Source organism: Salvelinus alpinus, chromosome 5, assembly GCF_045679555.1.
Source record: "Salvelinus alpinus chromosome 5, SLU_Salpinus.1, whole genome shotgun sequence".
Lineage (NCBI taxonomy): Eukaryota > Metazoa > Chordata > Actinopteri > Salmoniformes > Salmonidae > Salvelinus > Salvelinus alpinus.
The window spans coordinates 2,660,759-2,804,937 of NC_092090.1; the positions used below are offsets into that span (position 1 = coordinate 2,660,759).

The 144,179-nt window shown below is 45.1% G+C and overlaps 2 protein-coding genes across 2 annotated transcripts; both read right to left on the bottom strand.

Annotated features, from left to right (window-relative positions):
• Nucleotides 1-5,710: 5,710 nt before the first annotated feature.
• Nucleotides 5,711-87,309, bottom strand: LOC139575413 (Golgi apparatus protein 1-like). The gene is made up of 23 exons (XM_071400352.1): nt 86,739-87,309; nt 77,374-77,403; nt 74,504-74,590; nt 73,922-74,137; nt 62,496-62,699; nt 57,928-57,999; nt 56,501-56,687; nt 53,785-54,002; nt 48,480-48,601; nt 45,945-46,046; nt 44,544-44,697; nt 42,421-42,558; nt 39,257-39,343; nt 36,456-36,518; nt 35,953-36,066; nt 34,032-34,120; nt 33,522-33,639; nt 29,467-29,697; nt 26,913-27,036; nt 26,426-26,670; nt 17,170-17,398; nt 10,235-10,341; nt 5,711-6,289 (listed from the first exon to the last, which is right to left on the bottom strand). Exons 1-23 carry the CDS (start codon nt 87,147-87,149, stop codon nt 6,122-6,124), a joined length of 3,516 nt encoding a protein of 1,171 aa, XP_071256453.1. The 5' UTR covers nt 87,150-87,309; the 3' UTR covers nt 5,711-6,121.
• Nucleotides 87,310-113,188: 25,879 nt separating this feature from the next.
• On the bottom strand, nt 113,189-115,898 carry LOC139575174 (uncharacterized). The gene is made up of 2 exons (XM_071400175.1): nt 115,035-115,898; nt 113,189-114,443 (listed from the first exon to the last, which is right to left on the bottom strand). Exons 1-2 carry the CDS (start codon nt 115,309-115,311, stop codon nt 113,533-113,535), a joined length of 1,188 nt encoding a protein of 395 aa, XP_071256276.1. The 5' UTR covers nt 115,312-115,898; the 3' UTR covers nt 113,189-113,532.
• Nucleotides 115,899-144,179: the final 28,281 nt, after the last annotated feature.

Here is a 144,179-nt window from a genome sequence, read left to right on the forward strand (position 1 = left end):
GTACACTACTGTTGACCAGGGCCCATAGGGTAAAGGGTACACTACTGTTGACCAGGGCCCATAGGGTAAAGGGTACACTACTGTTGACCAGGGCCCATAGGGTAAAGGGTACACTACTATTGACCAGGGCCCATAGGGTAAAGGGTACACTACTATTGACCAGGGCCCATAGGGTAAAGGGTACACTACTATTGACCAGGGCCCATAGGGTAAAGGGTACACTACTGTTGACCAGGGCCCATAGGGTAAAGGGTACACTACTGTTGACCAGGGCCCATAGGGTAAAGGGTACACTACTGTTGACCAGGGCCCATAGGGTAAAGGGTACACTACTATTGACCAGGGCCCATAGGGTAAAGGGTACACTACTGTTGACCAGGGCCCATAGGGTAAAGGGTACACTACTGTTGACCAGGGCCCATAGGGTAAAGGGTACACTACTGTTGACCAGGGCCCATAGGGTAAAGGGTACACTACTATTGACCAGGGCCCATAGGGTAAAGGGTACACTACTGTTGACCAGGGCCCATAGGGTAAAGGGTACACTACTGTTGACCAGGGCCCATAGGGTAAAGGGTACACTACTGTTGACCAGGGCCCATAGGGTAAAGGGTACACTACTATTGACCAGGGTCCATAGGGTAAAGGGTACACTACTGTTGACCAGGGCCTATAGGGTAAAGGGTGCACTACTATTGACCAGGGCCCATAGGGTAAAGGGTACCCTACTGTTGACCAGGGCCCATAGGGTAAAGGGTACACTACTATTGACCAGGGCCCATAGGGTAAAGGGTACACTACTATTGACCAGGGCCCATAGGGTAAAGGGTACACTACTATTGACCAGGGCCCATAGGGTAAAGGGTACACTACTGTTGACCAGGGCCCATAGGGTAAAGGGTACACTACTATTGACCAGGGCCTATAGGGTAAAGGGTACACTACTATTGACCAGGGCCTATAGGGTAAAGGGTACACTACTGTTGACCAGGGCCCATAGGGTAAAGGGTACACTACTATTGACCAGGGCCTATAGGGTAAAGGGTACACTACTGTTGACCAGGGTCCATAGGGTAAAGGGTACACTACTATTGACCAGGGCCCATAGGGTAAAGGGTACACTACTATTGACCAGGGCCCATAGGGTAAAGGGTACACTACTGTTGACCAGGGCCCATAGGGTAAAGGGTACACTACTATTGACCAGGGCCCATAGGGTAAAGGGTACACTACTGTTGACCAGGGCCCATAGGGTAAAGGGTACACTACTGTTGACCAGGGCCCATAGGGTAAAGGGTACACTACTGTTGACCAGGGCCCATAGGGTAAAGGGTACACTACTATTGACCAGGGCCCATAGGGTAAAGGGTACACTACTATTGACCAGGGCCCATAGGGTAAAGGGTACACTACTGGTGACCAGGGCCCATAGGGTAAAGGGTACACTACTGTTGACCAGGGCCCATAGGGTAAAGGGTACACTACTATTGACCAGGGCCTATAGGGTAAAGGGTACACTACTATTGACCAGGGCCTATAGGGTAAAGGGTACACTACTGTTGACCAGGGCCCATAGGGTAAAGGGTACACTACTATTGACCAGGGCCTATAGGGTAAAGGGTACACTACTGTTGACCAGGGTCCATAGGGTAAAGGGTACACTACTATTGACCAGGGCCCATAGGGTAAAGGGTACACTACTATTGACCAGGGCCCATAGGGTAAAGGGTACACTACTATTGACCAGGGCCCATAGGGTAAAGGGTACACTACTATTGACCAGGGCCCATAGGGTAAAGGGTACACTACTATTGACCAGGGCCCATAGGGTAAAGGGTACACTACTATTGACCAGGGCCCATAGGGTAAAGGGTACACTACTATTGACCAGGGCCCATAGGGTAAAGGGTACACTACTATTGACCAGGGCCCATAGGGTAAAGGGTGCACTACTGTTGACCAGGGCCCATAGGGTAAAGGGTACACTACTGTTGACCAGGGCCCATAGGGTAAAGGGTACACTACTATTGACCAGGGCCCATAGGGTAAAGGGTACACTACTATTGACCAGGGCCCATAGGGTAAAGGGTACACTACTATTGACCAGGGCCCATAGGGTAAAGGGTACACTACTATTGACCAGGGCCCATAGGGTAAAGGGTACACTACTATTGACCAGGGCCCATAGGGTAAAGGGTGCACTACTATTGACCAGGGCCCATAGCGTAAAGGGTACCCTACTGTATACCCTTCAGGGCCAGTTTTAGGGCCAGTAGGACCAACAGTATCCTGCTTCAGGAGGTGGTTCAGGGCCAGTAGGACCAACAGTATCCTGCTTCAGGAGGAGGTTCAGGGCCAGTAGGACCAACAGTATCCTGCTTCAGGAGGTGGTTCAGGGCCAGTTTTAGGGTCAGTAGGACCAACAGTACCCTGCTTCAGGAGGTGGTTCAGGGCCAGTAGGACCAACAGTATCCTGCTTTAGGAGGTGGTTCAGGGCCAGTAGGACCAACAGTATCCTGCTTCAGGAGGTGGTTCAGGGCCAGTTTTAGGGCCAGTAGGACCAACAGTATCCTGCTTCAGGAGGTGGTTCAGGGCCAGTTTTAGGGCCAGTAGGACCAACAGTATCCTGCTTCAGGAGGAGGTTCAGGGCCAGTTTTAGGGCCAGTAGGACCAACAGTATCCTGCTTCAGGAGGTGGTTCAGGGCCAGTTTTAGGGCCAGTAGGACCAACAGTATCCTGCTTCAGGAGGAGGTTCAGGGCCAGTTTTAGGGCCAGTTTGAGGACCAACAGTATCCTGCTTCAGGAGGTGGTTCAGGGCCAGTAGGACCAACAGTATCCTGCTTCAGGAGGAGGTTCAGGGCCAGTTTTAGGATCAGTAGGACCAACAGCATCCTGCTTCAGGAGGTGGTTCAGGGCCAGTAGGACCAACAGTATCCTGCTTCAGGAGGTGGTTCAGGGCCAGTAGGACCAACAGTATCCTGCTTCAGGAGGAGGATCAGGGCCAGTTTTAGGATCAGTAGGACCAACAGTATCCTGCTTCAGGAGGTGGTTCAGGGCCAGTTTTAGGATCAGTAGGACCAACAGTATCCTGCTTCAGGAGGAGGTTCAGGGCCAGTTTTAGGGCCAGTAGGACCAACAGTATCCTGCTTCAGGAGGTGGTTCAGGGCCAGTAGGACCAACAGTATCCTGCTTCAGGAGGTGGTTCAGGGACAGTTTAAGGACCAGTAGTTCAGGGCCAGTTTTAGGGCCAGTAGGACCAACAGTATCCTGCTTCAGGAGGTGGTTCAGGGCCAGTAGGACCAACAGTATCCTGCTTCAGGAGGTGGTTCAGGGCCAGTTTTAGGACCAGTAGGACCAACAGTATCCTGCTTCAGGAGGTGGTTCAGGGCCAGTAGGACCAACAGTATCCTGCTTCAGGAGGTGGTTCAGGGCCAGTTTTAGGGCCAGTAGGACCAACAGTATCCTGCTTCAGGAGGTGGTTCGGGGCCAGTAGGACCAACAGTATCCTGCTTCAGGAGGTGGTTCAGGGCCAGTTTTAGGGCCAGTAGGACCAACAGTATCCTGCTTCAGGAGGTGGTTCAGGGCCAGTTTTAGGATCAGTAGGACCAACATTATCCTGCTTCAGGAGGTGGTTCAGGGCCAGTTTTAGGATCAGTAGGACCAACAGTATCCTGCTTCAGGAGGTGGTTCAGGGCCAGTTTTAGGGCCAGTAGGACCAACAGTATCCTGCTTCAGGAGGTGGTTCAGGGACAGTTTTAGGACCAGTAGGACCAACAGTATCCTGCTTTAGGAGGTGGTTCAGGGCCAGTTTTAGGACCAGTCGGACCAACAGTATCCTGCTTCAGGAGGTGGTTCAGGGCTAGTTTTAGGGCCAGTAGGACCAACAGTATCCTGCTTTAGGAGGTGGTTCAGGGCCAGTAGGACCAACAGTATCCTGCTTCAGGAGGTGGTTCAGGGCCAGTTTTAGGGCCAGTAGAACCAACAGTATCCTGCTTCAGGAGGTGGTTCAGGGCCAGTTTTAGGGCCAGTAGGACCAACAGTATCCTGCTTTAGGAGGTGGTTCAGGGCCAGTTTTAGGGCCAGTAGGACCAACAGTATCCTGCTTCAGGAGGTGGTTCAGGGCCAGTAGGACCAACAGTATCCTGCTTCAGGAGGTGGTTCAGGGCACCTTCTCAGTAGTAGTGGAGTGGATCAGGTTCTGGTGGGGGGGTCCTAACATGGCTCCTCTGGCACTGTGGAGCTTGGCTGGTGTCAGGTGGACCCCCAGACTGGGGCTCTGGGTGGTGGTAGGAGGGCAGGAGAGGGGCGGAGGTGGTGGTAGGGGGGCAGGAGAGGGGCGGAGGTGGTGGTAGGGGGGCAGAAGAGGGGCGGAGGTGGTGGTAGGGGGGCAGGAGAGGGGCGGAGGTGGTGGTAGGAGGGCTGGAGAGGGGCTCTGGGTGGTGGTAGGGGGGCAGAAGAGGGGCGGAGGTGGTGGTAGGGGGGCTGGAGAGGGGCGGAGGTGGTGGTAGGGGGGCTGGAGAGGGGCGGAGGTGGTGGTAGGGGGGCAGGAGAGGGGCGGAGGTGGTGGTAGGGGGGCAGGAGAGGGGCGGAGGTGGTGGTAGGGGGGCAGGAGAGGGGCGGAGGTGGTGGTAGGGGGGCAGGAGTGGGGCGGAGGTGGTGGTAGGGGGGCAGGAGAGGGGCGGAGGTGGTGGTAGGGGGGCTGGAGAGGGGCGGAGGTGGTGGTAGGGGGGCAGGAGAGGGGCGGAGGTGGCTGGGCCAAGCCAGTGCTGGAGGTTTAGTTGGGCCTTAGGAAGAGACCGTCTGTTTCTGCCTACCAAATGGAACCCTGTTCCCTACATAGTGCACTACTTCTGACCAGAGACATATAGAGTTAGTTCTCACCCTGTTCCCTACATAGTGCACTACTTCTGACCAGAGACCTATAGAGTTAGTTCTCACCCTGTTCCCTACATAGTGCACTACTTCTGACCAGAGACCTATAGAGTTAGTTCTCACCCTGTTCCCTACATAGTGCACTACTTCTGACCAGAGACCTATACAGTTAGTTCTCACCCTGTTCCCTACACAGTACACTACTTCTGACCAGAGACATATAGAGTTAGTTCTCACCTTGTTCCCTACATAGTGCACTACATCTGACCAGAGACCTATAGAGCTAGTTCTCACCCTGTTCCCTACATAGTGCACTACTTCTGACCAGAGACCTATAGAGTTAGTTCTCACCCTGTTCCCTACATAGTGCACTACTTCTGACCAGAGACCTATAGAGTTAGTTCTCACCCTGTTCCCTACATAGTGCACTACTTCTGACCAGAGACCTATAGAGTTAGTTCTCACCCTGTTCCCTACATAGTGCACTACGTCTGACCAGAGACCTATAGAGCTAGTTCTCACCCTGTTCCCTACACAGTACACTACTTCTGACCAGAGACATGTAGAGTTAGTTCTCACCCTGTTCCCTACATAGTGCACTACTTCTGACCAGAGACCTATAGAGCTAGTTCTCACCCTGTTCCCTACATTGGTCAGACGTAGTGCACTGAGACATATAGAGTTAGTTCTCACCCTGTTCCCTACATAGTGCACTACGTCTGACCAGAGACATATAGAGTTAGTTCTCACACAAAGCCAGTTGATGAAGTGGACCAAGGGGATGACAACATTGACATTGTTCTGTGATGTCAGGTCCAGGTATGAAGGACCCCCACAGAGCTCTGGTCACAAGTAGTGCACTGTATAGGCAATAGTACCATTTGGGAGTCAGTCTGTTCCACGGAGATCCGTCTGTCCCAGGGAGGTCCCTTCATCCCCCGGAGGTCCGTCTGTCCCAGGGAGGTCCCTTCGTCCCCCGGAGGTCCGTCTGTCCCAGGGAGGTTTGTCTGTCCTAGGGAGGTCCGTCTGTCCCAGGGAGGTCCGTCTGTCCCAGGGAGGTCCCTTCGTCCCCCGGAGGTCCGTCTGTCCCAGGGAGGTCCCTTCGTCCCCCGGAGGTCCGTCTGTCCCAGGGAGGTCCCTTCGTCCCCCGGAGGTCCCTTCGTCCCCCGGAGGTCCCTTCGTCCCCCGGAGGTCCCTTCGTCCCCCGGAGGTCCCTTCGTCCCCCGGAGGTCCCTTCGTCCCCCTCTCTCTACCTGTCCTTTAGTTCCCTGGTGACTCTCTTGGTGATTCGTCCACACAGCAGGCCGACCAGGAAGAGGACAATCACCCCCAGGGAGATTATTAACAGGATGTAGTTCTTAGAGGGGGAGGTCATCACCTGCATGGCAAGGTCTGAGAAACCCTCTGCTGGCGCCACCTGGGGGCGGAGAGAGGGAATTATTAGAGGGGGAGGTCACCACCTGGGGGAGGGGAGAGGGAATTATTAGAGGGGGAGGTCACCACCTGGGGGGGAGAGAGGGAATTATTAGAGGGGGAGGTCATCACCTGGGGGAGGAGAGAGGGAATTATTATAGGGGGAGGCCACCACCTGGGGGAGGAGAGAGGGAATTATTAGAGGGGGAGGTCACCACCTGGGGGAGAGAGGGAATTATTAGAGGGGGAGGTCACCACCTGGGGGGGAGAGGGAATTATTAGAGGGGGAGGTCACCACCTGGGGGGGAGAGGGAATTATTAGAGGGGGAGGTCACCACCTGGGGGAGGAGAGAGGGAATTATTAGAGGGGGAGGTCATCACCTGGGGGAGAGAGAGGGAATTATTAGAGGGGGAGGTCACCACCTGGGGGGGAGAGAGGGAATTATTAGAGGGGGAGGTCATCACCTGGGGGAGGAGAGAGGGAATTATTAGAGGGGGAGGTCACCACCTGGGGGGGAGAGGGAATTATTAGAGGGGGAGGTCATCACCTGGGGGGGGGAGGGAATTATTAGAGGGGGAGGTCACCACCTGGGGGAGGAGAGAGGGAATTATTAGAGGGGGAGGTCATCACCTGGGGGGGAGAGAGGGAATTATTAGAGGGGGAGGTCACCACCTGGGGGAGGAGAGAGGGAATTATTAGAGGGGGAGGTCATCACCTGGGGAGGAGAGAGGGAATTATTAGAGGGGGAGGTCACCACCTGGGGGAGGAGAGAGGGAATTATTAGAGGGGGAGGTCATCACCTGGGGGAGGAGAGAGGGAATTATTAGAGGGGGAGGTCATCACCTGGGGAGGAGAGAGGGAATTATTAGAGGGGGAGGTCACCACCTGGGGGAGGAGAGAGGGAATTATTAGAGGGGGAGGTCATCACCTAGGGGGGGGGGGAGAGGGAATTATTGCTCAGTGTTTCCTCATAGACAAAATCGTGACGCAATGCCCAAAAATATGTTGTAAAAAATTGATTTTTGGGATGGTAAAACATTTTTGGTGTAAACTTTTAACAACTTAAACCAAATATAAAGAATGTAGAAAAGACAAATGGACATATTTTTAAATAAGATAATCTTTGACTAATGTTAATCAAAATAAAAACCAGGAAGTAGAGTCGCTGAGTCACTCAGAGTAAGGAAATAAGACATGTGTGGAATTACAGGAAATTAGCTTTAAAACAACTAAACTTGCCACCACTGCAGAAAAAAATCTTATGGGAAACACTGCAGGTGTCAGGTTATTAAAGGGAAACACTGTAGGTGTCAGGTTATTAAAGGGAATCACTGCAGGTGTCAGGTTATTAAGAGAAACACTGCAGGTGTCAGGTTATTAAAGGGGAAACACTGTAGGTGTCAGGTTATTAAAGGGAATCACTGCAGGTGTCAGGTTATTAAGAGAAACACTGCAGGTGTCAGGTTATTAAAGGGAAACACTGCAGGTGTCATGTTATTAAAGGGAAACACTGCAGGTGTCAGGTTATTAAAGGGGAAACACTGCAGCTGCCAGGTTATTAAAGAGAAACACTGCAGGTGTCAGGTTATTAAAGGGGAAACACTGCAGGTGTCAGGTTATTAAGGGGAAACACTGCAGGTGTCAGGTTATTAAAGGGGAAACACTGCAGGTGTCAGGTTATTAAGGGGAAACACTGCAGGTGTCAGTTTATTAAGGGGAAACACTGCAGGTGTCAGGTTATTAAAGAGAAACACTGCAGGTGTCAGGTTATTAAAGGGAAACACTGCAGGTGTCAGGTTATTAAAGGGAAACACTGCAGGTGTCAGGTTATTAAAGGGAAACACTGCAGGTGTCAGGTTATTAAAGGGAAACACTGCAGGTGTCAGGTTATTAAAGGGGGAACACTGCAGGTGTCAGGTTATTAAGGGTAACACTGCAGGTGTCAGGTTATTAAAGGGAAACACTGCAGGTGTCAGGTTATTAAAGGGAAACACTGCAGCTGCCAGGTTATTAAAGGGAAACACTGCAGGTGTCAGGTTATTAAAGGGAAACACTGTAGGTGTCAGGTTATTAAAGGGAAACACTGCAGGTGTCAGGTTATTAAAGGGAAACACTGCAGCTGCCAGGTTATTAAAGGGAAACACTGCAGGTGTCAGGTTATTAAAGAGAAACACTGCAGGTGTCAGGTTATTAAAGGGGAAACACTGCAGGTGTCAGGTTATTAAAGGGAAACACCGCAGGTGTCAGGTTATTAAAGGGAAACACTGCAGGTGTCAGGTTATTAAAGGGAAACACTGTAGGTGTCAGGTTATTAAAGGGAAACACTGCAGGTGTCAGGTTATTAAAGGGAAACACTGCAGCTGCCAGGTTATTAAAGGGGAAACACTGCAGGTGCCAGGTTATTAAGGGGAAACACTGCAGGTGTCAGGTTATTAAAGGGAAACACTGCAGGTGTCAGGTTATTAAAGGGAAACACTGCAGCTGCCAGGTTATTAAAGGGAAACACTGCAGGTGTCAGGTTATTAAAGGGAAACACTGTAGGTGTCAGGTTATTAAAGGGAAACACTGCAGGTGTCAGGTTATTAAAGGGAAACACTGCAGCTGCCAGGTTATTAAAGGGAAACACTGAAGGTGTCAGGTTATTAAAGAGAAACACTGCATGTGTCAGGTTATTAAAGGGAAACACTGCAGGTGTCAGGTTATTAAAGGGAAACACTCCAGCTGCCAGGTTAAAGGGGAAACACTGCAGGTGTCAGGTTATTAAAGGGAAACACTCCAGCTGCAAGGTTAAAGGGGAAACACTGCAGGTGTCAGGTTAAAAGGGGAAACCACATGCAGCTGCCAGGTTAAAGGGGAAACACTGGAGCTGCCAGGTTAAAGGGGAAACACTGGAGCTGCCAGGTTAAAGGGGAAACACTGAAGCTGCCAGGTTAAAGGGGAAACACCGAAGCTGCCAGGTTAAAGGGGAAACACTGCAGCTGCCAGGTTAAAGGGGAAACACTGAAGCTGCCAGGTTAAAGGGGAAACACCGCAGCTGCCAGGTTAAAGGGGAAACACCGCAGCTGCCAGGTTAAAGGGGAAACACCGCAGCTGCCAGGTTAAAGGGGAAACACTGCAGCTGCCAGGTTAAAGGGGAAACACTGCAGCTGCCAGGTTAAAGGGGAAACACTGCAGCTGCCAGGTTAAAGGGGAAACACTGAAGCTGCCAGGTTAAAGGGGAAACACTGAAGCTGCCAGGTTAAAGGGGAAACACTGAAGCTGCCAGGTTAAAGGGGAAACACTGAAGCTGCCAGGTTAAAGGGGAAACACTGGAGCTGCCAGGTTAAAGGGGAAACACTGGAGCTGCCAGGTTAAAGGGGAAACACTGAAGCTGCCAGGTTAAAGGGGAAACACTGAAGCTGCCAGGTTAAAGGGGAAACACTGAAGCTGCCAGGTTAAAGGGGAAACACTGAAGCTGCCAGGTTAAAGGGGAAACACTGCAGCTGCCAGGTTATTAAAGGGTTAACACTGCAGCTGCCAGGTTATTAAAGGGGAAACACTGCAGGTTTCAGGTTATTAAAGGGGAAACACTGAAGCTGCCAGGTTATTAAAGGGGAAACACTGCAGGTTTCAGGTTATTAAAGGGGAAACACTGCAGGTTTCAGGTTATTAAAGGGGAAACACTGAAGCTGCCAGGTTAAAGGGGAAACACTGAAGCTGCCAGGTTAAAGGGGAAACACTGCAGCTGCCAGGTTAAAGGGGAAATACTGCAGCTGCCAGGTTAAAGGAGTAACACTGCAGCAGGTTAAATGAGTAACACTGCAGCAGGTTAAAGGAGTAACACTGCAGCAGGTTAAAGGAGTAACACTGCAGCAGGTTAAAGGAGTAACACTGCAGCAGGTTAAAGGAGTAACACTGCAGCAGGTTAAAGGAGTAACACTGCAGCAGGTTAAAGGAGTGTACATTCACCTTGGCAGCATAGCTCCACATGTCCATGCGGTCCTGGAGTCTCTTCTTACACTCTGGCTGCAGACGGACTCTCTTATCCTGCAAAGACGCCAGTAGACATGACATCTCTGGTAGGAAGGGAGAGAGAGAAAGAGGGGGGAGGGAGAGAGGAGAGAGAGAGGGAGGGGGGAGAGAGAGAGAGAGAGAGAGAGAGAGAGAGAGAGAGAGAGAGAGAGAGAGAGAGAGAGAGGTTAGGGCACAGCAGTGTACACATTTTGAATCACATACTGTAAATGTTGAACAGAACCCTTCAGTAGTCGTACACCGGCTGTGGGTCCATTCCAATATGTTGTCTTTCTGGAATGGAACACAGCCGGTGTCTGAACTGTTGTGTTAATAATCACAAGGTGAAGGCTGAGGCCTGGAAATGTCCTAAACCAGAGGGTAGGAGACAAACCAAACCAAGCTAAGCACCAAGCCAAGCACCAAGCCAAGCACCAAGCCAAGCACCAAGCCAAGCACCAAGCCAAACACCAAGCCAAGCACCAAGCACCAAGCCAAGCACCAAGCCAAACACCAAGCCAAGCACCAAGCCAAGCACCAAGCACCAAGCCAGGCACCAAGCCAAGCACCAAGCCAAGCACCAAGCCAGGCACCAAGCCAGGCACCAAGCACCAAGCCAAGCACCAAGCCAAGCACCAAGCACCAAGCCAAGCACCAAGCCAAGCACCAAGCCAAGCACCAAGCACCAAGCCAAGCACCAAGCCAAGCACCAAGCCAAGCACCAAGCACCAAGCCAAGCACCAAGCCAGGCACCAAGCCAGGCACCAAGCCAGGTACCAAGCCAAGCACCAAGCCAGGCACCAAGCCAGGCACCAAGCCAAGCACCAAGCACCAAGCCAGGCACCAAGCCAGGCACCAAGCACCAAGCCAGGCACCAAGCACCAAGCCAAGCACCAAGCCAGGCACCAAGCACCAAGCCAGGCACCAAGCACCAAGCCAGGCACCAAGCCAGGCACCAAGCCAGGCACCAAGCACCAAGCCAAGCACCAAACCAAGCACCAAACCAAGCACCAAGCACCAAGCACCAAGCCAGGCACCAAGCAAAGCACCAAGCAAAGCACCAAGCAAAGCACCAAGCACCAAGCACCAAGCCAGGCACCAAGCCAGGCACCAAGCACCAAGCACCAGGCACCAAGCACCTAGCACCAGGCACCAAGCCAAGCACCAAGTACCAAGCCAAGCACCAACTTAAATACTATCATGGTGGTGTAGGAAGGTGAATATACCTCTATGTCATTACTAAACACTATCATGGTGGTGTAGGAAGGTAAATATACCTCTATGTCATTACTAAATATACCTCTATGTCATTACTAAATACTATCATGGTGGTGTAGGAAGGTAAATATACCTCTATGTCATTACTAAATATACCTCTATGTCATTACTAAATATTATCATGGTGGTGTAGGAAGGTAAATATACCTCTATGTCATTACTAAATACTATCATGGTGGTGTAGGAAGGTAAATATACCTCTATGTCATTACTAAATACTATCATGGTGGTGTAGGAAGGTAAATATACCTCTATGTCATTACTAAATACTATCATGGTGGTGTAGGAAGGTAAATATACCTCTATGTCATTACTAAATACTATCATGGTGGTGTAGGAAGGTAAATATACCTCTATGTCATTACTAAATATGCCTCTATGTCATTACTAAATACCATCATGGTGGTGTAGGACGGTAAATATACCTCTATATACCATACTTCCAAGGTGGCTTAGCAGTTCAGACGTCTTTTTCTGTTCCGTATTGTTCGTGTCCTGTATATATATATATTTACACCTTTCTTCGCATATCTTTTATCTATTTTATTATCCAAGAACTCAACTACAAAAGCTTTCCTGCAAAAGCTTTCCTGCAACCCGCTTCACCAATTACAAAAAGTATTACTTACCTCAATCTGAAAATCCATCGTGGAAGCTAGCCAGGGGCTAATTCAGAAGCTAGCCTGAAAGCTTAACCAGAAGCTACTCCGATAGCTAGCCAGAAGCTAATCTGTAGCTGCCCCGAAATTAGCCGGTTTGCTGGCTAGCGTTGGTGTTTCAGCTGCCCACGTTTAGTGGTCATCAGCTATTCCTTTAGCTCGATAATCTACCGGCACTTTTGTGCAACGCGTCGGACCGGAGCATTCCGGGACTCTTTTCTTTATTTTATTTTTATTTTTATTTTATTTTTTTTCTCTCAGTTTCCCCGGATTCCAGCCGCAGGCTCTGGACACTTGTACCTTGATTTCGCAGCTAGCTAGCTGCAAACCGTGTGACTATTGGCTTACGTCGACCCCGGAGCAAACTCTAATCATTCTGGAGCTAGCCAGCTGAGGAGTTCCATCACCATCCGGACCCGTTTCTTTTGTTGCTGCTGCAGATACGGAACCCCACCGGGCCTTCACGACTGACTGCCGCGACTGACTGCCGACGTTATCTGCCCGAGGGATTTATCCAACTGGCACCTCCGTCCCGACGTTACCTGAACGCTCATCTGAGGCCCGCTAATCGTTAGCTGTCTTATCGGCTGCTATTTGAACAAGTATATTGGACAACTATTATTATTATTATTATTTATTTATTTTATTTTTTCCTTGGGTCACTATATCTATTTTGCCAATTTGGATTGATCCCCTCTACCACACGGAACCCCACTAACCTACCGACGGAAACGCACGAGGTATCTACAAACAGACCTCCATCCTATGCTGCTACCGATAGCCATATACCCGGCCAGCTGTCTGGATCGCCACGACCCCAACCAACCTCTACTCACTGGACCCTTATTGATCACTCGATTAGCATGCCTCTCCTTAATGTAAATATGCCTTGTCCATTGCTGTTCTGGTTAGTGTTTATTGGCTTATTTCACTGTAGAGATTCTAGCCCTGCTCTCTATACCATATCCAACCTCTCAGTTCCACCACCCACATATGCGATGACATCACCTGGTTTCAATGATGTTTCTAGAGACAATATCTCTCTCATCATCACTCAATACCTAGGTTTACCTCCACTGTATTCACATCCTACCATACCTTTGTCTGTACATTATTCCTTTAAACTATTTTATCGCCCCCAGAAACCTCCTTTTACTCTCTGCTCTAGTAGCCCTAGGCGACCAATTCTCATAGCTTTTAGCCGCACCCTTATCCTACTCCTCCTCTGTTCCTCTGGTGATGTAGAGGTGAATCCAGGCCCTGCAGTACCTGGCTCCACTCCTATTCCCCAGGCGCTCTCTTTTGATGACTTCTGTAACCGTAATAGCCTTGGCTTCATGCATGTTAACATTAGAAGCCTCCTCCCTAAGTTTGTTTTGTTCACTGCTTTAGCACACTCTGCCAACCCGGATGTTTTAGCCGTGTCTGAATCCTGGCTTAGAAAGACCACCAAAAATTCAGACATTTTCATCCCCAATTACAAGATTTTCAGACAAGATAGAACGGCCAAAGGGGGCGGTGTTGCAATCTACTGCAAAGACTGCCTGCAGAGTTCTGTTATACTATCCAGGTCTGTTCCCAAACAATTTGAACTTCTACTTTTAAAAATCCACCTCTCTAAAAACAAGTCTCTCACCGTTGCCGCCTGCTATAGACCACCCTCTGCCCCCAGCTGTGCTCTGGACACTATATGTGAACTGATTGCCCCCCATATATCTTCAGAGCTCGTGCTGCTAGGCGACCTAAATTTGAACATGCTCAACACCCCAGCCACCCTACAATCTAAGCTTGATGCCCTCAATCTCACACAAATTATAAATGAACCTACCAGGTACCACCCCAATTCCGTAAACACGGGTACCCTCATAGATATCATCCTAACAAACTTGCCCTCCAAATACACCTCTGCTGTTTTCAACCAAGATCTCAGCGATCACTGCCTCATTGCCTGCATCCGTAATGGGTCAGCGGTCAAACGACCTCCACTCATCACTGTCAAACGCTCCCTGAAACACTTCAGCGAGCAGGCCTTTCTAATCGACCTGGCCGGGGTATCCTGGAAGGATATTGATCTCATCCCGTCAGTAGAGGATGCCTGGTCATTTTTTAAAAATGCCTTCCTCACCATCTTGAATAAGCATGCCCCATTCAAGAAATTTAGAACCAGGAACAGATATAGCCCTTGGTTCTCTCCTGACCTGACTGCCCTTAACCAACAGAAAAACATCCTATGGCGTTCTGCATTAGCATCGAACAGCCCCCGTGATATGCAACTTTTCAGGGAAGCCAGAAACCAATATACACAGGCAGTTAGAACAGCCAAGGCTAGCTATTTCAAGCAGAAATTTGCTTCCTGCAACACAAATTCAAAAAAGTTCTGGGACACCGTAAAGTCCATGGAGAATAAGAACACCTCCTCCCAGCTTCCAACCGCTCTGAAGATAGGAAACACTGTCACCACCGACAAATCCACTATAATCGAGAATTTCAATAAGCATTTTTCTACGGCTGGCCATGCTTTCCACCTGGCTACCCCCACCCCGGACAACAGCACTGCCCTCCCCTCTGCTACTCGCCCAAGCCTTCCCCATTTCTCTTTCTCCCAAATACAGTCAGCTGATGTTCTAAATGAGCTGCAAAATCTGGACCCTTACAAATCAGCCGGGCTAGATAATCTGGACCCTTTCTTTCTAAAACTATCTGCTGAAATTGTTGCCACCCCTATTACTAGCCTCTTCAACCTCTCTTTCGTGTCGTCTGAGATCCCCAAAGATTGGAAAGCAGCTGCGGTTATCCCCCTCTTCAAAGGGGGGGACACCCTTGACCCTAACTGCTACAGACCTATATCTATCCTACCCTGCCTTTCTAAGGTCTTCGAAAGCCAAGTCAACAAACAGATTACCGACCATTTCGAATCCCACCACACCTTCTCCGCAATGCAATCTGGTTTCAGAGCTGGTCATGGGTGCACCTCAGCCACGCTCAAGGTCATAAACGATATCGTAACCGCCATCGATAGGAAACAATACTGTGCAGCCGTATTCATTGACCTGGCCAAGGCCTTTGACTCTGTCAATCACCACATCCTCATTGGCAGACTCGACAGCCTTGGTTTCTCTAATGATTGCCTCGCCTGGTTCACCAACTACTTCTCTGATCGAGTTCAGTGTGTCAAATCGGAGGGTCTGTTGTCCGGGCCTCTGGCAGTCTCTATGGGGGTGCCACAGGGTTCAATTCTTGGACCGACTCTCTTCTCTGTTTACATCAATGATGTCGCTCTTGCTGCTGGTGATTCTCTGATCCACCTCTACGCAGACGACACTATTCTGTATACTTCTGGCCCTTCTTTTGACACTGTGTTAACAACCCTCCAGGCGAGCTTCAATGCCATACAACTCTCCTTCCGTGGCCTCCAACTGCTCTTAAATACAAGTAAAACCAAATGCATGCTCTTCAACCGATCACTGCCTGCTCCTGCCCGCCTGTCCAACATCACTACTTTGGACGGCTCTGACTTAGAATATGTGAACACCTACAAATACCTAGGTGTCTGGTTAGACTGTAAACTCTCCTTCCAGACTCACATCAATCATCTCCAATCCAAAGTCAAATCTAGAATTGGCTTCCTATTCCGCAACAAAGCATCCTTTACTCATGCTGCCAAACATACCCTTGTAAAACTGACCATCCTACCAATCCTCGACTTCGGTGATGTCATTTACAAAATAGCCTCCAAAACCCTACTCAATAAATTGGATGCAGTCTATCACAGTGCCATCCGTTTTGTCACCAAAGCCCCATATACTACCCACCACTGCGACCTGTACACTCTCGTTGGCTGGCCCTCGCTTCATACTCGTCGCCAAACCCACTGGTTCCAGGTCATCTACAAGACCCTGCTAGGTAAAGTCCCCCCTTATCTCAGCTCGCTGGTCACCATAGCAGCACCTACCTGTAGCACGCGCTCCAGCAGGTATATCTCTCTAGTCACCCCCAAAACCAATTCTTCCTTTGGACGCCTCTCCTTCCAGTTCTCTGCTGCCAATGACTGGAACGAACTACAAAAATCTCTGAAACTGGAAACACCTATCTCCCTCACTAGCTTTAAGCACCAGCTGTCAGAGCAGCTCATAGATTACTGCACCTGTACATAACCCATCTACAATTTAGCCCAAACAACTACCTCTTTACCTACTGTATTTATTTATTAATTTATTTTGCTCCTTTGCACCCATTATTTCTGTCTCTACTTTGCACTTTCTTCCACTGCAAACCAACCATTCCATTGTTTTATTTTTATTTTAATTATTTTTTAGTATTTATTTATTTATTTATTTATTTTTTTTTTTTATTTTTTTTTTACTTGCTGTGTTGTACTCACTTCGCCTCCATGGCCTTTTATATTTTTATTTATTTATACATATATTTGTTTGCCTTCACCTCCCTTATCTCACCTCACTTGCTCACATTGTATATAGACTTATTTTTTATTTTTTTTCACTGTATTATTGACTATATGTTTGTTTTACTCCATGTGTAACTATGTGTTGTTGTATGTGTCGAACTGCTTTGCTTTATCTTGGCCAGGTCGCAATTGTAAATGAGAACGTGTTCTCAATTTGCCTACCTGGTTAAATAAAGGTTAAATAAAAAATAAAAATAAAAATTACTAAATACCATCATGGTGGTGTAGGAAGGTAAATATACCTCTATGTCATTACTAAATACGATCACGTGGCTGTGAACAGACAGGTGGTGTAGGAAGATAAATATACCTCTATGTCATTACTAAATACTATCATGGTGGTGTAGGAAGGTAAATATACCTCTATGTCATTACTAAATACGATCACGTGGCTGTGAACAGACAGGTGGTGTAGGAAGGTAAATACACCTCTATGTCATTACTAAATACGATCACGTGGCTGTGAACAGACAGGTGGGTGTAGGACTCACGTCGTCCTCTGCCTGGCGTGACGGCAGCACACTGGTGTTTGAGGTCGAGGGCGCAGGCCGTGTGAAGGACAGGATCAACGAAGACGTCTGCCTTGCTCTCCTTCAACATGTTCAGCACCTCCTTCTTACACGACTCGTGTTTGATCTTCAACAGGTTGGCCTTCAGACACTCCTCCACCTGACCCGTCTGCTCCTGGGCCACTGCCTCCTCAGCACACAGCCCAGGGATCTAGAGGAGTGACAGGGGGAGGGAGGAATGTGTAGGAAGACGGGGAGGGAGGGAGAGAGAGAGAGGGAGGAAGAGGGGGAGATAGAGGTAGGGAGAGAGAGAGGAAGACAGGGAGGGAGGGAGAGGGGGAGCGAGAGGGAGGAAGATGGAGGGAGGGAGGGAGAGAAGGAGAGAGAGGGAGGAAGACGGAGGGAGGGAGGGAGAGAAGGAGAGAGAGGGAGGAAGACGGAGGGAGGGAGGGAGGAAGAGAAGGAGAGAGAGGGAGGAAGACAGGGAGGGATGGAGAGGGGGAGAGAGAGAAGGAGAGAGAGGGAGGGAGGAAAACGGAGGGAGGGAGGGAGAGAAGGAGAGAGAGGGAGGGAGGGAGGGAGGGAGGGAGAGAAGGAGAGAGAGGGAGGATGACAGGGAGGGATGGAGAGGGGGAGAGAGAGGCAGGAAGAGAGAGGAAGAAGGGAGAGCATGTCACTTCTCTAGTTGTGTATCTCAGATGGTATTTCTAAAGCCTTCTTCTATAAACTTTACAGCAGTCTGGCCTAGTTTAGATGTTAAGTAGCAGTAACCATCTCTCAGGGACAGCAGTCTGGCCTAGTTTAGATGTTAAGTAGCAGTAACCATCTCTCAGGGACAGCAGTCTGGCCTGGTTTAGATGTTAAGTAGCAGTAACCATCTCCCAGGGACAGCAGTCTGGCCTGGTTTAGATGTTAAGTAGCAGTAACCATCTCTCAGGGACAGCAGTCTGGCCTGGTTTAGATGTTAAGTAGCAGTAACCATCTCTCAGGGACAGCAGTCTGGCCTGGTTTAGATGTTAAGTAGCAGTAACCATCTCTCAGGGACAGCAGTCTGGCCTGGTTTAGATGTTAAGTAGCAGTAACCATCTCTCAGGGACAGCAGTCTGGCCTGGTTTAGATGTTAAGTAGCAGTAACCATCTCTCAGGGACAGCAGTCTGGCCTGGTTTAGATGTTAAGTAGCAGTAACCATCTCTCAGGGACAGCAGTCTGGCCTGGTTTAGATGTTAAGTAGCAGTAACCATCTCTCAGGGACAGCAGTCTGGCCTGGTTTAGATGTTTAGTAGCAGTAACCATCTCAGGGACAGCAGTCTGGCCTGGTTTAGATGTTAAGTAGCAGTAACCATCTCAGGGACAGCAGTCTGGCCTGGTTTAGATGTTAAGTAGCAGTAACCATCTCAGGGACAGCAGTCTGGCCTGGTTTAGATGTTAAGTAGCAGTAACCATCTCTCAGGGACAGCAGTCTGGCCTAGTTTAGATGTGTAGTAGCAGTAACCATCTCTCAGGGACAGCAGTCTGGCCTGGTTTAGATGTTAAGTAGCAGTAACCATCTCTCAGGGACAGCAGTCTGGCCTAGTTTAGATGTGTAGTAGCAGTAACCATCTCTCAGGGACAGCAGTCTGGCCTGGTTTAGATGTTAAGTAGCAGTAACCATCTCTCAGGGACAGCAGTCTGGCCTGGTTTAGATGTTAAGTAGCAGTAACCATCTCTCAGGGACAGCAGTCTGGCCTGGTTTAGATGTTAAGTAGCAGTAACCATCTCTCAGGGACAGCAGTCTGGCCTGGTTTAGATGTTAAGTAGCAGTAACCATCTCTCAGGGACAGCAGTCTGGCCTGGTTTAGATGTTAAGTAGCAGTAACCATCTCTCAGGGACAGCAGTCTGGCCTGGTTTAGATGTTAAGTAGCAGTAACCATCTCAGGGACAGCAGTCTGGCCTGGTTTAGATGTTAAGTAGCAGTAACCATCTCAGGGACAGCAGTCTGGCCTGGTTTAGATGTTAAGTAGCAGTAACCATCTCTCAGGGACAGCAGTCTGGCCTAGTTTAGATGTGTAGTAGCAGTAACCATCTCTCAGGGACAGCAGTCTGGCCTGGTTTAGATGTTAAGTAGCAGTAACCATCTCTCAGGGACAGCAGTCTGGCCTAGTTTAGATGTGTAGTAGCAGTAACCATCTCTCAGGGACAGCAGTCTGGCCTAGTTTAGATGTGTAGTAGCAGTAACCATCTCTCAGGGACAGCAGTCTGGCCTGGTTTAGATGTTAAGTAGCAGTAACCATCTCTCAGGGACAGCAGTCTGGCCTGGTTTAGATGTTAAGTAGCAGTAACCATCTCTCAGGGACAGCAGTCTGGCCTGGTTTAGATGTTAACTAGCAGTAACCATCTCTCAGGGACAGCAGTCTGGCCTGGTTTAGATGTTAAGTAGCAGTAACCATCTCTCAGGGACAGCAGTCTGGCCTGGTTTAGATGTGTAGTAGCAGTAACCATCTCAGGGACAGCAGTCTGGCCTGGTTTAGATGTTAAGTAGCAGTAACCATCTCTCAGGGACAGCAGTCTGGCCTGGTTTAGATGTTAAGTAGCAGTAACCATCTCTCAGGGACAGCAGTCTGGCCTGGTTTAGATGTTAACTAGCAGTAACCATCTCTCAGGGACAGCAGTCTGGCCTGGTTTAGATGTTAAGTAGCAGTAACCATCTCTCAGGGACAGCAGTCTGGCCTGGTTTAGATGTTAAGTAGCAGTAACCATCTCAGGGACAGCAGTCTGGCCTGGTTTAGATGTTAAGTAGCAGTAACCATCTCTCAGGGACAGCAGTCTGGCCTGGTTTAGATGTTAAGTAGCAGTAACCATCTCTCAGGGACAGCAGTCTGGCCTGGTTTAGATGTTAAGTAGCAGTAACCATCTCTCAGGGACAGCAGTCTGGCCTGGTTTAGATGTTAAGTAGCAGTAACCATCTCTCAGGGACAGCAGTCTGGCCTGGTTTAGATGTTTAGTAGCAGTAACCATCTCTCAGGGACAGCAGTCTGGCCTAGTTTAGATGTGTAGTAGCAGTAACCATCTCTCAGGGACAGCAGTCTGGCCTGGTTTAGATGTGTAGTAGCAGTAACCATCTCTCAGGAACAGCAGTCTGGCCTAGTTTAGATGTTAAGTAGCAGTAACCATCTCTCAGGGACAGCAGTCTGGCCTGGTTTAGATATTAAGTAGCAGTAACCATCTCTCAGGGACAGCAGTCTGGCCTGGTTTAGATGTTTAGTAGCAGTAACCATCTCTCAGGGACAGCAGTCTGGCCTAGTTTAGATGTGTAGTAGCAGTAACCATCTCTCAGGGACAGCAGTCTGGCCTGGTTTAGATGTGTAGTAGCAGTAACCATCTCTCAGGAACAGCAGTCTGGCCTAGTTTAGATGTTAAGTAGCAGTAACCATCTCTCAGGGACAGCAGTCTGGCCTGGTTTAGATATTAAGTAGCAGTAACCATCTCTCAGGGACAGCAGTCTGGCCTGGTTTAGATGTTAAGTAGCAGTAACCATCTCTCAGGGACAGCAGTCTGGCCTGGTTTAGATGTTAAGTAGCAGTAACCATCTCTCAGGGACAGCAGTCTGGCCTGGTTTAGATGTTAAGTAGCAGTAACCATCTCTCAGGGACAGCAGTCTGGCCTGGTTTAGATGTTAAGTAGCAGTAACCATCTCTCAGGGACAGCAGTCTGGCCTGGTTTAGATGTTAAGTAGCAGTAACCATCTCTCAGGGACAGCAGTCTGGCCTGGTTTAGATGTGTAGTAGCAGTAACCATCTCTCAGGGACAGCAGTCTGGCCTGGTTTAGATGTTAAGTAGCAGTAACCATCTCTCAGGGACAGCAGTCTGGCCTGGTTTAGATGTTACGTAGCAGTAACCATCTCTCAGGGACAGCAGTCTGGCCTGGTTTAGATGTTAAGTAGCAGTAACCATCTCTCAGGGACAGCAGTCTGGCCTGGTTTAGATGTGTAGTAGCAGTAACCATCTCTCAGGGACAGCAGTCGGGCCTGGTTTAGATGTTAAGTAGCAGTAACCATCTCTCAGGGACAGCAGTCTGGCCTGGTTTAGATGTTAAGTAGCAGTAACCATCTCTCAGGGACAGCAGTCTGGCCTGGTTTAGATGTTAAGTAGCAGTAACTATCTCTCAGGGACAGCAGTCTGGCCTGGTTTAGATGTTAAGTAGCAGTAACCATCTCTCAGGGACAGCAGTCTGGCCTGGTTTAGATGTTAAGTAGCAGTAACCATCTCTCAGGGACAGCAGTCTGGCCTGGTTTAGATATTAAGTAGCAGTAACCATCTCTCAGGGACAGCAGTCTGGCCTGGTTTAGATGTTTAGTAGCAGTAACCATCTCTCAGGGACAGCAGTCTGGCCTAGTTTAGATGTGTAGTAGCAGTAACCATCTCTCAGGGACAGCAGTCTGGCCTGGTTTAGATGTGTAGTAGCAGTAACCATCTCTCAGGAACAGCAGTCTGGCCTAGTTTAGATGTTAAGTAGCAGTAACCATCTCTCAGGGACAGCAGTCTGGCCTGGTTTAGATATTAAGTAGCAGTAACCATCTCTCAGGGACAGCAGTCTGGCCTGGTTTAGATGTTAAGTAGCAGTAACCATCTCTCAGGGACAGCAGTCTGGCCTGGTTTAGATGTGTAGTAGCAGTAACCATCTCTCAGGGACAGCAGTCTGGCCTGGTTTAGATGTTAAGTAGCAGTAACCATCTCTCAGGGACAGCAGTCTGGCCTGGTTTAGATGTTTAGTAGCAGTAACCATCTCAGGGACAGCAGTCTGGCCTGGTTTAGATGTTAAGTAGCAGTAACCATCTCAGGGACAGCAGTCTGGCCTGGTTTAGATGTTAAGTAGCAGTAACAATCTCTCAGGGACAGCAGTCTGGCCTGGTTTAGATGTTAAGTAGCAGTAACAATCTCTCAGGGACAGCAGTCTGGCCTGGTTTAGATGTTAAGTAGCAGTAACCATCTCAGGGACAGCAGTCTGGCCTGGTTTAGATGTTAAGTAGCAGTAACCATCTCTCAGGGACAGCAGTCTGGCCTGGTTTAGATGTTAAGTAGCAGTAACCATCTCTCAGGGACAGCAGTCTGGCCTGGTTTAGATGTTAAGTAGCAGTAACCATCTCTCAGGGACAGCAGTCTGGCCTGGTTTAGATGTTAAGTAGCAGTAACCATCTCTCAGGGACAGCAGTCTGGCCTGGTTTAGATGTTTAGTAGCAGTAACCATCTCTCAGGGACAGCAGTCTGGCCTGGTTTAGATGTTAAGTAGCAGTAACCATCTCTCAGGGACAGCAGTCTGGCCTGGTTTAGATGTTAAGTAGCAGTAACCATCTCTCAGGGACAGCAGTCTGGCCTGGTTTAGATGTTAAGTAGCAGTAACCATCTCTCAGGGACAGCAGTCTGGCCTGGTTTAGATGTTTAGTAGCAGTAACCATCTCTCAGGGACAGCAGTCTGGCCTGGTTTAGATGTTAAGTAGCAGTAACCATCTCTCAGGGACAGCAGTCTGGCCTGGTTCAGATGTTAAGTAGCAGTAACCATCTCTCAGGGACAGCAGTCTGGCCTGGTTTAGATGTTAAGTAGCAGTAACCATCTCTCAGGGACAGCAGTCTGGCCTGGTTTAGATGTTAAGTAGCAGTAACTATCTCTCAGGGACAGCAGTCTGGCCTGGTTTAGATGTTAAGTAGCAGTAACCATCTCTCAGGGACAGCAGTCTGGCCTGGTTTAGATGTTTAGTAGCAGTAACCATCTCTCAGGGACAGCAGTCTGGCCTGGTTTAGATGTTAAGTAGCAGTAACCATCTCTCAGGGACAGCAGTCTGGCCTGGTTTAGATGTTAAGTAGCAGTAACCATCTCTCAGGGACAGCAGTCTGGCCTGGTTCAGATGTTAAGTAGCAGTAACCATCTCAGGGACAGCAGTCTGGCCTGGTTTAGATGTTAAGTAGCAGTAACCATCTCTCAGGGACAGCAGTCTGGCCTGGTTTAGATGTTAAGTAGCAGTAACCATCTCTCAGGGACAGCAGTCTGGCCTGGTTTAGATGTTTAGATGTTAAGTAGCAGTAACCATCTCAGGGACAGCAGTCTGGCCTGGTTTAGATGTTAAGTAGCAGTAACCATCTCTCAGGGACAGCAGTCTGGCCTGGTTTAGATGTTTAGATGTTAAGTAGCAGTAACCATCTCAGGGACAGCAGTCTGGCCTGGTTCAGATGTTAAGTAGCAGTAACCATCTCAGGGACAGCAGTCTGGCCTGGTTTAGATGTTAAGCAGCAGTAACCATCTCTCAGGGACAGCAGTCTGGCCTGGTTTAGATGTTAAGTAGCAGTAACCATCTCTCAGGGACAGCAGTCTGGCCTGGTTTAGATGTTAAGTAGCAGTAACCATCTCTCAGGGACAGCAGTCTGGCCTGGTTTAGATGTTAAGTAGCAGTAACCATCTCTCAGGGACAGCAGTCTGGCCTGGTTTAGATGTTAAGTAGCAGTAACCATCTCTCAGGGACAGCAGTCTGGCCTGGTTTAGATGTTAAGTAGCAGTAACCATCTCTCAGGGACAGCAGTCTGGCCTGGTTTAGATATTAAGTAGCAGTAACCATCTCTCAGGGACAGCAGTCTGGCCTGGTTTAGATGTTAAGTAGCAGTAACCATCTCTCAGGGACAGCAGTCTGGCCTAGTTTAGATGTTAAGTAGCAGTAACCATCTCTCAGGGACAGCAGTCTGGCCTGGTTTAGATGTTAAGTAGCAGGTACCATCTCTCAGGGACAGCAGTCTGGCCTGGTTTGGGGCCGGTCTATTCAGGACAGTGTAAATGGTGTTATTTATTAGTAACCATCTCAGGGACAGTAAAGCTGGTCCCCTGGGACCGGTCTCTTCAGGACAGTAAAGCTGGTCCCCTGGGACCGGTCTCTTCAGGACAGTAAAGCTGGTCCCCTGGGACCGGTCTCTTCAGGACAGTAAAGCTGGTCCCCTGGGACCGGTCTCTTCAGGACAGTAAAGCTGGTCCTCTGGGACCGGTACTCTTCAGGACAGTGTAAATGGTATTATGTATTAACATGTTAACTCCTCACCTCCTCAACACAGTGGATCTGTAGCTGGGGGTCCAGTCTGTAGTCCAGGACAGTGTAAATGGTATTATATATTAACATGTTAACTCCTCACCTCCTCAACACAGTGGATCTGTAGCTGGGGGTCCAGTCTGTAGTCCAGGACAGTGTAAATGGTATTATATATTAACATGTTAACTCCTCACCTCCTCAACACAGTGGATCTGTAGCTGGGGGTCCAGTCTGTAGTCCAGGACAGTGTAAATGGTATTATATATTAACATGTTAACTCCTCACCTCCTCAACACAGTGGATCTGTAGCTGGGGGTCCAGTCTGTAGTCCAGGACAGTGTAAATGGTATTATATATTAACATGTTAACTCCTCACCTCCTCAACACAGTGGATCTGTAGCTGGGGGTCCAGTCTGTAGTCCAGGACAGTGTAAATGGTATTATATATTAACATGTTAACTCCTCACCTCCTCAACACAGTGGATCTGTAGCTGGGGGTCCAGTCTGTAGTCCAGGACAGTGTAAATGGTATTATATATTAACATGTTAACTCCTCACCTCCTCAACACAGTGGATCTGTAGCTGGGGGTCTAGTCTGTAGTCCAGGACAGTGTAAATGGTATTATATATTAACATGTTAACTCCTCACCTCCTCAACACAGTGGATCTGTAGCTGGGGGTCTAGTCTGTAGTCCAGGACAGTGTAAATGGTATTATATATTAACATGTTAACTCCTCACCTCCTCAACACAGTGGATCTGTAGCCGGGGGTCCAGTCTGTAGTCCAGGACAGTGTAAATGGTATTATATATTAACATGTTAACTCCTCACCTCCTCAACACAGTGGATCTGTAGCTGGGGGTCCAGTCTGTAGTCCAGGACAGTGTAAATGGTATTATATATTAACATGTTAACTCCTCACCTCCTCAACACAGTGGATCTGTAGCTGGGGGTCTAGTCTGTAGTCCAGGACAGTGTAAATGGTATTATATATTAACATGTTAACTCCTCACCTCCTCAACACAGTGGATCTGTAGCCGGGGGTCCAGTCTGTAGTCCAGGACAGTGTAAATGGTATTATATATTAACATGTTAACTCCTCACCTCCTCAACACAGTGGATCTGTAGCTGGTCCAGTCTGTAGTCCAGGACAGTGTAAATGGTATTATATATTAACATGTTAACTCCTCACCTCCTCAACACAGTGGATCTGTAGCTGGGGGTCCAGTCTGTAGTCCAGGACAGTGTAAATGGTATTATATATTAACATGTTAACTCCTCACCTCCTCAACACAGTGGATCTGTAGCCGGGGGTCCAGTCTGTAGTCCAGGACAGTGTAAATGGTATTATATATTAACATGTTAACTCCTCACCTCCTCAACACAGTGGATCTGTAGCTGGGGGTCCAGTCTGTAGTCCAGGACAGTGTAAATGGTATTATATATTAACATGTTAACTCCTCACCTCCTCAACACAGTGGATCTGTAGCTGGGGGTCTAGTCTGTAGTCCAGGACAGTGTAAATGGTATTATATATTAACATGTTAACTCCTCACCTCCTCAACACAGTGGATCTGTAGCTGGGGGTCCAGTCTGTAGTCCAGGACAGTGTAAATGGTATTATATATTAACATGTTAACTCCTCACCTCCTCAGCACAGTGGATCTGTAGCTGGGGGTCCAGTCTGTAGTCCAGGACAGTGTAAATGGTATTATATATTAACATGTTAACTCCTCACCTCCTCAACACAGTGGATCTGTAGCTGGGGGTCCAGTCTGTAGTCCAGGACAGTGTAAATGGTATTATGTATTAACATGTTAACTCCTCACCTCCTCAACACAGTGGATCTGTAGCTGGGGGTCCAGTCTGTAGTCCAGGACAGTGTAAATGGTATTATATATTAACATGTTAACTCCTCACCTCCTCAACACAGTGGATCTGTAGCTGGGGGTCCAGTCTGTAGTCCAGGACAGTGTAAATGGTATTATATATTAACATGTTAACTCCTCACCTCCTCAACACAGTGGATCTGTAGCTGGGGGTCCAGTCTGTAGTCCAGGACAGTGTAAATGGTATTATGTATTAACATGTTAACTCCTCACCTCCTCTGCACAGTGGATCTGTAGCTGGGGGTCCAGTCTGTAGTCCAGGACAGTGTAAATGGTATTATATATTAACATGTTAACTCCTCACCTCCTCAACACAGTGGATCTGTAGCTGGGGGTCCAGTCTGTAGTCCAGCGCCGACTCCTGAAGGATCACTCTGATCTGGTCCTCACAGTCTGGAGAGAGACGCTGGTCGGCGTATTTCAGCTTCAGACAACCAATCACCTGGCCCTCCAGTTCACTGTCATCACTGGCCTTGTTCAGGATTGGCTGACAGAATTTAGGGATGTCTGCCTTACAGGCCTTTCTCAATATTGGGTTCAACCTGTAGTCTGAGAGAGAGGAAGACAACCAGAAATATCAGAGACACTAGGTCTACATGACCAGAGGTCTACCTGTGTTCTCTGTGAGAGTGTGTTACCTGTGTGAGAGTGTGAGAGTGTGTGGTACCTGTGTTCTGTGTGAGAGTGTGTGTGTTACCTGTGTTCTCTGTGTGAGTGTGTTACCTGTGTTCTCTGTGTGAGTGTGTGTGTTACCTGTGTTCTCTGTGTGAGTGTGTGTGAGTGTGTGTTACCTGTGTTCTGTGTGATCTGTCTCTTGGTGATCATCTGTTTACACTTGGGATCCATCAGTTCAGAGTTCTTGTTCTGTTTCAGACACTGCAGCATGTTCTTAGTATCCGCATCCGTACAGAACCGCTGGAGAGAGGACAGGAGGGACAGAGAGGACAGGAGGGACAGAGACAGAGGACAGGAGGGACAGAGACAGAGGACAGGAGAGAGAGAGAGAGAGAGAGAGAGAGAGAGAGAGAGAGAGAGAGAGAGAGAGAGAGAGGGAGAGAGAGAGAGAGAGAGAGAGAGAGAGAGAGAGAGAGAGAGAGAGAGAGAGAGAGAGAACGAGGACAGGAGGGACAGAGAGAGGGACAGAGAGAGGACAGGAGGGACAGAGACAGAGACAGAGACAGAGAGAGAGAGAGGACAGGAGGGACAGAGAGAGAGAGGGGACAGGAGGGACAGAGACAGAGAGAGAGAGAGAGAGGACAGAAAGAGAGAGAGAGAGGACAGGAGGGACAGAGAGAGAGAGAGAGGACAGGAGGGACAGAGAGGACAGGAGGGACAGAGACAGAGAGAGGACGGAGAGAGGACATAGACATACAAGTTAACCACAGTCACACGGCGGTGTCCCCCTCACCACAGTCACACGGCGGTGTCCCCCTCACCACAGTCACACGGCGGTGTCCCCCTCACCACAGTCACACGGCGGTGTCCCCCTCACCACAGTCACGCGGCGGTGTTCCCCCTCACCACAGTCACGCGGCGGCGTCCCCCTCACCACAGTCACACGGTCCCCTCACCACAGTCACACGGCGGTGTCCCCCCTCACCACAGTCACACGGCGGTGTCCCCCTCACCACAGTCACACGGCGGTGTCCCCATCACCACGGTCACGCGGCGGTGTCCCCCTCACCACAGTCACGCGGCGGTGCCCCCCTCACCACAGTCCCGCGGCGGTGTCCCCCTCACCACAGTCACACGGCGGTGTCCCCCCTCACCACAGTCACGCGGCGGTGTTCCCCCTCACCACAGTCACGCGGCGGCGTCCCCCTCACCACAGTCACACGGTCCCCTCACCACAGTCACACGGCGGTGTCCCCCCTCACCACAGTCACACGGCGGTGTCCCCCCTCACCACGGTCACACGGCGGTGTCCCCCTCACCACAGTCACGCGGCGGTGTCCCCCTCACCACGGTCACACGGCGGTGTCCCCCTCACCACAGTCACGCGGCGGCGTCCCCCTCACCACAGTCCCACGGCGGTGTCCCCCTCACCACAGTCACACGGCGGAGTCCCCCTCACCACAGTCACACGGCGGTGTCCCCCTCACCACAGTCACACGGCGGTGTCCCCCTCACCACAGTCACACGGCGGTGTCCCCCCTCACCACAGTCACACGGTCCCCTCACCACAGTCACACAGCGGTGTCCCCCCTCACCACAGTCACACGGTCCCCTCACCACAGTCACACGGCGGTGTCCCCCTCACCACAGTCACACGGCGGTGTCCCCCTCACCACAGTCACACGGTCCCCTCACCACAGTCACACGGCGGTGTCCCCCTCACCACAGTCACACGGCGGTGTCCCCCTCACCACAGTCACACGGCGGTGTGCCCCCTCACCACAGTCACACGGCGGCGTCCCCCTCACCACAGTCACACGGCGGTGTCCCCCTCACCACAGTCACACGGCGGTGTCCCCTCTCACCACAGTCACACGGCGGTGTCCCCCTCACCACAGTCACACGGCGGTGTCCCCCTCACCACAGTCACACGGCGGTGTCCCCCCTCACCACAGTCACACGGCGGTGTCCCCCTCACCACAGTCACACGGCGGAGTCCCCCTCACCACAGTCACACGGCGGTGTCCCCCTCACCACAGTCACACGGCGGTGTCCCCCTCACCACAGTCACACGGCAGTGTCCCCCTCACCACAGTCACACGGCGGTGTCCCCCCTCACCACAGTCACACGGCGGTGTCCCCCCTCACCACAGTCACACGGCGGTGTCCCCCTCACCACAGTCACACGGCGGTGTCCCCCTCACCACAGTCACACGGCGGTGTCCCCCTCACCACAGTCACACGGCGGTGTCCCCCTCTCCACAGTCACACGGCGGTGTCCCCCTCACCACAGTCACATGGTCCCCTCACCACAGTCACGCGGCGGTGTCCCCCTCACCACAGTCACACGGCGGTGTCCCCCCTCACCACAGTCACACGGCGGTGTCCCCTTCTCCACAGTCACACGGCGGTGTCCCCCTCACCACAGTCACATGGTCCCCTCACCACAGTCACGCGGCGGTGTCCCCCTCACCACAGTCACACGGCGGTGTCCCCCTCACCACAGTCACACGGCGGTGTCCCCCTCACCACAGTCACACGACGGTGTCCCCCTCACCACGGTCACCCGGCGGTGTCCCCCCTCACCACAGTCACACGGCGGTGTCCCCCCTCACCACAGTCACACGGCGGTGTCCCCCCTCACCACAGTCACACGGCGGTGTCCCCCCTCACCACAGTCACACGGCGGCGTCGTCCCCCTCCACAGTCACGCGGCGGTGTCCCCCTCACCTTTATCATCTGCTTGCAGACCCTCATGAGTTGGTAGTCCAGTTCTGGATCCAGCATCTCTCCTTCCTGTCGTTGAAACACCCTCTGGTGGCACTGCTGAGACAGCTGCTTCTTCCTCTCCTTTAAACACTCCATCATCTGAGCGTTACCGAACACCACGTTGGAGCAGAGCCTCCCGATGTCCGTCTTACACAGCTCATACAACTGAGGTTCCAGACGAATGTCCTCTGACTGCAGAGAGAGAAGAGAGGAGAGGCGAGAGGAGAGAGGAGAGAGGAGAGAGAGAGAAGGGAGGAGAGGAGGGAGGAGAGGAGGGAGGAGAGGAGGAGAGAGAGAAGGGAGGAGAGGAGGGAGAAGAGAGAAGGAGGAGAGGAGGGAGGAGAGGAGGGAGGAGAGGAGAGGGAGAAGAGAGAAGGAGGAGAGAGAAGGAGGAGAGAAGGGAGGAGAGGAGGAGAGGAGAGGAGGGAGGAGAGGAGGAGAGGAGAGGAGGGAGGAGAGGAGAGGAGGGAGGAGAGAGAAAGGAGGAGAAATGAGAGGAGAAAAATGATGTATGTTTGATATGAATAGTTGACAATGAATATTTACCAAATAGGACGACATGTCTGTCCTGCTAATGCTGTGTTTTAATGGTCTCCACTCTAGTTCCCTGCAGCTAACCTGGCAGGACGGCCACCAGAGATGGCTGGAGCTGACAAATGAGTTAAAGACTGTCCAACAGCTTAGTCAGGCCTAATAAGGACTCCACAGGTCCAAGTGGACAGGGCCAAGTAGCTGACCAGGGGAGTATTGCACAACCAAAAGCAGGTAAACAAATACCAGACAGAGGAGTAACTCTCCCCATCTCCAGTGCCTCCACTCTGAGTTGTAACAGAGGAGTAACTCTCCCCATCTCCAGGTCATCTACTCTGAGTTGTAACAGAGGAGTAACTCTCACCATCTCCAGGTCCTCTACTCTGAGTTGTAACAGAGGAGTAACTCTCCCCATCTCCAGCTCCTCTACTCTGAGTTGTAACAGAGGTGTATCTCTCCCCATCTCCAGCTCCTCTACTCTGAGTTGTAACTCTCCCCATCTCCAGGTCCTCTACTCTGAGTTGTAACAGAGGAGTAACTCTCCCCATCTCCAGCTCCTCTACTCTGAGTTGTAACTCTCCCCATCTCCAGGTCCTCTACTCTGAGTTGTAACAGAGGAGTAACTCTCCCCATCTCCAGGTCCTCTACTCTGAGTTGTAACTGAGGAGTAACTCTCCCCATCTCCAGGTCCTCTACTCTGAGTTGTAACAGAGGAGTAACTCTCCCCATCTCCAGCTCCTCTACTCTGAGTTGTAACTCTCCCCATCTCCAGGTCCTCTACTCTGAGTTGTAACAGAGGAGTAACTCTCCCCATCTCCAGGTCCTCTACTCTGAGTTGTAACAGAGGAGTAACTCTCCCCATCTCCAGGTCCTCTACTCTGAGTTGTAACAGAGGAGTAACTCTCCCCATCTCCAGCTCCTCTACTCTGAGTTGTAACAGAGGAGTAACTCTCCCCATCTCCAGCTCCTCTACTCTGAGTTGTAACAGAGGAGTAACCCTCCCCATCTCCAGCTCCTCTACTCTGAGTTGTAACTCTCCCCATCTCCAGGTCCTCTACTCTGAGTTGTAACAGAGGAGTAACTCTCCCCATCTCCAGGTCCTCTACTCTGAGTTGTAACAGAGGAGTAACTCTCCCCATCTCCAGCTCCTCTACTCTGAGTTGTAACAGAGGAGTAACTCTCCCCATCTCCAGCTCCTCTACTCTGAGTTGTAACAGAGGAGTAACCCTCCCCATCTCCAGCTCCTCTACTCTGAGTTGTAACTCTCCCCATCTCCAGGTCCTCTACTCTGAGTTGTAACAGAGGAGTAACCCTCCCCATCTCCAGCTCCTCTACTCTGAGTTGTAACTCTCCCCATCTCCAGGTCCTCTACTCTGAGTTGTAACAGAGGAGTAACTCTCCCCATCTCCAGGTCCTCTACTCTGAGTTGTAACTGAGGAGTAACTCTCACCATCTCCAGCTCCTCTACTCTGAGTTGTAACAGAGGAGTAACTCTCCCCATCTCCAGGTCCTCTACTCTGAGTTGTAACAGAGGAGTAACTCTCCCCATCTCCAGGTCCTCTACTCTGAGTTGTAACTGAGGAGTAACTCTCACCATCTCCAGGTCCTCTACTCTGAGTTATAACAGAGGAGTAACTCTCCCCATCTCCAGGTCCTCTACTCTGAGTTGTAACAGAGGAGTAACTCTCCCCATCTCCAGCTCCTCTACTCTGAGTTGTAACTCTCCCCATCTCCAGGTCCTCTACTCTGAGTTGTAACAGAGGAGTAACTCTCCCCATCTCCAGGTCCTCTACTCTGAGTTGTAACTCTCCCCATCTCCAGGTCCTCTACTCTGAGTTGTAACAGAGGAGTAACTCTCCCCATCTCCAGCTCCTCTACTCTGAGTTGTAACTCTCCCCATCTCCAGGTCCTCTACTCTGAGTTGTAACAGAGGAGTAACTCTCCCCATCTCCAGGTCCTCTACTCTGAGTTGTAACTCTCCCCATCTCCAGGTCCTCTACTCTGACTTGTAACAGAGGAGTAACTCTCACCATCTCCAGCTCCTCTACTCTGAGTTGTAACAGAGGAGTAACTCTCCCCATCTCCAGGTCCTCTACTCTGAGTTGTAACAGAGGAGTAACTCTCCCCATCTCCAGGTCCTCTACTCTGAGTTGTAACAGAGGAGTAACTCTCCCCATCTCCAGGTCCTCTACTCTGAGTTGTAACAGAGGAGTAACTCTCCCCATCTCCAGCTCCTCTACTCTGAGTTGTAACAGAGGAGTAACTCTCCCCATCTCCAGGTCCTCTACTCTGAGTTGTAACAGAGGAGTATCTCTCCCCATCTCCAGGTCCTCTACTCTGAGTTATAACAGAGGAGTAACTCTCCCCATCTCCAGCTCCTCTACTCTGAGTTGTAACAGAGGAGTAACCCTCCCCATCTCCAGCTCCTCTACTCTGAGTTGTAACTCTCCCCATCTCCAGGTCCTCTACTCTGAGTTGTAACTGAGGAGTAACTCTCACCATCTCCAGCTCCTCTACTCTGAGTTGTAACAGAGGAGTAACTCTCCCCATCTCCAGGTCCTCTACTCTGAGTTGTAACAGAGGAGTAACCCTCCCCATCTCCAGGTCCTCTACTCTGAGTTGTAACAGAGGAGTAACTCTCCCCATCTCCAGGTCCTCTACTCTGAGTTGTAACAGAGGAGTAACTCTCACCATCTCCAGGTCCTCTACTCTGAGTTGTAACAGAGGAGTAACTCTCCCCATCTCCAGCTCCTCTACTCTGAGTTGTAACAGAGGAGTAACTCTCACCATCTCCAGGTCCTCTACTCTGAGTTGTAACTCTCCCCATCTCCAGGTCCTCTACTCTGAGTTGTAACAGAGGAGTAACTCTCCCCATCTCCAGCTCCTCTACTCTGAGTTGTAACAGAGGAGTAACTCTCCCCATCTCCAGCTCCTCTACTCTGAGTTGTAACAGAGGAGTAACTCTCCCCATCTCCAGGTCCTCTACTCTGAGTTGTAACAGAGGAGTAACTCTCCCCATCTCCAGGTCCTCTACTCTGAGTTGTAACAGAGGAGTAACTCTCCCCATCTCCAGGTCCTCTACTCTGAGTTGTAACAGAGGAGTAACTCTCCCCATCTCCAGGTCCTCTACTCTGAGTTGTAACAGAGGAGTAACTCTCCCCATCTCCAGGTCCTCTACTCTGAGTTGTAACAGAGGAGTAACTCTCCCCATCTCCAGGTCCTCTACTCTGAGTTGTAACTCTCCCCATCTCCAGGTCCTCTACTCTGAGTTGTAACAGAGGAGTAACTCTCCCCATCTCCAGGTCCTCTACTCTGAGTTGTAAAAGAGGAGTAACTCTCACCATCTCCAGGTCCTCTACTCTGAGTTGTAACTGAGGAGTAACTCTCCCCATCTCCAGGTCCTCTACTCTGAGTTGTAACAGAGGAGTAACTCTCCCCATCTCCAGGTCCTCTACTCTGAGTTGTAACAGAGGAGTAACTCTCACCATCTCCAGCTCCTCTACTCTGAGTTGTTTCCGACACTTGAGAGAGACGCGCTGCTCCTTGACGTCCTGCAGAGTGTCATTCTTCACTGTAGTACTGAGACAGATCACTACATCCACCCTGGAGGACAGACAGAGACAGAGAGACAGAGGGAGGGTGAATTAGTAAAACACTGTGGTACTGAGAGAGAGAGACAGAGGGAGGGTGAATTAGTAAGTGGAAGATCCAAACAATGAAAAGTAATAGTGATGGAAATGACTCTGTAGCCGTCTGGCACACACCTCTATATAGGGAATAGGGAGCCATTGGGACTGGTCTTAAGTAGTGCACTATATAGGGAATAGGGAGCCATTGGGACTGGTCTAAAGTAGTGCACTATATAGGGAATAGGGAGCCATAGGGCTCTGGTCTAAAGTAGTGCACTATATAGGGAATAGGGAGCCATAGGGCTCTGGTCTTAAGTAGTGCACTATATAGGGAATAGGGAGCCATTGGGACCGGTTCTGACTCACTTCTTCTTGATGTTGGGGCAGAGTTTGAGCACGTCCTCTTTACACGCCATCTTGAACTTGTAGGAGAAACGAAAGTCCTTCATCTGGATCTGAGAAAGAGGAGATGGAGTCAGTCAGGGTTGATTATCTACAACGGCCCGTCGTCAAATACAGCTACACATAAGCCTGTGCCTCCCCTCCTACCGGTTTACGTTGCCTCAACCTCCCCACCTACCGGTTTACGTCGCCTCCCCTCCCCACCTACCGGTTTACGTCCTCTACCCAACCTACCGGTTTACGTCGCCTCACATCCTACCGGTTTACGTCGCCTCCCCACCTGCCGGTTTACGTCGCCTCCCCACCTGCCGGTTTACGTCGCCTCCCCACCTGCCGGTTTACGTCGCCTCCCCACCTGCCGGTTTACGTCGCCTCCCCACCTACCGGTTTACGTCGCCTCCCCACCTACCGGTTTACGTCGCCTCCCCACCTACCGGTTTACGTCCCCTCCCCACCTACCGGTTTACGTCCCCTCCCCACCTACCGGTTTACGTCGCCTCCCCACCTACCGGTTTACGTCGCCTCCCCACCTACCGGTTTACGTCGCCTCCCCTCCCCACCTACCGGTTTACGTCGCCTCCCCTCCCCACCTACCGGTTTACGTCGCCTCCCCTCCCCACCTACCGGTTTACGTCGCCTCCCCTCCCCACCTACCGGTTTACGTCGCCTCCCCGCCTACCGGTTTACGTCGCCTCCCCGCCTACCGGTTTACGTCGCCTCCCCGCCTACCGGTTTACGTCGCCTCCCCGCCTACCGGTTTACGTCGCCTCCCCGCCTACCGGTTTACGTCGCCTCCCCGCCTACCGGTTTACGTCGCCTCCCCCCCTACCGGTTTACGTCGCCTCCCCCCCTACCGGTTTACGTCGCCTCCCCCCCTACCGGTTTACGTCGCCTCCCCACCTACCGGTTTACGTCGCCTCCCCACCTACCGGTTTACGTCGCCTCCCCTACTACCGGTTTACGTCGCCTCCCCTACTACCGGTTTACGTCGCCTCCCCCCCTACCGGTTTACGTCGCCTCCCCCCCTACCGGTTTACGTCGCCTCCCCCCCTACCGGTTTACGTCGCCTCCCCCCCTACCGGGTTACGTCGCCTCACATCCTACCGGTTTACGTCGCCTCACATCCTACCGGTTTACGTCGCCTCACATCCTACCGGGTTACGTCGCCTCACATCCTACCGGGTTACGTCGCCTCACATCCTACCGGGTTACGTCGCCTCACATCCTACCGGGTTACGTCGCCTCACATCCTACCGGTTTACGTCGCCTCACATCCTACCGGTTTACGTCGCCTCACATCCTACCGGTTTACATCGCCCCACATCCTAACGGTTTACATCACCCCACATCCTACCGGTTTACATCGCCCCACATCCTAACGGTTTACATCGCCTCACATCCTACCGGTTTACATCGCCTCACATCCTACCGGTTTACATCGCCTCACATCCTACCGGTTTACATCGCCTCACATCCTACCGGTTTACTTCGCCTCACATCCTACCGGTTTACATCGCCTCACTTCCTACCGGTTTACATCGCCTCACATCCTACCGGTTTACATCGTCTCACATCCTACCGGTTTACATCGTTTCACATCCTACCGGTTTACATCGCCTCACATCCTACCGGTTTACATCGCCTCACATCCAACCAGTTTACATCACCTCAGGTCAGACAGCTATGGGAGGTGAGTGTGTGGTGGTTGCGAGATTCTGTGGATTATTCAGAGAGATAGTGAGTGTGTGAGTCAGGGCATTCAGTTCAGTTGGGGGGGTCATAGTGAGGTCAACATCTCCTCGGTCCGTGTTGTCATAGCGACAGCGACCCGCCAGCTGTGTGTACCTGAGTCAGTGTGCGTGTTGTCATAGTGACAGTGACCCACCAGTTGGAAGTGTGTAACTCCCACGGTACACTTGCTGTTCATCTCCTTCTGGTGTTTGTTCTGGACCAGACACTCCATCAGATCCCCTGTATCCACCTGGTTATCAGATACATCCTGGAGGAGAGAGAGGAGAGAGATGTGTTTGTTCTGGACCAGACACTCCATCACATCCCCTGTATCCACCTGGTTATCAGATACATCCTGGAGAGAGAGGAGAGAGATGTGTTTGTTCTGGACCAGACACTCCATCACATCCCCTGTATCCACCTGGTTATCAGATACATCCTGGAGGAGAGAGAGGAGAGAGATGTGTTTGTTCTGGACCAGACACTCCATCACATCCCCTGTATCCACCTGGTTATCAGATACATCCTGGAGAGAGGAGAGAGAGATGTGTTTGTTGGGATATCTTGTTTTTATATTTTGGACTTGCCAAAAGAGGAGAATCTGTTCTGAGGTCAGGCAGAGTGAGAGAGCTGAGTTCTGGATCTGTTGGAACTTACATGGCAGTGAGTCTGGATGACAGGTTGACAAGCCCGGATCAGCAGGGCCTCAATATGAATGTCCTATCACAGCAGAGAGACCATGTCAGCCAGAGATATTCATATACAGAGATACATCATACATACTGAATGGTTGGCACCCTTGATAAAGATGTCCTATCACAGCAGAGAGACCATGTCAGCCAGAGACATTCATATACAGAGATACATCACACAGAATGGTTGATAAAGATGAGCAAAAAAGACTGGATAAAATAACACAACTACGGAACATTAGGAAACGATTCAGATCACTGGACTTTCTCCACAGTTTGTTACTTTACAGCCTTATTCTAAAATGGATTTAAACAGAAATAATCCCTCAGTCTACACACAATATCCCATAATGACATCACAATATCCCATAATGACATCACAATATCCCATAATGACATCACAATATCCCATAATGACATCACAATACCCCATAATGACATCACAATACCCCATAATGACAAAGCAAACACAGGTTAAGAAATGTTTGCAAATTTATTACAAATAAAAAACTGAAAAATGACAATTACATAAGTATTCAGACCCTTTACTCAGTACTTTGTTGAAGCACCTTTGGCAGCGATTACAGCCTTGAGTCTTCTTGGGTATGACGCTAAAAGCTTGGCACACCTGTATTTGGGGAGTTTCTCCCATTCTTCTCTGCAGATCCTCTCAAGCTCTGTCAGGTTGGATGGGGAGCATCGCTGCACAGCTATTTTCAGGGTCTCTCAAGAGATGTTGTATCGGGTTCAAGTCCGGGCCACTCAAGGACATTCAGAGACACGTCCCGGAACCACTCCTGCGTTATCTTGGCTGTGTTTTTAGGGTCGTTGTTCTGTTGGATGTTGAACATTCGCCCCAGTCTGAGGTCCTGAACGCTCTGGAGCAGGTTTTCGTCAAGGATCTCTCTGTACTTGGCTCAGTTCATCTTTCCCTCGATCCTGACTAGTCTCCGAGTACCTGCCGCTGAAAAACATCCCCACAGCATGATGCTGCCACCACCATGCTTCACCGTAGGGATGGTGCCAGGTTTCCTCCAGACGTGATGCTTGGCATTCAGGCCAAAGAGTTCAATCTTGGTTTCATCAGAACAAGGAATCTTGTTTCTCATGGTCTGAGAGTCTTTAGGTGCCTTTTGGCAAACTCCAAGTGGGCTGTCATATCTTTTACTGAGGAGTGAGTTCCATCTGGCCACTCTACCATAAAGGCCTGATTGTTGGAGTGCTGCAGAGATGGTTGTCCTTCTGGAAGGTTCTCCTATCTCTACAGAGGAACCCTAGAGCTCTATCAGAGTGACCATTGGGTTCTTAGTCACCTCCCTGACCAAGGCCCTTCTCCCGATTGCTCAGTTTGGCCGGGCGTCCAGCTCTAGGAAGAGTCTCGGTGGTTCCAAACTTCTTCCATTTAAGAATGATGGAGGCCACTGTGTTCTTGGGGACCTTCAATGCTGCAGAAATGTTTTGGAAGCCTTCCCCAGATCTGTGCCTCGACACAATCCTGTCTCGGAGCTCTACGGACAATTCCTTCGACCTCATGGTTTGGTTTTTTCTCTGACATGCACTGTCAACTGTGGGACCTTATATAAACAGGTGTATGCCTTTCCAAATCATGTCCAATCAGTTGAATTTACCACAGGTGACCTCCAATCAAGTTGTAGAAACATCTCAAGGATGATCAAATATGCACCTGAGCTCAATATCGAGTCTCAGCGCAAAGGGTCTGAATACTTATGTAAATAAGGTATGTTTTTACATTTTTTAATACATTTGCAAAAATGTCCAAAAAACTGTTTTCGCTAATATAGCTCATACTATATAATATAGTACTACTATAACTCATACTATATAATATAGTACTACTATAACTCATATTATATAATATAGTACTACTATAACTCATACTATATAATATAGTACTAATGTAACTCATATTATATAATATAGTACTACTATAACTCATACTATATAATATAGTACTACTATAACTCATACTATATAATATAGTACTACTATAACTCATATTATATAATATAGTACTACTATAACTCATACTATATAATATAGTACTAATGTAACTCATATTATATAATATAGTACTACTATAACTCATACTATATAATATAGTACTACTATAACTCATACTATATAATATAGTACTACTATAACTCATATTATATAATATAGTACTACTATAACTCATACTATATAAATATAGTAATTCTTGTCTTTATCAAGGGTGCCAATAATTCTGGAGCCCCCTGTACGTCCAACATGCAGACAGTGATAGTGGTGCCAACCATTCTGGATACCCCTGTACGTCCAACATGCAGACAGTGATAGTGGTGCCAATAATTCTGGAGCCCCCTGTACGTCCAACATGCAGACAGTGATAGTGGTGCCAACCATTCTGGAGCCCCCTGTACGTCCAACATGCAGACAGTGATAGTGGTGCCAACCATTCTGGAGCCCCCTGTACGTCCAACATGCAGACAGTGGTAGTGGTGCCAATAACTCTGGAGCCCCCTGTACGTCCAACATGCAGACAGTGATAGTGGTGCCAACCATTCTGGAGCCCCCTGTACGTCCAACATGCAGACAGTGATAGTGGTGCCAACCATTCTGGAGCCCCCTGTACATCCAACATGCAGACAGTGATAGTGGTGCCAACCATTCTGGAGCCTCCTGTACGTCCAACATGCAGACAGTGATAGTGGTGCCAACCATTCTGGAGCCTCCTGTACGTCCAACATGCAGACAGTGATAGTGTACCTCAGACTGCAGCTCTGTCAGGTTGCCCACCACCTCTCCACACCCTGACAGCAGGTCTTCCAGGTGGTCCTGCAGACACTCCAACTCCTAGAACACACACGCCATCACAACGCCATCACACACGCCATCACAACGCCACCACACGCCATCACAACGCCGTCACACACCATCACACTCGCCATCACACGCCATCACACACGCCATCACAAAGCCATCACACACGCCATCACAAAGCCATCACAACGCAGTCTTAATATATATCAAGCAAACACAGTCAGTATTTGAGAAGCCAAGGGCAGTAATACATGATTGTCTATGGAGAGATACATCAACAAGACACAGTCAGTATTTGAGAAGCCAAGGGCAGTAATACATGATTGTCTATGGAGAGATACATCAACCAAACACAGTCAGTATTTGAGAAGCTAAGCCAAGGGCAGTAATACATGATTGTCTATGGAGAGATACATCAACCAGACACAGTCAGTATTTGAGAAGCTAAGCCAAGGGCAGTAATACAAGATTGTCTATGGAGAGATACCAAACCTTGAAGGAGATGTGGAAGAAGCCTTGGCTGGTATTTACCGTATACCAGGGGACTTACAATATCCTCAAAACTATTGATTTGAAGTTTTCAATAAAAAGGTGATTAATTGTAGCTACTACGCTGCTCTTCCTTCAGAAAAGCCTGCATCACAACTTTGTTCATTTGCACAATTTATCTCGTTCACTTTCTCTTGTAAATGTCCACACTCACTGACAATGACATCCGGTAGCTACTAGCTATGCTAACATTTACTAGCTATGCTAACATTTACTAGCTATGCTAACATTTACTAGCTATGCTAACATTTACTAGCTATGCTAACATTTACTAGCTATGCTAACATTTACTAGCTATGCTAACATTTACTAGCTATGCTTGTATAGCTTTATGAGCTGGATTTACCTGTTTTCGCTCATTAGCATTTAGCTAACAGCTTCTATGTGATTTCCCTATCAGTTTGTGCTTATTTTGTTAGCATTCTGGTAAGAGGCCCAATGGCTCTGCCGGTATGAGAGAAGAACGGTATGGACATCTGGATGCCGCCCCAGCCTACTACAAGCCTATGTGGGCCCCAGCCTACTACAAGCCTATGTGGGCCCCAGCCTACTACAAGCCTATGTGGGCCCCAGCCTACTACAAGCCTATGTGGGCCCCAGCCTACTACAAGCCTATGTGGGCCCCAGCCTACTACAAGCCTATGTGGGCCCCAGCCTACTACAAGCCTATGTGGACCCCAGCCTACTACAAGCCTATGTGGGCCCCAGCCTACTACAAGCCTATGTGGGCCCCAGCCTACTACAAGCCTATGTGGGCCCCAGCCTACTACAAGCCTATGTGGGCCCCAGCCTACTACAAGCCTATGTGGGCCCCAGCCTACTACAAGCCTATGTGGGCCCCAGCCTACTACAAGCCTATGTGTGCCCCAGCCTACTACAAGCCTATGTGTGCCCCAGCCTACTACAAGCCTATGTGTGCCCCAGCCTACTACAAGCCTATGTGGGCCCCAGTCTACTACAAGCCTATGTGGGCCCCAGCCTACTACAAGCCTATGTGGGCCCCAGCCTACTACAAGCCTATGTGGGCCCCAGCCTACTACAAGCCTATGTGGGCCCCAGTCTACTACAAGCCTATGTGGGCCCCAGCCTACTACAAGCCTATGTGGGCCCCAGCCTACTACAAGCCTATGTGGGCCCCAGTCTACTACAAGCCTATGTGGGCCCCAGCCTACTACAAGCCTATGTGGGCCCCAGCCTACTACAAGCCTATGTGGACCCCAGCCTACTACAAGCCTATGTGGGCCCCAGCCTACTACAAGCCTATGTGGGCCCCAGCCTACTACAAGCCTATGTGGGCCCCAGCCTACTACAAGCCTATGTGGGCCCCAGCCTACTACAAGCCTATGTGGGCCCCAGCCTACTACAAGCCTATGTGGGCCCCAGCCTACTACAAGCCTATGTGGGCCCCAGCCTACTACAAGCCTATGTGGGCCCCAGCCTACTACAAGCCTATGTGGGCCCCAGCCTACTACAAGCCTATGTGGGCCCCAGCCTACAACAAGCCTATGTGGGCCCCAGCCTACTACAAGCCTATGTGGGCCCCAGCCTACTACAAGCCTATGTGGGCCCCAGCCTACTACAAGCCTATGTGGGCCCCAGCCTACTACAAGCCTATGTGGGCCCCAGCCTACTACAAGCCTATGTGGGCCCCAGCCTACTACAAGCCTATGTGGGCCCCAGCCTACTACAAGCCTATGTGGGCCCCAGCCTACTACAAGCCTATGTGGGCCCCAGCCTACTACAAGCCTATGTGGGCCCCAGCCTACTACAAGCCTATGTGGGCCCCAGCCTACTACAAGCCTATGTGGGCCCCAGCCTACTACAAGCCTATGTGGGCCCCAGCCTACTACAAGCCTATGTGGGCCCCAGCCTACTACAAGCCTATGTGGGCCCCAGCCTACTACAAGCCTATGTGGGCCCCAGCCTACTACAAGCCTATGTGGGCCCCAGCCTACTACAAGCCTATGTGGGCCCCAGTCTACTACAAGCCTATGTGGAAGGATCTGATGGTTGTGACACATTGGGAGAACCTCTATTGCAGCTCTCCCAGAATGCCCAGGAGTTGGTTTAGGATATCGGCAGCTCTCCCAGAATGCCAAGGGGTTGGTTTAGGACATTGGTCGATCTCCCAGAATGCCCAGGGGTTGGTTTAGGACATTGGCCGATCTCCCAGAATGACCAGGGGTTTGTTTAGGACATTGGCAGATCTCCCAGAATGCCAAGGGGTTGGTTTAGGACATTGGCCGATCTCCCAGAATGCCCAGGGGTTGGTTTAGGACATTGGGCAGCTCTCCCAGAATGCCCTGGAGCTGGTTTAGGACATTTAGTGCTGATTCTCCACCCTTTTTTAGTAGTGTGCAAGTGCACACTATCTCATGGATTTAGAAGGATCTGACTGGAGTACCCATTGGCTGGAGAGTGTTTTCCACCATTCTTAACTCCATGTGAGAAAGTGTGCAGATTTATACTTTGGGGGAATTGGGATGAAGCCAGAGTCTCTGTCAGGTAAAGCTGTCCTCCTACCTGGTCGGTCATACAGCGTGTGTGTGTGTGTGTGTTACCTGTCCCGTGCCAGTCTTGTCACTGCACCACTTCCCCAGGTCAGACAAACATCTCTTCTGGAGATTAGGGTCCAGTTTCACATCTAGCGCCCTCTGGTGGAGGATCCTCTGTACCTCCACCTTACAGTCACGAGATAGCTACACATACACACACACACAGGGTACACACACACACACACACAGGGTACACACACACACACACAGGGTACACACACACACACACAGGGTACACACACACACACACACACACACACACACACACACACACACACACACACACACATTAGTGATATACATACATACCAGTGGAAGGTAATTTTTATAACAGAACAGATAGATGGGATGGTCACTGGGTACCAGGATGTCATCTGGTCAGACAAGATTGTAGCCATTTATGTCCATCAGATTCAGCACGGGGCTTTAAGAACAATCACTGTCTTAACCAATCACCACCTACCACTGTCTTTACCAACCACCACCTACCACTGTCATTACCAACCACCACCACCACCTACCACTGTCTTTACCAACCACCACCACCACCTACCACTGTCTTTACCAACCACCACCACCTACCACTGTCATTACCAATCACCACCACCACCTACCACTGTCTTTACCAACCACCACCACCTACCACTGTCATTACCAATCACCACCACCACCTACCACTGGCATTACCAACCACCACCACCTACCACTGTCATTACCAACCACCACCACCACCTACCACTGTCTTTACCAACCACCACCACCACCTACCACTGTCATTACCAACCACCACCACCTACCACTGTCATTACCAATCACCACCACCACCTACCACTGTCTTTACCAACCACCACCACCACCTACCACTGTCTTTACCAACCACCACCTACCACTGTCTTTACCAATCACCACCACCACCTACCACTGTCATTACCAACCACCACCACCTACCACTGTCATTACCAACCACCACCACCACCACCACCTACCACTGTCATTACCAACCACCACCACCTACCACTGTCATTACCAACCACCACCACCACCTACCACTGTCTTTACCAACCACCACCACCACCTACCACTGTCATTACCAATCACCACCTACCACTGTCTTTACCAACCACCACCACCACCACTGTCATTACCAACCACCACCACCTACCACTGTCTTTACCAACCACCACCACCTACCACTGTCTTTACCAACCACCACCTACCACTGTCATTACCAATCACCACCACCACCTACCACTGTCTTTACCAACCACCACCACCACCTACCACTGTCTTTACCAACCACCACCACCTACCACTGTCTTTACCAACCACCACCACCACCTACCACTGTCTTTACCAACCACCACCACCACCTACCACTGTCTTTACCAACCACCACCACCACCTACCACTGTCTTTACCAACCACCACCACCACCTACCACTGTCTTTACCAACCACCACCACCTACCACTGTCTTTACCAACCACCACCACCTACCACTGTCTTTACCAACCACCACCACCACCTACCACTGTCTTTACCAACCACCACCACCTACCACTGTCATTACCAACCACCACCACCTACCACTGTCTTTACCAACCACCACCACCACCTACCACTGTCTTTACCAACCACCACCACCTACCACTGTCTTTACCAACCACCACCACCACCTACCACTGTCTTTACCAACCACCACCACCTACCACTGTCTTTACCAACCACCACCACCACCTACCACTGTCTTTACCAACCACCACCACCTACCACTGTCTTTACCAACCACCACCACCTACCACTGTCTTTACCAACCACCACCACCACCTACCACTGTCTTTACCAACCACCACCACCAGCTACCACTGTCATTACCAACCACCACCACCTACCACTGTCTTTACCAACCACCACCTACCACTGTCTTTACCAACCACCACCACCTACCACTGTCATTACCAACCACCACCACCTACCACTGTCATTACCAACCACCACCACCACCTACCACTGTCATTACCAACCACCACCACCTAGTAATGGGGAACCATGGGAACTCCTCCAACATGTATTCTACCATAGTAGTAATGTGGAACCATGGGAACTATCTTTGGTACTCCTGAATCTTACCCGTCGTCCCTGCTCCTCGGTGCGGTAGGCATGGCGATAGAGACACGAGAACACGGCCCCAGGTGGCATCAGCTCGCTGGTCTCGTTCCAGCCGTGGGTGTGGCACAGCCGGGCAGCGTCACCCTGGCACTTCTTATACAGGATGGGGTCCAGTCTGGTAGAGAGGAGAGAGTTAGACAGTCTGACCACCAGGGGGCAGTAGAGAGTTAGACAGTCTGACCACCAGGGGGCAGTAGAGAGTTAGACAGTCTGACCACCAGGGGGCAGTAGAGAGTTAGACAGTCTGACCACCAAGGGGCAGTAGAGAGTTAGACAGTCTGACCACCAGGGGGCAGTAGAGAGTTAGATAGTCTGACCACCAGGGGGCAGTAGAGAGTTAGACAGTCTGACCACCAGGGGGCAGTAGAGAGTTAGACAGTCTGACCACCAGGGGGCAGTATAGAGTTAGACAGTCTGACCACCAGGGGGCAGTAGAGAGTTAGACAGTCTGACCACCAGGGGGCAGTAGAGAGTTAGACAGTGTGGCACTTCTTATACGGAGGTTGATGCTTATTGTCATGAACCACAACTGCACGATTTCCACTAGATGAGCCAGCTGCAAAGACTCAATTGGTTCAATCATAAACATTCATGAAAACAAACATGTTGTTAAAGCTGTACTATGCAGAAATCGCTCCGCCATTTCCTGGTTACTAATATTATAGGGGTCAGAGGTCATGGTTGACCTCTGACCCAATCACCACCACCTACCAAGTAGTAGACTGCGTCTCCAGTAGTCTGCGTTCACAGTCAGGGGTTAGGGGGTCATGGTTGACTTACTTCCAGTCTCTTGAGATGAAGTACTGCAGCTCCAATAGTCTGCGTTCACAGTCAGGGGTCAGAGGTCATGGTTGACTTACTTCCAGTCTCTAGAGACGAAGTACTGCAGCTCCAGTAGTCTGCGTTCACAGTCAGGGGTTAGGGGTCAGAGGTCATGGTTGACTTACTTCCAGTCTCTAGAGATGAAGTACTGCAGCTCCAGTAGTCTGCGTTCACAGTCAGGGGTTAGGGGTCAGAGGTCATGGTTGACTTACTTCCAGTCTCTAGAGATGAAGTACTGCAGCTCCAGTAGTCTGCGTTCACAGTCAGGGGTTAGGGGTCAGAGGTCATGGTTGACTTACTTCCAGTCTCTAGAGATGAAGTACTGCAGCTCCAATAGTCTGCGTTCACAGTCAGGGGTCAGAGGTCATGGTTGACTTACTTCCAGTCTCTAGAAATGAAGTAGTCTGCGTTCACAGTCAGGGGTTAGGGGGTCAGAGGTCATGGTTGACTTACTTCCAGTCTCTAGAGATGAAGTACTGCAGCTCCAGTAGTCTGCGTTCACAGTCAGGGGTTAGGGGTCAGAGGTCATGGTTGACTTACTTCCAGTCTCTAGAGATGAAGTACTGCAGCTCCAGTAGTCTGTGTTCACAGTCCTCCACCATCTTCTCTGTATACAGGTGCTCCATCAGGCAAGACAGGATCCTACACACACACAATATGGCAATGGCTTTATCAACCAATCAAAAAGGTCACAATAAATCCCAAGAGACACCATGACGTCGCCACAGAACTAGAGGTTCTGTTTCTATGGACGTCAAATACATCTTTGTAGAAAGATAATTTTATACATTCATTTTTTTCCTTTACCCCTTTTCTCCCCAATTTCGTGGTATCCAATTGGTAGTTACAGTCTTGTCCCATCACTGCAACTCCCCTAGAGACTTGGGAGAGGTGAAGGTCGAGAGCCGTGGGTCCCCCGAAACACAATCCAACCAAGCCAAATTTCTTCATGACACAATGCCCACTTTAACCCGGAAGCCAGCCGCACCAATGTGTCACAGGAAACACCGTACACCTGGCGACCGTGTCAGGGTGCATTGCACCCGGCCCGCCACAGGAGTCGCTAGTGCGCGATGGGACAAGGACATTCCTGCCGGCCAAACCCTCCACTAACCCGGACGCCCAGGTCAATTGAATGACAACACATTCTCATTTCCAGCAGCGACCTGGGAAACAGTTAGAGTGGAGAGGAAGGGGGATGAATGAGCCAATTGGAAGCTTCTCCATCCCTTTACAACCACAACTCTGTCTAGCGAAGAGCTGAGATGATTAAAAACAGCCTCAGAACAAACAGAGATGTGAAAGTTCACTGCTGCCCAGCCTGAACATATTACTGACACCGTGTCCGGCCTGAACCCCTCCCCGACGCCGTGCTGAACCCCTCCCCGACGCCGGGCTGAACCCCTCCCCGACGCCGTGCTGAACCCCTCCCCGACGCCGGGCTGAACCCCTCCCCGACGCCGGGCTGAACCTCTCCCCGACGCCGCGCTGAACCCCTCCCCGAAGCCGTGCTGAACCCCTCCCCGACGCCGGGCTGAACCCCTCCCCGACGCCGGGCTGAACCTCTCCCCGACGCCGCACTGAACCCCTCCCCGAAGCCGTGCTGAACCCCTCCCCGACGCCGGGCTGAACCCCTCCCCGACGCCGGGCTGAACCCCTCCCCGACGCCGGGCTGAACCCCTCCCCGAAGCCGAGCTGAACCCCTCCCCGACGCCGGGCTGAACCCCTCCCCGAAGCCGGGCTGAACCCCTCCCCGACGCCGTGCTGAACCCCTCCCCGACGCCGGGCTGAACCCCTCCCCGACGCCGCGCTGAACCCCTCCCCGACGCCGGGCTGAACCCCTCCCCGACGCCGGGCTGAACCCCTCCCCGACGCCGGGCTGAACCCCTCCCCGACGCCGCGCTGAACCCCTCCCCGACGCCGGGCTGAACCCCTCCCCGACGCCGGGCTGAACCCCTCCCCGACGCCGGGCTGAACCCCTCCCCGACGCCGGGCTGAACCCCTCCCCGACGCCGCGCTGAACCCCTCCCCGACGCCGAGCTGAACCCCTCCCCGACGCCGCGCTGAACCCCTCCCCGACGCCGAGCTGAACCCCTCCCCGTAGCCGGGCTGAACCCCTCCCCGACGCTGAACCCCTCCCCGACGCTGCACAGAACCCCTGCTGCGTCGGGGAGGGGTTCAGCGTGGCGTCGGGGATGGGTTCAGTCAGTTAAGAACAAATTCTTATTGACAATGACGGCCTACCCAGGCCAAACCCTAATGACGCTGGGCCAATTGTGCGCCACCCTACGGGACTCCCAATCACGGCCGGTTGTGATACAGCCTGGAATCAAACCAGGGTCTGTAGTGACACCTCTAGCACTGAGATGCAGCGCCTTAGGCCACTCGGGAGCCTTTTCCTGCCATGTTGTTCAAGACAAAGACAACAGTGATATTCCTGACAGGTAACAAACCCCTTTATTCTGAACTGACACAGCAGGAAAGACGGTTGGAGGTGCCGCCAAACATCACAGGTACATTAGAAAAGACAAGTGTGTATTTATTCAGCGTCTGTGTTTGCGTGTGTCTGAGATTACAGTACTCACACTCTGTGTGTGAGATGGTACTCACATGGGGTCCCCGTTGCGGATGTGTTTGCGTGTGTCTGAGATTACAGTACTCACACTGTGTGTGAGATGGTACTCACATGGGGTCCCCGCTGCGGATGTGTTTGCGTGTGTCTGAGATTACAGTACTCACACTGTGTGTGTGAGATGGTACTCACATGGGGTCCCCGTTGCGGATGTGTTTGCGTGTGTCTGAGATTACAGTACTCACACTGTGTGTGAGATGGTACTCACATGGGGTCCCCGCTGCGGATGTGTTTGCAGGCAGTCTGAGATTACAGTACTCACACTCTGTGTGTGAGATGGTACTCACATGGGGTCCCCGCTGCGGATGTGTTTGCGTGCGTCTGAGATTACAGTACTCACATTCTGTGTGTGAGATGGTACTCACATGGGGTCCCCGCTGCGGATGTGTCTGCGTGTGTCTGAGATTACAGTACTCACATTCTGTGTGTGAGATGGTACTCACATGGGGTCCCCGCTGCGGATGTGTTTGCAGGCAGTCTGGATAACAGACTCACAGGCTTCGTTCAGGGCCCGGTCTATCCTGTAGTCTGATCCAGGATCAGCTGACTGGATCAAGCTCTGGAGCTGAGGGACAATAACAACACTACTTTATTTACAATAACAACAATACTTTATTTACAATAACAATACTACTAGATTTACAATAACAATACACTAGATTTACGATAACAATACTACTAGATTTACGATAACAATACTGCTTTATTTACAATAACACCACTACTAGATTTACGATAACAATACTGCTTTATTTACAATAACACTACTACTAGATTTACAATTACAATACTACTAGAATTACAATAACAATACTACTAGATTTACAAAAACAATACTACTAGATTTACAAAAACAATACTACTAGATTTAAACACATGTATTAGTACCCTAAGGGCTGCAGCAGTGTATGAAAACACATACAAATACATCCCCATCTCTACATCCTAGTCAGTAGGAACAGTAAATACAGCCCCATCTCTACATCCTAGTCAGTAGGAACAGTAAATACAGCCCCATCTCTACATCCTAGTCAGTAGGAACAGTAAATACAGCCCCATCTCTCCATCCTAGTCAGTAGGAACAGTAAATACAGCCCCATCTCTACATCCTAGTCAGTAGGAACAGTAAATACAGCCCCATCTCTACATCCTAGTCAGTAGGAACAGTAAATACAGCCCCATCTCCACATCCTAGTCAGTAGGAACAGTAAATACAGCCCCATCTCTACATCCTAGTCAGTAGGAACAGTAAATACAGCCCCATCTCTACATCCTAGTCAGTAGGAACAGTAAATACAGCCCCATCTCTACATCCTAGTCAGTAGGAACAGTAAATACAGCCCCATCTCCACATCCTAGTCAGTAGGAACAGTAAATACAGCCCCATCTCCACATCCTAGTCAGTAGGAACAGTAAATACAGCCCCATCTCCACATCCTAGTCAGTAGGAACAGTAAATACAGCCCCATCTCTACATCCTAGTCAGTAGGAACAGTAAATACAGCCCCATCAGCCCCATCTCTACATCCTAGTCAGTAGGAACAGTAAATACAGCCCCATCTCTACATCCTAGTCAGTAGGAACAGTAAATACAGCCCCATCTCTACATCCTAGTCAGTAGGAACAGTAAATACAGCCCCATCTCCACATCCTAGTCAGTAGGAACAGTAAATACAGCCCCATCTCTACATCCTAGTCAGTAGGAACAGTAAATACAGCCCCATCTCTACATCCTAGTCAGTAGGAACAGTAAATACAGCCCCATCTCTACATCCTAGTCAGTAGGAACAGTAAATACAGCCCCATCTCTACATCCTAGTCAGTAGGAACAGTAAATACAGCCCCATCTCTACATCCTAGTCAGTAGGAACAGTAAATACAGCCCCATCTCTACATCCTAGTCAGTAGGAACAGTAAATACAGCCCCATCTCTACATCCTAGTCAGTAGGAACAGTAGACACAGCCCCATCTCTACATCCTAGTCAGTAGGAACAGTAAATACAGCCCCATCTCTACATCCTAGTCAGTAGGAACAGTAAATACAGCCCCATCAGACCCATCTCTACATCCTAGTCAGTAGGAACAGTAAATACAGCCCCATCTCCACATCCTAGTCAGTAGGAACAGTAAATACAGCCCCATCTCTACATCCTAGTCAGTAGGAACAGTAAATACAGCCCCATCTCTACATCCTAGTCAGTAGGAACAGTAAATACAGCCCCATCTCCACATCCTAGTCAGTAGGAACAGTAAATACAGCCCCATCTCTACATCCTAGTCAGTAGGAACAGTAAATACAGCCCCATCAGACCCATCTCTACATCCTAGTCAGTAGGAACAGTAAATACAGCCCCATCTCTACATCCTAGTCAGTAGGAACAGTAAACACAGCCCCATCTCTACATCCTAGTCAGTAGGAACAGTAAATACAGCCCCATCTCTACATCCTAGTCAGTAGGAACAGTAAATACAGCCCCATCTCTACATCCTAGTCAGTAGGAACAGTAAATACAGCCCCATCTCTACTTCCTAGTCAGTAGGAACAGTAAATACAGCCCCATCTCTACATCCTAGTCAGTAGGAACAGTAAATACAGCCCCATCTCTACATCCTAGTCAGTAGGAACAGTAAATACAGCCCCATCTCTACATCCTAGTCAGTAGGAACAGTAAATACAGCCCCATCTCTACATCCTAGTCAGTAGGAACAGTAAACACAGCCCCATCTCTACATCCTAGTCAGTAGGAACAGTAAATACAGCCCCATCTCTACATCCTAGTCAGTAGGAACAGTAAATACAGCCCCATCTCCACATCCTAGTCAGTAGGAACAGTAAATACAGCCCCATCTCTACTTCCTAGTCAGTAGGAACAGTAAATACAGCCCCATCTCTACATCCTAGTCAGTAGGAACAGTAAATACAGCCCCATCTCCACATCCTAGTCAGTAGGAACAGTAAATACAGCCCCATCAGCCCCATCTCCACATCCTAGTCAGTAGGAACAGTAAATACAGCCCCATCTCTACATCCTAGTCAGTAGGAACAGTAAATACAGCCCCATCTCTACATCCTAGTCAGTAGGAACAGTAAATACAGCTCCATCTCTACATCCTAGTCAGTAGGAACAGTAAATACAGCCCCATCTCTACATCCTAGTCAGTAGGAACAGTAAATACAGCCCCATCTCTACATCCTAGTCAGTAGGAACAGTAAATACAGCCCCATCTCTACATCCTAGTCAGTAGGAACAGTAAATACAGCCCCATCTCTACATCCTAGTCAGTAGGAACAGTAAATACAGCCCCATCTCTACATCCTAGTCAGTAGGAACAGTAAATACAGCCCCATCTCTACATCCTAGTCAGTAGGAACAGTAAATACAGCCCCATCTCTACATCCTAGTCAGTAGGAACAGTAAATACAGCCCCATCTCTACATCCTAGTCAGTAGGAACAGTAAATACAGCCCCATCTCTACATCCTAGTCAGTAGGAACAGTAAATACAGCCCCATCTCTACATCCTAGTCAGTAGGAACAGTAAATACAGCCCCATCTCTACATCCTAGTCAGTAGGAACAGTAAATACAGCCCCATCTCCACATCCTAGTCAGTAGGAACAGTAAATACAGCCCCATCTCTACATCCTAGTCAGTAGGAACAGTAAATACAGCCCCATCTCTACTTCCTAGTCAGTAGGAACAGTAAATACAGCCCCATCTCTACATCCTAGTCAGTAGGAACAGTAAATACAGCCCCATCTCTACATCCTAGTCAGTAGGAACAGTAAATACAGCCCCATCTCTACATCCTAGTCAGTAGGAACAGTAAATACAGCCCCATCTCTACTTCCTAGTCAGTAGGAACAGTAAATACAGCCCCATCTCTACATCCTAGTCAGTAGGAACAGTAAATACAGCCCCATCTCTACTTCCTAGTCAGTAGGAACAGTAAATACAGCCCCATCTCTACATCCTAGTCAGTAGGAACAGTAAATACAGCCCCATCTCTACATCCTAGTCAGTAGGAACAGTAAATACAGCCCCATCTCTACATCCTAGTCAGTAGGAACAGTAAATACAGCCCCATCTCCACATCCTAGTCAGTAGGAACAGTAAATACAGATCTTTAGAAACCAGACAAAAGTTGAGCCTGTTCATGCCATTTGCTGTGTTTCTGTACGTGTGTCTATTCATGCCTGTCTCCTGTGTGTGTGTGTGTGTGTGTGTGTGTGTGTGTGTGTTGTGTGTGTGTGTGTGTGTGTGTGTGTGTGTGTGTGTGTGTGTGTGTGTGTGTGTGTGTGTGTGTGTGTGTGTGTGTGTGTGTGTGTGTGTGTCCAGTGTCTTCAGAAAGTACTCATACCCCTTGACTTATTCTACATTTTGTTGTTACAGCCTGAATTCAAAATGGGTTAAATAGATTTTTGGGTTCTCACCCATCTACACACAATACCCCATAAAAACATGTTTTTAGTTAGCAAATATATAGAACATTTTAAAGATTAATCTCTCATTTACATCATTATTATTCACACCCATGAGTCAAGCACCTTTAGCAGCGATTACAGCTGGGAGTCGTTCTGGGCCTCTAAGAGCTTTCCACACCTGTAGTCAAAACTGTAACTCGGCCACTCAGGAACATTCACTGTCTTTCTAATTAAGCAACTCCAGTGTATATTTGTCTTTGTGTTTTAGGTTATTGTTCTGCTGAAAGGTGAATTTGTCTCCCAGTGTCTGGTGGAAAGCAGACTACCAGGTTTTCCTCTAGGAATTTGCCTGCGCTTAGCTCAATTCCATTTCTGAAAAACTCCCCGGTCCTTAACGATGACAAGCATACCCATAACAACATGCAGCCACCACTATGCTTGAGAATATGTAGAGTGGTACTCAGTAATGTGTTTTATTGGATTTGTGTTCATCTCTTTACCACATGTTTTGCAGTATTACTTTAGAGCCTTGTAGCAAACAGGATGCATGTTATGTAATATTTTTATTCTGTACAGGCTTCCTTCTTTTCACTCTGTCATTTAGGTTAGTATTGTGGAGTAACTACAATGTTGTTGATCCATCCTCAGTTTTCTATCACAGCCATTAAACTCTGTAACTGTTTTAAGGTCACCATTGGCCTCATGGTGAAATCCCTGAGCGGTTTCCTTCCTCTCCGGCAACTGAGTTAGGAAGGACGCCTGTATCTTTGTAGTGACTGGGTGTATTGATACACCATCCAAAGTGTAATTAATAACTGCACCATGCTCAAAGCGATATTCAATGTCTGCTTTTTAATTTTTTTACCCATCTACCAATCGGTGCCCTTCTTTTAGAGGCCTTGGAAAACCTCCCTGGTCTTTGTGGTTGAATCTATGTTTGAAATGCACTGCTCGACTGAGGGACCTTATAGACAATTTGATGTGTGGAGTATAGAGATGATGTAGTCATTCAAAAATCATGTTAAATACTATTATTGAAGACAGACTGAATCCATGCAACATATTATGTGACTTGTTAAGTTCAGGAGTAAATATGTGCTTATTTAAAAGGGCTTGAATACTTTTCATTTTCATTTTTTATTAATTTGAAGAAATTAAACACCATTGCACTATGGGGTATTGTGTGTAGGCCAGCGACATCTCAATTTAATCCATTTTAAATTCAAATTGTAACAACAACATGTGGAAAAGGTCAAGGGGTGTGACTACTTCCTGAAGGCGCTGTGACTACTTCCTGAAGGCGCTGTCTCTCCAGTGTCTCACCGCGCTCTGACAGAGTCCGTCCACCGTGCTTCCCTTGTCCCCTCGGCCCACCCTCATCAGACAGTGGAGGGTACGTCCTTTCCTGTGGAGTCCGGAGCAGCGGGTCTCCATCTCCCCTCGACAGTGGAGGACTATTTCTGGACTCAGAGAGAAATCCTCCATCAGCATTCTACGGTACTCCGACATCTCCCCCTGGCAGTCCTCAGACACTGTACGACCTGGAGAGAGAGAAGAAGAAGTCAAGGTGTCTGAATACATGTAGCATGTCTCATGGAATGGAGGTCTACATTGAACACCACACATTGGCTGAATGATAGAACAGCTATGTCCATGTTAAAGTGTTATGGGATGCATTTTATCCATTGTTTTTGATGGTAAGCCACTCTGGTAGGCTACATTATGATCATAAAGCCACAGTAGCCTACTTGTCCCCTGTTAAAACTGTAACTTAAAGCGGGTACAGCCTCAGTGTTCACAGTAAAACTGTAACTTAAAGCGGGTACAGCCTCAGTGTTCACAGTAAAACTGTAACTTAAAGCAGGTACAGCCTCAGCGTTCACAGTAAAACTGTAACTTAAAGCGGGTACAGCCTCAGTGTTCACAGTAAAACAGTAACTTAAAGCGGGTACAGCCTCAGTGTTCACAGTAAAACTGTAATTTAAAGCGGGTACAGCCTCAGTGTTCACAGTAAAACTGTAACTTAAAGCGGGTACAGCCTCAGTGTTCACAGTAAAACTGTAACTTAAAGCGGGTACAGCCTCAGTGTTCACAGTAAAACTGTAACTTAAAGCAGGTACAGCCTCAGCGTTCACAGTAAAACTAACTTAAAGCTGGTACAGCCTCAGCGTTCACAGTAAAACTAACTTAAAGCTGGTACAGCCTCAGCGTTCACAGTAAAACTAACTTAAAGCAGGTACAGCCTCAGTGTTCACAGTAAAACTGTAACTTAAAGCTGGTACAGCCTCAGTGTTCACAGTAAAACTGTAACTTAAAGCTGCTACAGCCTCAGCGTTCACAGTAAAACTAACTTAAAGCTGGTACAGCCTCAGCGTTCACAGTAAAACTAACTTAAAGCTGGTACAGCCTCAGCGTTCACAGTAAAACTAACTTAAAGCTGGTACAGCCTCAGCGTTCACAGTAAAACTAACTTAAAGCTGGTACAGCCTCAGCGTTCACAGTAAAACTAACTTAAAGCAGGTACAGCCTCAGTGTTCACAGTAAAACTGTAACTTAAAGCGGGTACAGCCTCAGTGTTCACAGTAAAACTGTAACTTAAAGCGGGTACAGCCTCAGTGTTCACAGTAAAACTGTAACTTAAAGCGGGTACAGCCTCAGTGTTCACAGTAAAACTGTAACTTAAAGCTGGTACAGCCTCAGTGTTCACAGTAAAACTGTAACTTAAAGCTGCTACAGCCTCAGCGTTCACAGTAAGCACTCGCTGGAAGTTGCACAGAATTTTCACAACGTTCACATTTGAGCTCAGCAGACCTGAAATTTGCTCGTTGACGAAAACATTGAGGGAACATTATAACAATACGAAGCGTGAACGTCTGATTAAATTCGGTTCCTAACCGCTGCGTTAGTGGAATTCACTCCACAATATAATAACCATCGTACTAAAACGACCCTCGCAATGTTTACCATCTGTCAAAGTGGGGGGTTATAATGCCTGTATAGAAACACATAACGTATTGTTCAGTGGGTCTACATTCATTAGGTTAAAGGTTAAAGGTTACTAACAGGACCCCTGGGGGTTATAATGCCTGTATAGAAACACATGAACCACATAACTTATGGTTCATTGAGTCTACATTCATTAGGTTAAAGGTCACTGACCTGTCATTTCCTTCATGTTAGGCTATAACTTAAGCTATAAAGCAGGAACGTACAGCAACGTTCAATCAGATTGGTGAATTAAAACACATTTTAATATCGTTCTCATTCTTGGAGTCTTAACATCGCTAGATATATTTACAATGAATGTAGACCCACTGAACAATAAGTGGTTCATGTGTTTCTATACAGGCATTATTACCCCCAGGGGTCCTGTTAGTAAACTTTAACCTTTAACCTAATGAATGTAGACCCACTGAACAATAAGTGGTTCATGTGTTTCTATACAGGCATTATTACCCCCAGGGGTCCTGTTAGTAAACTTTAACCTTTAACCTAATGAATGTAGACCCACTGAACAATACGTTATGTGGTTCATGTGTTTCTATACAGGCATTATAACCCCCAGGGGTCCTGTTAGTAACCTTTAACCTTTATAAGGGGTCCTGGGGTCCTGTTAGTACAGTGGCTATTATATTGTGGAGTGAATTCCATTAAAGAAACTGTTAGGAACCGAATTAAATCAGACGTTCACGCTTCGTATTGTTACACATAAACAATAAAAATATATATTTTTAAATGCACACGTTCAAGTCACACCTTCAAGTATCACCCCTCAAACATTAACCATTGAATGTGTGTACATGTGTATGAGGGGTGATAAATGCCATATATTAACCATTGAATGTGTGTACATGTGTATGAGGAGTGGTAAATGCCATACATTAACCATTGAATGTGTGTATGGCATTTATCACCCCTCATACATATGTACACACACCCACACTCTCTCCTCCACCCACCCCTGTGTACAGCAGACTCCTCTCTCTCTCTCCTCCACCCACCCCTGTGGACAGCAGACTCCTCTCTCTCTCTCTCTCACCCCTGTGTACAGCAGACTCCAGGCACAGTAGCAGATATGATAGTCGTGCCTCTCTAGCGCGGGGCATGTTGGTGTCCAGGTTACAGCGGTGCTTCCTGAGGTCAGCCTTACAGGCCTTGGTCAGAGAGTAGCTAACCTTGTAGTCCTGGGTTATCAACTTCTGACGCGTGGTCAGGGCCTCTCGACACTGAGGGAGGGAGGGGAGAGGGAGGGGAGGAGGAGAGCGGGCGAGATAGAGGGAAGGAGGAGAGAGGGAAGGAGAGGGGGATGGAGGAGGAGAGAGGGAGGGGAGGAGAGAGGGAATCAGAGGGGGATGGAGGGAGGGGAGGAGAGAGGAGAGGAGGAGAGAGGGAGGGAGGAGGAAAGAGGGAGGGGAGGAGGAGAGCGGGCGAGATAGAGGGGAGGAGGAGAGAGGGAAGGAGAGGGGGATTGAGGGAGGGGAGGAGGAGAGAGAGAGAGGGAGGGAGGGAGGAGAGAGGGAGGGAGGGGAGGAGAGAGGGAGGGGAAGAGAGAAGGAGAGAGGGAGAGGGGAGGAGAGAGGGAGAGATGGAGGAGAGAGGGAAGGAGAGAGGGGAGGAGGAGAGAGAGAGAGAGAGAGAGGGGAGGAGGAGAGAGGGCGAGATAGAGGGGAGGAGGAGAGAGGGAGGGGAGGAGAGAGAGGAGGAGAGAGGGAGAGGGAGGAGGAGAGAGGGCGAGTGTGGGAGGAGGAGAGACCGAGGAGGAGAGAGAGAGGGAGGAGGAGAGAGAAGTTTTAGTCATTGTCGCATGAAAAGAGAGCTTTCACACACATCCAAAAGGAGCTGGAAAAATAATAGCTTGAGAAAGAAAATGTCTGCTCACTGTTTAATAAAGCCTTTAGTTCAACACCCAACCACTGTTGGCCCGCCCCTTTAATGACCTTTAATATAGCCTTTAGTTCAACACCCAACCACTGTTGGCCGCCCCTTTAATGACCTTTAATAAAGCCTTTAGTTCAACACCCAACCACTGTTGGCCCGCCCCTTTAATGACCTTTAATAAAGCCTTTAGTTCAACACCCAACCACTGTTGGCCCGCCCCTTTAATGACCTTTAATAAAGCCTTTAGTTCAACACCCAACCACTGTTGGCCCGCCCCTTTAATGACCTTTAATAAAGCCTTTAGTTCAACACCCAACCACTGTTAGCCCGCCCCTTTAATGACCTTTAATAAAGCCTTTAGTTTAACACCCAACCACTGTTGACAGCATGTCGCTTCCTTCTAATTCTCAGTCCTGACCACAAATCTCCCTCCCAGCCTAACACAGTACTGTGGGTTTGTCTAAGCGGTGACTATGCTGGAATATCTTGGACTAGAAATACCATATGTTTGTATATAGTGTATATAATAAATAATATCCATGTTGATATACATCATCTGCACGTCTTCATCAGTGGTTTTCTCCATACCTTCTCAGACATGGCCTCCTCAAACTTGTGGCTGAAGAGACACTTGTAGACCTTGCCCTCTCCTGCTTGGGTCTGGAAGAGCAGAGAAACACAAAGACCAGTCAACATTCTCAGTAACCTGAAGAACAGAGACCAGCCAACGTCCTCAGTAACCCGAAGAACAGAGACCAGCCAACGTCCTCAGTAACCTGAAGACCAGAGACCAGTCAACGTCCTCAGTAACCCGAAGAACAGAGACCAGTCAACGTCCTCAGTAACCTGAAGAACAGAGACCAGTCAACGTCCTCAGTAACCTGAAGAACAGAGACCAGTCAACGTCCTCAGTAACCTGAAGAACAGAGACCAGTCAACGTCCTCAGTAACCTGAAGAACAGAGACCAGTCAACGTCCTCAGTAACCCGAAGAACAGAGACCAGCCAACGTCCTCAGTAACCTGAAGAACAGAGACCAGTCAACGTCCTCAGTAACCTGAAGAACAGAGACCAGTCAACGTCCTCAGTAACCTGAAGAACAGAGACCAGTCAACGTCCTCAGTAACCTGAAGAACAGAGACCAGTCAACGTCCTCAGTAACCTGAAGAACAGAGACCAGTCAACGTCCTCAGTAACCTGAAGAACAGAGACCAGTCAACGTCCTCAGTAACCCGAAGAACAGAGACCAGCCAACGTCCTCAGTAACCTGAAGAACAGAGACCAGTCAACGTCCTCAGTAACCTGAAGAACAGAGACCAGCCAACGTCCTCAGTAACCTGAAGAACAGAGACCAGTCAACGTCCTCAGTAACCTGAAGAACAGAGACCAGCCAACGTCCTCAGTAACCTGAAGAACAGAGACCAGCCAACGTCCTCAGTAACCTGAAGAACAGAGACCAGCCAACGTCCTCAGTAACCTGAAGAACAGAGACCAGTCAACGTCCTCAGTAACCTGAAGAACAGAGACCAGTCAACGTCCTCAGTAACCTGAAGAACAGAGACCAGCCAACGTCCTCAGTAACCTGAAGAACAGAGACCAGCCAACGTCCTCAGTAACCTGAAGAACAGAGACCAGTCAACGTCCTCAGTAACCTGAAGAACAGAGACCAGTCAACGTCCTCAGTAACCTGAAGAACAGAGACCAGTCAACGTCCTCAGTAACCTGAAGACCAGAGACCAGTCAACGTCCTCAGTAACCTGAAGAACAGAGACCAGTCAACGTCCTCAGTAACCTGAAGAACAGAGACCAGTCAACGTCCTCAGTAACCTGAAGAACAGAGACCAGCCAACGTCCTCAGTAACCTGAAGAACAGAGACCAGTCAACGTCCTCAGTAACCTGAAGACCAGTCAACGTCCTCAGTAACCTGAAGAACAGAGACCAGTCAACGTCCTCAGTAACCCGAAGAACAGAGACCAGTCAACGTCCTCAGTAACCTGAAGAACAGAGACCAGTCAACGTCCTCAGTAACCCGAAGAACAGAGACCAGTCAACGTCCTCAGTAACCCGAAGAACAGAGACCAGTCAACGTCCTCAGTAACCTGAAGACCAGTCAACGTCCTCAGTAACCTGAAGAACAGAGACCAGTCAACGTCCTCAGTAACCTGAAGAACAGAGACCAGTCAACGTCCTCAGTAACCCGAAGAACAGAGACCAGCCAACGTCCTCAGTAACCCGAAGAACAGAGACCAGTCAACGTCCTCAGTAACCTGAAGAACAGAGACCAGTCAACGTCCTCAGTAACCTGAAGAACAGAGACCAGTCAACGTCCTCAGTAACCTGAAGAACAGAGACCAGTCAACGTCCTCAGTAACCTGAAGAACAGAGACCAGTCAACGTCCTCAGTAACCTGAAGAACAGAGACCAGTCAACGTCCTCAGTAACCTGAAGAACAGAGACCAGTCAACGTCCTCAGTAACCCGAAGAACAGAGACCAGCCAACGTCCTCAGTAACCTGAAGAACAGAGACCAGTCAACGTCCTCAGTAACCTGAAGAACAGAGACCAGTCAACGTCCTCAGTAACCTGAAGAACAGAGACCAGTCAACGTCCTCAGTAACCTGAAGAACAGAGACCAGTCAACGTCCTCAGTAACCTGAAGAACAGAGACCAGTCAACGTCCTCAGTAACCCGAAGAACAGAGACCAGTCAACGTCCTCAGTAACCTGAAGAACAGAGACCAGTCAACGTCCTCAGTAACCCGAAGAACAGAGACCAGTCAACGTCCTCAGTAACCCGAAGAACAGAGACCAGTCAACGTCCTCAGTAACCTGAAGAACAGAGACCAGTCAACGTCCTCAGTAACCTGAAGAACAGAGACCAGTCAACGTCCTCAGTAACCTGAAGAACAGAGACCAGTCAACGTCCTCAGTAACCTGAAGAACAGAGACCAGTCAACGTCCTCAGTAACCTGAAGAACAGAGACCAGTCAACGTCCTCAGTAACCCGAAGAACAGAGACCAGTCAACGTCCTCAGTAACCTGAAGAACAGAGACCAGTCAACGTCCTCAGTAACCTGAAGAACAGAGACCAGTCAACGTCCTCAGTAACCTGAAGACCAGTCAACGTCCTCAGTAACCTGAAGAACAGAGACCAGTCAACGTCCTCAGTAACCTGAAGAACAGAGACCAGTCAACGTCCTCAGTAACCTGAAGAACAGAGACCAGTCAACGTCCTCAGTAACCTGAAGAACAGAGACCAGTCAACGTCCTCAGTAACCTGAAGAACAGAGACCAGCCAACGTCCTCAGTAACCTGAAGAACAGAGACCAGTCAACGTCCTCAGTAACCTGAAGAACAGAGACCAGCCAACGTCCTCAGTAACCTGAAGAACAGAGACCAGTCAACGTCCTCAGTAACACGTAGAACAGAGACCAGTCAACGTCCTCAGTAACCTGAAGAACAGAGACCAGCCAACGTCCTCAGTAACCTGAAGAACAGAGACCAGTCAACGTCCTCAGTAACCCGAAGACCAGAGACCAGCCAACGTCCTCAGTAACCTGAAGAACAGAGACCAGTCAACGTCCTCAGTAACCCGATGAACAGAGACCAGTCAACGTCCTCAGTAACCTGAAGAACAGAGACCAGTCAACGTCCTCAGTAACCTGAAGAACAGAGACCAGTCAACGTCCTCAGTAACCTGAAGAACAGAGACCAGTCAACGTCCTCAGTAACCTGAAGACCAGTCAACGTCCTCAGTAACCCGAAGAACAGAGACCAGTCAACGTCCTCAGTAACCCGAAGAACAGAGACCAGTCAACGTCCTCAGTAACCTGAAGAACAGAGACCAGTCAACGTCCTCAGTAACCCGAAGAACAGAGACCAGTCAACGTCCTCAGTAACCCGAAGAACAGAGACCAGCCAACGTCCTCAGTAACCCGAAGAACAGAGACCAGTCAACGTCCTCAGTAACCCGAAGAACAGAGACCAGTCAACGTCCTCAGTAACCTGAAGAACAGAGACCAGTCAACGTCCTCAGTAACCTGAAGAACAGAGACCAGTCAACGTCCTCAGTAACCTGAAGAACAGAGACCAGTCAACGTCCTCAGTAACCTGAAGAACAGAGACCAGTCAACGTCCTCAGTAACCTGAAGAACAGAGACCAGTCAACGTCCTCAGTAACCCGAAGAACAGAGACCAGTCAACGTCCTCAGTAACCTGAAGACCAGTCAACGTCCTCAGTAACCTGAAGAACAGAGACCAGTCAACGTCCTCAGTAACCTGAAGAACAGAGACCAGTCAACGTCCTCAGTAACCCGAAGAACAGAGACCAGTCAACGTCCTCAGTAACCTGAAGACCAGTCAACGTCCTCAGTAACCCGAAGAACAGAGACCAGTCAACGTCCTCAGTAACCCGAAGAACAGAGACCAGTCAACGTCCTCAGTAACCCGAAGAACAGAGACCAGTCAACGTCCTCAGTAACCTGAAGAACAGAGACCAGTCAACGTCCTCAGTAACCTGAAGAACAGAGACCAGTCAACGTCCTCAGTAACCCGAAGAACAGAGACCAGTCAACGTCCTCAGTAACCTGAAGACCAGTCAACGTCCTCAGTAACCTGAAGAACAGAGACCAGTCAACGTCCTCAGTAACCCGAAGAACAGAGACCAGCCAACGTCCTCAGTAACCCGAAGAACAGAGACCAGTCAACGTCCTCAGTAACCCGAAGAAGAGAGACCAGTCAACGTCCTCAGTAACCCGAAGAACAGAGACCAGTCAACGTCCTCAGTAACCTGAAGAACAGAGACCAGTCAACGTCCTCAGTAACCTGAAGAACAGAGACCAGCCAACGTCCTCAGTAACCTGAAGAACAGAGACCAGTCAACGTCCTCAGTAACCCGAAGAACAGAGACCAGTCAACGTCCTCAGTAACCTGAAGAACAGAGACCAGTCAACGTCCTCAGTAACCTGAAGAACAGAGACCAGTCAACGTCCTCAGTAACCCGAAGAACAGAGACCAGCCAACGTCCTCAGTAACCCGAAGAACAGAGACCAGCCAACGTCCTCAGTAACCTGAAGACCAGTCAACGTCCTCAGTAACCTGAAGCATCAGATAATTGTAATTTGGGAGACCGTTTTGTAAGGTAAGATGAGCAGCGTACGTTTTCACAGAAGCGTTCTCGGTCCTCTCGGCAGGAGAAGTACAGGAATCTGTCCAGGTGGAAGTCGTCTGACGACAGCTCCGCTACGCGCATGATGCTCTTCTTACACTCCTCTCTGATTGGATGAGCCTGGTCCTGTTGCTCCGCCTCTCGGACTAAGGCTTTCTCCAGACACGCTATGACCTCACCCTGTGAATGGATGTCCTGGGGGGGACGGGATGGAGAGAGGGTGGGAGTGAGGTAAGGGGGATGGAGCAGAAGGAGGGGGGAGGGAGGGGTCAGAATGAGAGTGGAAGCAGAGAGTGTTCCGATTGGCTAAACTTAAACTCTTTAACATCAACCTCAGCTCTGGCATCTTCCCCAATATTTGGAACCAAGGACTGATAACCCCAATTCACAAAAGTGGAGAAAAATTTGACCCCAATAACTGCTGTGGGATATGCGTCAACAGCAACCTTGGGAAAATCCTCTGCATTATCATTAACAGCAGACTCGTACATTTCCTCAGTGAAAACAATGTAATGAGCAAATGTCAAATTGGCTTTTTACCAAATTACCGCACGACAGACCACGTATTCACCCTGCACACCCTAATTGACAAACAAACCAAAAGCAAAGTGTTCTCATACTCCGTTGATTTCAAAAAACCTTTTGAATCAATTTGGCATGAGGGTCTGCTTTATAAATTGATGAAAAACGGTGTTGGGGGAAACGGTGTTGGGGGAAACGGTGTTGGGGGAAACGGTGTTGGGGGAAAAACATACGACATTATAAAATCCATGTTCACAAACAAGTGTGCGGTTAAAATTGGCAAAAATCAGATGTCTTTCCTCAGTGCTATGGGGTGAGACAGGGATTCAACTTAAGCCCCACCCTCTTCAACATATATAATCAATTAGTGCACTAGAACAGTCTGCAGCACCCGGCCTCACCCTACTAGAACAGTCTGCAGCACCCGGCCTCACCCTACTAGAATCTCAAATGTCTACTGTTTGCTGATGATCTGGTGCTTCTGTCCCCAACCAAGGAGGGCCTACAGCAGCACCTAGATCTTCTGCACAGATTCTGTCAGACCTGGGGCCCTGACAGACCTGGGGCCCTGACAGACCTGGGGCCCTGACAGTAAATCTCAGTAAGACAAAAATAATGCTGTTCCAAAAAAGGTCCAGTTTCCACAAATACAAATTCCATCGAGACACCGTTGCCCTACAGCAGGTGTTTCCAACTAGAAATGTGATTCACATTTGACCATTTTCAAACAGTACATTTATATTTTCCAAGGGGCTATTTGGGGAGGTTTTTTCTCTCGCCTGAGTAGAGCCTCATTTCACTGACAAAAATAATATGTAACCATCTAGTGTTCAGCGAAATAACTCAATGTCAAATACAGGAAGCCTAGTCAAATAATTAACATCCAGCTCACATTACCCGTTACTCTGTCGCAGGGAAACCTTCTCGTGCCGACATTTAGAAACATGACAATTTAAAAAAGACGACTTTCGAGTAGTAAGACATGTATAAAAGCAACAGATACCATTAATAAGAAGAGGCTAGAAGCATCTTATATGGTGAGCTACCGAGTGACTAGGACAGGCAAACACCATACTATTGTGGAGGACTTAATTCTTCCTGCTACCGCGGATATGACTGGGACAATGCTGGTGGAAAAAGCCCCATAAAACTATACAGACAATGCCTTCATCAAACAACACTGTTTCACGAAGCATCAGTGACACGGCAGGAGATGTTTTGAAACAATTACTGCTTGGCATCTAAGCCGGTGATGTATATGTGTTACAGCTGGAAGAGTCAGACGTGGCACAGCTTCCTGGTTGTGGTTCCTCCAGCTTCCTGGTTGTGGTTCCTCCAGCTTCCTGGTTGTGGTTCCTCCTTTAAAAGGTGCTGCTGCAGCATCATGTGGCACGTTATTTTTATTTTTATTTTTTTTAGGCCTATCCAGAATGTCGTTAGTTCGGCATGATCGGAGTCACCGTTTTTAGGTCAAAAATATAAAAATGAAAAATCTGCACTTTTTCGTGAAAATGGTTTTAAAATAATTTTTTAGGCCTATCCAGAATGTTGCTAGTTTGGCATGATGGGAGTCACCGTTTCTAGGTCACGAACGTGAAGAAAAAATATATCTGCCATTTTTCGTGAAAATGGTTTTAAAATATTTTGGGGGGATGAAAACGGGAATTGTTGTCCATCAACTGGTAATACATAAATAATGAAGCAGGTTAACAGGTTCAACATTTCACTTTTCATTCCAATGCTTTTTTTCAAGATAGGGACAAACATGGATCCTGTCTCGTTGTACATGGAACCTGTCTCGTTGTACATGGATCCTGTCTCACCTCTGCCTGTCTTGTTGTACATGGAACCTGTCTCACCTCTGCCTGTCTCGTTGTACATGGATCCTGTCTCACCTCTGCCTGTCTCGGTGTACATGGATCCTGTCTCACCTCTGCCTGTCTCGTTGTACATGGATCCTGTCTCACCTCTGCCTGTCTCGTTGTACATGGAACCTGTCTCACCTCTGCCTGTCTCGGTGTACATGGATCCTGTCTCACCTCTGCCTGTCTTGTTGTACATGGATCCTGTCTCACCTCTGCCTGTCTCGGTGTACATGGATCCTGTCTCACCTCTGCCTGTCTTGTTGTACATGGAACCTGTCTCACCTCTGCCTGTCTCGTTGTACATGGAACCTGTCTCACCTCTGCCTGTCTCGGTGTACATGGATCCTGTCTCACCTCTGCCTGTCTCGTTGTACATGGAACCTGTCTCACATGCAGTAATTAAAAAACCTCCAGATGTCAGCTGCTCATTGTCAGATTTACACCACATAAACACTCAGCCAGTCAGATTTACACCACATCAACACTCAGCCAGTCAGATTTACACCACATCAACACTCAGCCAGTCAGATTTACACCACATCAACACTCAGCCAGTCAGATTTACACCACATAAACACTCAGCCAGTCAGATTTACACCACATCAACACTCAGCCAGTCAGATTTACACCACATAAACACTCAGCCAGTCAGATTTACACCACATCAACACTCAGCCAGTCAGATTTACACCACATAAACACTCAGCCAGTCAGATTTACACCACATCAACACTCAGCCAGTCAGATTTACACCACATCAACACTCAGCCAGTCAGATTTACACCACATCAACACTCAGCCAGTCAGATTTACACCACATCAACACTCAGCCAGTTAGATTTACACCACATAAACACTCAGCCAGTCAGATTTACACCACATCAACACTCAGCCAGTCAGATTTACACCACATAAACACTCAGCCAGTCAGATTTACACCACATAAACACTCAGCCAGTCAGATTTACACCACATCAACACTCAGCCAGTTAGATTTACACCACATAAACACTCAGCCAGTCAGATTTACACCACATCAACACTCAGCCAGTCAGATTTACACCACATCAACACTCAGCCAGTCAGATTTACACCACATCAACACTCAGCCAGTTAGATTTACACCACATAAACACTCAGCCAGTCAGATTTACACCACATCAACACTCAGCCAGTCAGATTTACACCACATAAACACTCAGCCAGTCAGATTTACACCACATCAACACTCAGCCAGTCAGATTTACACCACATAAACACTCAGCCAGTCAGATTTACACCACATCAACACTCAGCCAGTCAGATTTACACCACATAAACACTCAGCCAGTCAGATTTACACCACATCAACACTCAGCCAGTCAGATTTACACCACATAAACACTCAGCCAGTCAGATTTACACCACATCAACACTCAGCCATTCAGATTTACACCACATCAACACTCAGCCAGTCAGATTTACACCACATCAACACTCAGCCAGTCAGATTTACACCACATAAACACTCAGCCAGTCAGATTTACACCACATCAACACTCAGCCAGTCAGATTTACACCACATAAACACTCAGCCAGTCAGATTTACACCACATCAACACTCAGCCATTCAGATTTACACCACATCAACACTCAGCCAGTCAGATTTACACCACATCAACACTCAGCCAGTCAGATTTACACCACATAAACACTCAGCCAGTCAGATTTACACCACATAAACACTCAGCCAGTCAGATTTACACCACATAAACACTCAGCCAGTCAGATTTACACCACATCAACACTCAGCCAGTCAGATTTACACCACATCAACACTCAGCCAGTCAGATTTACACCACATAAACACTCAGCCAGTCAGATTTACACCACATCAACACTCAGCCAGTCAGATTTACACCACATAAACACTCAGCCAGTCAGATTTACACCACATCAACACTCAGCCAGTCAGATTTACACCACATCAACACTCAGCCAGTCAGATTTACACCACATAAACACTCAGCCAGTCAGATTTACACCACATCAACACTCAGCCAGTCAGATTTACACCACATCAACACTCAGCCATTCAGATTTACACCACATCAACACTCAGCCATTGTCAGATTTACACCCCATAAACACTCAGCCAGTCAGATTTACACCACATCAACACTCAGCCAGTCAGATTTACACCACATAAACACTCAGCCAGTCAGATTTACACCACATCAACACTCAGCCAGTCAGATTTACACCACATCAACACTCAGCCAGTCAGATTTACACCACATAAACACTCAGCCATTGTCACTGGACTATAAAACCCCTGTTGCTGCCAAATGTATCGTCACTAATACAGATTTGTTTATTTTGAGCGTTCCAGATTCAGCAGGTGGAAGACCTGCTTTATCAGGAGGATCCTTCTGGAAACACTGACAAATGGGGTCATAGTTCCCATGTGAGAGTGGATTCTCGGCCCTCACTAGCATGAAAACTAAATACAGACACAGACTGTGTGTGGAAAATGATTTAAGACAGACCCTCTCCAATAAAACCCAACATTGCAGAGTCATGTGCATCATTTCAAGCACACCCTTCTCATTAACCTGTGGTGAATTATTCACCATTTTCGATGAACAAATAAGGTTTTATAAAGTCCCTTAAGTAAAGAGAAAAATCATTGAATATTATTATTTGTGCTCTGGTCCTATAAGAGCTCTTAGTCACTTCCCACGAGCCGGGTTGTGACAGAAACTCACACTCATTCTTCTGTTTAGTAAATGTATTGTATAGTGTGTGTGTGGCAGGCTTACAATGATGGCCCTGGTGCTAGAGGGGATACAGATGGCCCTGGTGCTAGAGGGGATACAGATGGCCCTGGTGCTAGAGGGGATACAGCTGACCCTGGTGCTAGAGGGGGTACAGCTGACCCTGGTGCTAGAGGGGGTACAGATGGCCCTGGTGCTAGAGGGGATACAGCTGACCCTGGTGCTAGAAGGGATACAGCTGACCCTGGTGCTAGAGGGGATACAGATGGCCCTGGTGCTAGAGGGGATACAGCTGGCCCTGGTGCTAGAGGGGATACAGCTGACCCTGGTGCTAGAGGGGGTACACAGCTGACCCTGGTGCTAGAGGGGGTACAGCTGACTCTGGTGCTAGAGGGGATACAGCTGACCCTGTTGCTAGAGGGGGTACAGCTGACCCTGGTGTTAGAGGGGATACAGCTGACCCTGGTGCTAGAGGGGATACAGCTGACCCTGGTGCTAGAGGGGGTACAGCTGACCCTGGTGCTAGAGGGGGTACAGCTGACCCTGGTGCTAGAGGGGGTACAGCTGACCCTGGTGCTAGAGGGGGTACAGCTGACCCTGGTGCTAGAGGGGGTACAGATGGCCCTGGTGCTAGAGGGGATACAGCTGACCCTGGTGCTAGAGGGGATACAGCTGACCCTGGTGCTAGAGGGGATACAGCTGGCCCTGGTGCTATAGGGGATACAGCTGACCCTGGTGCTAGAGGGGGTACACAGCTGACCCTGGTGCTAGAGGGGGTACAGCTGACCCTGGTGCTAGAGGGGGTACAGCTGACTCTGGTGCTAGAGGGGATACAGCTGACCCTGTTGCTAGAGGGGGTACAGCTGACCCTGGTGTTAGAGGGGATACAGCTGACCCTGGTGCTAGAGGGGATACAGCTGACCCTGGTGCTAGAGGGGATACAGCTGACCCTGGTGCTAGAGGGGGTACAGCTGACCCTGGTGCTAGAGGGGGTACAGCTGACCCTGGTGCTAGAGGGGGTACAGCTGACCCTGGTGCTAGAGGGGGTACACAGCTGACCCTGGTGCTAGAGGGGGTACACAGCTGACCCTGGTGCTAGAGGGGGTACAGCTGACTCTGGTGCTAGAGGGGATACAGCTGACCCTGTTGCTAGAGGGGGTACAGCTGACCCTGGTGTTAGAGGGGATACAGCTGACCCTGGTGCTAGAGGGGATACAGCTGACCCTGGTGCTAGAGGGGATACAGCTGACCCTGGTGCTAGAGGGGGTACAGCTGACCCTGGTGCTAGAGGGGGTACAGCTGACCCTGGTGCTAGAGGGGGTACAGCTGACCCTGGTGCTAGAGGGGGTACACAGCTGACCCTGGTGCTAGAGGGGGTACACAGCTGACCCTGGTGCTAGAGGGGGTACAGCTGACCCTGGTGCTAGAGGGGGTACAGCTGACCCTGTTGCAAGAGGGGGTACAGCTGACCCTGTTGCTTAGAGGGGGTACAGCTGGAGGTTGAATGTTTGACGGGGTACGGGACTATAAACAGTTTGGGAACCACTGCCCTAGAGCACACAAACAACTATACACACCTCAGCCTAAACATCAACGCCACAGATAACTTCCACAAAGCTGTGAACGATCTGAGAGGCCAGAAGGGCCTTCTACGCCATCAAAAGGAACATCAAATGTCACATCCCAATTAGGATCTGGCTAAAAAATACATGAATCAGTTATAGAACCCATTGCCCTTTATGGTTGTGAGGTCTGGGGTCCGCTCACCTACCAAGAATTCACAAAATGGAACAAACACTAAATTGAGACTCTGCAAGCAGAATTCTGCAAAAATATCCTCCGTGTACAACGTAGAACACCAAATATCCTCCGTGTACAACGTAGAACACCAAATATCCTCCGTGTACAACGTAGAACACCAAATAGTAAATAAATAATTAAAATGCAGAGCAGAATTAGGACGATTCCCACTAATAATCAAAATACAGAAAAGCGTAATTAAATTCAACAACCACCTAAAAATAAGTGATTCTCAAGCCTTCCATAACAGAACCATCACCTTCAGAGAGATGAACCTGGAGAAGAGTCCCCCCTGACAGCTGGTACGGGGACTCACAAACACCTCAGAGCCATCACCTTCAGAGAGATGAACCTGGAGAAGAGTCCCCCCTGACAGCTGGTACGGGGACTCACAAACACAAACCCCTCAGAGCCATCACCTACAGAGAGATGAACCTGGAGAAGAGTCCCCCCTGACAGCTGGTACGGGGACTCACAAACACAGACCCCTCAGAGCCATCACCTACAGAGAGATGAACCTGGAGAAGAGTCCCCCCTGACAGCTGGTACGGGGACTCACAAACACAAACCCCTCAGAGCCATCACCTACAGAGAGATGAACCTGGAGAAGAGTCCCCCCTGACAGCTGGTACGGGGACTCACAAACACAGACCCCTCAGAGCCATCACCTACAGAGAGATGAACCTGGAGAAGAGTCCCCCCTGACAGCTGGTACGGGGACTCACAAACACAGACCCCTCAGAGCCATCACCTACAGAGAGATGAACCTGGAGAAGAGTCCCCCCTGACAGCTGGTACGGGGACTCACAAACACAAACCCCTCAGAGCCATCACCTACAGAGAGATGAACCTGGAGAAGAGTCCCCCCTGACAGCTGGTACGGGGACTCACAAACACAGACCCTCAGAGCCATCACCTACAGAGAGATGAACCTGGAGAAGAGTCCCCCCTGACAGCTGGTACGGGGACTCACAAACACAGACCCTCAGAGCCATCACCTTCAGAGAGATGAACCTGGAAAAGAGTCCCCCCTGACAGCTGGTACGGGGACTCACAAACACAGACCCCTCAGAGCCATCACCTACAGAGAGATGAACCTGGAGAAGAGTCCCCTCTGCCAGCTGGTACGGGGACTCACAAACACCTCAGAGCCATCACCTACAGAGAGATGAACCTGGAGAAGAGTCCCCCCTGACAGCTGGTACGGGGACTCACAAACACAGACCCCTCAGAGCCATCACCTACAGAGAGATGAACCTGGAGAAGAGTCCCCTCTGCCAGCTGGTACGGGGACTCACAAACACCTCAGAGCCATCACCTTCAGAGAGATGAACCTGGAGAAGAGTCCCCCCTGACAGCTGGTACGGGGACTCACAAACACAGACCCCTCAGAGCCATCACCTACAGAGAGATGAACCTGGAGAAGAGTCCCCCCTGACAGCTGGTACGGGGACTCACAAACACAGACCCCTCAGAGCCATCACCTACAGAGAGATGAACCTGGAGAAGAGTCCCCCCTGACAGCTGGTACGGGGACTCACAAACACAGACCCCTCAGAGCCCCAGGACAGCAACACAATTAGACGCAGCCAAATCATGACAAAACAAAAAGATAATTCTTTCCAATGTGTCAAGAAATTAACAGAATGCTATTTGGCCCTAAAGAGAGAGGACACAGTGACAGAATACCTGACCACTGTGACTGACCCAAACTTAAGGAAAGCTTTGACTATGAACAGACTCAGTGAGCATAGCCTTGCTATTGAGAAAGGCCGCCGTAGGCAGACCTGGCTTTCAAGAGAAGACAGGCTATGTGCACACTGCCCACAAAATGAGGTGGAAATTGAGCTACACTTCCTAACCTCCTGCCCAATGTACGACCATATTAGAGACACATATTTCTCTCAGATTAAACCGATCCACAAAGAACTAGAAAACAAATCCCATCTTGATAAAGTCCCATATCTATTAAAGGGCCAACCAGTGAAGAACAAACCCCATCTTGATAAAGTCCCATATCTATTAAAGGGCCAACCAGTGAAGAACAAACCCCATCTTGATAAAGCCCCATATCTATTAAAAAGGGCCAACCAGTGAAGAACAAACCCCATCTTGATAAAGTCCCATATATAGTAAAGGGCCAACCAGTGAAGAACAAACCCCATCTTGATAAAGTCCCATATCTATTAAAGGGCCAACCAGTGAAGAACAAATCCCATCTTGATAAAGTCCCATATCTATTAAAGGGGCAACCAGTGAAGAACAAACCCCATCTTGATAAAGTCCCATATCTATTAAAGGGCCAACCAGTGAAGAACAAATCCCATCTTGATAAAGTCCCATATCTATTAAAGGGCCAACCAGTGAAGAACAAATCCCATCTTGATAAAGTCCCATATCTATTAAAGGGCCAACCAGTGAAGAACAAACCCCATCTTGATAAAGTCCCATATCTATTAAAAAGGGCCAACCAGTGAAGAACAAATCCCATCTTAAAAAAAGTCCCATATCTATTAAAGGGCCAACCAGTGAAGAACAAACCCGATCTTGATAAAGTCCCATATCTATTAAAGGGCCAACCAGTGAAGAACAAACCCCATCATGATAAAGTCCCATATCTATTAAAGGGCCAACCAGTGAAGAACAAACCCCATCTTGATAAAGTCCCATATCTATTAAAGGGCCAACCATTGAAGAACAAACCCCATCTTGATAAAGCCCCATATCTATTAAAAAGGGCCAACCAGTGAAGAACAAACCCCATCTTGATAAAGTCCCATATATAGTAAAGGGCCAACCAGTGAAGAACAAACCCCATCTTGATAAAGTCCCATATCTATTAAAGGGCCAACCAGTGAAGAACAAACCCCATCTTGATAAAGTCCCATATCTATTAAAGGGCCAACCAGTGAAGAACAAACCCCATCTTGATAAAGTCCCATATCTATTAAAGGGCCAACCAGTGAAGAACAAATCCCATCTTGATAAAGTCCCATATCTATTAAAGGGCCAACCAGTGAAGAACAAATCCCATCTTGATAAAGTCCCATATCTATTAAAGGGCCAACCAGTGAAGAACAAACCCCATCTTGATAAAGTCCCATATTTATTAAAAAGGGCCAACCAGTGAAGAACAAACCCCATCTTGATAAAGTCCCATATCTATTAAAGGGCCAACCAGTGAAGAACAAACACCATCTTGATAAAGTCCCATATCTATTAAAGGGCCAACCAGTGAAGAACAAACCCCATCTTGATAAAGTCCCATATCTATTAAAGGGCCAACCAGTGAAGAACAAACCCCATCTTGATAAAGTCCCATATCTATTAAAGGGCCAACCAGTGAAGAACAAATGCCATCTTGATAAAGTCCCATATCTATTAAAGGGCCAACCAGTGAAGAACAAATCCCATCTTGATAAAGTCCCATATATAGTAAAGGGCCAACCAGTGAAGAACAAATCCCATCTTGATAAAGTCCCATATCTATTAAAGGGCCAACCAGTGAAGAACAAACCCCATCTTTATAAAGTCCCATATCTATTAAAAGGGCCAACCAGTGAAGAACAAACACCATTGGTAATCCAACCTGTATTGATCTGGTTTGTCCTCCCACACGATAAATCCTTCAGTACAAACTACACTATGAAGAGGCCCTAACCAAACCACTAGACAACCCAGAGAGATAACGGTCCCTCAGTCTTCCTCCCTATGGAGTATCACTACACCACCCCCTCCCATCTCACCTTCTCTCCAACGTTGACGGTCCCTCAGTCTTCCTCCCTATGAGTATCACTACACCACCCCCTCCCATCTCACCTTCTCTCCAACGTTGATGGTCCCTCAGTCTTCCTCCCTATGAGTATCACTACACCACCCCCTCCCATCTCACCTTCTCTCCAACGTTGATGGTCCCTCAGTCTTCCTCCCTATGAGTATCACTACACCACCCCCTCCCATCTCACCTTCTCTCCAACGTTAATGGTCCCTCAGTCTTCCTCCCTATGGAGTATCACTACACCACCCCCTCCCATCTCACCTTCTCTCCAACGTTGACGGTCCCTCAGTCTTCCTCCCTATGAGTATCACTACACCACCCCCTCCCATCTCACCTTCTCTCCAACGTTGACGGTCCCTCAGTCTTCCTCCCTATGAGTATCACTACACCACCCCCTCCCATCTCACCTTCTCTCCAACGTTGACGGTCCCTCAGTCTTCCTCCCTATGAGTATCACTACACCACCCCCTCCCATCTCACCTTCTCTCCAACGTTGATGGTCCCTCAGTCTTCCTCCCTATGAGTATCACTACACCACCCCCTCCCATCTCACCTTCTCTCCAACGTTGATGGTCCCTCAGTCTTCCTCCCTATGAGTATCACTACACCACCCCCTCCCATCTCACCTTCTCTCCAACGTTGATGGTCCCTCAGTCTTCCTCCCTATGAGTATCACTACACCACCTCCCATCTCACCTTCTCTCCAACGTTGATGCTTCCACAGCGTAGCGTGTTGATGTCCTCTCTACACTTGTCCATGAAGCCACAGATGAGTCTGTAGTCTGAGAAGATGATGGAGGTCATCTTGGTAATGTATTGGTGACAGTGGTACTCTGTGATGTTACCACGGTGATCCACCAGGCAGGACACCAGGTAACCCTTACCACGCTCCTCCTCCGAACACTCCTTAATCTGAGGGGGGGAGAGACGCAGAGGTGAAATACACACTCCTTGGAATACAACACAGGTGAAGGTGAAGTTAAAACAGACTTAAATAGTCCCTACGGCCCTGAGGACAGGTGATGCCCTATAGGGGACAAGGTGCCATTTAGGACCCAGTCAATGTCACAGCAACAACAGACTGACATTATCTGGCTCACGGTACAGCTCTGCAGCCATAAAGACATGTTGCTGTGTGTGTGTGTTGCTGTGTGTGTTGCTGTGTGTGTGTGTGTGTGTGTGTGTGTGTGTGTGTGTGTGTGTGTGTGTGTGTGTGTGTGTGTGTGTGTGTGTGTGTGTGTGTGTGTGTGTGTGTGTGTGTGTGTGTGTCAGACTAACCTCAGTGATAGTACTCTTGCAGATGTCCATGGCCACAGACTCAAACTTGGGATCCATTGTCAGGTTCAGCTTGTAGTTCCATAGCAACTGGAGGAAAGAAGGAGAGAAACCATGAAACAGACACACAGAGAGAGACACACAGAGAGAGACACACACAGAGAGACACAGAGAGACACAGAGAGAGACAGACAGCGAGAGACACAGAGAGAGACAGCGAGAGACACACACACATATGATACCAGAACAGAGCATGTAGACAGATATGATACCAGAACAGAGCCTGTAGACAGATATGATACCAGAACAGAGCCTGTAGACAGATATGATACCAGAACAGAGCCTGTAGACAGATATGATACCAGAACAGACCCTGTAGACAGATATGATACCAGAACAGACCCTGTAGACAGATATGATACCAGAACAGAGCCTGTAGACAGATATGATACCAGAACAGAGCCTGAAGACAGATATGATACCAGAACAGACCCTGTAGACAGATATGATACCAGAACAGAGCCTGAAGACAGATATGATACCAGAACAGAGCCTGTAGACAGATATGATACCAGAACAGAGCCTGTAGACAGATATGATACCAGAACAGAGCCTGTAGACAGATATGATACCAGAACAGAGCCTGTAGACAGATATGATACCAGAACAGAGCCTGTAGACAGATATGATACCAGAACAGACCCTGTAGACAGATATGATACCAGAACAGACCCTGTAGACAGATATGATACCAGAACAGAGCCTGAAGACAGATATGATACCAGAACAGAGCCTGAAGACAGATATGATACCAGAACAGAGCCTGTAGACAGATATGATACCAGGACAGAGCCTGTAGACAGATATGATACCAGGACAGAGCCTGAAGACAGATATGATACCAGAACAGAGCCTGTAGACAGATATGATACCAGAACAGAGCCTGTAGACAGATATGATACCAGAACAGAGCCTGTAGACAGATATGATACCAGAACAGAGCCTGTAGACAGATATGATACCAGAACAGAGCCTGTAGACAGATATGATACCAGAACAGAGCCTGTAGACAGATATGTGGTCCCGTGTGGCTCAGTTGGTAGAGCATGGCGCTTTCTGCCAGTCTAACCTGGGTTGGAGGAGAGGAGAGGTTCCATAACAGACCTCAGTTCTGCCAGTCTAACCTGGGTTGGAGGAGAGGGTCCATAACAGACCTCAGTTCTGCCAGTCTAACCTGGGTTGGAGGAGAGGTACCATAACAGACCTCAGTTCTGCCAGTCTAACCTGGGTTGGAGGAGAGGAGAGGGTCCATAACAGACCTCAGTTCTGCCAGTCTAACCTGGGTTGGAGGAGAGGTTCCATAACAGACCTCAGTTCTGCCAGTCTAACCTGGGTTGGAGGAGAGGTACCATAACAGACCTCAGTTCTGCCAGTCTAACCTGGGTTGGAGGAGAGGAGAGGTTCCATAACAGACCTCAGTTCTGCCAGTCTAACCTGGGTTGGAGGAGAGGAGAGGTTCCGTAACAGACCTCAGCTCTGCCAGTCTAACCTGGGTTGGAGGAGAGGGTCCATAACAGACCTCAGTTCTGCCAGTCTAACCTGGGTTGGAGGAGAGGTTCCATAACAGACCTCAGTTCTGCCAGTCTAACCTGGGTTGGAGGAGAGGTACCATAACAGACCTCAGTTCTGCCAGTCTAACCTGGGTTGGAGGAGAGGTTCTATAACAGACCTCAGTTCTGCCAGTCTAACCTGGGTTGGAGGAGAGGAGAGATTCCATAACAGACCTCAGCTCTACCAGTCTAACCTGGGTTGGAGGAGAGGTTCCATAACAGACCTCAGTTCTGCCAGTCTAACCTGGGTTGGAGGAGAGGTACCATAACAGACCTCAGTTCTGCCAGTCTAACCTGGGTTGGAGGAGAGGTTCCATAACAGAACTCAGCTCTGCCAGTCTAACCTGGGTTGGAGGAGAGGTACCGTAACAGACCTCAGCTCTGCCAGTCTAACCTGGGTTGAAGGAGAGGAGAGGTACCATAACAGACCTCAGTTCTGCCAGTCTAACCTGGGTTGGAGGAGAGGTTCCGTAACAGACCTCAGTTCTGCCAGTCTAACCTGGGTTGGAGGAGCGGAGAGGTACCATAACAGACCTCAGTTCTGCCAGTCTAACCTGGGTTGGAGGAGAGGTTCCATAACAGACCTCAGTTCTGCCAGTCTAACCTGGGTTGGAGGAGAGGTACCATAACAGACCTCAGTTCTGCCAGTCTAACCTGGGTTGGAGGAGAGGTTCCATAACAGACCTCAGTTCTGCCAGTCTAACCTGGGTTGGAGGAGAGGTTCTATAACAGAACTCAGCTCTGCCAGTCTAACCTGGGTTGGAGGAGAGGTACCATAACAGACCTCAGCTCTGCCAGTCTAACCTGGGTTGGAGGAGAGATAGCAGATTGAGGGGTTGAATCATTAGCCGTGTGCTATCCCTACCAGGCAGGCAGAGAGCTGATCTGTGTTACCAAGCCCTCTGGGAGAACATGAACCCCTTATCTCAATGACAGACCCAAACACCCCTTCTACACATTCTGTTATGTTACAGCCTCGTTCTAAAATGGATTCAATAACACCTCTTTACAAATCATACTATCTCTGCACGTTAGTTAGGCTCCACACTGACTGAACTACACCTCCGGAGGTGAGGTCTTCTCCTGCCATGTGAAGATACTGTCACAGCTCATCCTGTACGTGTGACTTGGCAAAGCTGTGACAGACTTCAAAGCGTCGATGGGGAACACTGTGTCAAGATGAGGGGAGAGGGGGCGAGGAAGGAGAGGGGGCGAGGAAGGAGAGGGGCGAGGAAGGAGAGAGCGAGAGAGAGAAGCACTTACATGGTTGCAGTCGACAGCAATCTCCGTTTCCTGGAAAGAGAGAAACACAGGTAATAGACTCCATGATCAAGACGCTTTTTACTCAGTCTTTACTGAAGATGAGAGAGCAGACACACACACACACACACACACACACACACACACACACACCACCTCCACACTTTACCCCCGACTGGTTTTTATTGAAGGCGTCTTCGTGTTATTGAGCTGGCAGTTATAAATACATGAGAACCTCCATTAGTTAGGGCTTCAACATATCAAAATAGATTTTACATTCTTCAAAGTAGCCACCCTTTGCCTTGACGACAGATTTGCACACTGATAAAAATATATATTTTGATTTGTTTAACACTTTTGGTTACTACATGATTCCATATGTGTTATTTCATAGTTTTGATGTCTTCACTATTATTCTACAATGTAGAAAATAGTAAAAATAAAGAAAAACCCTTGAATGAGTAGGTGTGTCCAATCGGTACCGTGTTCAACTGGTACTGTATATATATCCAGCAGCTGGAGAGAAATGGATGATTCAATAGGAATGGATGACTCAATAGGAATGATGCTTGGACAGGAATGGATGATTCAATAGGAATGATGCTTGGACAGGAAGGGATGATTCAATAGGAATGGATGACTGGATAGGAATGATGCTTGGACAGGAAGGGATGATTCAATAGGAATGGATGACTCAATAGGAATGATGCTTGGACAGGAAGGGATGATTCAATAGGAATGGATGACTGGATAGGAATGATGACCTGGCCAACTCAATCAGGCACCAACCAGGTTAGGATGAAACAGAGGTCAGAGGTCACCAAGAGCAACAGAAATGCTAGAAAGATGTGTCGGCATCGAGTCTCTGGCCCCTCCCAGTTAGGGGGAGTCTCTGGCCCCTCCCAGTTAGGGGGAGTCTCTGGCCCCTCCCAGTTAGGGGGAGTGATGAGCTCTACAGCAGAGTCTCTGGCCCCTCCCAGTTAGGGGGAGTGATGAGCTCTACAGCAGAGTCTCTGGCCCCTCCCAGTTAGGGGGAGTGATGAGCTCTACAGCAGAGTCTCTGGCCCCTCCCAGTTAGGGGGAGTGATGAGCTCTACAGCAGAGGCTCTGGCCCCTCCCAGTTAGGGGGAGTGATGAGCTCTACAGCAGAGTCTCTGGCCCCTCCCAGTTAGGGGGAGTGATGAGCTCTACAGCAGAGTCTCTGGCCCCTCCCAGTTAGGGGGAGTGGTGAGCTCTACAGCAGAGTCTCTGGCCCCTCCCAGTTAGGGGGAGTGATGAGCTCTACAGCAGAGTCTCTGGCCCCTCCCAGTTAGGGGGAGTGATGAGCTCTACAGCAGAGTCTCTGGCCCCTCCCAGTTAGTGGGAGTGGTGAGCTCTACAGCAGAGTCTCTGGCCCCTCCCAGTTAGTGGGAGTGGTGAGCTCTACAGCAGAGTCTCTGGCCCCTCCCAGTTAGGGGGAGTGATGAGCTCTACAGCAGAGTCTCTGGCCCCTCCCAGTTAGGGGGAGTGATGAGCTCTACAGCAGAGTCTCTGGCCCCTCCCAGTTAGGGGGAGTGATGAGCTCTACAGCAGAGTCTCTGGCCCCTCCCAGTTAGGGGGAGTGATGAGCTCTACAGCAGAGTCTCTGGCCCCTCCCAGTTAGGGGGAGTGATGAGCTCTACAGCAGAGTCTCTGGCCCCTCCCAGTTAGGGGGAGTGATGAGCTCTACAGCAGAGTCTCTGGCCCCTCCCAGTTAGGGGGAGTGATGAGCTCTACAGCAGAGTCTCTGGCCCCTCCCAGTTAGGGGGAGTGATGAGCTCTACAGCAGAGTCTCTGGCCCCTCCCAGTTAGGGGGAGTGATGAGCTCTACAGCAGAGTCTCTGGCCCCTCCCAGTTAGGGGGAGTGATGAGCTCTACAGCAGAGTCTCTGGCCCCTCCCAGTTAGGGGGAGTGATGAGCTCTACAGCAGAGTCTCTGGCCCCTCCCAGTTAGGGGGAGTGATGAGCTCTACAGCAGAGTCTCACAACAAACTGTTTTCTGCCCCTCCCAAAATATAGAATTTGTAGATAATTGGCTCTCTTTCTGGGACTCACCCACAAACAGGACCAAGCCTGACCTGTTGAGGAGTGACGGACTCCATCCTAGCTGGAGGGGTGCTCTCATCTTATCAACATAGACAGGGCTCTAACTCCTCTAGCTCTACAATGAGAAAGCCAGCCTGCCATCTGGCTAACAGTCCGTGCCTGGCTGGAGGGGTGCTCTCATCTTATCAACATAGACAGGGCTCTAACTCCTCTAGCTCTACAATGAGAAAGCCAGCCTGCCATCTGGCTAACAGTCCGTGCCTGGCTGGAGGGGTGCTCTCATCTTATCAACATAGACAGGGCTCTAACTCCTCTAGCTCTACAATGAGATAGCCAGCCTGCCATCTGGCTAACAGTCCATGTCAGTTAGTTCCTCAGTTAGGTGGTTAAACTTAACCCTAAAACAGTTGTCACCACAACAGCAGTATGGGGCTGAAGAGAGGCCCTTTGAGCTGTGATAACAGCAGTATGTTACTACAACACCTTGCCTGCCAATGGAGAGGGGCCGTGCCCCAGCCCCCTGCCTCAGCCCCCAGGTTAGCAGGCAATATTAACCAGGTGAAATTGTGTCACTTCCCTTGCGTTCATTGCACACAGAGTCAGGGTATATGCAACAGTTTGGGCCGCCTGGCTCGTTGCGACCTATTTTGCCAGAATTGTACATAATTATGACATAACATTGAAGGTTGTGCAATGTAACAGGAATATTTAGACTGATGGATGCCACCCGTTAGATAAAATACGGAACGGTTCCGTATTTCACTGAAAGAATAAACGTTTTGTTTTCGAGATGATAGTTTCCGGATTCGACCATATTAATGACCTAAGGCTCGTATTTCTGTGTGTTATTATGTTATAATTAAGTCTATGATTTGATAGAGCAGTCCGACTGAGCGGTGGTAGGCAGCAGCAGGCTCGTAAGCATTCATTCAAACAGCACTTTCGTGCGTTCTGCCAGCAGCTCTTCGTTGTGCTTCAAGCATTGCGCTGTTTATGACTTCTAGCCTATCAACTCCCGAGATTAGGCTGGTGTAACCGATGTGAAATGGCTAGCTAGTTAGCGGGGTGCGCACTAATAGCGTTTCAAACGTGACTCGCTCTGAGACTTGGAGTAGTAGTTCCCCTTGCTCTGCATGGGTAACGCTGCTTCGAGGGTGGCTGTTGTCGATGTGTTCCTGGTTCGAGCCCAGGGAGGAGCGAGGAGAGGGACGGTAGCTATACTGTTACACTGGCAATACTAAAGTGCCTATAAGAACATCCAATAGTCAAAGGTATATGAAATACAAATGGTATAGAGAGAAATAGTCCTATAATTCCTATAATAACTACAACCTAAAACTTCTTAAGGAATATTGAAGACTCCTGTTAAAAGGAACCACCAGCTTTCATATGTTCTCATGTTCTGAGCAAGGAACTGAAACGTTAGCTTTCTTACATGGCACATATTGCACTTTTACTTTCTTCTCCAACACTTTGTTTTTGCATTATTTAAACCAAATTGAACATGTTTCATTATTTATTTGAGGCTACATTGATTTTATTGATGATTATATTAAGTTAAAATAAGCGTTCATCCAGTATTGTTGTAATTGTCATTATTACCAATAAATTTAAATACATATTTTTTTTTTATGGCCGATTAATCGGTATCGGCTTTTTTGGCCCTCCAATAATTGCTATCGGTATCGGCGTTGAAAAATCATAATCGGTCGACCTCTAGTAGAGATGATATTCTGAGGTGAGAAGAGGGTGATATTCTGAGTGACCGAGCACCACTATGTATCCTCAGATGACCTCTTTCCTCTTCTCTCTCCTAGATGCTCCAGATGTCCCCACGCTGCTCAGTCACTTCTTTAGAAAACTCAGCCATATAACAATCTTCAGATTCCTTCTCTGTCCTCCCCCTCTCCCTCTGTCCTCCCCCTCTCCTCTCTCTGTCCTCCCCCTCCCTCTGTCCTCCCCCTCTCCTCTCTCTGTCCTCCCCCTCTCTCTGTCCTCCCCCTCTCCTCTCTCTGTCCTCCCCCTCTCTCTGTCCTCCCCCTCTCCTCTCTCTGTCCTCCCCCTCTCCTCCCCCTCTCCTAATTGAAAGGCTGTAATGTGTGTCATCACTACCTTACTACAGCCCAGGGGAGCCAGTTCATGACATGAGTCACCAGCAGTCCTGTCTCTCTCTCACTCAGAAACAGACAGGAAATCAAGATGACTTAAATGTAAATGTAAATGTAAGATGGCCGATCTGAGCTAGTCAATGCCATGGAACCTGCTCAGAACCAATCCTAAGACTAACATGGTACAAACCCAGGACGAAAAAAGGAGGAAAGAAGGCTGGATAAGTGAATCCCAAATGGCACCCTATTCCCTACATAGTGCACTACTTTAGACCAAGGCTGTAATGTGTGTCATCACTACCTTACTACAGCCCAGGGGAGCCAGTTCATGACATGAGTCACCAGCAGTCCTGTCTCTCTCTCACTCAGAAACAGACAGGAAATCAAGATGACTTAAATGTAAATGTAAATGTAAGATGGCCGATCTGAGCTAGTCAATGCCATGGAACCTGCTCAGAACCAATCCTAAGACTAACATAGTACAAACCCAGGACGAAAAAAGGAGGAAAGAAGGCTGGATAAGTGAATCCCAAATGGCACCCTATTCCCTACATAGTGCACTACTTTAGACCAGAGCCCTATGGCACCCTATTCCCTATATAGTGCACTACTTTAGACCAGAGCCCTATGGCACCCTATTCCCTATATAGTGCACTACTTTAGACCAGAGCCCTATGGCACCCTATTCCCTATATAGTGCACTACTTTAGACCAGAGCCCTATTCCCTATATAGTGCACTGCTTTAGACCAGAGCCCTATTCCCTATATAGTGCACTACTTTAGACCAGAGCCCTATAGAACCCTATTCCCTATATAGTGCACTACTTTAGACCAGAGCCCTATGGCACCCTATATAGTGCACTACTTTAGACCAGAGCCCTATAGAACCCTATTCCCTATATATAGTGCACTACTTTAGACCAGAGCCCTATAGAACCCTATTCCCTATATAGTGCACTACTTTAGACCAGAGCCCTATAGAACCCTATTCCCTATATATAGTGCACTACTTTAGACCAGATCCCTATAGAACCCTATTCCCTATATAGTGCACTACTATAGACCAGAACCCTATTCCCTATATAGTGCACTACTTTAGACCAGAGCCCTATAGAACCCTATATAGTGCACTACTTTAGACCAGAGCCCTATAGAACCCTATTCCCTATATAGTGCACTACTATAGACCAGAGCCATATTCCCTATATATAGTGCACTACTTTAGACCAGAGCCCTATGGAATCCTATTCCCTATATAGTGCACTACGTAGGTAATACTATGGTGATTTGGAGCTAAATTGTACAGCCTACTATAGGAAACACCACTATACAGTTGAAGTCGGAAGTTTACATACACTTAGGTGGGAGTCATTAAAACACATTTTTCAACCGCTCCACACATTTCTTGTTAAAACAAACTATAGTTTTGGCAAGTCGGTTACGACTTCTACTTTGTGCATGACACAAGTAATTTTTCCACCAATCGTTTACAGATTATTTCACTGTATCACAATTCCATTGGGTCAGAAGTTTATACTCTAAGTTGACTGCGCCTATAAACAGCTTGGAAAATTCCAGAAAATTATGTCATGGCTTTAGAAGCTTCTGATAGGCTAATTGACATAATTTGAGTCAATTGGAGGTGTACCTGTGGATGTATTTCAAGGCCTACCTTCAAACTCAGTGCCTCTTTGCTTGACATCATGGGAAAATCAAAAGAAATCAGCCAAGACCTCAGAAAAAAAATTGTAGACCTCCACAAGTCTGGTTCATCCTTGGGAGCAATTTCCAAACACCTGAAGGCACCACGTTCATCTGTACAAACAATAGTACGCAAGTATAAACACCATGGGACCACGCAGCCGTCATACCACTCAGGAAGGAGACACGTTCTGTCTCTTAGAGATGAATGTACTTTGGTGCGAAAAGTGCAAATCAATCCCAGAACAACAGCAAAGGACCTTGTGATGACGCTGGAGGAAAAAGGTACAAAAGTATCTATATCCACAGTAAAACGAGTCCTATATCGACATAACCTGAAAGGCCGCTCAGCAAGGAAGAAGCCACTGCTCCAAAACCGCCATAAAAAAAGCCAGACTACGGTTTGCAACTGCACATGGGGACAAAGATGGTACTTTTTGGAGAAATGTCCTCTGATCTGATGAAACAAAAATGGTATTGTTTGGCCATAATGACCATCAGTATGTTTGGAAGAAAAAGGGGGAGGCTTGCAAGCCGAAGAACACCATCCCAACCGCGAAGCACGGGGGTGGCAGCATCATGTTGTGGGGGTGCTTTGCTGCAGGAGGGACTGGTGCACTTCACAAAATAGATGGCATCATGAGGTAGGAAAATTATATGGATATATTGAAGCAACATCTCAAGACATCAGTCAGGAAGTTAAAGCTTGGTCGCAAATGGGTCTTCCAAATGGACAATGACCCCAAGCATACTGCCAAAGTTGTGGCAAAATGGCATAAGGACAACAAAGTCAAGGAATTGGAGTGGCCATCACAAAGCCCTGACCTGAATCCTATAGAAAATGTGTGAGCAGAACTGAAAAAGCTTGTGCGAGCAAGGAGGCCTACAAACCTGACTCAGTTACACCAGCTCTGTCAGGAGGAATGGGCCAAAATTCACCCAACTTATAGTGGGACGCTTGTGGAAGGCTACCCGAAACATTTGACCCAAGTTAAACAATTTAAAGGCAATGCTACCAAATACTAATTGAGTGTATGTAAACTTCTGACCCACTGGGAATGTGATGAAAGAAATAAAAGCTGATATAAATCATTCTCTCTACTATTATTCTGACATTTCACATTCTTAAAATAAAGTGGTGATCCTAACTGACCTAAGACAGGGAATTTTAACTAGGATTAAATATCCGGAACTGTGAAAAACTGAGGTTAAATGTATTTGGCTAAGGTGTATAAATTAATTTGCATTCTTCTCATTACTCTGTAGGCTACTATATTTATATTTATATATATATATATATATATATATATATATATATAGTCAGTATCAGAAGAGTGCCATCCTCCTGCATCTCATATCTGCCTGTAGTTACTGAACTCTGCCTGCTGGACCCATGAGGTAAACTGTCATTTCCAGGAATGCAGTGTCAGGCACTCCACCCCTCCAGTCACCTGTCTGCCACCTGACTGTCACCTGTCTCTCACCTGACTGCCACCTGACTGTCACCTGTCTGCCACCTGACTGTCACCTGTCCATAACCTGACTGTCACCTGTCTGCCACCTGACTGTCACCTGTCTGCCACCTGACTGTCACCTGTCCATAACCTGACTGTCACCTGTCTGCCACCTGTCTGCCACCTGACTGTCACCTGTCTGCCACCTGACTGTCACCTGTCCATAACCTGACTGTCACCTGTCTGCCACCTGACTGTCACCTGTCTGCCACCTGACTGTCACCTGTCTGCCACCTGACTGTCACCTGTCTGCCACCTGACTGTCACCTGTCAGCTCTCAGAGAGATGTACATGTCAGTGTGTTAAACACAGAACCTCACCCAGAGAGCTGAACATGTCAGTGTGTTAAACACAGAACCTCACCCAGAGAGCTGTACATGTCAGTGTGTTAAACACAGAACCTCACCCAGAGAGCTGTACATGTCAGTGTGTTAAACACAGAACCTCACCCAGAGAGCTGTACATGTCAGTGTGTTAAACACAGAACCTCACCCAGAGAGCTGTACATGTCAGTGTGTTAAACACAGAACCTCACCCAGAGAGCTGTACATGTCAGTGTGTTATACCGTCTTTATAAAGCACATCAGTATGATATTTACAGCACAACGTGTTTTGTTACAGCCGAGCTGACTGGAAACCCGTCGGCATCCGTAGTGATGGTTTCCACGGTAACATGTTTTTACAACTAAGTTGCAAGCTACCGTCCTAAGGCATTGTGAAACGAGTGTCTTGTGAAACACATTCCAGACACTGGCTCTTACTATGTTCACATAAGGTATTTGAAAAGAGAACTATCAGCTAGCTCGCTGGGTGATAGGATAGCGGCTATGTTATCTGTCTGCCGTCAGCTCGGCTCAACAAGGTCAGCGCAGGATTCAGACTACAACTGAATTATCTGACCATCTAGACGGGAGAAGTCCTCAACTTCAAAACGTTGTTCTCTCCATAGCCAAGCTATCTTAGTTTACCTCTCTGTACCCACTACTGGCCTTGTGTTATTGAATGACAACGACACACCCGAGAAACAACCAGATCAAAGCGCCCCCCCCCAACGCAGATCTAATTAGTCTTCAGTCACGGCCCTGCGTGGATTAATGACCGAGACAAAATACCAGGCCAAAATCAGGAAGTGCACTTCTCTTTTAGCAATTTACACAGAAAATTGGACAAAAACACATTTACTTGAATAACGGTGTAGATGCTGAATTTGTTGACAGAATGATGGCAACAACAACAAACCGTCATTCTGTTACCGAACTGCATCTACACTGTTCTTCAAGCAGGATAAATATGTTGTGTGGAAATTATAGTCCTTGTGCATATAGTTACGATGTTAAACTTTGAAATCAATGGATTTTGTTATAAAAAATCTTGAGTCTGAGCGTCATTCCATAACAGTGGAATCAGCCGTATGCTTTCTAAAACGGTCGTACGTCATTCATTACCGTATTAGTCTGCTTACTGCAATGTATGCGTTTTTTTTGTCGTCATTAGACACTAGTTTCAGTAATGAAATGACATTCATTGACTATGTACTATAAATAAAGCTCCACTCCGTTGACTGTTTCCTTCTGGAACGTTCTTTGATGATATACAGTGGAGATCAGAGGACTCATCAGGCTTCTATAGCGGGGATGCATAGAAATTGTTCAATTATTTGCCGCTGAAAAACGGAGCTCTTCGCTTTGCATTGGGGAAAAAACAGTGCATTTGTGCTTCATGTAGACTAATTAGCTTTTTGCTGTCACTGGAGAATCTGGAGCCATGTTTACTAGGAGAACAAGAAGACCCATCACCAATGATGTGGAATGAACACACACATCCTCTCCAGATGTGCCTACCTGACTGCTGTCGCATTAACATCCGACAGGCAATAGAAACACGCACGCACGCACACGCGCGCGCACACACACACACACACACACACATGCAGGCACACTCGCGAACAAAACACGTCGCCACCACCCAAATCCCGTTTTACCTCCTTTCTGTCCTGTAAACACTCCAGGACAGCTAAATTGTTGCTCCATGTGTGTTTGGGACAAAGCCGGGTCAAGTCGTCCCTGCAGGACTGCTCTTCGGCCAGCTTCCACCCGGTAGCCCTCCGAGGCTGCGTCATGGCCGCAACAGCAGGAGCAACTGGGACGTTATTGACTGGACCGGGCGCTCCAATAATATTAACGGGAGCCGGAGGGTTTACTGGCTGATTACCCAGTCCGTTTCCATTGCCGCTAGGTGCTTTCAATCCTTGAAGGGTACACAGACAGAATGACACTGACATCAACAGTAAGAGTAGGTGAACACGTCCGCTCGCCGCCATCTTCGGGGAAATTGTAGCAGAGTATAGCGGCAGCGGAACGTCTGCGTGTGCGCTCAACGTTGGCTGGCCCATAGATATACGCTAACGGTATCTAGATCCGTAATATTCCCTAACAAAAATATTCTGACGACAAAATAAGACAACATAACATGCAGGAATGTCTATTTACTATATGGAAGTGTATGGTTTAGGATACAGCAATATTTCTTTGTGACATTAGCACAAGCCCTATCATATCTGTGTCTGCGCCGATCTACTATAGTGGATTGTGCTCTCTGTCTGTAATCTACCCCCTCCCATCTCTAGAATGTACCTAGATATACACTGAGCGGACAGAATATTAGGAACACCTCTTTTCATGATATAGTAGACTGGCCAGGTGAAAGCTATGATCCCTTATTGATGTCACCTGTTAAATCCACTTCAATCAATTTAGATGAAGTGAAGGAGACCGGTTAAATAACGATTTTTAAGCCTTGAGACAATTTAAACATGTATTGTGTATGTGTGTCATTCAGAGGGTGAATGGGCCAGACAAAAGATTGAAGTGCCTTTGAACGGGGTATTGTAGTAGGTGCCAGGCACACCGGTTTGAGTGTGTCAAGAACTGCAAAGCTGCTGGGTTTTTCACACTCAACAGTTTCCCCTGTGTGAATCAAGAATGGTCCACCACCCAAAGGACATCCAGCCAACTTGACACAACTGTGGGAAGCATTGGAGTCAACATGGGCCAGCATCCCTGTGGAACGCGTTCAACACCTTGCAGAGTCCATGCCCCAGTTAATGGAGGCTGTTCTGACGGCTAAGGGGGTGCAACTCAATAGTAGGAAGGTGTTCCTAATGTTTTGGACGCTGTGTAACCATTGTCTTGCTCTATCAACTTGGACAGATGAACATCTTATGAATAGACACATGGATCTGAAGGCTATGCTGGATTTAATAATGAAGGGTATTTTGTCACCATATTCAGTGTCTCGACCATATTCTTCTGAAGTTATTTGCAAATAAATTCTCCTTATGAATATATCAAATAGTGTGCTATTGAAACTAACACTATCAATTTGCATACAAATGAACAAAAATCTCTCTCTTTGAAGTCCAACCATGAAATAATATTGACATATGATAAAGTGAATTAATTCAGGTAGTCTAGGCTAGTAGCCTTGTGTACCTCTGTGTGAACACTGTGCTCCAGGGGTGAACTGAGGAGACAGGAGAGAACACTGTGCTCCAGGGGGAACTGAGGAGACAGGAGAGAACACTGTGCTCCAGGGTGAACTGAGGAGACAGGAGAGAACACTGTGCTCCAGGGTGAACTGCGGAGACAGGAGAGAACACTGTGCTCCAGGGTGAACTGAGGAGACAGGAGAGAACACTGTGCTCCAGGGTGAACTGCGGAGACAGGAGAGAACACTGTGCTCCAGGGTGAACTGAGGAGACAGGAGAGAACACTGTGCTCCAGGGGTGAACTGAGGAGACAGGAGAGAACACTGTGCTCCAGGGTGAACTGAGGAGACAGGAGAGAACACTGTGCTCCAGGGTGAACTGAGGAGACAGGAGAGAACACTGTGCTCCAGGGGTGAACTGAGGAGACAGGAGAGAACACTGTGCTCCAGGGTGAACTGAGGAGACAGGAGAGAACACTGTGCTCCAGGGGGAACTGAGGAGAGGAGAGAACACTGTGCTCCAGGGTGAACTGAGGAGACAGGAGAGAACACTGTGCTCCAGGGGTGAACTGAGGAGGCAGGAGAGAACACTGTGCTCCAGGGTGAACTGGGGAGACAGGAGAGAACACTGTGCTCCAGGGGGAACTGAGGAGACAGGAGAGAACACTGTGCTCCAGGGTGAACTGAGGAGACAGGAGAGAACACTGTGCTCCAGGGTGAACTGAGGAGACAGGAGAGAACACTGTGCTCCAGGGGTGAACTGAGGAGACAGGAGAGAACACTGTGCTCCAGGGGGAACTGAGGAGACGGGAGAGAACACTGTGCTCCAGGGGTGAACTGAGGAGACAGGGGAGAACACTGTGCTCCAGGGTGAACTGAGGAGACGGGAGAGAACACTGTGCTCCAGGGTGAACTGAGGAGACGGGAGAGAACACTGTGCTCCAGGGGGAACTGAGGAGACAGGAGAGAACACTGTGCTCCAGGGGGAACTGAGGAGACGGGAGAGAACACTGTGCTCCAGGGGTGAACTGAGGAGACAGGGGAGAACACTGTGCTCCAGGGTGAACTGAGGAGACGGGAGAGAACACTGTGCTCCAGGGTGAACTGAGGAGGCAGGAGAGAACACTGTGCTCCAGGGGGAACTGAGGAGATAGGAGAGAACACTGTGCTCCAGGGTGAACTGAGGAGACAGGAGAGAACACTGTGCTCCAGGGGGAACTGAGGAGACAGGAGAGAACACTGTGCTCCAGGGTGAACTGAGGAGACAGGAGAGAACACTGTGCTCCAGGGGGAACTGAGGAGACAGGAGAGAACACTGTGCTCCAGGGTGAACTGAGGAGACAGGAGAGAACACTGTGCTCCAGGGTGAACTGAGGAGACAGGAGAGAACACTGTGCTCCAGGTGAACTGAGGAGACGGGAGAGAACACTGTGCTCCAGGGTGAACTGAGGAGACAGGAGAGAACACTGTGCTCCAGGGGGAAATGAGGAGACGGGAGAGAACACTGTGCTCCAGGGTGAACTGGGGAGACAGGAGAGAACACTGTGCTCCAGGGGGAACTGAGGAGACAGGAGAGAACACTGTGCTCCAGGGTGAACTGAGGAGACAGGAGAGAACACTGTGCTCCAGGGGTGAACTGAGGAGACAGGAGAGAACACTGTGCTCCAGGGGGAACTGAGGAGACAAGAGAGAACACTGTGCTCCAGGGTGAACTGAGGAGACAGGAGAGAACACTGTGCTCCAGGGGGAACTGAGGAGACAGGAGAGAACACTGTGCTCCAGGGTGAACTGAGGAGACAGGAGAGAACACTGTGCTCCAGGGGGAACTGAGGAGACAGGAGAGAACACTGTGCTCCAGGTGAACTGAGGAGACAGGAGAGAACACTGTGCTCCAGGGGGAACTGAGGAGACAGGAGAGAACACTGTGCTCCAGGGTGAACTGAGGAGACAGGAGAGAACACTGTGCTCCAGGGTGAACTGAGGAGACAGGAGAGAACACTGTGCTCCAGGGTGAACTGAGGAGACAGGAGAGAACACTGTGCTCCAGGGGGAACTGAGGAGACAGGAGAGAACACTGTGCTCCAGGGGGAACTGAGGAGACAGGAGAGAGCACTGTGCTCCAGGGTGAACTGAGGAGACAGGAGAGAACACTGTGCTCCAGGGTGAACTGAGGAGACAGGAGAGAACACTGTGCTCCAGGGTGAACTGAGGAGACAGGAGAGAACACTGTCTGACCTTTGAGAGAGGCTGCAGACAGGATGTCTCTGGTTCAACCACTTTAATGTTTCTGTCTGTCTGGACCCAGGAACTACTGTATGACTGAGTCTGGGGGGTGCATCCAAAATGACACCCTATTCTCTAAATAGTGCACTACTTTTGAACAGAGTAGTGCACTATAAAGGGAATAGGGTGCCATTTGGGACTCCATCTGGAAATAGAAGAAGGGCTTCACCGCCTGTCAATCACATTCTACTTTATTTTTCTCTAAAGTGTATTGAGGCTTAAATTCACTTTTTTTTGTTGTTAAAATGCACTTTAAATAAATTGTGATTTGATTTGTTTCATTGCGGTTCTTTGAGCCCTGACGGAGGGAGAGGGTGGGTGACAGCCTGGGGCTGGCTGAGGTGGAGTCAGACACATGGCAGAGAGAGGGGGTACTTCTGAAATTGCACCCTATTCCCTATATAGTGCACTACTTTTTGACCAGAGTCCTATGAACAGGTAGTCAGACACAGAGCAGAGATAGGAACTCCCAGCTCTAAACTCTAGCTCAGCTCTAAACCTCAGCTCTAAACCTCAGCTCTAAACCTCAGCTCTAAACCCCAGCTCTAAATCCCAGCTCTAAGCTCTAGCTCTAAACCTCAGCTCTAAACCTCAGCTCTAAACCTCAGCTCTAAACTCTAGCTCTAAAGTTGAGCTCTAAACTCTAGCTCTAAACCTCAGCTCTAAATCCCAGCTCTAAACTCTAGCTCTAAAACCCCAGCTCTAAACTCTAGCTCTAAACTCTAGCTCTAAACCTCAGCTCTAAACTCTAGCTCTAAACCTCAGCTCTAAACCCCAGCTCTAAACTCTAGCTCTAAACCCCAGCTCTAAACCTCAGCTCTAAACTCTAGCTCTAAACCTCAGCTCTAAACTTGAGCTCTAAACTCTAGCTCTATACCTCAGCTCTAAACCCCAGCTCTAAACCTCAGCTCTAAACCTCAGCTCTAAACTTGAGCTCTAAACCCCAGCTCTAAACTCTAGCTCTAAACCTCAGCTCTAAACCTCATCACCTCATCTGAGGCAGGAGAGTTTCCAATAACAGGTAGCTCTTTATGAGATTAGCAGCATTCACAGGAGGAGACACACCTGCAGGTAGACTGGTCTGGGGACAAGATACCTTACACACAGGCATGCAGAGGCTTAGACTAGGACTTTACATGTGGCGTTGAATGTACACTGTGAATATTATTAAGTAACTGGTTCCACAGCCTTTTTGATGTGTTTTAGCAACTGGTCTCATACGTTCATTCAACTAGAAATTATTATTTGGGCATTTTAACACAATAAAAAGGTTTTGGAACTTTACTGAACAAAAATATAAACGCAACAATTTAAAAGATTTTGCTCAATTGAAATAAATACATTTGGCTCTAATCTACGGATTTCACATGACTGGGCAGGGGTGCAGCCATGTATGGGCCTGGCTTCCTAGTGAGTGGGCCTATGGCCTCCCAGGCCCATACATGGCTGCACCCCTGCCCAGTCATGTGAAATCCGTAGATTAGAGCCAAATGTATTTATTTCAATTGAGCAAAATCTTTTAAATTGTTGCGTTTAAGCCTCAATACACTCACTAGGAAGCCAGGCCCTCTCACTAGGAAGCCAGGCCCACTCACTAGGAAGCCAGGCTCACTCACTAGGAAGCCAGGCTCACTCACTAGGAAGCCAGGCCCACTCACTAGGAAGCCAGGCCCACTCACTAGGAAGCCAGGCTCACTCACTAGGAAGCCAGATCCACTCACTAGGAAGCCAGGCTCACTCACTAGGAAGCCAGGCCCACTCACTAGGAAGCCAGGCTCACTCACTAGGAAGCCAGGCCCACTCACTAGGAAGCCAGTCTCACTCACTAGGAAGCCAGACCCACTCACTAGGAAGCCAGGCCCACTCACTAGGAAGCCAGGCTCACTCACTAGGAAGCCAGGCCCACTCACTAGGAAGCCAGGCTCACTCACTAGGAAGCCAGACCCACTCACTAGGAAGCCAGACCCACTCACTAGGAAGCCAGGCCCACTCACTAGGAAGCCAGGCTCACTCACTAGGAAGCCAGGCCCACTCACTAGGAAGCCAGGCTCACTCACTAGGAAGCCAGGCTCACTCACTAGGAAGCCAGGCCCACTCATTAGGAAGCCAGGCCCACTCACTAGGAAGCCAGGCTCACTCACTAGGAAGCCAGATCCACTCACTAGGAAGCCAGGCTCACTCACTAGGAAGCCAGGCCCACTCACTAGGAAGCCAGGCTCACTCACTAGGAAGCCAGGCCCACTCACTAGGAAGCCAGTCTCACTCACTAGGAAGCCAGACCCACTCACTAGGTAAGCCAGGTCCACTCACTAGGAAGCCAGGCTCACTCACTAGGAAGCCAGGCCCACTCACTAGGAAGCCAGGCTCACTCACTAGGAAGCCATACCCACTCACTAGGAAGCCAGACCCACTCACTAGGAAGCCAGGCCCACTCACTAGGAAGCCAGGCCCACTCACTAGGAAGCCAGGCTCACTCACTAGGAAGCCAGGCCCACTCACTAGGAAGCCAGGACCTCTCACTAGGAAGCCAGGCCCTCTCACTAGGAAGCCAGGCCCACTCACTAGGAAGCCAGGCCCACTCACTAGGAAGCCAGGACCTCTCACTAGGAAGCCAGGCCCTCTCACTAGGAAGCCAGGCCCACTCACTAGGAAGCCAGGCCCACTCACTAGGAAGCCAGGCCCACTCACTAGGAAGCCAGGCTCACTCACTAGGAAGCCAGGACCACTCACTAGGAAGCCAGGCCCACTCACTAGGAAGCCAGGCCCACTCACTAGGAAGCCAGGCCCACTCACTAGGAAGCCAGGCCCACTCACTAGGAAGCCAGGCCCACTCACTAGGAAGCCAGGCCCTCTCACTAGGAAGCCAGGCCCACTCACTAGGAATCCAGGCCCACTCACTAGGAAGCCAGGCCCACTCACTAGGAAGCCAGGCCCTCTCACTAGGAAGCCAGGCCCTCTCACTAGGAAGCCAGGCCCACTCACTAGGAAGCCAGGCCCACTCACTAGGAAGCCAGGCCCACTCACTAGGAAGCCAGGCCCACTCACTAGGAAGCCAGGCCCACTCACTAGGAAGCCAGGCCCACTCACTAGGAAGCCAGGCCCACTCACTAGGAAGCCAGGCTCACTCACTAGGAAGCCAGGCCCACTCACTAGGAAGCCAGGCCCACTCACTAGGAAGCCAGGCCCACTCACTAGGAAGCCAGGCCCACTCACTAGGTAAGCCAGATCCACTCACTAGGAAGCCAGGCCCACTCACTAGGAAGCCAGGCCCACTCACTAGGAAGCCAGGCCCAGCCAATCAGAATGATTTTTCCCCCCACAGATAGGAATCCTCCTCAGCTCCTGATCACGCTGTTTAATCAGCATCTTGATATGCCACACCTGTCAAGTGGATGTAATATCTTGACAAAGAATAAAATGCTCACTAAACAGGGATATAAACACATTTGTGTACAACATTTGAAAGAAATAAGCTTTTTGTAAGTATGAAAGATTTCTGGGATCTTTTTATTTCAGGTCATGAAACATTGTTCAGTGTAGTTACTCACACCACGCTCCTGGGATTTGAACTCACAGCCTTTTGGTTCACGGTATTCTTACTCTTCCAGCTGAGTCAGAGACAGAAATTAAAACGCTGAAAAACAGCACACCTGAGTTGCAAAATGCTGTGTTTAAATTGTTCAACATGGTACTAACTTCTGGCTGCTTTCCTGATGTCTGGAACCATCTGAGACCATGAGACCACATCAAACAGCGTCATGAAGTGTGACACTGACATCCGTAAAGACGGACGCCAACTATGTCCTGTCTGGTGGTACCACCATGTTCCCTGGTATCGGTGACCACACACTGAGGACCTGTACGCCAACTATGTCCTGTCTGGTGGTACCACCATGTTCCCTGGTATCGGTGACCACACACTGAGGACCTGTACGCCAACAATGTCCTGTCTGGTGGTACCACCATGTTCCCTGGTATAGGTGACCACACACTGAGGACCTGTACGCCAACAATGTCCTGTCTGGTGGTACCACCATGTTCCCTGGTATAGGTGACCACACACTGAGGACCTGTACGCCAACAATGTCCTGTCTGGTGGTACCACCATGTACCCTGGTATCGGTGACCACACACTGAGGACCTGTACGCCAACAATGTCCTGTCTGGTGGTACCACCATGTTCCCTGGTATAGGTGACCACACACTGAGGACCTGTACGCCAACAATGTCCTGTCTGGTGGTACCACCATGTACCCTGGTATCGGTGACCACACACTGAGGACCTGTACGCCAACAATGTCCTGTCTGGTGGTACCACCATGTTCCCTGGTATAGGTGACCACACACTGAGGACCTGTACGCCAACAATGTCCTGTCTGGTGGTACCACCATGTTCCCTGGTATCGGTGACCACACACTGAGGACCTGTACGCCAACAATGTCCTATCTGGTGGTACCACCATGTTCCCTGGTATCGGTGACCACATACGGAGGACCTGTACGCCAACAATGTCCTGTCTGGTGGTACCACCATGTTCCCTGGTATCGGTGACCACACACTGAGGACCTGTACGCCAACAATGTCCTGTCTGGTGGTACCACCATGTTCCCTGGTATCGGTGACCACACACTGAGGACCTGTACGCCAACAATGTCCTGTCTGGTGGTACCACCATGTTCCCTGGTATCGGTGACCACACACTGAGGACCTGTACGCCAACAATGTCCTATCTGGTGGTACCACCATGTTCCCTGGTATCGGTGACCACATACGGAGGACCTGTACGCCAACAATGTCCTGTCTGGTGGTACCACCATGTTCCCTGGTATCGGTGACCACACACTGAGGACCTGTACGCCAACAATGTCCTATCTGGTGGTACCACCATGTTCCCTGGTATCGGTGACCACATACGGAGGACCTGTACACCAACAATGTCCTGTCTGGTGGTACCACCATGTTCCCTGGTATAGGTGACCACACACTGAGGACCTGTACGCCAACAATGTCCTGTCTGGTGGTACCACCATGTTCCCTGGTATCGGTGACCACACACTGAGGACCTGTACGCCAACAATGTCCTGTCTGGTGGTACCACCATGTTCCCTGGTATCGGTGACCACATACGGAGGACCTGTACACCAACAATGTCCTGTCTGGTGGTACCACCATGTTCCCTGGTATAGGTGACAACACACTGAGGACCTGTACGCCAACAATGTCCTGTCTGGTGGTACCACCATGTTCCCTGGTATCGGTGACCACACACTGAGGACCTGTACGCCAACAATGTCCTGTCTGGTGGTACCACCATGTTCCCTGGTATAGGTGACCACACACTGAGGACCTGTACGCCAACAATGTCCTGTCTGGTGGTACCACCACGTACCCTGGTATCGGTGACCACACACTGAGGACCTGTACGCCAACAATGTCCTGTCTGGTGGTACCACCATGTTCCCTGGTATAGGTGACCACACACTGAGGACCTGTACGCCAACAATGTCCTGTCTGGTGGTACCACCATGTACCCTGGTATCGGTGACCACACACTGAGGACCTGTACGCCAACAATGTCCTGTCTGGTGGTACCACCATGTTCCCTGGTATAGGTGACCACACACTGAGGACCTGTACGCCAACAATGTCCTGTCTGGTGGTACCACCATGTTCCCTGGTATCGGTGACCACACACTGAGGACCTGTACGCCAACAATGTCCTATCTGGTGGTACCACCATGTTCCCTGGTATCGGTGACCACATACGGAGGACCTGTACGCCAACAATGTCCTGTCTGGTGGTACCACCATGTTCCCTGGTATCGGTGACCACACACTGAGGACCTGTACGCCAACAATGTCCTGTCTGGTGGTACCACCATGTTCCCTGGTATCGGTGACCACACACTGAGGACCTGTACGCCAACAATGTCCTGTCTGGTGGTACCACCATGTTCCCTGGTATCGGTGACCACACACTGAGGACCTGTACGCCAACAATGTCCTATCTGGTGGTACCACCATGTTCCCTGGTATCGGTGACCACATACGGAGGACCTGTACGCCAACAATGTCCTGTCTGGTGGTACCACCATGTTCCCTGGTATCGGTGACCACACACTGAGGACCTGTACGCCAACAATGTCCTATCTGGTGGTACCACCATGTTCCCTGGTATCGGTGACCACATACGGAGGACCTGTACACCAACAATGTCCTGTCTGGTGGTACCACCATGTTCCCTGGTATAGGTGACCACACACTGAGGACCTGTACGCCAACAATGTCCTGTCTGGTGGTACCACCATGTTCCCTGGTATCGGTGACCACACACTGAGGACCTGTACGCCAACAATGTCCTGTCTGGTGGTACCACCATGTTCCCTGGTATCGGTGACCACATACGGAGGACCTGTACACCAACAATGTCCTGTCTGGTGGTACCACCATGTTCCCTGGTATAGGTGACCACACACTGAGGACCTGTACGCCAACAATGTCCTGTCTGGTGGTACCACCATGTTCCCTGGTATCGGTGACCACACACTGAGGACCTGTACGCCAACAATGTCCTGTCTGGTGGTACCACCATGTTCCCTGGTATCGGTGACCACACACTGAGGACCTGTACGCCAACAATGTCCTATCTGGTGGTACCACCATGTTCCCTGGTATCGGTGACCACATACGGAGGACCTGTACGCCAACAATGTCCTGTCTGGTGGTACCACCATGTTCCCTGGTATCGGTGACCACACACTGAGGACCTGTACGCCAACAATGTCCTATCTGGTGGTACCACCATGTTCCCTGGTATCGGTGACCACATACGGAGGACCTGTACACCAACAATGTCCTGTCTGGTGGTACCACCATGTTCCCTGGTATAGGTGACCACACACTGAGGACCTGTACGCCAACAATGTCCTGTCTGGTGGTACCACCATGTTCCCTGGTATCGGTGACCACACACTGAGGACCTGTACGCCAACAATGTCCTGTCTGGTGGTACCACCATGTTCCCTGGTATCGGTGACCACATACGGAGGACCTGTACACCAACAATGTCCTGTCTGGTGGTACCACCATGTTCCCTGGTATAGGTGACCACACACTGAGGACCTGTACGCCAACAATGTCCTGTCTGGTGGTACCACCATGTTCCCTGGTATCGGTGACCACACACTGAGGACCTGTACGCCAACAATGTCCTGTCTGGTGGTACCACCATGTACCCTGGTCTCGGTGACCACATACGGAGGACCTGTACCCCAACAATGTCCTGTCTGGTGGTACCACCATGTTCCCTGGTATAGGTGACCACATAAGGAGGACCTGTACACCAACAATGTCCTTTCTGGTGGTACCACCATGTTCCCTGGTATAGGTGACCACATACGGAGGACCTGTACACCAACAATGTCCTGTCTGGTGGTACCACCATGTACCCTGGTCTCGGTGACCACATACGGAGGACCTGTACGCCAACAATGTCCTGTCTGGTGGTACCACCATGTTCCCTGGTATCGGTGACCACATACGGAGGACCTGTACACCATCAATGTCCTGTCTGGTGGTACCACCATGTACCCTGGTATTGGTGACCACATACGGAGGACCTGTACACCAACAATGTCCTGTCTGGTGGTACCACCATGTACCCTACATTTACATTTTAGTCATTTAGCAGACGCTCTTATCCAGAGCGACTTACAGTAGAGTGCATACATTTTATTACATTTTTACATACTGAGACAAGGATATCCCTACCGGCCAAGAGCAGACGCTCTTATCCAGAGCGACTTACAGTAGAGTGCATACATTTTTTATTTTATTACATTTTTACATACTGAGACAAGGATATCCCTACCGGCCAAACCCTCCCTACCGGCCAAACCCTCCCTAACCCGGACGACGCTATGCCAATTGTGCGTCGCCCCACGGATCTCCCGGTTGCGGCCGGCTGCGACAGAGCCTGGGCGCGAACCCAGCCCAGCCTGGGCGCGAACCCAGAGACTCTGGTGGCGCAGCTAGCACTGCGATGCAGTGCTACCACCCGGGCGCAGTGGTCATCTCCAGCAGTGAGTCTTCAGGCCAAATCAAACCAAACGTGAATGACCGTGTACAAACTGGAATTACAATGCACGGCAGTGAGTGACAGAAAACAGACGGGCCGCGAGCGTCACAGCAGTCAACAGCTTTAAATTAGAAAGCAAGTCTATATTTCTGGAGTCTACGCAAAGCAGTGCTGGTAAAAGGAGCGGATAAATTGCCGGAAATTAGACTGTTTTTGCTTTGTTAGGTTTGTGTTGATGATTCGTTACTAGAGAAATGAGACCAAGTCAAGACGCTGGACAGGGTGGATCGGTATATAGTAAGACAGTTTATTCGATGTAAAGATATCTGAGCAAAGCGTGCTGCACGGACTCATTCATTTAGCTCAGAAGGAACTAGCCGACAGGAGTCCCGAAACATGGAGTGCATTTACATTTTATACATTAATTGACGTAGGTAGATTCTGGCAGTTCGTACTCCTGACTGGTCGCTGTGTGTGGAGGGCGATCCCCTTCAGGCTGATATCAATGTTCCATTGGTTCTTAGTAGTGTTCTTTGTCCTTGGAACCCAGCCCCGAAAGAGGGGTGTGGGTGTGTATGTGTGTGCGTTTGTGCAGTGGCATTCTTGTGTGTTTCTGCAGTCATGAGATAAGAGGAGACAGTAACCAGCAGTTGTTGTCTTAGGGCCAGGGGTTCCCTGCCTGGAGGAATGTTGAGCAATTACCCTACTCTGGCAGTTTAGTTTTATTGCTCCATAACTGTTTTTGTGCGGTCTGCAGTTTTATTACACTGGGTATCCTGTTCGTGCCTCAGCAATTTTGTGCTTTAGAAATGGGGTGTGTTGAACAACAGACCATGCTTATAAAAGAAATAGTTATAATAAGTTTTAACTGTGTATTGTTATTAATCAAAAATATCATTTATTACAAATCCCCCTCTTCACGTCTCAACAGAGACGTGACAATAGTAAAGCAAAACAGGGGAAAATTTGTCAGAAGACAAATGTTTAATTCCCCCTCTTCACGTCTCACCAGAGACGTGACAATAGTAAAGCAAAACAGGGGAAAATTTGTCAGAAGACAAATTTTTAATTCCCCCTCTTCACGTCTCACCAGAGACGTGACAATAGTAAAACATAGTAATGCAAACCGGGGAAAATTTGTCAGTAGACACATTTTTGATTCCCCCTCTTCACGTCTCACCAGAGACGTGACAATAGTAAAACATCTAGCCATCACTAGTCATCAAATTGATACTCAGGCTCAGCTTCCTCAATAGCAAGGAGTGGGTACATCTGACCCCTATCGACCTGCTTTGGGTCTATAGCAGCGGTGATAACTCTAGTAGCCAGAGTACGAGCGCATGGAATGCAACAGCAACCACAAAGGGTTAGGATAGCCACAAAAACAGCAACGGACACTAGGACAGAAGAGATCAGGGTCTTGTAGTTACCAAACGCATCCATCCAGGAGTCCCACATAGTAGTGTCAACTCCGGAGTGTTGTTTCATCTTCTCATTAAGCGTGCGAAGACCCTCTAGGGCGACGGTAAGACCACCATCATTTGCTGTATTATTGGGAATGAAAGTACAACATTGCTCCCCAAACATGGCACAAACACCTCCGCGTTCAGCCAACAACATATCTACCGCGATTCTATTCTGAAATGCCATCAGGGATGTAGCTGCCAATTGGCCATGGACCGCCTCGAAGCCTTGTTGAGTCCAAAATCACACATTATTAACCAAAAAACTAGAAAATGTTAAACCCTCAGGTCCATCCCTCTATACAACCTGTACCAGGTGGGCTCGTCGCCACCCGGGAACTTCAAACCTTCACAACAGGGAGGACAAACATCACTTTTTATTCATTCGACAACCTCTACTACAGCAAACCAAGGGTCCTCCTCTGTCAGGCCCACTCTCCTGCGAAAGCTTGATTCCGTATCAGCCTCTCCAACTGGAGCATCAAGCAACGGCATCATACCAGAGGTCCTTGCCACATCTTCAAACAAGGTATGATACAGGCAGCACAGCACATGAGCATAAGAAAAACAACAACTAGAGTCAGAAATCCAGTAACCATCATTGTAGTGTACTTACCAAACCAACCACCCAGCCAGGGGAACAGTCCACTCTCCTCCACACCTGCAAGACCCTTCATCTCCACTGATAACCTTGCCAACCCACTCAGAGCTTTTGAAATGCTCCCATCCGGACTAGTATTGTTAGGGACAAACGTGCAACACTGTTCTCCAATCATTTTACATACACCTCCCTGGTTGGCCAGAATCATGTCCAGTTCTAGTCTATTTTGTCTACTGGTTTGAGAGGTAGCATCCAATCGTTCAGCCATCCCCGTAAGTACTGTGTGGGTGTAGTTAAAAAATCATTGTTGATTATAGTAGATATAATTGATCCAGGCATTCTGCTTAGCATCAACAATAGCTGGGCCAATAATGGGCAATAAAAGCCACAGGCCATCATTCCTGTTTAATGTCTGGAATTCGTGGGGGACCCCTATTGGGACCCAACAGGTTGGTGTGAATGTTATCTGTACTCTCGGACCAAGGAGCGTCACGTTTCTGGCGTCTCCTGGGTTGGCCCCGAGCCTTTGTGTCATGTGCAGATCACAGGAGGTGGTTAGCTGCAACCTCAATAATAGTCAATGGTGTTATCAGACTGGCCAAAGCACTTGTGCCCTGACAATCTCCTTTCAAAATGTGGGGTCAACCGCCTGGCAGGTCCACACATCCACCATACATCAGCAACACCTCTAGTTAATAGTGACATTAGTGATGCAGGCAGTAGTAGGGAGCCTCCCATAGTCTATACCTCTACCTGTACCAGTGATACAGCTGTAATATCCCCCATATGCCTTAACCCCCCATGGTGTCTTGTGGGAGGGACTTCTGGGAACACAAGACTCAGAGTTTTACACAGGGTTGAATTTGGCTTATTATAATAGAAACTTTCCAATATGCACATCCAACCTTTCCCATTACTTAGGGCAAATGGGTGAGCAGCCAGAATAGGTCTGGCATGTCCACATACGACACAGTCCTTTCTATTAAGTGTTTTAGCTGTGTATCTCATATAGGCCAACCACATATTCTCCCTTTCCTCATAACCAGTTTCTGTCCCCAATTGTTCACTATCTGAGATGTCTTTTACATTTATTACCTGTCCCAGATTGGAGAGCTTAGGTGATGGCGTGGGACTTGGTCTTGAAGTGGTGGAGGAGGCCGGCTGAACCCTGGTCCGTTGGAACTGGTGGTGGTTCTGGCAGCACTGTGATGGTAACATCCCCATCGTATCCTAATCAGACAGCTCAGGACTACAAGCAGTCCTGTAAAAACCCCACCCTCTCCCAAAGAACACATCATCAGCCAGAGATCAAGCAACACTTTCACTTCTATGAACGTACACAGTGTTGAGAGGTCGGGGTCAGGGATTCTTCATTAAGGAGTTGATCCCCGAGCTCTATTAGCAACGGTTCTTCTCCTTAACTCTGTGATCATTCGGCAGTGTCAGTGTGTCTCACCCTCCAAGTGCGATATGCCCCCAGGTCGAGTGAATCACCTTCTCCTTTAATTCACCTGTAACGCATAAAATCCTGGACATACAAGTTTGGCTAACAAACAGTTTCTCATTTGTTCTATCTGATTATATATTTAACTTCTATACCCATTTGTTAGCTAGTAATTTTAAATTTTAAATTAGTTTATTATCCAATAGGCCCCAATCCTATCCTAGACCACAATGTACCCCTCTCCCGTTTGATACCTGGCCCTGGCCAAAAAATCCCTTGTCTAAATAAAACTCAGAAAATAATCCTCCTAATATATATATAAGTGTACTCCTTTAAGATATCTTATCTCTGGGAACACGGAAACCCTTAACCCAAACGTTTACTACAAAAACAAAATTATGTCACCAGCATTCAACCAGGCTCCCCGTCGGCTGGGAGACCGTTGAGTGCTGCAATACTGCCATCTTCTGTCCATTCTCTGCACAGCTCTATTCAACCTTCTCAATTTGAGCCATATTAGTTTCTTATTATAACTTTTGTTTTTATAACGTTTTATAACGTTTTTTTTTTATCTGTTATTACCTAGTTAGACTAGAGTGTCCGTGACATACATCCATGGGGATCCGGTTATAGTTGTTCTATTAACCATGTGAAAGTGCCCAGGGACACCCCAAATATCAGTAGGAATATCACAAATAAGGGGCCAGATATCCCTAGCCTTGCCCAGGGAGGGAGAAATGTCCCTCTAACTGGGCGAGGTTCCTTTTTCAGGGGAGGCGGAGTTTGATGCCGCATCACCTGAGTCAGGAGTGTCTTCATTTAAAATCGAATTTAGGCCGCTTAAATCAGCTCTGACTTCTGTCAGTGTTCTGGAAGGAATTGGAGCTGGAGTGCAATGTGTGAGGTGGTGCCAAGGTGCGCCTGATTTACCTTTGACCTGAACTGAGTGTGAAGTAATCTCCTTCACTTCGTACTGTCCAGTCCACCTGGGTTCCAGCCACTTTCTCTTGCTGTGACTTTAACCCCACCCAGTCACCAATTTTTTACCTTCAGTGGTGGCGGATCTCCCGTCAGCTCCCCCTCTTGGACCTTGTGAATCTGTGTGGAGAGAGCTGCAGAAAGTTCCATCAATTTTCTCACATAATCAGACATTACAATTTGTTGTACATCAAGGGCGGGCATATGACCTCCCTCCCTTGGTGGACCAGGCATGACTCTTCCAGCCATTATCTCATGAGGAGAGAGATGGGTGCCTGCACCTGGAGAGGCTCTCATGGCCATCAACGCCAGGGGCAGGGCTTCAACCCAAATCAACTTCAAACCTGCACATACATTTGATTGGCGCGTTTCACGAGGCTTTGAGATTGTGGCCTGTACACTAACCCAAACTTGTGCACAATACCCAATCTTTCCTCCACCTGTCTCAGGTGTTGGTTACTGAAATGGGACCCGTTTGTCGGATCGGATTTTCCTTTGGAACTCCATACCTTGGTATGAGTTCAGTCTGCAGCCACTTAATGACTGACCTGGCATCCTCACGTGCTGTTGGTATTTCCTCGACCCATTTGGAAAACCTGTCTACCATTACCAAAAGGTACCTTTTCCCATTTGTCACATTATCTGGCCCCATGTCAGGGGTGAATGGATTTTGGGAATAGGGAGGTGGTGTTGTTTTCTCTCCCTTTGGCAGTTCCGGGTATAAAGGGGTTGGGGCCTATGGGATGGCTGTGGTGGCAGGTGGGGTGTCATTGTCGTTGGGCATGCCCTTTTTTGTGTCAGTTGGGGCTCCAGTGACCACCCCCATCATATCAGGTTTTTTGTATGGGAGTGCTCTTCTTGTTTCCTCAATTGCCCACGTACCTATTCTCAGCTCAGCTGTCAGGTTTTGGCCAGGACTGTTTGGTTTTGTTCACTAGATGTCCCCCTTGCACCTTTTTTGTACCTTTTGTTTTTCTTGCCCTAATTATTGTTTGCACCTGTAAGTCATTCCCTTGTTAGTATTTAAACCCTGTGTGTTCCTTAGTTCCTTGCTCAGTGTTTGTATGTTAGCACCCAGCCCCAGCCTTTGTGAACATTTTTCTCTTGTTGGATTTTCCAGAGGTTCTCTGGTTTTGTTCTCGTGTATTTTTGGATTGGTCTTTTGAGGTTTGTTTTTTCCCTTGCTGTTTTTACCACTTTGTGGATTTTCTTTTGTATTTTGGAAGATATCTATTTTTTATTAAACCACCATCTCTAGTACTGCTGTGTCTGCCTCATCTTCTGGGTTCTGCCAATTATTAGTGACTGTTTCTCGCACCGGGTCCTGACAGAAACACTGAGCCATTAATATGAACCCAGAGGCAGCCAGTACCCAGGACTTTTTTCCCATGCTGTCCCACCACGAGGGGACTGTCCAACGTCACGAAGCTGCTCTGGTTCAGCAAGAGGCCTTACTGGCTGGACATTCTCAACTTCTGTCGGAGATGATGACTTCCATAAAGCAGATTTCTGATCAACTTTCTCCAGCAACCGCTTCTGCTCCAGTTCATCAGATTCAAGTGCCCGTGGCAGTTAACCCCCTGGCTGAACCTCGTCTGCCGCCTCCCCAACGGTTCTCAGGTGATCCGAGTGTTTGTAAGGGGTTTTTCACCCAATGTTCTCTCTCCTTCGAGCTGCAACCCTCGTCGTTTCCCACCGACCGGTCCAAGATAGCATACATCATCACCCTGCTGTCGGAAAAAGCCCTAGCCTGGGCTACTGCTGTGTGGGATGCCCAAAGTCCCTGCTGTGCCAGCTACTCTACCTTTGCTGAAGAATTCAAGCGAGTGTTTCAAGGTCCTACCAGCGGTCCTGACTCAGCCAAACAGCTCCTGACTCTCCGCCAAGGTCGGCGCAGCGTGACGGACTATGCCATCCAGTTCCACACGGTGGCAGCAGCGAGTGGCTGGAACGACGAGGCGCTCACAGTGTGCTTTTTGAAGGGTCTTTCCGACACCATCCAAGATGAACTGGCCACTCGGGAACCACCAGACAAGCGTCTGAGAGAGAGAGAGCTCAACCGTAGATCTCTCACCCTAGCTCCTATCGGTCCCAGCTCCGAGTCTCCACCTTTATCCTCGCTGACTCCACCGGAACCCATGCAGGTTGGACGCATCTCCCAGGCTGAGAGAGACCGCCGGATGAGGGAGCGATGCTGTCTATATTGCGGCAAACCGGGCCATTTCCTCTCCACGTGTCCCGGGCTCCAGGGAAAACGCACTCTCCCGTGCAGGCCTGGGAGGACTGTAACGGGAAACATAACCTCCTCCCATCCATCCAACTCCCGCCTGCTCATTCCAGTTACCCTTTCCTGGGACAACCACGAGCTTCCCCTTCAAGCCTTGGTAGACTCTGGAGCCGCAGGTAACTTCATGGATGGTGTCTGGGCGAAGGAAAATGGCGTTCCCTCTGAACCTCTAAGTGATCCCATAAGGGTTACTACGTTGGATGGAAGCCCTTTGGGATCTGGACTTGTCACTCGTGTCACTACCCCCTTGCGACTTTCAGTTTCCCAACACCAGGAAGTGATGAACTTTCATCTGACCTCGTGTTCCGAGTTCCCTCTCGTCCTTGGATACCCCTGGCTTCACAGCCATAACCCTCACATCGACTGGTCTGTGGGCACTATCAAGCAGTGGGGTCCTACGTGCCAAGCCACTTGTATCTTCCCAAGTTCCCCGAGTTCCCCTCCCGAGTCTCTAGAATCCATCGACCTGTCCCGAGTTCCCGAGTGTTACCATGACCTCAAACCGGTATTTAGCAAACAGAGGGCCACCAAACTACCACCCCATAGACCTTACGATTGCCCCATCGACCTGTTTCCGGGCACCTGCCCTCCCAGGGGTCGGATCTTTTCCCTATCTCCTCCCGAACGAGCTGCTATGGATACCTACATCAAGGACTCTCTGGCAGCAGGCCTCATGCGTCCATCCACCTCGCCGGCGGGAGCAGGGTTTTTCTTTGTGGCCAAAAAAGACGGGGGATTACGTCCTTGCATCGACTACCGGGGACTTAATGCCATAACCGTCCGTAACCGCTACCCGCTACCCCTTATGGCCACAGCCTTTGAGCTGCTCCAGGAAGCAGTGGTCTTCACTAAGCTTGACCTGCGGAACGCATACCATCTTGTGCGGATCAAACCCGGTGACGAGTGGAAGACCGCTTTCAACACGCCTACTGGTCACTACGAATACTTGGTGATGCCCTTCGGCCTGACCAACGCCCCGGCTGTGTTCCAAGCGCTCATAAACGATGTGCTTAGGGATATGCTTAACATTTTCGTGTTTGTTTACTTGGATGACATCCTCATCTTTTCGAGCTCCCTTCAAGAACACACTAAGCATGTCAGACAAGTGCTCAAACGCCTTCTAGACAGCCATTTGTACGTTAAGCCTGAAAAGTGTGAATTCCATTCCTCTCGAGTACAATTCCTGGGATTTGTAGTGGAACCCGGTCGAGTCCAGATGGATCCCAAGAAGGTAGGGGCGGTAGCAGATTGGCCCACCCCCAAGTCCGTTAAGGAAGTTCAGCGTTTCCTGGGCTTCACTAACTTCTACCGCAAGTTCATCAAGAACTTCAGCTCGGTGGCAGCCCCTCTCTCAGCGTTAACCAAGGGTGGCAACACAAGGTTTCTGTGGGGAAGCGAAGCTGAGACGGCCTTCCAAGGACTCAAGCAGCGCATCCTCTCTGCTCCCATCCTGACACTACCGACGGCGGATGAACCTTTTGTGGTGGAGGTAGACGCATCAGAGGTGGGTGTTGGAGCTGTCCTGTCTCAGAGGGGTGAAGACAAGAGGCTTCATCCTTGCGCCTTCTTCTCTCACCGGCTTACCCCGGCCGAGAGGAATTACGATGTGGGGGATCGTGAGCTCCTAGCGGTTAAGATGGCATTGAAGGAATGGAGACACTGGCTCGAGGGGGCTTCTCAACCGTTTCAAGTGCTTACGGACCACAAAAATCTGGAGTATATCCAGCAGGCGAAGCGGTTGAACTCCAGACAAGCTCGATGGTCTCTTTTCTTCAGCCGATTCCAGTTTATTCTCACCTATAGACCCGGGTCGAAGAATCTCAAACCGGACGCCTTGTCACGAATCTACTCTCCTGCCATTCGAGAAGATACTGACATGACTGTCCTTCCGGCCGCTAAGATCGTGGCTCCGATCTCGTGGCAAGTGGAGGATACCGTGAAACAAGCCCAAGCCATCGAACCGGGCCCTGGAGGAGGTCCTGCTAATCGGTTGTTTGTTCCCAAGGCAGCAAGGTCCCAAGTCCTTCTGTGGGGGCACTCCTCTCGCCTCACCTGTCACCCGGGCGTAGGTCGCACCTTGGAGTTCATCCAGCGTAAGTTCTGGTGGCCCACCATAAAAGAAGACGTTGCCACTTTCGTCAAGGCCTGTTCCGTGTGCTGCCAGGGCAAATCTTCTCACCTCCGCCCTCAAGGACTCCTTCACCCTCTATCTATTCCCCACCGACCCTGGTCCCATATCTCATTGGACTTTATTACTGGCCTTCCTCCGTCCCATGGTAATACTACTATCCTAGTCATCATCGACAGGTTTTCTAAGGCGGCCAGATTCGTTCCCTTGACTAAGTTACCTTCTGCCAAGGAAACAGCTGAGTTGGTGATTAACCATGTGTTCCGAGTCTTTGGTATCCCGCAAGATATGGTTTCCGACAGAGGTCCCCAGTTCGCCTCAAGGTTTTGGAAGGCCTTCTGCCAACTCATAGGGGCCACGGCCAGTTTATCTTCAGGGTACCATCCGGAGTCCAACGGCCAAACTGAGAGGATGAATCAGGAGCTGGAAACCACCCTCAGATGTATGGTTTCCAACAACCCGTCCACATGGTCATCCTTCATTGTTTGGGCCGAGTACGCGCACAACACCTTGTGCTCCTCCTCCACTGGTATGTCTCCGCATGAGTGTCAGTTTGGCTATGCTCCGCTATTGTTCCCGGACCAGGAGGCAGAAGTCAGAGTGCCTTCAGCCTCGAGGTTCATCAGACGCTGTCGGCTTACGTGGAAGAAGGCCCGTCTTAATCTTCTGCGTTCCTCACAGCAGTACCAGCGACAAGCCAACAGACGTCGCCGTCCCGGTCCTACCCTGTACCCCGGCCAGAGAGTATGGCTCTCAACAAAAGACTTACCGCTAAGGGTGGAGTCTCGCAAGCTGTCCCAGAGATTCATCGGTCCCTTTAAGATTGCCAGGAGAGTCAATCCCGTTACTTTTCGCCTGCACTTACCCAGATCCCTTAAAATCAATCCCACATTTCACATTTCTTTATTAAAACCTGTTGTTTTTTCTCCCCTTATCCCGGCAGGCAGACCTCCCCCTCCGCCCCGTGTCATCGGAGGCCAGTCGGCTTATACCGTCCACCGGATACTGGATTCCCGCCGGGTGCAGCGGTCCTGGCAGTATCTGGTGGACTGGGAAGGCTACGGTCCCGAGGAGCGCTCCTGGGTTCCTGCCAAGGACATACTGGACCCTGACCTCATTCGTCAGTTCAGGGTCCTCCACCCTGAGAAGGCTGGTAGGAACGTCAGGAGTCGTTCCTAGGGGGGGGATTCTGTCAGGTTTTGGCCAGGACTGTTTGGTTTTGTTCACTAGATGTCCCCCTTGCACCTTTTTTGTACCTTTTGTTTTTCTTGCCCTAATTATTGTTTGCACCTGTAAGTCATTCCCTTGTTAGTATTTAAACCCTGTGTGTTCCTTAGTTCCTTGCTCAGTGTTTGTATGTTAGCACCCAGCCCCAGCCTTTGTGAACATTTTTCTCTTGTTGGATTTTCCAGAGGTTCTCTGGTTTTGTTCTCGTGTATTTTTGGATTGGTCTTTTGAGGTTTGTTTTTTCCCTTGCTGTTTTTACCACTTTGTGGATTTTCTTTTGTATTTTGGAAGATATCTATTTTTTATTAAACCACCATCTCTAGTACTGCTGTGTCTGCCTCATCTTCTGGGTTCTGCCAATTATTAGTGACTGTTTCTCGCACCGGGTCCTGACATCAGCCTCTGCTATTTCCCTATGCTTTGTTCCTTCCTTCTTGAATAAGTGACTCTTATTCCTTTCAACCTCACTTTCTATCCCTTCCTTCACTGCTTCCGCTAGTTCTTTCTCCATAGTCAGGAGTTGCCCTTTTGACGGGGCCCCTCCACTAAGGTAACCTGCCTGCGTCCATTTTAGCTTCACTCCCTCCCACACCTTTTTTATTGTCTTATACTGTATTTTTCCCCCTGCTCTGTCCTGTATTCTCTGATCTAAGTATTCATTGAATTTGTGCTTGGGGATGGTGGTTGTTGCCATTTTGTCGTTAAGCTATGTCTGGGTCTTTTACTATCTTGGCGTACTTAGCCCGTCACTGATCGCCCAGCGATGTATTCTTGGTGCCGACACAGACTTATCTCTTGTGTCCCGCCCTCTCCACAAAGACTGTTATTACTTTATGTTTGGCGAATTAATTAAATACTTTCCCAAAGTATTTCGGCAATATCCTTTTGGAACAATATGTTAATAAATTCGAGCGCTTCTGAGATAACTATTGAATTAATTATGGGACTTATTTTTCTCAATAAGTTTTATTTGTCCATAATTAATGAATTATTTAAATACCTTCCCAAAGTATTTCAGTTATATCCTTTTGGAACAATATATTAGTAAATTCAAGCGCTTCTAGAATAATTATTTAATTAATTCTAGGACTCATTTTTCTCAAAAAATATTATTATCACATATTCAACTAATTAATTAAATACTTTCCCAAAGTATTTCAAACGTGTCCTTTTGGGACAATATATTAGTATATCCTAGCGCTTCTATAATAATTGTCAAATGAATTCTAGTCCTTAAGGCAATACCAACAGCTTAAGAGGGAAAAATCACATTAATACAATCAAGTCATCTCTCAGCACGGCTGCTGCAACACGGCTCAACTTTGACTCGGCGGTCACTTCAACACAGCCTTACTGTAGAATACCAGTAGTTAACAATCAGTCTCGTGAAACGGTCAAGCAGTTACATTAATTTGGAGAGTTCAGGTTTAATTCCTATACTCCTAGTTCAAGCAATAACTTCTTACCAACGCTCCTAATCGAAAAATAGTTATCGACTAGTCTCGGTTCTGCTAATGCAACTTATTTCATCAATTCCTCACTGTTACATCAGACTACTTGGAATACATTCAGAATATCAAGCATAGACTTCTGTCTACTGGAATGCCAACTCCAGTAGGCTCAGGTTCGCTATTACCAACTTGATCACACAATATCACATTTCATCATTTCACATCATTTCATCAATTCCTCACTGTTACATCAGACTACTTGGAATATATTCAGACAAAATTCATTTAATTCCTCACTGTTCATCAGACTACTTGGAATACATTCAGACAAAATTCATTTAATTCCTCACTGTTCATCAGACTACTTGGAATACATTCAGACAAAATTCATTTAATTCCTCACTGTTCATCAGACTACTTGGAATACATTCAGACAAAATCCATTTAATTCCTCACTGTTCATCAGACTACTTGGAATGGGATTTTTAACGCAGATATCCTTACACAATGCCTTTGTTTTAACGTTCTTTATACAAATTTAACAGAAATTCATACTCACGCCCAGTCACTGATCTTAAATTTAGTTATATTCTATAATACAATATGCAGATTTTTGATTTAACAGGCTCTGCTTACCTTTATTTGTCGAGCTCTTAGATCAGTTTCCTGGGATGAGTTGAATTCCCGATGGCTCCTGTGAACAGGTCACCCGTCCTTCTGAATCTGTCTCAAACTTCTCTTTTCTCACATCAACTCTCTATAGACCGAATTCAAAGGTTGATAAACCATCCTCTTCTACCAAGTTTTGTTGATGATTCGTTACTAGAGAAATGAGACCAAGTCAAGACGCTGGACAGGGTGGATCGGTATATAGTAAGACAGTTTATTCGATGTAAAGATATCTGAGCAAAGCGTGCTGCACGGACTCATTCATTTAGCTCAGAAGGAACTAGCCGACAGGAGTCCCGAAACATGGAGTGCATTTACATTTTATACATTAATTGACGTAGGTAGATTCTGGCAGTTCGTACTCCTGACTGGTCGCTGTGTGTGGAGGGCGGTCCCCTTCAGGCTGATATCAATGTTCCATTGGTTCTTAGTAGTGTTCTTTGTCCTTGGAACCCAGCCCCGAAAGAGGGGTGTGGGTGTGTATGTGTGTGCGTTCGTGCAGTGGCATTCTTGTGTGTTTCTGCAGTCATGAGATAAGAGGAGACAGTAACCAGCAGTTGTTGTCTTAGGGCCAGGGGTTCCCTGCCTGGAGGAATGTTGAGCAATTACCCTACTCTGGCAGTTTAGTTTTATTGCTCCATAACTGTTTTTGTGCGGTCTGCAGTTTTATAACACTGGGTATCCTGTTCGTGCCTCAGCAATTTTGTGCTTTAGAAATGGGGTGTGTTGAACAACAGACCATGCTTATAAAAGAAGTAGTTATAACAAGTTTTAACTGTGTATTGTTATTAATCAAAAATATCATTTATTACATTTGGAATTGTGACATGTATAGTTAAAAAGTGTCTATTTAGTGTTGCTGAGAATAACTGTCAGTGACAACAATACATATTTGAAAACAATGACATTATTTCTACCTTTGTTGATTTCGGGCACAGGCATAAAGCCTAGACAGGCGGCTGGGAAACTCGAGGAACTCCGTTCAAGAGAGAATACTGTTACGGGGCTCCCGAGTGGCACAGTGGTCTAAGGCCCTGCATCACAGTGATAGCTGTGCCACTAGAGAGTCTGGGCGGCAGGAATGTCCTTGTCCCATCGCGCACTAGTGTCTCCTGTGGCGGGCCGGGTACAGTGCACGCTGACACGGTCGCCAGGTGTACGGTGTTTCCTCCGTCACATTGGTGCGTCTGGCTTCCGGGTTAAGTGGGCATTGTGTCAAGAAGCAGTGTGGCCTCTCCTGAGTCCGTATGGGAGTTGCAGCAACGAGACAAGACTGTAACTACCAATTGGATACCAGGAAATTAGGGAGAAAAAGGGGTAAAGAAAATAAAAAGAGAGAGAATAGTGTTTTGTTGAAAGAACGAGACCAGCTAAATTCTTTATTAACTGCTGGGGTGTTTATTATCTACAACTCTCGTCACATTCATAACAGGAAGCAGATACGGTGGCTCCCATAGGACAGATAATGTGAGTCAAAGGGAAACACACAAAACTAATACACAGGGACGACATAGTGAACATAACAACTGTTTATTATTGATTCTCATGACAATACAATGTTGATTTACTTTGTTTGTAAATGAGGAAATTGTAAACAAACAACCTCAAAACATGGTTAAAACTAACGTTGATATCATGGATGGTCAGTCCTTACATCCATAGTTCTATCTCTGCATTTGAGTGGTTACATTTCTCCAGCCACATCCCCTGTTTACCAAAACAGTGGCAGGGTGGCTACTTGTTTTTTTTAAACTACAGATTTAACGCACATTGTTGAAAAACGTTTCATAGTAAATCACGCTGATTGTATTTTAATTGTTCTTATAATCTGTGCTGTTTTGCACCATGGAAATATTGCATTGAGACCCAAAACAAATCATATAGATATCTAGAAGACTGGATGATCAAGTCAAAGAAAACATATCCTACAATCTGCAAGACACCCAGACGTTGTCAAATGTGAGTTATCAGTGAAACAAAGCTTTAGGTATGTTATTTATCAGATCATTACATTATCCACCTTAGTATGAATCTGTGAGCTTTGTACTCTCCCATTCCTAGTCATTATAATATAAACTGTAATGTACAGTAGGTGTTATCAGATCATTACATTATCCACCTTAGTATGAATCTGTGAGCTTTGTCCTCTCCCATTCCTGGTCATTATAATATAAACTGTAATGTACAGTAGGTGTTATCAGATCATTACATTATCCACCTTAATGTGAATCTGTGAGCTTTGTCCTCTCCCATTCCTGGTCATTATAATATAAATGATCATGTACAGTAGGTGCTATCAGGCCTTTGTGATAAGGTCAAGCATTCAATGAATTAAAAGGTACAATGTTCTCATTTGATATGCTTTCTTTATTGATTAACAGAATGCTCAGTGTTACACAGGAATCATTTTAATTGTATTACTTTTTACTTCAAAATAATATCTGACTAACACAATGTAATATAAAACCTTACAACCCCTTGATATATTCAGAAGAAATGAACCTGCTGCTAAAATATAATTTCGATAATTCAATTGTTAATTGATTGAAAACAACATTAAAGAAAACATTTCTAAATTATCTCTGACCGTGACTTTATGAAAATCAAACAGATAAATTGCCATGCAAAAGCTAATATCTGGCACAATTGTGGGCTGATTCTGCCTCTCCAACTCAGGGTTTTATTTGCCATACCAGAGGTAGAGGGGCATACCATTGTTGCCGGCATTCAGATTTTTATCGATGAGGATCAAGCCGACCTCGTCATAAGGACCAATTACATCAGGGTTGGATGTAACGGTCAAGGCCTTGATAGGGAGAGATCCATCTTTCTTGATCCAGACATACACTGACAGACCGTTTGTTCCCGCATTGAGGTTAACATCCATCATGGTGAAACCACGCTTCTCTAGGATGGAATCCTGTTCATGTTTGATGGATGCATTCATCTCAGTGATCCCTCCGCCCGTTGAGGTGGATTGACGGTACCAGAAGAAGATGGGTTTTCCTCCAGAACCTCTATTGAGATCTTCATCCAGCCGGATGTAGCCCTCTTTGAAAAGGTTCATGTGTTCGTGGAATGAAGTGGTGGCAGCAACGTCACAGATGTAGGTCTGACTCTTTCTCTTCACCCAGAGGGTGATGAAAGCACCTGGGTTACCGCGGTTCAGACTGCATGGTAGCCTTTCCCAGCCGAGCTTCAATTGGTGGGCCTCTTCGTTCTCGTTAGTGGTGAGGAAGAGACCTTCAATGGGAATGTCATACTTAGGGCTTTCACCTCTAAAGTACCACAGCTGGATGACGTCTCCTTGTGTTCCAGAGTTGAGGTTTTCTGGGAGCTCAGTGAACCCTGCTTTTTTCAGGTCCTCTTTCATTGCACCAGAGAATGAAAACTGGACTCTGGTGATGGGTTTACCATTGCCCTTTTTGAACCAGATGTAAACTCTGGTGGTGGATGAAGTGCCTTTGTTGAGGTTGACATCCATCTTGTTAAAGTCTTCGTCATGAAGCTGTTGGTCCCTTTCAGGGGTAGTGGAGATAGCAATTTCTGTGATGTATTTAGAAGCCATTTTGTGTAGTTGGAGACAAGTGTCTGTAGAGTAAGAATACAGAGTGACATTGGTCAACACCTCATGTGTAGCAAGACATGACACACTAAATACACCAAAGACCAGGACATCTGATAAGTATAACATATGAAGGAATCAGCGACCAGCTTCACTAAGTATTTTCTCCAGGTGTTCTAAAGGGGAAACATGGCTTGATAAAATGATGACCTCAAGGAAGCACTAAAACACCCTAAACAGATACTAAAAACACCCTAAACAGATACTAAAACACCCTGAACAGATACTAAAACAGACATTTGGTCTCGGCTGAGTCAAATGATTCATTATAAACATATATAACTGAATTGGTTAACTGAAAAAACAACACTAAAATACATTATCACACATCAGGAGTGGTAACAACGCCCTCTAGAGGACTTCATTAGTCATGTATTTGTTTTCCTCTTACATCAATTCTGATCCACATTGAAGACTCTGATTCTTTGATCATCTGAATCAGGTGTTATGGTGTTAGTGGAACAAGTGAAACCCATGTATCCCACCACCACCCTTTATAGTAACACAGACATACTCATATACACATCAGAACCCTTCAATGGAAGTCATTTCTTTACCAGCGGTGTTGTGTTCTTCCTCTGTTCTGGAGTGTCTTCTCTGGGAGAATGTGTCTTCTCTGGGAGAATGTGTCTTCTCTGGGAGAATGTGTCTTCTCTGGGAGAATGTGTCTTCTCTGGGAGAAAGTGTCTTCTCTGGGAGAAAGTGTCTTCTCTGGGAGAAAGTGTCTTCTCTGGTAGAATGTGTCTTCTCTGGGAGAAAGTGTCTTCTCTGGGAGAAAGGGTCTTCTCTGGGAGAATGTGTCACATCGAAGAGCTGAGTGTCTCTTTTATACATTTTCTCCAGTTAAGTTGGCAAATAATTCACCTATCAGAGTTCTACACAATACATATTCCTAGGAACTGTATCTTCCCTCCATTCAGAGTTCTACAGAATACATATTCCTAGGAACTGTATCTTTCCTCCTCCTCAGACTACACCCCACTTATAGTCATGTTTCAACCTGTCTATCCATTACCCAGTTCATGTGTAACGGCTGTCAATGTCGTTCTCCTCCTCAGACGAGGAGGAGCATGGATCGGACCAAGATGCGGAGTAGGAGGTATTCATGATTTTAATGGCAAACCAACAAACACTACAAATAAACAAAACAACAAACGTGACTAACCTGCAACAGTCCTGTGTGGCCCAAACGCTAACACAGGAAACAAACACCCACAAAACACCAGTGAAACCCTGGCTGCCTTAGTATGACTCTCAATCAGAGACAAACGATACACACCTGTCTCTAATTGAGAATCATACCAGGCCGAACACAAAACCCAACATAGAAATAGAAAACATAGACTGCCCACCCAACACTCACGCCCTGACCAATAAAGACATACAAAACAAGAGAAAACAGGTCAGGAACGTGACATCATGTCTCCTTTTGACAATGACCTTAAAGTTGGAATCCATAGAGGTGAAACTGCCACTTCAGTTTGCGATTTACAACAAAGACGTTAATTCAAACAACAAAGAACAAAAATTATGATCGGACATCGTTCCACATGATTACCTGAACAATAGAACAGCAGAGTATGTACTATGATTTAGTATTTGTTATTTATATATACATATTGTTTTAGAGGGTAGATCATATTTAATATTGCAGATAGATAGTGGCTTCTATCAGTGTAATTGTCTGCATCATTTCCAATCCCTCATATACAGTGGGGAGAACAAGTATTTGATACACTGCCGATTTTGCAGGTTTTCCTACTTATAAAGCATGTAGAGGTCTGTAATTAGGTACACTTCAACTGTGAGAGACGGAATCTAAAACAAAAATCCAGAAAATCACATTGTATGATTTTTAAGTAATTAATTTGCATTTTATTGCATGACATAAGTATTTGATACATCAGAAAAGCAGAACTTAAAATTTGGTACAGAAACCTTTGTTTGCAATTACAGAGATCATATGTTTCCTGAAGTTCTTGACCAGGTTTGCACACACTGCAGCAGGGATTTACCAAAATAAGTGATCTAATGATTCTGACTCTTCGCAGCAATATCTGCAGCGATGGGATGGCTGTATCCCCCATATATATAACATTCTATTGGTTGAGAGAATGTTGTATAATAATTAAAAATGAAACACTCTAAGTTTTGAATCAGGGGTCATTTTATGTATCAGTTCATAAATCATGTTCCAAGGAATTGATACAATGGAAATCTCTTCCCAACAATTTTGCAACCTGGTATATTTTCTTTATCACCATTTTCTATAAACAATTTTGTTTCTTAATCCTTAGCCTAAAAGGTTTGGGGCCCTGCGGAAATCTAATTAACGTAATACAATAATAAAATCTGTCTGTTTAGGCAAGAGATATTGGGTTGGATGGGTCTCAATCCACCACATCAGCCGATGTCGCAATTCCGCATCTTCAGTGAAAAGTGGCAGAGCTAGAGTGGTGTTTGTCAGACCATGAAAATCTGTCTTCTCATGAAAATGTCTGTCGCGTCCGAACGGTTTGGTCTACAAACTAATACGACCAACAAACTAATACGACCTACAAACTAATATGACCTACAAACTAATGTGACCTACAAACTAATACGACCAACAAACTAATACGACCTACAAACTAATATGACCTACAAACTAATACGACCAACAAACTAATATGACCAACAAACTAATACTTCCTACAAACTAATATGACCTACAAATTAATATGACCTACAAACTAATACTTTCTACAAACTAATACGACCAACAAACTAATACGACCAACAAACAAATATGACCTACAAACTAATATGACCTACAAACTAATATGACCTACAAATTAATATGACCTACAAACTAATATGACCAACAAACTAATATGACCAACAAACTAATATGACCAACAAACTAATATGACCAACAAACTAATATGACCAACAAACTAATATGACGAACATACTAATATGACGAACAAACTAATATGGCCAACAAACTAATATGACCAACAAACTAATATGACCAACAAACTAATATGACCTACAAACTAATATGACCAACAAACTAATATAACCTACAAACTAATACGACCAACAAACTAATATGACCTAAAAACTAATATGACCAACAAAATAATATACCAACAAACTAATATGACCAACAAACTAATATAACGAACAAACTAATATGACCAACAAACTAATACGAACAACAAACTAATATGAAAAACAAACCAACACGACCTACAAACTAATATGGCCAAAAAGCTAATATGACCAACAAACCAATACGACCAACAAACTAATATGACCAACAAACCAATACGACCTACAAACGAATATACCAACAAACTAATATGACCAACAAACCAATACGACCAACAAACTAATATGACCTACAAACTAATACGACCTACAAACTAATATACCAACAAAATAATATGACCAACATCCCAATACGACCTACAAACTAATATACCAACAAACTAATATGACCTACAAACTAATACGACCAACAAACCAATACAACCTACAAGCTAATATGACCAACAAACCAATATGACCTACAAACTAATATGACCAACAAACTAATATGACCTACAAACTATTATGACCTACAAACTAATATGACCTACATACTAATATGACCAACAAACTAATATGACCTACAAACTAATATGACCAACAAACTAATATGACCTACAAACTAATATGACCAACAAACTAATATGACCTACAAACTAATATGACCAACAAACTAATATACCAACAAACTAATATGACCAACAAACCAATACGACCAACAAACTAATATGTCCTACAAACTAATATGACCAACAAACTAATATACCAACAAACTAATATGACCAACAACCCAATACAACCTACAAACTAATATACCAACAAACTAATACGACCTACAAACTAATATGACCTACAAACTAATACGAAAAACAAACTAATATAACCTACAAACTAATATGACCAACAAACCAATACGACCTACAAACTAATATGACCAACAAACCAATACGACCAACAAACTAATATAACCTACAAACTGATATAACGTACAAACCAATACGACCAACAAACTAATATGACCTACAAACTAATATGACCAACAAACTAATATGACCTACAAACTAATATGACCAACAAACCAATACGACCAACAAACTAATATGACCAACAAACCAATACGACCTACAAACGAATATACCAACAAACTAATATGACCAACAAACCAATACGACCAACAAACTAATATGACCTACAAACTAATACGACCTACAAACTAATATACCAACAAAATAATATGACCAACATCCCAATACGACCTACAAACTAATATACCAACAAACTAATATGACCTACAAACCAATACGACCAACAAACTAATATGACCAACAAACCAATACGACCTACAAACTAATATACCAACTAACTAATATGACCAACAAACCAATACGACCTACAAACTAATATACCAACAAACTAATATGACCAACAAACCAATACGACCAACAAACTAATATGACCTACAAACTAATATGACCAACAAACTAATATGACCTACAAACTAATATGACCTACAAACTAATATGACCTACAAACTAATATGACCAACAAACTAATATGACTTAAAAACTAATAATACCAACAAACTAATATGACCTACAAACTAATTTGACCAACAAACTAATATTACCTACAAACTAATATGACCAACAAACCAATACGACCTACAAACTAATATGACCAACAAACTAATATGACCTACAAACTAATATGACCTACAAACTAATATGACCTACAAACTAATATGACCTACAAACTAATACGACCTACAAACTTATATACCAACAAACTAATACGACCAACAAACTAATATGACCAACAAACCAATACGACCTACAAACTAATATACCAACAAACTAATATGACCAACAAACTAATATGACCTACAAACTAATATGACCTACAAACTAATACGACCTACAAACTTATATACCAACAAACTAATACGACCAACAAACTAATATGACCAACAAACTAATATGACCTACAAACTAATATGACCTACAAACTAATATGACCTACAAACTAATATGACCTACAAACTAATATGACCAACAAACTAATATGACCTACAAACTAATATGACCTTAATATGACCTACAAACAAATATGACCTACAAACTAATATGACCTACAAACTAATATGACCTACAAACTAATACGACCTACAAACTTATATACCAACAAACTAATACGACCAACAAACTAATATGACCAACAAACTAATATGACCTACAAACTAATATGACCTACAAACTAATATGACCTACAAACTAATATGACCAACAAACTAATATGACCTACAAACTAATATGACCTTAATATGACCTACAAACAAATATGACCTACAAAACAAATATGACCTACAAAACTAATATGACCTACAAACTAATATGACCAACAAACTAATATGACCTACAAACTAATATGACCAACAAACTAATATGACCTACAAACTAATTTGACCAACAAACTAATATGACCTACAAACTAATATGACCAACAAACCAATACGACCTACAAACTAATATGACCAACAAACTAATATGACCTACAAACTAATTTGACCAACAAACTAATATGACCTACAAAACAAATATGACCTACAAAACTAATATGACCTACAAACTAATATGACCAACAAACTAATATGACCTACAAACTAATATGACCAACAAACTAATATGACCTACAAACTAATTTGACCAACAAACTAATATGACCTACAAACTAATATGACCAACAAACCAATACGACCTACAAACTAATATGACCTACAAACTAATATGAACTACAAACTAATATAACCAACAAACTAATATGACCTACAAACTAATATGACCTACAAACTAATATGACCTACAAACTAATGTGACCTAAAAACTAATATGACCAACAAACTAATATGACCTAAAAACTAATATGACCTAAAAACTAATATGACCAACAAACCAATACGACCAATAAAGTAATATAACCTACAAACTGATATAACGTACAAACAAATATGACCAACAAACTAATATGACCTACAAACTAATATGACCAACAAACTAATATGACCTACAAACTAATACGACCTACAAACTAATATACCAACAAACTAATATGACCAACAACCCAATACGACCTACAAACTAATATACCAACAAACTAATATGACCAACAAACCAATACTACCTAAAAACTAATATACCAACAAACTAATATGACCAACAAACCAATATGACCAACAAACTAATATGACCTACAAACTAATATGACCAACAAACTAATATGACCTACAAACTAATATGACCTACAAACTAATACGACCTACAAACGTATATACCAACAAACTAATACGACCAACAAACTAATATGACCAACAAATTAAAATGACCTACAAACTAATATGACCTACAAACTAATATGACCTACAAACTAATATGACCTACAAACTAATATGACCAACAAACTAATATGACCTACAAACTAATATGACCAACAAACTAATATGACCTACAAACTAATATGACCTACAAAAATAATATGACCAACAAACCAATACGACCAACAAACTAATATAACCTACAAACTGATATAACGTACAAACAAATATGACCAACAAACTAATATGACCTACAAACTAATATGACCAACAAACCAATACGACCAACAAAGTAATATAGCCTACAAACTAATATGACCAACAAACTAATATGACCTACAAACTAATATACCAACAAACTAATACGACCAACAAACTAATATGACCAACAAACCAATACGACCTACAAACTAATATACCAACAAACTAATATGACCAACAAACCAATACGACCTACAAACTAATATACCAACAAACTAATATGACCAACAAACCAATACGACCAACAAACTAATATGACCAACAAACCAATACGACCTACAAACTAATATACCAACTAACTAATATGACCAACAAACCAATACGACCTACAAACTAATATACCAACAAACTAATATGACCAACAAACCAATACGACCAACAAACTAATATGACCTACAAACTAATATGACCAACAAACTAATATGACCAACAAACTAATATGACCAACAAACTAATATGACCTACAAAACTAATATGACCAACAAACTAATATGACCTACAAACTAATTTGACCAACAAACTACTATGACCTACAAACTAATATGACCAACAAACCAATACGACCTACAAACTAATATGACCTACAAACTAATATGACCTACAAACTAATATGAACTACAAACTAATATAACCAACAAACTAATATGACCTACAAACTAATATGACCTACAAACTAATATGACCGACAAACTAATATGACCTACAAACTAATATGACCTACAAACTAATATGACCTACAAACTAATATGACCTACAAACTAATATGACCTACAAACTAATATGACCAACAAACTAATATGACCAACAAACTAATATAACCTACAAACCAATACGACCTACAAACTAATATACCAACTAACTAATATGACCAACAAACCAATACGACCTACAAACTAATATACCAACAAACTAATATGACCAACAAACCATTACGACCAACAAACTAATATGACCTACAAACTAATATGACCAACAAACCAATACGACCAACAAAGTAATATAGCCTACAAACTAATATGACCAACAAACTAATATGACCTACAAACTAATATACCAACAAACTAATACGACCAACAAACTAATATGACCAACAAACCAATACGACCTACAAACTAATATACCAACAAACTAATATGACCAACAAACCAATACGACCTACAAACTAATATACCAACAAACTAATATGACCAACAAACCAATACGACCAACAAACTAATATGACCAACAAACCAATACGACCTACAAACTAATATACCAACTAACTAATATGACCAACAAACCAATACGACCTACAAACTAATATACCAACAAACTAATATGACCAACAAACCAATACGACCAACAAACTAATATGACCTACAAACTAATATGACCAACAAACTAATATGACCAACAAACTAATATGACCAACAAACTAATATGACCTACAAAACTAATATGACCAACAAACTAATATGACCTACAAACTAATTTGACCAACAAACTACTATGACCTACAAACTAATATGACCAACAAACCAATACGACCTACAAACTAATATGACCTACAAACTAATATGACCTACAAACTAATATGAACTACAAACTAATATAACCAACAAACTAATATGACCTACAAACTAATATGACCTACAAACTAATATGACCGACAAACTAATATGACCTACAAACTAATATGACCTACAAACTAATATGACCTACAAACTAATATGACCTACAAACTAATATGACCTACAAACTAATATGACCAACAAACTAATATGACCAACAAACTAATATAACCTACAAACCAATACGACCTACAAACTAATATACCAACTAACTAATATGACCAACAAACCAATACGACCTACAAACTAATATACCAACAAACTAATATGACCAACAAACCATTACGACCAACAAACTAATATGACCTACAAACTAATATGACCAACAAACTAATATGACCTACAAACTAATATGACCTACAAACTAATATGACCTACAAACTAATATGACCAACAAACTAATATGACCTAAAAACTAATAATACCAACAAACTAATATGACCTACAAACTAATTTGACCAAAAAACTAATATTACCTACAAACTAATATGACCAACAAACCAATACGACCTACAAACTAATATGACCAACAAACTAATATGACCTACAAACTAATATGACCTACAAACTAATATGACCTACAAACTAATATGACCTACAAACTAATACGACCTACAAACTTATATACCAACAAACTAATACGACCAACAAACTAATATGACCAACAAACCAATACGACCTACAAACTAATATACCAACAAACTAATATGACCAACAAACTAATATGACCTACAAACTAATATGACCTACAAACTAATACGACCTACAAACTTATATACCAACAAACTAATACGACCAACAAACTAATATGACCAACAAACTAATATGACCTACAAACTAATATGACCTACAAACTAATATGACCTACAAACTAATATGACCTACAAACTAATATGACCAACAAACTAATATGACCTACAAACTAATATGACCTTAATATGACCTACAAACAAATATGACCTACAAACTAATATGACCTACAAACTAATATGACCTACAAACTAATACGACCTACAAACTTATATACCAACAAACTAATACGACCAACAAACTAATATGACCAACAAACTAATATGACCTACAAACTAATATGACCTACAAACTAATATGACCTACAAACTAATATGACCTACAAACTAATATGACCAACAAACTAATATGACCTACAAACTAATATGACCTTAATATGACCTACAAACAAATATGACCTACAAACAAATATGACCTACAAAACTAATATGACCTACAAACTAATATGACCAACAAACTAATATGACCTACAAACTAATATGACCAACAAACTAATATGACCTACAAACTAATTTGACCAACAAACTAATATGACCTACAAACTAATACGACCTACAAACTAATATACCAACAAAATAATATGACCAACATCCCAATACGACCTACAAACTAATATACCAACAAACTAATATGACCTACAAACCAATACGACCAACAAACTAATATGACCAACAAACCAATACGACCTACAAACTAATATACCAACTAACTAATATGACCAACAAACCAATACGACCTACAAACTAATATACCAACAAACTAATATGACCAACAAACCAATACGACCAACAAACTAATATGACCTACAAACTAATATGACCAACAAACTAATATGACCTACAAACTAATATGACCTACAAACTAATATGACCTACAAACTAATATGACCAACAAACTAATATGACTTAAAAACTAATAATACCAACAAACTAATATGACCTACAAACTAATTTGACCAACAAACTAATATTACCTACAAACTAATATGACCAACAAACCAATACGACCTACAAACTAATATGACCAACAAACTAATATGACCTACAAACTAATACGACCTACAAACTTATATACCAACAAACTAATATGACCAACAAACTAATATGACCTACAAACTAATATGACCTACAAACTAATTTGACCAACAAACTAATATTACCTACAAACTAATATGACCAACAAACCAATACGACCTACAAACTAATATGACCAACAAACTAATATGACCTACAAACTAATATGACCTACAAACTAATATGACCTACAAACTAATATGACCTACAAACTAATACGACCTACAAACTTATATACCAACAAACTAATACGACCAACAAACTAATATGACCAACAAACCAATACGACCTACAAACTAATATACCAACAAACTAATATGACCAACAAACTAATATGACCTACAAACTAATATGACCTACAAACTAATACGACCTACAAACTTATATACCAACAAACTAATATGACCAACAAACTAATATGACCAACAAACTAATATGACCTACAAACTAATATGACCTACAAACTAATATGACCTACAAACTAATATGACCTACAAACTAATATGACCAACAAACTAATATGACCTACAAACTAATATGACCTTAATATGACCTACAAACAAATATGACCTACAAACTAATATGACCTACAAACTAATATGACCTACAAACTAATACGACCTACAAACTTATATACCAACAAACTAATACGACCAACAAACTAATATGACCAACAAACTAATATGACCTACAAACTAATATGACCTACAAACTAATATGACCTACAAACTAATATGACCAACAAACTAATATGACCTACAAACTAATATGACCTTAATATGACCTACAAACAAATATGACCTACAAAACAAATATGACCTACAAAACTAATATGACCTACAAACTAATATGACCAACAAACTAATATGACCTACAAACTAATATGACCAACAAACTAATATGACCTACAAACTAATTTGACCAACAAACTAATATGACCTACAAACTAATATGACCAACAAACCAATACGACCTACAAACTAATATGACCAACAAACTAATATGACCTACAAACTAATTTGACCAACAAACTAATATGACCAACAAACCAATACGACCTACAAACTAATATGACCTACAAACTAATATGAACTACAAACTAATATAACCAACAAACTAATATGACCTACAAACTAATATGACCTACAAACTAATATGACCTACAAACTAATGTGACCTAAAAACTAATATGACCAACAAACTAATATGACCTAAAAACTAATATGACCTAAAAACTAATATGACCAACAAACCAATACGACCAATAAAGTAATATAACCTACAAACTGATATAACGTACAAACAAATATGACCAACAAACTAATATGACCTACAAACTAATATGACCAACAAACTAATATGACCTACAAACTAATACGACCTACAAACTAATATACCAACAAACTAATATGACCAACAACCCAATACGACCTACAAACTAATATACCAACAAACTAATATGACCAACAAACCAATACTACCTACAAACTAATATACCAACAAACTAATATGACCAACAAACCAATATGACCAACAAACTAATATGACCTACAAACTAATATGACCAACAAACTAATATGACCTACAAACTCATATGACCTACAAACTAATACGACCTACAAACGTATATACCAACAAACTAATACGACCAACAAACTAATATGACCAACAAATTAAAATGACCTACAAACTAATATGACCTACAAACTAATATGACCTACAAACTAATATGACCAACAAACTAATATGACCTACAAACTAATATGACCAACAAACTAATATGACCTACAAACTAATATGACCTACAAAAATAATATGACCAACAAACCAATACGACCAACAAACTAATATAACCTACAAACTGATATAACGTACAAACAAATATGACCAACAAACTAATATGACCTACAAACTAATATGACCAACAAACCAATACGACCAACAAAGTAATATAGCCTACAAACTAATATGACCAACAAACTAATATGACCTACAAACTAATATACCAACAAACTAATACGACCAACAAACTAATATGACCAACAAACCAATACGACCTACAAACTAATATACCAACAAACTAATATGACCAACAAACCAATACGACCTACAAACTAATATACCAACAAACTAATATGACCAACAAACCAATACGACCAACAAACTAATATGACCAACAAACCAATACGACCTACAAACTAATATACCAACTAACTAATATGACCAACAAACCAATACGACCTACAAACTAATATACCAACAAACTAATATGACCAACAAACCAATACGACCAACAAACTAATATGACCTACAAACTAATATGACCAACAAACTAATATGACCAACAAACTAATATGACCAACAAACTAATATGACCTACAAACTAATATGACCAACAAACTAATATGACCTACAAACTAATTTGACCAACAAACTACTATGACCTACAAACTAATATGACCAACAAACCAATACGACCTACAAACTAATATGACCTACAAACTAATATGACCTACAAACTAATATGAACTACAAACTAATATAACCAACAAACTAATATGACCTACAAACTAATATGACCTACAAACTAATATGACCGACAAACTAATATGACCTACAAACTAATATGACCTACAAACTAATATGACCTACAAACTAATATGACCTACAAACTAATATGACCTACAAACTAATATGACCAACAAACTAATATGACCAACAAACTAATATAACCTACAAACCAATACGACCTACAAACTAATATACCAACTAACTAATATGACCAACAAACCAATACGACCTACAAACTAATATACCAACAAACTAATATGACCAACAAACCATTACGACCAACAAACTAATATGACCTACAAACTAATATGACCAACAAACTAATATGACCTACAAACTAATATGACCTACAAACTAATATGACCTACAAACTAATATGACCAACAAACTAATATGACCTAAAAACTAATAATACCAACAAACTAATATGACCTACAAACTAATTTGACCAACAAACTAATATTACCTACAAACTAATATGACCAACAAACCAATACGACCTACAAACTAATATGACCAACAAACTAATATGACCTACAAACTAATATGACCTACAAACTAATATGACCTACAAACTAATATGACCTACAAACTAATACGACCTACAAACTTATATACCAACAAACTAATACGACCAACAAACTAATATGACCAACAAACCAATACGACCTACAAACTAATATACCAACAAACTAATATGACCAACAAACTAATATGACCTACAAACTAATATGACCTACAAACTAATACGACCTACAAACTTATATACCAACAAACTAATACGACCAACAAACTAATATGACCAACAAACTAATATGACCTACAAACTAATATGACCTACAAACTAATATGACCTACAAACTAATATGACCTACAAACTAATATGACCAACAAACTAATATGACCTACAAACTAATATGACCTTAATATGACCTACAAACAAATATGACCTACAAACTAATATGACCTACAAACTAATATGACCTACAAACTAATACGACCTACAAACTTATATACCAACAAACTAATACGACCAACAAACTAATATGACCAACAAACTAATATGACCTACAAACTAATATGACCTACAAACTAATATGACCTACAAACTAATATGACCTACAAACTAATATGACCAACAAACTAATATGACCTACAAACTAATATGACCTTAATATGACCTACAAACAAATATGACCTACAAACAAATATGACCTACAAAACTAATATGACCTACAAACTAATATGACCAACAAACTAATATGACCTACAAACTAATATGACCTACAAACTAATATGACCTACAAACTAATTTGACCAACAAACTAATATGACCTACAAACTAATATGACCAACAAACCAATACGACCTACAAACTAATATGACCAACAAACTAATATGACCTACAAACTAATTTGACCAACAAACTAATATGACCTACAAAACAAATATGACCTACAAAACTAATATGACCTACAAACTAATATGACCAACAAACTAATATGACCTACAATCTAATATGACCAACAAACTAATATGACCTACAAACTAATTTGACCAACAAACTAATATGACCTACAAACTAATATGACCAACAAACCAATACGACCTACAAACTAATATGACCTACAAACTAATATGAACTACAAACTAATATAACCAACAAACTAATATGACCTACAAACTAATATGACCTACAAACTAATATGACCTACAAACTAATGTGACCTAAAAACTAATATGACCAACAAACTAATATGACCTAAAAACTAATATGACCTAAAAACTAATATGACCAACAAACCAATACGACCAATAAAGTAATATAACCTACAAACTGATATAACGTACAAACAAATATGACCAACAAACTAATATGACCTACAAACTAATATGACCAACAAACTAATATGACCTATAAACTAATACGACCTACAAACTAATATACCAACAAACTAATATGACCAACAACCCAATACGACCTACAAACTAATATACCAACAAACTAATATGACCAACAAACCAATACTACCTACAAACTAATATACCAACAAACTAATATGACCAACAAACCAATATGACCAACAAACTAATATGACCTACAAACTAATATGACCAACAAACTAATATGACCTACAAACTAATATGACCTACAAACTAATACGACCTACAAACGTATATACCAACAAACTAATACGACCAACAAACTAATATGACCAACAAATTAAAATGACCTACAAACTAATATGACCTACAAACTAATATGACCTACAAACTAATATGACCTACAAACTAATATGACCAACAAACTAATATGACCTACAAACTAATATGACCAACAAACTAATATGACCTACAAACTAATATGACCTACAAAAATAATATGACCAACAAACCAATACGACCAACAAACTAATATAACCTACAAACTGATATAACGTACAAACAAATATGACCAACAAACTAATATGACCTACAAACTAATATGACCAACAAACCAATACGACCAACAAAGTAATATAGCCTACAAACTAATATGACCAACAAACTAATATGACCTACAAACTAATATACCAACAAACTAATACGACCAACAAACTAATATGACCAACAAACCAATACGACCTACAAACTAATATACCAACAAACTAATATGACCAACAAACCAATACGACCTACAAACTAATATACCAACAAACTAATATGACCAACAAACCAATACGACCAACAAACTAATATGACCAACAAACCAATACGACCTACAAACTAATATACCAACTAACTAATATGACCAACAAACCAATACGACCTACAAACTAATATACCAACAAACTAATATGACCAACAAACCAATACGACCAACAAACTAATATGACCCACAAACTAATATGACCAACAAACTAATATGACCAACAAACTAATATGACCAACAAACTAATATGACCTACAAACTAATATGACCAACAAACTAATATGACCTACAAACTAATTTGACCAACAAACTACTATGACCTACAAACTAATATGACCAACAAACCAATACGACCTACAAACTAATATGACCTACAAACTAATATGACCTACAAACTAATATGAACTACAAACTAATATAACCAACAAACTAATATGACCTACAAACTAATATGACCTACAAACTAATATGACCGACAAACTAATATGACCGACAAACTAATATGACCTACAAACTAATATGACCTACAAACTAATATGACCTACAAACTAATATGACCTACAAACTAATATGACCTACAAACTAATATGACCAACAAACTAATATGACCAACAAACTAATATAACCTACAAACCAATATGACCAACAAACTAATATGACCTACAAACTAATATGACCTACAAACTAATATGACCAACAAACCACTACGACCAACAAACTAATATAACCTACAAACTGATATAACGTACAAACAAATATGACCAACAAACTAATATGACCTACAAACTAATACGACCTACAAACTAATATACCAACAAACTAATATGACCAACAACCCAATACGACCTACAAACTAATATACCAACAAACTAATACGACCTACAAACTAATATGACCTACAAACTAATACGAAAAACAAACTAATATAACCTACAAACTAATATGACCAACAAACCAATACGACCTACAAACTAATATGACCAACAAACCAATACGACCAACAAAATAATATAACCTACAAACTGATATAACGTACAAACAAATATGACCCACAAACTAATATGACCTACAAACTAATATGACCAACACACCTATACGACCAACAAAGTAATATAACCTACAAACTAATATGACCAACAAACTAATATGACCTATAAACTAATATACCAACAAACTAATATGACCAACAAACTAATACGACCAACAAACTAATATGACCAACAAACCAATACGACCTACAAACTAATATACCAACAAACTAATATGACCAACAAACCAATACTACCTACAAACTAATATACCAACAAACTAATATGACCAACAAACCAATACGACCAACAAACTAATATGAAAAACAAACCAATACGACCTACAAACTAATATACCAACAAACTAATATGACCAACAAACCAAGACGACCTACAAACTAATATACCAACAAACTAATATGACCAACAAACCAATACGACCAACAAACTAATATGACCTACAAACTAATATGACCAACAAACTTATATGACCTACAAACTAATATGACCAACAAACTAATATGACCTACAAACTTATATACCTACAAACTAATACGACCTACAAACTTATATACCAACAAACTAATACGACCAACAAACTAATATGACCAACAAATTAATATGACCTACAAACTAATATGACCTACAAACTAATATGACCTACAAACTAATATGACCTACAAACTAATATGACCAACAAACCAATACGACCTACAAACTAATATACCAACAAACTAATATGACCAACAAACCAATACGACCAACAAACTAATATGACCAACAAACCAATACGACCTACAAACTAATATACCAACTAACTAATATGACCAACAAACCAATACGACCTACAAACTAATATACCAACAAACTAATATGACCAACAAACCAATACGACCAACAAACTAATATGACCTACAAACTAATATGACCAACAAACTAATATGACCAACAAACTAATATGACCAACAAACTAATATGACCTACAAACTAATATGACCAACAAACTAATATGACCTACAAACTAATTTGACCAACAAACTACTATGACCTACAAACTAATATGACCAACAAACCAATACGACCTACAAACTAATATGACCTACAAACTAATATGACCTACAAACTAATATGAACTACAAACTAATATAACCAACAAACTAATATGACCTACAAACTAATATGACCTACAAACTAATATGACCGACAAACTAATATGACCTACAAACTAATATGACCTACAAACTAATATGACCTACAAACTAATATGACCTACAAACTAATATGACCTACAAACTAATATGACCAACAAACTAATATGACCAACAAACTAATATAACCTACAAACCAATATGACCAACAAACTAATATGACCTACAAACTAATATGACCTACAAACTAATATGACCAACAAACCACTATGACCAACAAACTAATATAACCTACAAACTGATATAACGTACAAACAAATATGACCAACAAACTAATATGACCTACAAACTAATACGACCTACAAACTAATATACCAACAAACTAATATGACCAACAACCCAATACGACCTACAAACTAATATACCAACAAACTAATACGACCTACAAACTAATATGACCTACAAACTAATACGAAAAACAAACTAATATAACCTACAAACTAATATGACCAACAAACCAATACGACCTACAAACTAATATGACCAACAAACCAATACGACCAACAAAATAATATAACCTACAAACTGATATAACGTACAAACAAATATGACCCACAAACTAATATGACCTACAAACTAATATGACCAACACACCTATACGACCAACAAAGTAATATAACCTACAAACTAATATGACCAACAAACTAATATGACCTATAAACTAATATACCAACAAACTAATATGACCAACAAACCAATACGACCTACAAACTAATATACCAACAAACTAATATGACCAACAAACCAATACTACCTACAAACTAATATACCAACAAACTAATATGACCAACAAACCAATACGACCAACAAACTAATATGAAAAACAAACCAATACGACCTACAAACTAATATACCAACAAACTAATATGACCAACAAACCAAGACGACCTACAAACTAATATACCAACAAACTAATATGACCAACAAACCAATACGACCAACAAACTAATATGACCTACAAACTAATATGACCAACAAACTTATATGACCAACAAACTTATATGACCAACAAACTAATATGACCTACAAACTTATATACCTACAAACTAATACGACCTACAAACTTATATACCAACAAACTAATACGACCAACAAACTAATATGACCAACAAATTAATATGACCTACAAACTAATATGACCTACAAACTAATATGACCTACATACTAATATGACCTACAAACTAATATGACCAACAAACTAATATGACCTACAAACTAATATGACCAACAAACTAATATGACCTACAAACTAATATGACCAACAAACTAATATGACCTACAAACTAATATGACCTACAAAAATAATATGACCAACAAACCAATACGACCAACAAACTAATATAACCTACAAACTGATATAACGTACAAACAAATATGACCAACAAACTAATATGACCTACAAACTAATATGACCAACAAACCAATACGACCAACAAAGTAATATAGCCTACAAACTAATATGACCAACAAACTAATATGACCTACAAACTAATATACCAACAAACTAATACGACCAACAAACTAATATGACCAACAAACCAATACGACCTACAAACTAATATACCAACAAACTAATATGACCAACAAACCAATACGACCTACAAACTAATATACCAACAAACTAATATGACCAACAAACCAATACGACCAACAAACTAATATGACCAACAAACCAATACGACCTACAAACTAATATACCAACTAACTAATATGACCAACAAACCAATACGACCTACAAACTAATATACCAACAAACTAATATGACCAACAAACCAATACGACCAACAAACTAATATGACCTACAAACTAATATGACCAACAAACTAATATGACCAACAAACTAATATGACCAACAAACTAATATGACCTACAAACTAATATGACCAACAAACTAATATGACCTACAAACTAATTTGACCAACAAACTACTATGACCTACAAACTAATATGACCAACAAACCAATACGACCTACAAACTAATATGACCTACAAACTAATATGACCTACAAACTAATATGAACTACAAACTAATATAACCAACAAACTAATATGACCTACAAACTAATATGACCTACAAACTAATATGACCGACAAACTAATATGACCTACAAACTAATATGACCTACAAACTAATATGACCTACAAACTAATATGACCTACAAACTAATATGACCTACAAACTAATATGACCAACAAACTAATATGACCAACAAACTAATATAACCTACAAACCAATATGACCAACAAACTAATATGACCTACAAACTAATATGACCTACAAACTAATATGACCAACAAACCACTACGACCAACAAACTAATATAACCTACAAACTGATATAACGTACAAACAAATATGACCAACAAACTAATATGACCTACAAACTAATACGACCTACAAACTAATATACCAACAAACTAATATGACCAACAACCCAATACGACCTACAAACTAATATACCAACAAACTAATACGACCTACAAACTAATATGACCTACAAACTAATACGAAAAACAAACTAATATAACCTACAAACTAATATGACCAACAAACCAATACGACCTACAAACTAATATGACCAACAAACCAATACGACCAACAAAATAATATAACCTACAAACTGATATAACGTACAAACAAATATGACCCACAAACTAATATGACCTACAAACTAATATGACCAACACACCTATACGACCAACAAAGTAATATAACCTACAAACTAATATGACCAACAAACTAATATGACCTATAAACTAATATACCAACAAACTAATATGACCAACAAACTAATACGACCAACAAACTAATATGACCAACAAACCAATACGACCTACAAACTAATATACCAACAAACTAATATGACCAACAAACCAATACTACCTACAAACTAATATACCAACAAACTAATATGACCAACAAACCAATACGACCAACAAACTAATATGAAAAACAAACCAATACGACCTACAAACTAATATACCAACAAACTAATATGACCAACAAACCAAGACGACCTACAAACTAATATACCAACAAACTAATATGACCAACAAACCAATACGACCAACAAACTAATATGACCTACAAACTAATATGACCAACAAACTTATATGACCTACAAACTAATATGACCAACAAACTAATATGACCTACAAACTTATATACCTACAAACTAATACGACCTACAAACTTATATACCAACAAACTAATACGACCAACAAACTAATATGACCAACAAATTAATATGACCTACAAACTAATATGACCTACAAACTAATATGACCTACAAACTAATATGACCTACAAACTAATATGACCAACAAACCAATACGACCTACAAACTAATATACCAACAAACTAATATGACCAACAAACCAATACGACCAACAAACTAATATGACCAACAAACCAATACGACCTACAAACTAATATACCAACTAACTAATATGACCAACAAACCAATACGACCTACAAACTAATATACCAACAAACTAATATGACCAACAAACCAATACGACCAACAAACTAATATGACCTACAAACTAATATGACCAACAAACTAATATGACCAACAAACTAATATGACCAACAAACTAATATGACCTACAAACTAATATGACCAACAAACTAATATGACCTACAAACTAATTTGACCAACAAACTACTATGACCTACAAACTAATATGACCAACAAACCAATACGACCTACAAACTAATATGACCTACAAACTAATATGACCTACAAACTAATATGAACTACAAACTAATATAACCAACAAACTAATATGACCTACAAACTAATATGACCTACAAACTAATATGACCGACAAACTAATATGACCTACAAACTAATATGACCTACAAACTAATATGACCTACAAACTAATATGACCTACAAACTAATATGACCTACAAACTAATATGACCAACAAACTAATATGACCAACAAACTAATATAACCTACAAACCAATATGACCAACAAACTAATATGACCTACAAACTAATATGACCTACAAACTAATATGACCAACAAACCACTATGACCAACAAACTAATATAACCTACAAACTGATATAACGTACAAACAAATATGACCAACAAACTAATATGACCTACAAACTAATACGACCTACAAACTAATATACCAACAAACTAATATGACCAACAACCCAATACGACCTACAAACTAATATACCAACAAACTAATACGACCTACAAACTAATATGACCTACAAACTAATACGAAAAACAAACTAATATAACCTACAAACTAATATGACCAACAAACCAATACGACCTACAAACTAATATGACCAACAAACCAATACGACCAACAAAATAATATAACCTACAAACTGATATAACGTACAAACAAATATGACCCACAAACTAATATGACCTACAAACTAATATGACCAACACACCTATACGACCAACAAAGTAATATAACCTACAAACTAATATGACCAACAAACTAATATGACCTATAAACTAATATACCAACAAACTAATATGACCAACAAACCAATACGACCTACAAACTAATATACCAACAAACTAATATGACCAACAAACCAATACTACCTACAAACTAATATACCAACAAACTAATATGACCAACAAACCAATACGACCAACAAACTAATATGAAAAACAAACCAATACGACCTACAAACTAATATACCAACAAACTAATATGACCAACAAACCAAGACGACCTACAAACTAATATACCAACAAACTAATATGACCAACAAACCAATACGACCAACAAACTAATATGACCTACAAACTAATATGACCAACAAACTTATATGACCTACAAACTAATATGACCAACAAACTAATATGACCTACAAACTTATATACCTACAAACTAATACGACCTACAAACTTATATACCAACAAACTAATACGACCAACAAACTAATATGACCAACAAATTAATATGACCTACAAACTAATATGACCTACAAACTAATATGACCTACATACTAATATGACCTACAAACTAATATGACCAACAAACTAATATGACCTACAAACTAATATGACCAACAAACTAATATGACCTACAAACTAATATGACCTACAAACTAATATGACCAACAAACCAATACGACCTAAAAACTAATATACCAACAAACTAATATGACCAACAAACCAATACGACCAACAAACTAATATGACCTACAAACTAATATGACCAACAAACTAATATGACCTTAATATGACCTACAAACAAATATGACCTACAAAACTAATATGACCTACAAACTAATATGACCAACAAACTAATATGACCTACAAACTAATATGACCAACAAACTAATATGAAAAACAAACCAATACGACCTACAAACTAATATACCAACAAACTAATATGACCAACAAACCAAGACGACCTACAAACTAATATACCAACAAACTAATATGACCAACAAACCAATACGACCAACAAACTAATATGACCTACAAACTAATATGACCAACAAACTTATATGACCTACAAACTAATATGACCAACAAACTAATATGACCTACAAACTTATATACCTACAAACTAATACGACCTACAAACTTATATACCAACAAACTAATACGACCAACAAACTAATATGACCAACAAATTAATATGACCTACAAACTAATATGACCTACAAACTAATATGACCTACAAACTAATATGACCTACAAACTAATATGACCAACAAACTAATATGACCTACAAACTAATATGACCAACAAACTAATATGACCTACAAACTAATATGACCTACAAACTAATATGACCAACAAACCAATACGACCTAAAAACTAATATACCAACAAACTAATATGACCAACAAACCAATACGACCAACAAACTAATATGACCTACAAACTAATATGACCAACAAACTAATATGACCTTAATATGACCTACAAACAAATATGACCTACAAAACTAATATGACCTACAAACTAATATGACCAACAAACTAATATGACCTACAAACTAATATGACCAACAAACTAATATGACCTACAAACTAATTTGACCAACAAACTAATATGACCTACAAACTAATATGACCAACAAACCAATACGACCAACAAACTAATATGACCAACAAACCAATACGACCTACAAACGAATATACCAACAAACTAATATGACCAACAAACCAATACGACCAACAAACTAATATGACCTACAAACTAATACGACCTACAAACTAATATACCAACAAAATAATATGACCAACATCCCAATACGACCTACAAACTAATATACCAACAAACTAATATGACCTACAAACTAATACGACCAACAAACCAATACAACCTACAAGCTAATATGACCAACAAACCAATATGACCTACAAACTAATATGACCAACAAACTAATATGACCTACAAACTAATATGACCTACAAACTAATATGACCTACATACTAATATGACCAACAAACTAATATGACCTACAAACTAATATGACCAACAAACTAATATGACCTACAAACTAATATGACCAACAAACTAATATGACCTACAAACTAATATGACCAACAAACTAATATACCAACAAACTAATATGACCAACAAACCAATACGACCAACAAACTAATATGTCCTACAAACTAATACGACCTACAAACTAATATACCAACAAACTAATATGACCAACAACCCAATACGACCTACAAACTAATATACCAACAAACTAATACGACCTACAAACTAATATGACCTACAAACTAATACGAAAAACAAACTAATATAACCTACAAACTAATATGACCAACAAACCAATACGACCTACAAACTAATATGACCAACAAACCAATACGACCAACAAACTAATATGACCTACAAACTGATATAACGTACAAACAAATATGACCAACAAACTAATATGACCTACAAACTAATATGACCAACAAACCAATACGACCAACAAACTAATATGACCAAAAAACCAATACGACCTACAAACGAATATACCAACAAACTAATATGACCAACAAACCAATACGACCAACAAACTAATATGACCTACAAACTAATACGACCTACAAACTAATATACCAACAAAATAATATGACCAACATCCCAATACGACCTACAAACTAATATACCAACAAACTAATATGACCTACAAACCAATACGACCAACAAACTAATATGACCAACAAACCAATACGACCTACAAACTAATATACCAACTAACTAATATGACCAACAAACCAATACGACCTACAAACTAATATACCAACAAACTAATATGACCAACAAACCAATACGACCAACAAACTAATATGACCAACAAACTAATATGACCTACAAACTAATATGACCTACAAACTAATATGACCTACAAACTAATATGACCAACAAACTAATATGACCTAAAAACTAATAATACCAACAAACTAATATGACCTACAAACTAATTTGACCAACAAACTAATATTACCTACAAACTAATATGACCAACAAACCAATACGACCTACAAACTAATATGACCAACAAACTAATATGACCTACAAACTAATATGACCTACAAACTAATATGACCTACAAACTAATATGACCTACAAACTAATACGACCTACAAACTTATATACCAACAAACTAATACGACCAACAAACTAATATGACCAACAAACCAATACGACCTACAAACTAATATACCAACAAACTAATATGACCAACAAACTAATATGACCTACAAACTAATATGACCTACAAACTAATACGACCTACAAACTTATATACCAACAAACTAATACGACCAACAAACTAATATGACCAACAAACTAATATGACCTACAAACTAATATGACCTACAAACTAATATGACCTACAAACTAATATGACCTACAAACTAATATGACCAACAAACTAATATGACCTACAAACTAATATGACCTTAATATGACCTACAAACAAATATGACCTACAAACTAATATGACCTACAAACTAATATGACCTACAAACTAATACGAACTACAAACTTATATACCAACAAACTAATACGACCAACAAACTAATATGACCAACAAACTAATATGACCTACAAACTAATATGACCTACAAACTAATATGACCTACAAACTAATATGACCTACAAACTAATATGACCAACAAACTAATATGACCTACAAACTAATATGATCTTAATATGACCTACAAACAAATATGACCTACAAACAAATATGACCTACAAAACTAATATGACCTACAAACTAATATGACCAACAAACTAATATGACCTACAAACTAATATGACCAACAAACTAATATGACCTACAAACTAATTTGACCAACAAACTAATATGACCTACAAACTAATATGACCAACAAACCAATACGACCTACAAACTAATATGACCAACAAACTAATATGACCTACAAACTAATTTGACCAACAAACTAATATGACCTACAAACAAATATGACCTACAAAACTAATATGACCTACAAACTAATATGACCAACAAACTAATATGACCGACAAACTAATATGACCAACAAACTAATATGACCTACAAACTAATTTGACCAACAAACTAATATGACCTACAAACTAATATGACCTACAAACTAATATGACCAACAAACTAATATGACCTAAAAACTAATAATACCAACAAACTAATATGACCTACAAACTAATTTGACCAACAAACTAATATTACCTACAAACTAATATGACCAACAAACCAATACGACCTACAAACTAATATGACCTACAAACTAATACGACCTACAAACTTATATACCAACAAACTAATACGACCAACAAACTAATATGACCAACAAACCAATACGACCTACAAACTAATATACCAACAAACTAATATGACCAACAAACTAATATGACCTACAAACTAATATGACCTACAAACTAATACGACCTACAAACTTATATACCAACAAACTAATACGACCAACAAACTAATATGACCAACAAACTAATATGACCTACAAACTAATATGACCTACAAACTAATATGACCTACAAACTAATATGACCTACAAACTAATATGACCAACAAACTAATATGACCTACAAACTAATATGACCTTAATATGACCTACAAACAAATATGACCTACAAACTAATATGACCTACAAACTAATATGACCTACAAACTAATACGAACTACAAACTTATATACCAACAAACTAATACGACCAACAAACTAATATGACCAACAAACTAATATGACCTACAAACTAATATGACCTACAAACTAATATGACCTACAAACTAATATGACCTACAAACTAATATGACCAACAAACTAATATGACCTACAAACTAATATGACCTTAATATGACCTACAAACAAATATGACCTACAAACAAATATGACCTACAAAACTAATATGACCTACAAACTAATATGACCAACAAACTAATATGACCTACAAACTAATATGACCAACAAACTAATATGACCTACAAACTAATTTGACCAACAAACTAATATGACCTACAAACTAATATGACCAACAAACCAATACGACCTACAAACTAATATGACCAACAAACTAATATGACCTACAAACTAATTTGACCAACAAACTAATATGACCTACAAACAAATATGACCTACAAAACTAATATGACCTACAAACTAATATGACCAACAAACTAATATGACCGACAAACCAATACGACCAACAAAATAATATAACCTACAAACTGATATAACGTACAAACAAATGACCCACAAACTAATATGACCTACAAACTAATATGACCAACACACCTATACGACCAACAAAGTAATATAACCTACAAACTAATATGACCAACAAACTAATATGACCTACAAACTAATATACCAACAAACTAATATGACCAACAAACTAATACGACCAACAAACTAATATGACCAACAAACCAATACGACCTACAAACTAATATACCAACAAACTAATATGACCAACAAACCAATACTACCTACAAACTAATATACCAACAAACTAATATGACCAACAAACCAATACGACCAACAAACTAATATGACCTACAAACTAATATGACCTACAAACTAATATGACCTACATACTAATATGACCAACAAACTAATATGACCTACAAACTAATATGACCAACAAACTAATATGACCTACAAACTAATATGACCAACAAACTAATATGACCTACAAACTAATATGACCAACAAACTAATATACCAACAAACTAATATGACCAACAAACCAATACGACCAACAAACTAATATGTCCTACAAACTAATACGACCTACAAACTAATATACCAACAAACTAATATGACCAACAACCCAATACGACCTACAAACTAATATACCAACAAACTAATACGACCTACAAACTAATATGACCTACAAACTAATACGAAAAACAAACTAATATAACCTACAAACTAATATGACCAACAAACCAATACGACCTACAAACTAATATGACCAACAAACCAATACGACCAACAAACTAATATGACCTACAAACTGATATAACGTACAAACAAATATGACCAACAAACTAATATGACCTACAAACTAATATGACCAACAAACCAATACGACCAACAAACTAATATGACCAACAAACCAATACGACCTACAAACGAATATACCAACAAACTAATATGACCAACAAACCAATACGACCAACAAACTAATATGACCTACAAACTAATACGACCTACAAACTAATATACCAACAAAATAATATGACCAACATCCCAATACGACCTACAAACTAATATACCAACAAACTAATATGACCTACAAACCAATACGACCAACAAACTAATATGACCAACAAACCAATACGACCTACAAACTAATATACCAACTAACTAATATGACCAACAAACCAATACGACCTACAAACTAATATACCAACAAACTAATATGACCAACAAACCAATACGACCAACAAACTAATATGACCTACAAACTAATATGACCAACAAACTAATATGACCTACAAACTAATATGACCTACAAACTAATATGACCTACAAACTAATATGACCAACAAACTAATATGACCTAAAAACTAATAATACCAACAAACTAATATGACCTACAAACTAATTTGACCAACAAACTAATATTACCTACAAACTAATATGACCAACAAACCAATACGACCTACAAACTAATATGACCAACAAACTAATATGACCTACAAACTAATATGACCTACAAACTAATATGACCTACAAACTAATATGACCTACAAACTAATACGACCTACAAACTTATATACCAACAAACTAATACGACCAACAAACTAATATGACCAACAAACCAATACGACCTACAAACTAATATACCAACAAACTAATATGACCAACAAACTAATATGACCTACAAACTAATATGACCTACAAACTAATACGACCTACAAACTTATATACCAACAAACTAATACGACCAACAAACTAATATGACCAACAAACTAATATGACCTACAAACTAATATGACCTACAAACTAATATGACCTACAAACTAATATGACCTACAAACTAATATGACCAACAAACTAATATGACCTACAAACTAATATGACCTTAATATGACCTACAAACAAATATGACCTACAAACTAATATGACCTACAAACTAATATGACCTACAAACTAATACGAACTACAAACTTATATACCAACAAACTAATACGACCAACAAACTAATATGACCAACAAACTAATATGACCTACAAACTAATATGACCTACAAACTAATATGACCTACAAACTAATATGACCTACAAACTAATATGACCAACAAACTAATATGACCTACAAACTAATATGACCTTAATATGACCTACAAACAAATATGACCTACAAACAAATATGACCTACAAAACTAATATGACCTACAAACTAATATGACCAACAAACTAATATGACCTACAAACTAATATGACCAACAAACTAATATGACCTACAAACTAATTTGACCAACAAACTAATATGACCTACAAACTAATATGACCAACAAACCA

Bases quoted from the DNA above. Each gene is read 5' to 3' on its own strand.
- LOC139575413 (XM_071400352.1), bottom strand. From the start codon at position 87,149: ATGGGCCAGCCAACGTTGAGCGCACACGCAGACGTTCCGCTGCCGCTA. The intron at 56,688-57,927 runs GTATGGAGAAAA...TCCCTCCCTCAG, and splicing joins AGGAGGCCATGTCTGAGAAG to TGTCGAGAGGCCCTGACCAC. The intron at 36,067-36,455 runs GTAAGTTCCAAC...TCTCTCCTCCAG, and splicing joins TCATCCAGACTCACTGCCAT to GATGTATCTGATAACCAGGT.
- LOC139575174 (XM_071400175.1), bottom strand. From the start codon at position 115,311: ATGTATAAAAGAGACACTCAGCTCTTCGATGTGACACATTCTCCCAGA. The intron at 114,444-115,034 runs GTAAAGAAATGA...CTTACTCTACAG, and splicing joins GGAAGAACACAACACCGCTG to ACACTTGTCTCCAACTACAC.